The 144,179-nt window shown below is 41.2% G+C and overlaps 2 protein-coding genes across 4 annotated transcripts; both read right to left on the reverse strand.

The window, feature by feature from the left end:
• Positions 1 to 5,182: 5,182 nt before the first annotated feature.
• Positions 5,183 to 64,351, reverse strand: KIDINS220 (kinase D interacting substrate 220). Of its 3 annotated transcripts, XM_035109885.2 has the most exons (31): positions 64,166 to 64,351; positions 53,173 to 53,309; positions 51,634 to 51,732; positions 51,111 to 51,209; positions 50,383 to 50,481; positions 48,273 to 48,374; positions 47,233 to 47,331; positions 46,314 to 46,511; positions 46,090 to 46,188; positions 44,841 to 44,939; positions 43,496 to 43,594; positions 42,961 to 43,138; positions 41,443 to 41,607; positions 40,910 to 41,089; positions 40,048 to 40,213; positions 38,968 to 39,119; positions 37,873 to 38,162; positions 37,387 to 37,527; positions 36,228 to 36,471; positions 35,979 to 36,067; positions 35,110 to 35,254; positions 33,755 to 33,917; positions 27,152 to 27,330; positions 23,310 to 23,536; positions 21,167 to 21,277; positions 19,567 to 19,623; positions 15,988 to 16,020; positions 13,101 to 13,229; positions 10,742 to 10,840; positions 8,578 to 8,823; positions 5,183 to 7,638 (listed from the first exon to the last, which is right to left on the reverse strand). In XM_035109885.2, the coding sequence occupies exons 2-31, from the start codon at positions 53,278 to 53,280 to the stop codon at positions 6,364 to 6,366; spliced, it is 5,370 nt and encodes a 1,789-aa protein (XP_034965776.2). In that variant the 5' UTR covers positions 53,281 to 53,309; positions 64,166 to 64,351; the 3' UTR covers positions 5,183 to 6,363. The 3 variants fall into 3 exon arrangements, with proteins under 3 accessions (XP_034965776.2, XP_034965777.2, XP_034965778.2); XM_035109886.2 differs by lacking the exon at positions 15,988 to 16,020; XM_035109887.2 differs by lacking the exons at positions 15,988 to 16,020; positions 19,567 to 19,623 and having other exon boundaries at positions 64,166 to 64,350.
• A 17,266-nt stretch (positions 64,352 to 81,617) lies between these two features.
• Positions 81,618 to 142,487, reverse strand: MBOAT2 (membrane bound O-acyltransferase domain containing 2). Its single transcript, XM_035109881.2, has 13 exons — positions 142,354 to 142,487; positions 123,349 to 123,494; positions 122,641 to 122,718; positions 103,765 to 103,860; positions 101,741 to 101,796; positions 99,947 to 100,001; positions 98,027 to 98,210; positions 89,209 to 89,401; positions 87,955 to 88,058; positions 86,328 to 86,392; positions 85,843 to 85,975; positions 83,577 to 83,728; positions 81,618 to 82,610 (listed from the first exon to the last, which is right to left on the reverse strand). Exons 1-13 carry the CDS (start codon positions 142,423 to 142,425, stop codon positions 82,355 to 82,357), a joined length of 1,590 nt encoding a protein of 529 aa, XP_034965772.2. The 5' UTR covers positions 142,426 to 142,487; the 3' UTR covers positions 81,618 to 82,354.
• Positions 142,488 to 144,179: the final 1,692 nt, after the last annotated feature.

Genomic DNA, 144,179 nt, shown 5'->3' on the forward strand with positions numbered 1-144,179 from the left:
CATCACCAAGGCTTGTTCTTTTGCATGCAACTGGCCTAGGATTAATGCCTCCTCCCATATGTACTTACGAGTGTACTCGAGTTTCAGAAGCCACGCTCAGTTACTGAGGCCTGAAACTCTGTAGACAATAGGGATTCTTCAGTCACTGCACCTCAGCTCTGGAAAGCCCAGCTGCTGGCATATAACCCCAACCTAGCTATTTAGACAAGCCTTTGGGCAGGTTAGCATAGTTACTAGCTGTGGCATATATTTTACGAGATGGGTCTTTTTTCCTTAGCTCAGCTTTTTATTTTTAAATGCATCACTTTATGTTACATGGCAGCTACAAGCAAAACAAAGGCAAGACAAAGATTATGAGATCTAAAATTCTCTAGATCCATGTTTTCAGATGGGTGCTCATCATAAATGAGGCGTACATTTACTAAATCACTTTGGGAATAATGGAAGACTGATCAGAGGTTTAGTTTGGTGTGTAATATATGTGAAAGTGCAGGCCCACATATATAATAGCATAGCCCTAGTACATTGATTTTTGTTTTTCAATATTTTCTCCCACAATGATTCTATTCAGAGGCTTCTAATTTACTGCGTTCGAGAACCTCTGACATATAAAGCACAAACGCTGTTACAACAGACTCCGTCCCTGTGTAGATTCTATATCCGGGGCATTATTAAATTATAGTAATTCCAAGATATCACAACATATGCCCCTTCAACGGCACAGAAAATCTTCTAGATACTCACTAAAAAGATCGGAGTCATAACCAAATGTTTGTGATGAGACATTTGCCACACTTAAGTGAAACCAGATGGGATTCATCTTGTATGGGAGACTTGTACAGGTGCAACATCAGGAGCCTTGTGTTTAACTTGACTAAGGTTTTGACTAATTTAGAGTCAGAGTATTCTATGATTTTAAGGCTGCCCCTAAGGAAACACCATCTTTCTTATTAAAGGACACCATGGGTGAGATGCAAAGTGGCACCAGTGGGCACCTGCTCATGCAACAGGACTTTCCCCTCCTCTCTTCCCTCCGCAGACCCCCAAAAATCTGTTTTAGAGGGTTGGGGCCCTTTGGGGCATATTTTGGGGGCACCCAGGAAACAGGAACTGAGAAACCAAATTTTCATTGTGCAGGCAGGCAGGACGTCCTTGGACGTTGCCCCAAGAGAAGGTAGAGCTGCCCTCTTCCCTCATCTCTAACCTCCAGCTAAATGCCAAGGAACTCTGAACCGGACAGATTCATAAAAGGGGGTGGGGGATGTGACCATCTCTTTTTGACAGTGAAGAGGCACCCAAACTTGTACTTCAGCAGATTTCCAAGACAAATTAATAGAGAAGCAGCCTCTACTAACACTTCCTATATATGTGCTTGCAGCCCCATCTTGAGGTATACTAGAAAATTTAAGAGACCACTGTCCAAACATTCTCAGAGATTGCACACAGTGTAGTGAAGGAATAGGAAATGTTTCTTTGTTGTGCAGGGGCCAGGCTATCTGGAGCACCAGAGGTTCTAAGCAGAACTTGGAATTGATCCTGTACAATGTTGGGAAGTCAACATAGGCTCTGAAACGCTGTTATGTACTCCTGCTCTCTCTGCACAAGGGCAGCTGTATGACGAGCACAGTATATGCTTGAAATGTGGATCGCACTGTAATTTGTGCCAGCATAATTCTCTCGTGTGTTCTAGTATATTTCAGTTGCCTGTAATTGGAATGCCCTGTAAGCTATATTGAGGGAAAGACTGCATTTTCTCAATGACAAAATATGGCAGTCAGGATGCCAGCGAAATGCAATACCCCAGAAACAAAAGCTCTTCCTTGGGCAAAGATATCTGGATCCTCCAGAACTGCACGTGGAAAATAGGGTCAATCTGACCATGGAAGATGGTCTGAGCTGTTTCAGGCAGCAAAGTGAGCATGCTTTCTCCTAAGACACCCTGCCCCATAGAAATCACTGTCCTACAAACTAAGATAATGATGAATGAAGGCAATAAAGCCAGTTTTAAAATGTCTAGCCCTAGCATTGGCTGAGGCAGGGGGTGTACCGAGGGGAGAAGAGATGCAATGCAGTGCTCTGATTCAGGCAACATTCCAGACTAGCAGTGTAGAAAAATTGCCTGACCTCACCAGTTATTTATCAGGGCAAAAATCCCAATGTAATTTTGGAAAGCTGAGAACCTGGAGTCACGACAATTCTCTGGATCAGCTATAACCCCAACCGTATGAGTGTATGCATATAGAATAGGACATCTTGCTTTAATGACGCTCCCAACCTAAAAAAGGCATGGAACAGGGTTTTTAGGATGTGACATTATCTTGAAAAATGTATTGGGGACTCTGGTTTACAAAACTTTCTTGAAGTTAGGCTGATGTCGATCTTCACGTCTTTGACCAGTGACCAGTACTGCACACAGAGGATCATATCTTGTGTCCGTTCTACCACTCCACTCCCAGAATGTGACAGAAAACAGATCCTTTTCTTGTTGAAGAAGTTTGAAAGACATAAGCCACAAGAGGCTCTTACACCATCATCAGCAAGATGACTTCCTATGTCCATAGATTTGGCCTCTCTCTCTCTCTCTCCCCCTGGAGATAGCAGGTGCCCATGAATAAGATGGAAAAGAAAGACAGGATAATTTGACCTGAATCCCCCCCCCCCCAATTGCTTGGGAGATTAGTCACAGCTGCTATGTACAGGAAAGCCAATCTCTATCATTCTGTGCTCAACTCAGGCAGATGGGTACCTTCAGAACCGGGAAAGGAAAATCTATTGCCTGGGTTTTTATGCTTCTGAGGAGTCCCACTGAACATGAATAAATATTATGCGCGCACATAATACTGAAAGAACAGTGGGTCAGAACAATAATTGGGATTCCTTTTCACAACTAGTTAAGAGAAGCAGCTGCAGGAAAATCCTGAGACTCCATCTTTCCTAACTGAGGTATACAGCAAAGGAACAGATAGACGTCAACCTGGAAATATTTCATACCAGACTGAATTGTCAGACCAGGAACCTCTGGGAAGGGTGGAGCTTCCGCATGGCTAGCAGATATTGGGATTTGTTCCTTCCTACAATTCCAAGGACATATTGCCCAGGATTAATACACAAGCTGTGCTCATATTAGTCCTTAAAGTCTTAAATATTTGCAAATTCTAAGCAATTCTCCTCCTCTAAATTATAAACCTCTAAGATAAATGTTTTCATTCTCACTTGCTTTTTCCTTTCTCTTTTTTGTCACTCTTTTTATAAATGGAATTCTTCGAAAGAAATATTAATAAATTAAATCTTTCAGTTTAACCTACCTCACAGGACTGTTGGAAAGATAACTCTGGGGGAAAGGCTACGAAAGATATGTGTTCCTTGTATGCAGGAAGGGCAAAATAAAACGGAATCCATCTAGGAGAGTAAAAAAACCAACTACTGTCTATACACCAATTACAGTGTACATCCAATGTCAGCAACTAGTTTTTAGGAAGGCCAGTTTGAAGAAGGAATTCAGGACAGCTGATGCCAGCAAGTTGCAACAGCCACACTCCTCCACAACCTTCAACTGCATCAGACCTGTTAATTTGGAGGGTGGAGTGGGGAAGCAGCTGGTACTTCTCAGGAGACCCAAGTTTGGGCAGCCAGTTTATGATCCCTAGTAACATTACTTAAAGTTCTCACATTGTAAAAATGTTAGTTCCTTTCTGAATTTAATCAATATCTGTCAATGATACTGGAGGGAACATAATTTGGGGAGGCAAGTATGCTAATCTGACCATATAGCCATCTTTAACGTTATGAACTTTTCTTAAAGGAAGAAATAAAGGTTGGCGTAGGGCTAAAATCTTTCGTAAGAGGTATTTGTTCTGTGAACTGAAAATCTGAGTGATATAACATGGCTAGTGGTGATTGAAAGCAACAATATTCCAGGAATAGGAAATGTAATGTTTTAGTATTTTACAAAATACTGTACGTATTATATTAATCATTTAGCATACATTGGCAAAACAGCAATGTTAAATATCAATTGTGTGCTAACTCAGACCTGGCTTCCTTTCTCCTGTGTTTTTAGAATCTCTCCCTCTTCAGTCATTATCTTCCTCAGTTTTCCCCTTCCTCATTATGGGGATATCGATCCCTCTCTATTTTTGTAAATGTTCACCCTGTAAATACCAATAAAGATGTACTCAACTCAAAGTTCAGTCATTCTGAAAACACAGCAGCAGCTTTTATATATCTTAATTACAAATCAGTGTATATCCAAGTGAATCCAACTATTTAAACCTAACTCATGCCCAATTATTTCTTGGATTATGCCTTTTATGTACAAGTTCCACTAAAATCATTGAATTTTCCATCCATGTGTGTTCTCTAATCCACATCACAGAAAGGCTCTGACATGCATAGAGCTCCAAAGTAGCCGCTGTCCCATTAAGAAAGGAAAAGCTCTTTCCTTTCTCCTTCCTTTGGCTACATTTGGATGTCACAACAATCAATTGCTTATGATGACAGGAACAAGTCTAATATTCTGCTGGGCTCTTTCTTCAGCACAGAAGCAACGAGTTCCAAAGCTTTTGCTTCTGTATTTCATCAAGCACAGTTCGATAGGCTGTTTTAGCTCAATAATATGTGGCTGACTATTGTTGGTTTGAAACAAGCCGACTTCAAACTATCGGTATGGAACTGGCTTGCTTAAATAAACCAAAGTTAAGATGAACCAGTGTTTAGGATTCAGACATTAACAATCAACTGCGATTAATTTAAATTTGAAGTAAAAGCTTCTTATCAATGCGCTGTGGCCGTGCTGCAGGAGGGTGCAAGTTGGGCTAGTTTCCATCATAATAAACCAGGGTTTATTGTGACCTCTGAACACTGTCATTGCATGTACAGATCTTTCATCGTTCAAGCAAACGGCATTCCTCATTGAACAAATCACCTGCATCTTACTATGCAGAAAGGAGCCAAGCAATTTTCGATCAGGCTGTTGGGTCAAACCAATGGTGGAGAATTGGGAGCTCTTCACAGAGCACCCAACAGTTAACATTTATCCAACTCTGGATAAATGGAGAATAACCTTCCTTTTTCTTCATTAATTCTCTCGTTATCCAGATAATTTTTTTTTTAGAACCAGTTGCCTTAATGCTTCTAATCACCTGAAGACACAAATAAAAAAAAATGTCTGACACAAAGAGCATCATGCTTATTATTTTATTGTCTTCTCGATGCTAGTGGAATACACATGGTTCACCGATCGTATTCAAATTCCTGCAGAACAAATTACTGACATTACAGGCACAATACCAGAAACAGAAGGGAAAAAATTATGTACCGTTTTGTTGCACAATGCCAAATGTTAGGATTATTATTTTTTTTACTTACTCTTGAGGTAATGACAATTTCTCATTCCTCAGACTTTCTACAATCCGATCAAACCTATTAATCAAAGGCCATGATTTCTGAAAACTGTAAATATTCATAATAGCTCCAAAGACTACACCCAAACTGGCTTCACCTAACACCATGACCACGACTACTTTGTTCAATTAATTTAATACTACTGTGGGCACCATCTACAACAAACAGAGAATTCAGCCTGAAATCCTTTACAAAATTGCCTGGAAGTAAGTTCCATTGAAATCAATGTGGCCTACTTCTGAGTAGACATGTGCAGGATTGTGCTGTTCATCAATTACGTCCAAATCTCAGCCACAGCTAACATGTCCAACATGCAGTAATCCATTAAAACTACAGTCACACACATGACACATTCCCAAAGACTGCACTGCGTAGAAGGAACAAACAACAGTTGTACTTTGACCACTCTATATCAATACTTAAACCATCAATACTTTTAAAGGTGTCACACACAGAATTGGAAAATGCAAATTAACAGTTGTTTCCGTAGTTTCAGGTTCGTAACAGTCTGACCCTTCCGCTTCATTTGATGTGAGACATTCCTTCCTCTTATTTCTAAACAAATAAGTAGCACTGAACCTTATGATATACAGATAAACTATTCGTTTTTGCCTTTGTGAGATCATCCAAATGTTTGAGGCATTTCCTTTTTCAACATGTGGACTAAGGAATTTGTTCTCGCACTGGAAAAGTTAAGCTTTTATTTAAGAAGGAAACACTGGTTTTATTTTGCCTAATTTTAAGCAAGTGGTTGAATCTCTCCCGTTGAAATCTGTGGGACTCAAACATGCTGAACTTCAGCTGGATTCTGTTCTTCACTTTCTATGGAAATTCACAGGTGAAAAAAGGACAGGGAACCAAGCCTTGGTAAGAGAAGATTTATAGGCCTGCTCGAGAGCCAGCAAGAGGCAGCGTGTTTAAAAAGTGTTTAAGCAGTGTATGTTTTAGCTTCGATCTCTCTTAAAGAATACTTTCCCTCTCTTCTCCAAAGCCTGCAGCATCAGAGCCGGTAACAGTAAGGAGCTCAGAAGAATCTTTCGAAAGCCTGGCATAAGTCGAGCGCTGGCTACGCTTATGGGCCACGCCTTTGATGTTATCATTTTGAACCGGAACAGAATTAGAACTCGGTCCGGGGCACAAAATGATCTGAGAATGCTCTCTCATGCTCTCAATCTCCTCAAAATTCTGATTAGCTCGGTTGGTTGGCTGGTTGGCACTGTTGTTATTCAGCGTGACTGTGCTGGGTGTTCGGTTTAAGTTGTAGGCTTTCTGGCATGCTGGCCAGTTCTCTTCAGGGCTGCTCGCTATTAAGCTGCTGTCCGAAGGGCTTTTCTTGTCTTCCGAGCAGATTGACATACGTGCCATGGTTGCGTCTTGAAGGCCACTCAAGCTGAGGGGAATTCCCCGTTTCCCATTGCGGCCATCATCTTCAAGCTCAATGAGATTTGCTTTTTCAAGCTGGGAGTCATCTGCATCGTTGTGGAGAGAGTGGTTTGGAGAACTTTCACTGGATCTTACCCCAGAGTCAGAGGAATCCTTTTTGTCGAGAAGAGCATCCGTCAAGTACTCCTTTGCTTTAATCAGGGTTCTAATGGGCTCAGATCCATGTTCTGGAGATTTGGGCTGCTTCTCTGTTTTCCCTTCGACTTTTCTGTCTTTACCTTCCTTGAGGAGGGGAGTGTTATCAGATTCTTCTGTTCCAGACTCATCTTCATCACTTGGAAGTTTCTGATAGCGCAGAGCCACACCCTTCAGCTTCAGGTCTGCAGCTTGGAAAATGCTGGTTCTGTCAGAAGATTTCTTCCCTGGGAGAAGTTTAGAGCCAGACTGATCTGATTTTTCATCTTCTTCCGTGATGGGATCCAAGGGAGACGCATCGCTAGTAGACACACCTGATGTACTATAATCTACAACATCATTCCGTTTAATCAAGAAGGACTTCCTTCCATCATCTTGCTTTTGCTCAGCATCCTTTCCCTTATCTTGTTCCACACTGGAATGAAGGGAGCCTGTTGATGGGCTCTGGCCCATATAGAAGGCTGCTGAACTGTGAGGGGAAGATCTACCACTCACCGTGCTAGAACTGGCACCCCCTTCCAATTGTGACATTTGAGCAATATATTCTCTATATGCATCTCTATATTCTGCCTGTACCTTATCGGTAAGCTTTGAAATTTCAATACTAGAATCTTGAGAATTCAGGCTTGAAAGACTTGGCGTCCGACGGGCCTGTGACTGTACAAATAGAAAGAAAACTCATTAATACAAAGTCAGCAGAGTTGACACCAGTCCTTCAAAACAGAAAAGATAGCTACAGACCTTGTATGCAGATTAAAGCTTTGTTCACACAGTGTCTTTAGGTCTCAAGGAGTTAGCAGTAATCCTTTCACCCCAAGAACACAGTTGCGAACAGAGCAGCGTAACACCTGGCTCCTTCATAACCACAGAGGACCAACAGCTCAGTGGCATAGCATATGCCTTGCATATTGTGGGAATACTCAGTGTTGTGGGCACACCAACATTGAGCACTATGTTCACTTACTATATAAATATTTTTACAGACAACTTGAGATGCATAAATTTCTGCATCGCTTATTTCAAGCATCTTATTTACCTGATGCTTAGAATAAAAGGGTGAGAGAATGTATGATTCCTGCCAGGTATACAGGAACACAGAGACATCTACAATGCAACATATTTTTGCCCCATTCTACAGTGCTGCATGAAAAAGTTCGCTTCAATGGAGGAGGCAACCATAAAAATCTTGTATATACACACACACCTGCATTTATGCAAGTACACACATGCAAGGTGTCTGTTGCAGACACAAACATACCTATTTATGCATTCAGAGGTTGCCTCTTCATTGAAGTGAAAGGGGAAAACAGTGCCAAATAGAAGATTTCTATGTCTCCATCTGGTGTTTTGTAAGTCACTTTGCATATCAAGCAACTAAACTACAACAACAACAACAACAACAACAACAGGAGCTGAAATGGGGTCTTTATTTGCAACTCCAGAAAATACATTTAGTGAACATAAAATATGGCATTTCCTCTTCATGCCACCATTGCTTGCTGATTTGGGTGAGGGAGGAAGCTATTTGCTCTGTAAAACTGCTAATGTTAAGAGAGAGAGAATGGGCTGAGATTAAGTCTATGTCAAAGAGAGTACCTGCCAACTTAGGTTACTATGACGTGGAGGGGCTTCTTCTAAACCGATGGTGTTCAACTCTTCAAAACTGAAGTTGAGAGCGTAGGGGGCTTGACCCGGAAGACCAGTCAGTTCAGTATGAGGCAATTCAGTGTTCAGTGCAGGACGATGAGCAAGATCATTATGAGGTATGGTACTGGTGTGTTCATTCGCTGCCCGGGAATCTTCATGAGCAGCCTGACTCTCAACATTTCTCAAGTCAAGCACCTAACACAGAAAATGCAGCAATTAGGATCCAGCATGAAAAGCCTGAAAAGATAATCTGGCTGAGGTGATTAAACACTGGATAAACAAGTCGAAGAGTATAAAGCTGTGAAGCACACTTCTGTGAGAAAACCAGGATTTGTGAAAACCCTTGAAAAAGTTCTTTGAAATCACTGAAAAGCTACTCTGGAGCAGGTCCTACTGTAACATAATGAGAAGGGGAAACGTGAAAACTCTCACCGTGTGTATATGAAGACATGTGCGCAAAGGACTCTTTGAAACCTGTACTGTTAGTGAACACTTTTCACAAACAGGCTAAGACATACACATTTATGCAAGTACATGGTATCTAGATGTTTGCTATAAAACACCAATCTTATATAATTGTGTGTCAAAACAATGGGCCGTTTCTAGTAAGTGGGATAAGAGCATCTCTTTAGTATAGGGTTGGGCAACCTGTGGAACTCTACTTAATTCCAAAAGTTCTCTGCAAGTGATCAGTTCAATCCTACGGCAAGACTGGTCCATCCCTTTCCTGGCAGCCTGCGGGGTGGGAAGGCAAAAGAGAGAAAGTAACGGGCTTCGGCCCATCAGCTCGGCATGCAGCTCTGACAGATCACCCCCAAAGGAATGCAGCCCTCAACAGAAAAAGGGCTGGCCAACCCTGCTTTAATAAATAACTCCTTTCTTTCCCCAAGGCCTCCTATAAATACTCACCCAGGCTTTCTATGAGTGCACTGACAGGGCTGAAACAGACAACTGTTCAAGGCCGCAAAGCCTTGTAAAAAGCAAACATTCCTGGCACAGTGCTGCCACTTTATATAAAAACACTATGCCACATACGATGTCAGACATTATTTTGCAGAAGCAAGGGCCTTAGAGTTAGGCAAACCAAAGCATGCAAAGGCTGCATTTCCATGTATTACCTGGTGCTAAACGAAGAATGAGGAACCTCTTTCTTTGGTTAAGATCTACAAAGTTTCACGGCAAACCCTATGGGGAACATGGATGGGCGATATGTTGTGCAAAACCTGTTTGAAGTTGGTATCGTGATATTGGTTTCATAATTTTTGACCTGACCATGTTTCACGAATCATGGTGTGTGTGTGTGTGTGTGTGTGTGCGCGCGCGCATGTGTGTGTGCACGCTATGCAAAAATCACAATGTGCAAAAACCATGAAGCCAGTCAACGCTTCTCTCAAATCCTGCAGTCCCTGCTAACTCTGCCAGCTCAGCTCTCCCCTGCCACCTGGAGAGGGCAGCAAATCACAAGAGCAGGAGCCAGCAAAAATCACGATGCAGGAAAAAATGTGAAGCCAGCCAATGCCTCTACATAGCTCCATCCTTACTTCAGACATCGTGATATACAGGTATATCACAATGTTGAAAACCACATATCACCCAGCCCGACTGGGGATCACAAGCCCAAAATGAATGTGGTCAAAGGAAGAACATCTCCCCCATGCAACTTGCTCACACATGCAACATGCCCATTCACTCTCTCACATGCAGTCTCTCTCAAAGTAACCTTCTCAGTCTCAGTATTTAGGCTCCTCCAAAAAGCATCTTCCTGGACAAGAGGAAGGATTTTAAAGCAGAGGGTGGGGTTGCAGCCGGAGAGGAAAGGCTAGCTTTTCCCTGCCCCACTGTGCCACATTTAGCTTCAATAACCCACCAATGGGATCAGTAAGAAGGTTTTATGAAGCCTAAATATGGTACTGATAGGTGAAGGGGGTTGGGAGGTGAGGATGCAGGCCACGTGTGGGGAGCATCCAGACTGTGAGCCAGCAATTCTCAGCCCCTGTGCTAACTCCTTCTAAAGACAGTGGGAGTTACTTCCAAGCTAACATAACTAGGATCCAGCCATACAAGCACCGTCAACAAGGCATTTGTATTTACATGAGACTTAAAATTCTCTTACTGCACTTCTGAAGAGATGCCAGTCGCCAAAATTCATGTTCATCTCTCTCTTCAGTTCATCAATGTTGCACTGTGCTAAAACGCGACCATTTATATTGGCCTGAACAAATTTTAAAAACACAAAACAGATAAATACACCCTTGCCATCTGTAAATATTTCGTAAGCTAAAAAAAACCTGAAACTGAGTTTCACATGAAATACCGTATATGGTTAATACAAGTGGGATAGAATAACTGTACCTTTTGCAAGAAGAAATTTAAACAATTTGATAAAATATGCAAACTTATAATTTCCACTATGGCATAAAACAAATTGCAAATTTGTAATGTCAGAAAACAAATCAGATGCATCATATTCCTTAATTACGTATAGGGAATTTGCATTTTCTGGATTTAAATCTGGCCTTTTAGAAAGTCTTCTCACAAGGCAGTTTATAAAAATATATTCAAACAAGAACAACAAAAATTACGGTAAATAAACATAACAAAAACAGCCCATCTGAAAATATTTCAAAAAGCAAGTCAGCAAATGCAGATTTAGAAACTTATAATAAAATGCCTTTCGATAGTTATTTTTGAGGGCTTAAAAGTGTAAGGGGGCTTGCCAAATTTCCCCAGGGACTGAATTCCACAAGCGAGGTGCTGCTGCAGAAAAGGCCCCATCCCTGGTTCACATAAAACAAGCATGAGATGACTATCTTAAATGTCTGATAGGTTCGCACTCGCAAAAGCAGTCCTGAGAGGCACTGAGGGCTTTAAAAGTCAAAACCAGCACCTTAAATTGAGCCTGTGTGTGTGTGTGTAAACCAGTGTAACTAGTGTAGGATAGGTGTCGCCTGATCCAACCAGCATGCTAATATCAGTATTTTGGAGGCTACATTTTGAACCAATTAAGTTTCCAAGCTGTCTTTTATGGCAGCCTCATGTAGAAAGCATTGCAAAAATCTGGATGTACCAGCACATGAATAATTTAAATCAGGTCTGTTTTCCTCAAACAGGGACACAGTTGGCAAAATCAGCCAAAATAGAAAAAAGATAATCTGAAACTCTGATGCCATCTGAGCCTCTAAGGTTAGTGCTAGGTCCAGGAAAATTCACCCAGCTGCAAATTTGATCCTTCAGAGGAAGTGAGACATGAGTATGTAGGTATTATGGAGGAAGATGGCTACATTTCTTTGTCCGTATCAGCAGAATTTCCCTACAGCCCTTCAATCTTTTCTAGATTAAGTGTCAACCTGTTTGCCCTCTTCCATCCCAGTTTTCAGACACCAGTTCAGAATATCCATGGTACAACAGAGCTTTAGAGGCTTCTTGTCCAGCTTTCTGCCAGCAGTTTCCTGTTGAGATGCCAGCTAAATTCTCTCAAGCAAAGCTCAGAGGTACATAAATTCCCTCTTCAAAAGCAGAAGTGAGCCTTAAAAGCCTTAGAGATTTCCATCAGGCTGAACTAACCCTGTGCCAACCAGGGAATTATTGCAAACAATGATCCAGCATGCTAACAGAACATTCAGTGCACTGATTCTTTAGCAGCCAAAAAAACTTTATAAACCTCTTAATTTCAGCTCTATGCAATGTAGTGGATCAGTGTTGCTGTATCACACTGAATAGGACTGGGATTAAAAGATGTAGGGTGGAAAAGGGAAAATAACCCCACAACCAGGTATTCTCGGGGTAGCACCCTTGATGGATGATATCAATCATCATCATCATCATCATCATGACTACATTCTGCCTTTCTACAAATAACACCCAAGGTGCCTAACAGTGATAATACCACTTAAAATATACAGCAGCACAATAAAAAATGTTACTAACAAGATTAACTTCATAGTGATGGTTTGTCATGAATGTGCCTATCTAGGCTGCTTTGTTCTTTCATGCGAATACACAAAAAACCAAACCATAGTCCTCATCTTACATATGAACCTGGGACTGTGGCTTCTCTCTCTCTCAAACCAACCATATTCAGCAAGCCAAGAACACAACTTGTCCTATCACAGTTTCTTTAGAGCAGGCAACCCCAAACTGCAGCCCTCCAGATGTTTTGGCCTACAACTCCCATGATCCCAACTAAGGGGACCAGTGGTCAGGGATGATGGGAATTGTAGTCCAAAACATCTTAAGGGCCGAAGTTTGTGGATGCCTGCTTTAGAGCAACACAAACTATGTTCTCTTCTTTCACCATCTTTCTTCTAGTTTGTTGTGCTTTCTGCATCACATGTTGGTATTCAACTGACAATGAGTTTTGCAGGAAAAGGAAGGGACGCTCAATATATGATTGCTGGAGAATGTAGAGCCCAAATGAAGGTGACATTTTTAAATGGAAAAATGATGCACCATTTTAAAATGAAGGGACTCACCTTCTTGATAGTTGCAGAGTACTGAGCCAGCATATTCTGGTCGAGTCCTTCGATCTGTTTCAGCTTCTCGCACACAGCATCAACCGTCATTGAGCTCAAAGGCACTTGGGGTGCTCCTGAGCCTGTTCCCTGCGCAAAAGAAAAGTACATACATGCAATATGTTGAGACGCTCATTATGCCTACTGCACATTGCTTTTCTTTGCAGAAGCAAAGCGTAACACACATCTGAGTCACAATGGAAAGGCAACGCCGCCGCCCCCGGCACAACTGGGAATATACTGTTTGGTGCCCCCGCCCCACCCCAGTTGAGGCACTGCTCTTTCCAGATTAATAGTCCATTTTTAAAAAAGTGTTTTAAAAATTAATAACAATTGCATTGTGTTGTTATAAACAAGGAGACCCATTAGAAATTTGCTCAATATGTTCATGGATTCAAAAGTTAAATAACTTCTGCCATAAAGACCAAGGAAACTTGATGACCTCTAGAGTATACTTATTCTTCACAAATACTTTCAGTGTTTGGTTCTTATGAGAGCAAGGTCTAAGAACCAAGGAAGATGCTCAAAATATCACTCATTATATAAATCTGTCCCAAGGATTCCTCGCACAATAGCATAGTGTCTTTGAACCAGATCTTAGCTAATGCTAGTTCTAATCAGAGCAGACCCAATGAAATTAATAAACCTGACTAGTTTAGGTCAATTTATTTCAATGGGTCTACTCTGAGTAGGACTAACACTGGCTGCAACCCGATGCTTTTTGAACTGCCTGAGCCAATAAAGAGGGGGACATAAAGGTATGTCCCCAATTTTAGACATTTCATTTCAGGGAGAAATCCAAGAGGCAGTTGTGCCACATGAGAGCCCTCTATGTGTCTGTGTCTGTGTGTGTTATGTGCAAGTGAAATAAATGCACATTTTGAAAAATTGGTACTTTAAAACCACTAAGGTTCCCTGCTAATGGAAGCGTGTCTTTAAAAAAATAATAATCATGTCTGTCTCCCAAAAATGAAGGCTTCTTTAAAGAACTGTAGCATCCTCATTCAACTTGTTTAATAAGGAGCTACCTCATCAACAGAGAAACATTCCACTGCTCTGAGAAACTCATAAATTCTCTTTTTTCACATTCACTGTCTAAAGGCCCATAATCAAGGACCAGGACATATAATTGGGGGCCACTGGATTAGGAAACCCTGGTGCTAAATAAACATATTTGCAAGAAAGGATGCAATTGAGTAACGCAACTTCTCCAAAGTATTTTTGGCACTGAAAGCCCCAGAACAACAAGCTGCTTTAGGTTATCATTACACATGAGCGTGGCCACTAAGAGATGGATGTAATTTGGGAAAAAATTATAATCCCCTGTACCAAGTTTTTTGTAATATGCCTTCACAAGACTGGCTTCACAGCTTAACACATACTACTAATCAATATAACATTGACAAAGTAGTAATTATTTTTCTTTAAGTGATCCCAAAATGGTCAATGAGACCATACATTTCTCAGGATCTATTCTATTGTGATCAGATGCAGGGGGAAGAGTGTGTGCCTACTATTATTGGTGGGGGGGGGGGGGGTGTCCCAGTTTTCAGTGTGCACGCAACACAAAAAAGTCTGCTTGAACAGGAAAATTCCTCCCTCCCCACCCATCCACCCCAGCATTGCATGGGACAGGCGTGTGTGTGTGTGTGTGTGTGTGTGTGTGTGTGTGTGTGTGTGTACATATACATACATACACATACACACAGACTATGGCTGCATGGAGATGGATAACTAGGGATTTCCATCTTCCTTGGTCAATATGTAGCAGTGGTAGTCTTAAGTCTCATTGTGTAGCCCGTTTTCACATTCGACAAGTGGCTCTGATAACATTTTCTTAACAGAAGACACAATTTTCATAAGGCATAAAGATAATGAATAAAATATTCCATAAAAACTGAACCAGAATGTTATAGATAACTTCCTACTCAACTTAGTAATTCAAACCATATTAAAAATAATGCCTAAATGCATTAGTTTTATCTATATTATATAAATTCTATATACAGTGGTCCCTCAACTTATGAATTACTCGACATCCGTAGTTTCCGACTTATGAACGGGACAAATGGCTGCATGCTTACGAATTTTTCTACATCCGAACGGAAACCGTTGGCGGTTTTAAATGCGGTTTCCTCGACTTACGAATTTTTCCAAATATTTTTTTTCCTATGGGAAACCGCTTTTCAACTTACGAACTTTTCAACCTACAAATGTGCATTAGGAACAGATTAAGTTCGTAAGTCGAGGGACCACTGTACAGTTTTAGTGGGCTTTCCTAACATGTTTAGAATTCAGTTACAATTCCAACTATCCAGTTACCAAACTCAGTATCTGAACCATGTATGAAGCAGGAAGGAAAGCAGAAAATTGCTAAAATACAGCACCAGTAATTACTACATTTTGTATTTCAGTGGCAAATAGTCATTTCAGCATGCATTGTAAGCTATTTTAGGAAAGATTTTTCTTACAAAAATACATAGATTACTGATGTCAATGCATGAATCATATGACAGAGATTCAGTTTAATCTGAAATGCTTCCTATAAAAAAGCAGTATTTAAATAATAAGCAGTGCAGGTGCTTTTAGTGATATTTGTCATAAGTGAATTGGAACTGTACTTAAAACTGACCCCCCCCCAGTGGTAGTCTCTTTCATTATAAATGTGGAAAGAACATTAATTCTACTAAATATCTGCCATGCAAAATCCAAAAAGCAGGATGTCAAAGCAATCCTCAAGACTTGAAAAGTGCATTAGTGCATAAGACAGCCAGCATGAAGTGCTAGTATGGACATTCTACAATGAGAATATAAAAATAAGTGAACAGTTTGCAGAAAGTTGCTGTACCTGTCTCTGTCTGTTTAACCCAGTTTTACACTGCTTTAAGAAAAAGGACAGAAAAAAGTGACACAGCTTAACATGAAACATGAAAAAAAATCCCATTAAAGAATAAGCTAGTATGGTTATTAAGATTTCTTCGTCAAAGTTATGGAGGATAAACAGCTGGGATTTCTTTTAAAAGTGGAATACCTGCTGATTAACACATGCTAGACCGGATCCAAAGAACTGTTCTACACACCCAAGGGGATTCTGTGCCTGTGTTTCTCCAATAATTCCATGTTGCATTACAAACTGATGTTGGGCTTTCAAAAACAGTTTCTGATATGGCATCACTGATCAAAACCCCACAGTGCAGTCGCAGGCCCCCAGAGACACTTAGAGCAACTGTTTGACAACACGGTATGCAAAGGACAACTTTTTACGCACCTCTGCAGCTCGTTACACTTTTGATCTGCAGTGAAATTCCTGCAAAGCAAGGACAGCCAAACTTTGGCTCTCCCACTGCTGTTGGACTCCAACTCCCATCATTCCTTGCTGGCTGGGGCTGACAGGAGCTGGGAGACCAACGACACCTGCAGGTTCACAGCTTTCCCACCCCTGCTACGGAGGGCTATTAAGGCACAGAAGACTGTGTAAAAAATATCATGAAAACTCAGGACTTTCAGGTTCAAAATGGTATTCAGTACTGCCTGCCTGCGCAGACTTCCATTCACACAACAGGAGTCGCCTTCCCCATCTCCCCTCTACAGCCTTCACGTGCCTGAAAAATCTGCTCTGGAAGGTACCCCAACTCTCTGGAACAGATTTTGAGGGCATTCAGAGGTTTGGAGAGGAGGAGAGTAAGTTGAAGAAGACCTACAGTGGTACCTCTACTTACGAATTTAATGCGTTCCGAACGCACATTAGTAAGTTGAAAATTTTTGCAAGTCGAATCCCATAGGAATGCATTGAGAGAAAAAAATCGTAAGTCGAAGCAACCCTATCTAAAAATTCGTAAGTAGAAAAAATCCTATCTAAACTGCATCCAAGATGGCGGACGGAGCTCCATTCGTAAGTAGAGTTATTCATAAGTAGAGGTACCACTGTATTGTGCACAGTGAGTACTGTCCTTGTTCAACTATGTTTTACTCAGATTAACAAACACAATGAAGTTAAGGCGATTATTTTCAACAGGTCTATTCTGAGCAAAATGTGAGTTCAATTCCACCCTGCATATTTATACAAATAAAATACCTGATTTATTGCAAACAGGGATTGTAATCCAGCAAATGTCTCCTCCAAGTATAGCTAGGTTTTTACTCTTATTGAAATGGCCAGTGCTGGAGGTTCCCTGCTTTTACTGCTGATAACAAGACCTAGTTGTATACTCAATTCAGGGCCATGTGTATAGTACCACTCTCTTTCACTGAGAAGACTCCAGCAAGAGTCTCATTGAAAGCAGTTACTTCAATGTGACTTAGCCCATTATGATAAACAGTTCTGCAGAACCCATAGCAGGATTTAGTATTATTACATGCATAGTGCCATTGGGGTGAAATACTAGAATCATGCCTGTACCATGCTTCAACATGAATGACGCTCAATTTTAATGCAAACTAAATCCCTCATTTTCACATCATTTATTAATGCTAGCTTATTTTCGTAATGCTTTCCTTGTTTTGGTCTGTTCTAAATAGCAAAATGCAAAGGTATTATGTTTAATAAAACCAATTTTGTCCATTCTTCTGGTACAATCACCTTGTAACCTTGTAACCTATCATGTTTTTATAAAACTTATTGCAGAGACTGCCTGGGAGAATTAAAAAAAAACCCAACAACTTAGAATTTTGATGAGACAAACATTTTAAAACATTTGAGCAAAACTGACTCCTCCTTCAAACTTCAGAAAACTGTGAGGTTGAGGTCACTCATACTTTCTCAAATAATCACTAGGAAATAATTAAAATCTTACTAAACAATCAGGTAAGCACCTTTTAATTAATTCAAATGCACTTGTGAATAAAATTAAAGATAGCAAGGGAAGAAAGTGTGTTTTATCGGTTTCATAAAGCTGTTATAAAAGGGAACCTACTATTTATGGGGGGAACCATCTTACATCAGATTTAACAGGAGAGAAACAGGCTCTGTGCAACTACTCAAAAGTTATAGATAGATATATACACCTATCTGTTTATATGAATGCTTCTATATGTACCCTTCCCTGTGCATGATTATCATTGTACTCATATGTTAGGCTGGATTCCCAAATCCGTAACATAACATAATCATTCCAACTTTTATCTTTGTTATTACAGTGGTACCTCAGTTTATGAACACAATTGGTTCCGGAAGTCTGTTCATAAACTGAAGTGTTCATAAACTGAAGCAAACTTTCCCATTGAAAGTAATGGAAAGTGGATTAATCTGTTCCAGACGGTCCGTGGAGTACTTAAACTGAAGCGTTCATAAACTGAAGCGAACTTTCCCATTGAAAGTAATGGAAAGTGAATTAATCCGTTCCAGATGGGTCCGTGGCGTTCGTAAACTGAAAATTCGTAAACCAAGGTGTTCATAAACCGAGGTTCCACTGTAAATTATCCATGGACTTGTCGCACTCAAGACTTGCACCAGTAATGGCCAATGTGGTAGCAACTAGGCAAGGAAGGAATCTGCTGTCACTGAACAACAGGTGTGAAGGGAGAAGGTCATTTTGCTGGACCATACCCATTATGCAGGTGATTCGACTCTGCACTACCACGGGCTATTAACAAGGTGGAAGTGATGCAGGGTGAGGGCTGAATTTTGATGGAATCCTCATCTTTTTCTCTAAAGTATTTGGAAGAAGGTGGGAGAGACTGAGTTTATCCTTCATGAGTATTTAGACTATGATCAGAAAACCAAAATCATACAACCGAAAGCTGTTGCAGAAAAACAGGATAAAGCTATTGAGAGAAGGGTTACCATCCAAGTTCAAATCAACAATTTTAAAATAGAGTTAAGAGTTAGAGGTTTTGGAAATAAGATCCGAGATTAATGTGAATCTATGGAGATATTTGTATGGCAGAAACAACTATGACAGAATGTAAAATGCAAAGCCTGCCTATTCCTAAGGCTCAAGACAGGCACCTTCCATTCTCATGACAATTGTCTTATGACCAGCTTTATGTCTTGTCGACTGCAGCAGCTTTATGCCCTGACATAACCAAGAAACGACAGGTATGATTTATTCTGCTAAAACACTTAGAGAAGGCATCAACCAGTCACTTTTACGTAAGTGAATAGCCAATAGCCTAATTCCCTTCTACTAGCCAGGGCAATACTGCTAATGAAGACAGAACACACTGTACTCTACTGAAAACACTGTACTCCACAGACGACAAAAGGCTAGCAATGGGAAAGACAAATACAGTATGCATTATAAGTAGAATATTAGCTCGTATTCTTGTACTCATTCACAAACTATGTTCATTAGTCTTCATCTATTCTATTTGCTCATCAAGCCACCAATGCAGTGTTAGTGAACTGCCATGGTCATTCAAGCAGACTCATTACTGTTGAAGACGCAATGAGATGCTAAGGATCCACACCACATGACTACTCATTTACCATTGAGGGGCCTGTGGGTGAAGGAAGCCACTCAGCATCCTCCTCCTTGATAACATCCTAACAACAACAACAAATTATTATGATTTGGACAAAACGGTTAAACATGCAACGAAAGTATGGAGGAACAATGGATGAAAAGAATATATCATTCTGCAACAGAACTGTTTTTTTTTTTTTTGGTTTTTAAGGGGTGAGGAACGTTAAGACTTGCAAGAACATTTTGTGGCTCAACAAGGCTTTTTTTCTAGACCTTTGAAAAAGAACCGTGTGTGGCCACTGTGAGTTGGTTCCCAGCACTCAATCAGGAACAGTTTGCACCCCTCTTCTCTTCCCTTTGCGTGCTTCATTTCCCTATATTACTTCCGGGTTTGCAGGAAGCCATTGTTTGCCATTACATCACTGCTAGGCAAACTATGACTTGTGTGGAGCATAGTTTGTCCACAAATCAGAACTTGAAATGAAGCAAAATAGGAAGAGGCATATGAACGCAAGGCTCATTCATGTTATGGCCAAGCATTATATCCAAACTGAGCGCCTGTGATGACTCAGCAGTAGATCAGTCATTCCCGGGAACTGGTAAAAAATGCTCTTTCAGATTAGAAGTCTTTGCAGATCAATAGTGGTCCACAGGCTATAACTGCCTACTACTAGGTTTCGAAGATGTTTACAATAACATTTTAATAAACTCCGCACAGCATTGCCCGAAAGGCACCCATATTCCACAGCTGAAGTAGCCTAATAATTTTCTTAATACTTCCTATTTGAAGAACATAGTACAATGTGATTTCCTCTTAAGAAATTTTTAATTTATGGAATTATGGCACCATTTCATAAATGCGGTTAAAAGTTCAATTTATATGCGTAAGGAAAATTCAAATTCTAGAACTTGCCCAAACTAAAAACAAAACATATTTTGTTTTATATCTGAATGTTGACATACACATTTTTAATCCACAGCTTCCCCTTTGTCATTATGGTTTCCTATTTTCTTAAATGTAAACAAAAAATAAGCTTTAGGTTGTATCCAACACTGTACAAAAGGAGGCCTGCTCGCACATCATGACTTCCCCTTCCTCTCCTCCCCAAAATCTGCTCGGGGGGGGGGGGGTCTCCCAACCCTCTGGAGCAGATTTTGAGATTGTGATAGGCAGCTGCAGAGGGCAGGGGGAGGGGAAAGAAAATTCTGTTGTGCAAGCAGAACAGCACAGTTGGGTACAACCATTATCTTTCTGTAGTCTATAAGTGGCTTAACATTAATCATTTTATTCTAGCAAACAACACCTAAATTCACAATATGTTAACTACACTTATTACATACTGCAAACAGGACCTCCATATTTTCACTCTACAAAAATATTCTGTAAGACTCTTACATATTACTCTTAATACTAGAGTTCAAAATTTCTATGTATATAAACTTGTTAAAAAGGCGGGGAAAAACACATTTTACAATCTTAGTTAACCTTAGCTTTAGTTTTTTATAAAAGATTTTTTTAAATTTCTTGTGCATTTATGTGCTCACATCAAACATCTATTGCTGAATTACTGACTAATCTTATTTTATAAGTTAGCATGTTCACATACTGTTTGAGATACTTACTAGACCACTGCTCTGTTCCCTGGACATACCCGTTTTTAGTGATGGACGTGAGATGAGATGAGAACTGCCAGGATAATACCTTGGCATGTAAACATATGGGGCAAAGAATGGCTATGGAAAAAAACATGCAACAAAAAGGGACCATTACAAAAATCAAAAGAAAACTTAATTCAACAAATACAACTTATTTAAGAATGTAAAACATAAAAGTAAACACACACACACAAATACAAAATTTACTTTTTGAGGTAATTTTAACAATCCTATTTTGAATATTATCAAAGGTGAAATAATTAGATAGTTACATACCCAACTTGAAGCCAATGAGAGATTTCCAATTTAGTTCAACGAGACACAAACAGTAGGACAATGGAACATTTTTATAATGAATTATGAAAACATCTATACACCTTCCAAAAGCAATTAAATGAGACAGTTTAGAGCAAATGCTAAAATCACCCGGTTTAATTCCATTCTAATACTACAATAATCTCACGGGAATAAATGTGACTTGAGGACTATGGCTTAAGTATCTAAGGAAGTGTTCCACGGGTGAATTCAAGAGACAATTTGTGTTATTCAATTTTCATCAATTTTAGAATTCAGACTGCTTCTCAAACCTTGTCAGGTGTAACTTGAAAAATACCGGTACCTTGTGAGGGAGACCTCTAATATTAAAAAAAAACTTAGTCACTGGCCCATTCATGACTATGCATGTATCTGGGTTTACATCTGAAGGGTCCAAGCCCAATATTTACAGAACAATCCTATACATGTCTACTCATATGTGAGTCCCAATGAGTTCAATGAGACTTACTTGCAGAGATAACTGGCTATAGGGTTACAGTCTTAATCCAGTTTGTGTGATGAAGTCAACACACAGATGTTTTTGCAGGGTTTGCACACAATCACCATGTTTGAACGATCACATATTAGCTTAATAAGCAGAGATAAGAACAAATATTTTGCTTGCACATACAAACCTTTCACTCTTTAAAAAAAGAGCCCTCTAGTTAGCCAAAGTTCCCAGACTATTCACCAATGTTTGGGGCTAGTTTACCTTACAGTGGTACCTCGGGTTAAGAACTTAATTTGTTCCAGAGGTCCGTTCTTAACCTGAGACGTGCTTTCAGTAATGGGGCCTCCTGCTGCCGCTGGCATGCGATTTCTGTTCTTATCCTGGGGCAAAGTTCTTAACCACTTCCTGGTTAGGGGAATTTGTAACCTGAAGTGTCTGTAACCTGAGGTACCACTGTAATGGCTTTTTCCAAAGCTAAGCTAGCAAGCACAGCTTGTTACATGATTCATGGTCCGATTGCTCACGCTGCAAAGAGAAGAACAAAAAGGTTGTGTGTGCAGGCAAAAGGCTCATTTGCATCTCATTTCAAGCCAAAATATGGTCACCCATACTAGGTTGATGAACTATTCTGCATGCATCCAGATTGCAAAACAGCACCCTGGTTGAACACACTTTTCAGAGATTGGTTTGTGTAGTACTTGGCAACCTGGTAAACCATTGAGAAGACTAGTTCAATACGTGCCATAACTCCATACTTGTAAGTGGGCTTTACACATTCTAAGCAGCCAACATTATGCCCTTTATATGCTGTTGGAATCAAATTCCGATCAAAACCAGCTAGCATGGCCCATGGTCAGGAATGATGGGAGTTGCAAGTCCAACAACATCTGGAGGGCACCAGGTTGGGGAAGCCGCTTTAACCTATGAGCGACCCTATAAACAACCTTCCTTCTATGCAGTTACCAAAACCATGGAGACAAATCTTTCTTCCATTTGTCTTCTTCCTGCAATTACGTAAAGATTTATAGCTACTGATAGTCTTGTTCAAACGTGCATGTTCAAAACCAGCACACTAAAAAAGACAAAATCTTTTTTTAAAAAAAATCTGAACATATTCCAAAATATTTCACCACTGTTGCATCATTTGAACCAAAAGTGCATTTCTTCACAAATTTAGCCCCGTGGTTGAGATTTGCTGTGTACTTAAGAATAAAAAATGCTATGATTTTCATCAGTTTTCTGCTGAAGAAGTGTGGAATTTTAAACAAAGCATTTATTACACCAGGAAAATATCATCATCATCATCATCATGTGTCAATTTTCAAAAGCAGCTTTCTTTCTTACTCTATTATAGAATGGATGCTGAGGTCCAGTCATGCCGCTGTAGTAGCTACTGTGAGGCTGTGGAGATACGACTCCCGCATTAAAAGGCCCATTAAAGGAGTGTGTTGAAGAGCAGACTGAGGAAGGCTGGCTAAACACCGACGATGCTCTAGGAGCTGCCTCTTGCAAAGGTAACGTGGGATATGGGATCGCTCCAATGTTAATTTGGTCTCTTGCAGCACGGACATCTGAAATATTTAATTTGCAAAAGTAATCAGCAAGCATTGCCAATAACGTATAATCTAAAAATCAAAACAAGGACACAATTAGAGCTTCCTGGCAAATTGTTGCGTGTTCTGTTCTCTCTCTGGAGACAGAAGTGGATTCAGCATTAAGATCAGCCTCTCTCTCTCCCAGAACCAGAGGCAGAAACAAAAACTTGAAGGTCTTGATAGAACAAGGGGTTTCCTTTCTTTCTCCAGACCTCTTAGTTCAACACCGAGAATGCAGAATCTCAACAACAACAAAATGTAAAAAAATTAAGAGCTGACCCCCGCTTCCTCGAACCCCTGTTATATATGAGTACTGCTGCCATTATGGAGAGCAATGAAAACAGCAAGGATCAGTGGCAGCTGGTCCTTACTGGTCCTGGTAGAAGACAGGGCAGCAAATGGTAGACACGCCCCCACCCCGCATTCTACTGGTTCTGCTCCTTTTAAATTACCTTAGAAGAACTATGAATGAAGGGCCTTCAAGAAAGTAGTGCATCTCCACACTACTTCTATAAGGAGGGGGGGCAACCAAACCTCAAAAAAGATTAAGAAAAGTAGTGAGGTGGATGAGACATTTGTCTAATCTCCCCCCGCCCCAGGTGCCATAGGAAGCAGACTAAAGGGGCAGTTTCAGATTATCTCTTGCTCTCTTTTTTGCTGCTGCAGCTAACAAACGTATGGGAGGGAGGGGAAATGCTATGGGGAGATGCTGGTGATGCTAAGCACCCTCTCCCCTCAGCTCCCTTCACCCACTGCCTTGTCCTCTATTGTAAATAATAATAATAAATAGACTCACTCACTGAGATGTTTTTTTCCTGATGCTTGGCTTCATTCCACTCCAAGTTCCCTCTCTCTCTGTCTTTCTGTCTGTTACTGTCTGTTACTGTCTCTTACACACTTACACACACACACGCACACGCACACACGCACACACACAGCTCTAAAATAATATTATAAATATAAAGGCAAGTGACAGCCTTCCAGCCTTTTCCTCTTTTTTCTCATGTTCTGAAGGGACAGAAGACAAAAACTGGAAAATGCAGCAACTGAATTGGTTGGAGATATTGATTAAGACCACCATACCGCGGTGCCAACTGCCGTGTTCTGAAAAACTCCTGAATGTTAACAACAATGGGAGGGGAGGATGTCCACAAAGCCTGCTGCCCGTAACACCAGATGGGTCTAATTTCTTCTGGGGCACAGACTCATGAAAAAGAAAAGATTGCTGGAAAGGAAACGACCATTGCAACAAACGCTTCCCACCCCATGATGGACTGCTTTGCATGATGGACAGTCATACCTTGGTTCTCGAATTTAATCTGTTCTGGGAGTCCATTTGACTCCCAAAATGGTTCGAGAACCAAGTTGGGGCTTCCTATTGGCTGCAGGACCTTCCTGCAGCCAATCGGAAACCACGACAGACATTCGGCTTCCAAAAAACATACCAATCACTTCCGGTTTGGGAGTCAAAACGTTCGAGTTAAAAGGCATTCAGCTTCCAAGGTACGACTGTATTCTGCCCTCTTCTTTAGGGTCCTACACGTATCTAAGGGTTGCCACTCTGTCTACTTAGAGCATGTAAGTTGAAGGCATAAAGGGAAGAATGAATTCTTGAGACTTGTGAAAGGCGGAATTCATCCTGGGAACATTGGAAAAGCTTCAGTGCAAAGAATGCCTCTGAAAGAATTGGGCCTTCAGTGGAGCAGAGAGGGAGGAAAACTGACCTCACCACATTTGTAATGGGTGTGCCACAGTACTTCCTTGAAAAGAAGAGTGATTGGTTCGTCTTCAAGCTACAAGAAAGAAGATTCCACCTAAACATTAGGAAGAACTTCCTGACAGTAAGAGCTGTTCGACAGTGGAACATGCTGCCAAGGAGTGTGGTGGAGTCTCCTTCTTTGGAGGTCTTTAAGCGGAGGCTTGACAGCCATCTGTCAGGAATGCTTTGATGGTGTTTCCTGCTTGGCAGGGGATTGGACTGGATGGCCCTTGTGGTCTCTTCCAACTCTATGATTCTCTATGATTCTGTCTCGTCACAAAGAAAACAAACTCATTCTTGAAGAACCCTTCCAACCAAATAGAAAAGGGCACAACACCATTCATGCTGGGCTGCTAAGTACACAGTTGCTTTCATGCTTCCTGCACTGGCTCTCAGGAGATACTAGTCATTCTCAAAGAGCAATTCTCATTAGAATGGCTCTGCAAGGCCCTGGGTTAGCAAGCCAGAGTCAGAGCAGGCCTTTTCAGGAATCACCTATATGGTAGTCCTGTCCCCAAATCCAATAGGATATAAGGGTACCCAATGTCCTCCTGACTTTCACTGGAAAAAAATAAAATCTTCCAAACACCCTGGAGGGGGCAAAAAGTGAGTGTGGCTTTGGAAGGAGAGGCACAAAAGACCTTCGTCAAAAGAAACTGGGAACCAGCCTCCTCTCTCCAGACTTCCATGTTTATTCTTGCCTATCTGGGTCAAGAGGAAAGGCTTATATTGATGCAGAATACACTGCCTCCAAAGGGAGAGCTGCCTTTCAAGAAGTTATACATTATGTACATATACGTATGCAGTGCTTTTTTTCTTAAAAAATGTTTAGGGGTTATCTCATTTTGACTCAAGAAAACCACCATTTTATAGTTCAAATCGGGGGAAATAAATACAGTAAATGGACAAAAGTACAAAGGTTCACAAAATGTTTAGGGGTATGTATACCCCTGCGTACCCCCAGAAAAAGTACTGCACACTGTGCATGTGCTATATGCTAACATACAAAAATTATAGTTACAGGTAGTAGCCATGTTGGTCTGCCGTAGTCGGAATTTTAAAAAATTCCTTCCAGTAGCGCCTTAGAGACCAACTAAGTTTGTTATTGGTATGAGCTTTCGTGTGCATGAAAAAGTGTGCATGCACACGCAAGCTCATACCAATAACAAACTTAGTTGGTCTCTAAGGTGCTACTGGAAGGAATTTTTTTAATTTTGTTTTTAATACAAAAATTATGTTATACTTGAAGGGGGAAACCCAACCATTTCCATTTCTCTAGCTGCCTAAAAGGACAACAAACGAGAGCTTGTAAAGCAGCCCTTACAGAAACAATATTCAGCACTACAGAATACATATGTGTATTCTGGTTTTCTCAACATGAAATACCTACATAAATATCTCTTAATTCCTCTGTGACAGTGTATCTCCTGCATTATGAGCACTGCTAGGATTTTATATGCTAAATTCTAGAGACTAGTAGTTTGAACACTAACAATGGGAGATTTAACGACAATAATATGCAGTTCTTGCCAAACTGACATATTACATATGGACCAAAGAAGGTGGGCAATGCTTTTTATAAAGAATTGCCAGTCCTTTATTCATTACTAGAAGGGTAAAACATACCTAATTCTGAATAGTAATAATGTACTTGGATTTGTGCTACTGTGTTTCTGTCACTGTCCTTGTGCAAGTTATTCTTTCTGATAACACAAATATCTCTTTCTTAGAAAAGTCATTTATTTTATTTATTTATTTATTTATTTATTCATTTCATTACACTGATGTTGGTATTAAAAGCTTTCCTGTTGGATAGTCAAATGGCAGTTTACCTGCAATAATTTCTCGGAGTTTTGGATCAAGGTTCACTGTACATGGAAGAAAGATTTTTACATCACGTGCTATGAGGACTGGAGTTCGTGAAGACAAAAATACTTCAAAGTTGCGAATATCCCCATCAATTTCAAGCAGAGGTTCGACGTCTTTAGTTGTTGGAATATTCTTTGAAATTCTACAGAAAGCAAAGTAACTCCGCATTATAAAGTCCTGAGTTAATTCAGGCAGAAGGTTTATCAGGCATTTCTGTCTAGCTGAGGATCACAAACCTAGTAACAGATCGTTACTAACTTAAACATGTTCCTGTCCAAATCTTTCCTCAAATAATTCACATACAACTTGTAAACCAATGCAGCTTTTCACATGTTCAATCTATGCAATGCATGACTGGGACTGCCGCAAAACAAAGTTAAGAATGAGAACAAAGAGTTAAAGTTTTTTGGTTTTTGGGGTTTTTTTCAAAACAAGATTCCAAAAGAAAAGGAGCTGAAGACTTAGATGAAAAACCACAGCTGAGAAGTCACATGAAGCAAATTAGCTGAATTTTAATGCCAGCTCTGCTTAAGTCTGAATGTGAACAGTGTTCTGCATATGATGAACAATACTCCTGTTCAGAGGCTAATAGCCTACTGCTGTTTTATAGATTGAAATCTCTATTCTAACCTTCTGAGCTCAATACATTAAACTATTATGTTGAAAGAGATATTTATGTAAATGATAATCTTTTGGTGAAGGCCCACAAATCTATGTGTCTGTGTTACTCAACTTAAAAAAAGGAAAACGCTCACACACAAATTTTTGCTAACTTACATGCCCTTAAAACCCAAGTTAGTTCAAAGACTACACATTCTGCAATGGAGGCAGCAGTATTCTTGTTTTGGAACATCTGCTGCTAATAAACCTTAGTTTCTCTTAATGCAGTAGTAGAAAGGACCATGGAGGAACAAAGTGACCATGATTTGCTCTCCTGAAACACATGTTCACACTAAGCCAAACTTTAGTGACCCAACCAGGTCAATATGTGCACATTATTTTGTGCCAAAACTGAGAAAAGGAAGATGGGAAGTTGCCACAAAGTTAATGGTGGTTTGTTGGTGCTCTTTTATGTTTCGTTGACCGCTCAAACTCTCATACACTATGAATAATGTTTTGGTTAGTGATCAACACTGTGAGGCAAGGCACTCACATGCACGCTACAGAATTTGGAAGCCTGAATTGCTTCTTGCTAAACTCCTTTTTATTTGTCTTCTGTTTATCAACGGTAGCAATTCTATCAACAGTAAGCCTCACTGAACACAATGGAACTTGTTTCCAATGCATACACAAATTTGGGTTGTACATTTCCATTTTTTCCAACTCACTTTTTCCTGGAGATTGTTGCCTTTTGAACTTCTGCTCTTCTTATCTCCAAATTTTACAATTCACCCTACCTTTGCTCCTTCAACGCAAGATTAGGATGAAGCCAGGCAGAGCAAACTACGCTTATCAGTTATACAAGGTAATTAACAGAATGTTTTGTTCTTTCTTTCTTTTTTTCTTTGCATCAATAAACTTTGCCTTGTATTAAGTAGATGGGTTACTCAGGGAGTTGAATTTTAAGGCTACAAGGAAGTTAGCAAGAGTAAACACCAGGAATTTCTGAATGTTTCAGAATCGGAAAATCATGTATCTTTTTAGAAGGGCGGATAAATACAGATAGTGTCAAATGGTGGGTGTAAGTTCCCCTATTACAAGGCTTCAGTGATGGTTTGAAGGACCTTCCATAAATATGAACCTTTTGTCTACTACACAGACAGTGGAGGTGGTCAAAATAGAAAGATCAATCAGATGGTGGGAATAATGGGAATATAATAGAAAGGGATTAAATGTATGGTTGGATTGAGAATGCTAGTTAAGAGATGGTCAGTAAGAGAGGCTGGGTGTAGAGGGAAAGGGGAAAAGGTAAAGAGTCTGAGAGAATGGGTATTCTCCAATAAAGAGGACTGATGTGTGTGGGTATGTTTATGTGTGTTCATGCTATGGGTTGTTTGGAAGTGTAGGCTGCTCATCTTGAAACAAAATTTGCAAATCCAACTATTACAGCTTGTTAAACAAGAAACGAGGCAAATTAGCAATCAAGTAAAAAATCAGAAATAGACCGTTGATATCAGGCCTGTCGTACCACTGAGATATGTATAAGAACACTAAGAATGTAAAATAAGGACAAAGTAAAATTGTGTACTAAACATATGCATATCATTTCTGGCAGCCAAACTAAGTAATTAGTGGAAATTAGATAATTGGGTATATTTTAAGGCAAGCTGAAGGGGAGAATGCAATGAACACAAGGAGGAATTTGCTAACAAAAACAAGGCACAGCCAAATAACAATATCTGGGTTGTGCCAGAATACAGACATGGCATATAATCTTGCGGAGAAGATGGCACATCACGTGTGTTGCTGGTTTATTTCCTTCTTAACGGTAACAGGCCATGGGATGGGGTGGGAAGTACAGCTGGCTAGGCAACTAGTTAAAAAAGGAGCAATAGGCTGTCCTCCCTTCAAAAGCTTTGACCACTGTTTCTGTCCATGTGGACCACTGGAGGCAGACTCCTTTTCAGCAGATGGGTGCAATCAATAGCAGAAAGTGTCTATCCCACCAACTGTTATGTTTATCTGTATAGCGAAACTCTGAAATCCGCTCCCACACGAGCCAGCGATGGCCACCAACTCAGATGGCTTTAAAAGAAGAATAGACAAATTAATACTGTGACCTCTATGATCTCTAATGAAGGGTGAGGCTATAAGTGGCCACTAGCCATGATGGTTATGATCTACTTTACAGGCAGTATGCCTGTGAATGCCAGCTGCTTGGAATCACAAGTGAGGAGAGTGCTGTTACTCTCAGGTCCTTCCCACAGCCATCCCACTTTGAGAAAAGGATGCTGGACTAGATGAGCCACTGGGAGGTGGGGCAAGAAAATGTCAGGATAAGCTATGGGAGGGGAAAATGTTACATATTACAAAAGTAATTGTAAGCACACGCTGACACGTGGGTTGATCTAATGCAGTGCCCTTGCAAGAAGACCCAAATTTCCCATTGAAATAAAAGTACTTAACCCTTGTCTGGACTGAACCATAGTGGCTGCTTTTGGATGCAATATATATTTTAACAAGAAATCAATAGAACCTCATATATTTCTCCCTCTCTCCCTTTAACAAAACTGGTTAAAACTATCCTAAAATAGAAACCCGCTACCACCTACTGGAGAGCAAACCTTTTTTTAAAAAAAATACCTTGTACAAATGTTCTCATTTTTAAAAAGCACCCTACAAATCTCAAATACAGTTTATAGAATGAGTAATTATCATTTGTCTAAATGTGGTATTGGAAAAGTAGACAGAAAATGCTCGAGTTTTCATTTCTCTTTTCTCAGTTATGTATATGTTAACAAAAAAATCTCAAATGATTTAGACAAAGGCTTTTAGCTCAACACATAATTGCAACAAAATTACAATAATTGTCCCAATTAAAATAATCCTGAATGAACAGTTTGTCATCTTAATGTTCTGATGGTTTATAGAAGGATCTACTTAATTAGCTGAAATTGCTTTCCAGTGTTAGTATCAAATGTCATTTGTTAAAAGTTGAACGATTTGGAAAATAATTTAACAAAAGCAACTTTACCAAACATCAAGAACCAACATTTTCCCCCCAGCTGAATAAAGCAAGCAGATGTGTCATCAAATTGCTATAAAAATAAATGAGCCTTTTTATGGGAGGGGGGATTTAAACTTTACTACTGGTACTAAAGATTTCTTATTCTGATTTTTTATCAGCTCAGATTTTTTAATAAAACATGTATCATTTATGTCTTTTCCTATTAACACACTGTAAATACTTTTTCAAACCCTACTAACAACCCAGAGAGAGAGAAATATATTCCATTTGGTAAAGCAAAGTTATAATGCAGAAGTTATATTATTTATCCCAGGAAAATGCTGTTTAAAAGAACACACCAATATATACCCCAGGGGCACTTAGGGCTATATCACATGAGAACATTTTCACTGTAAGAATATAGCTTCCAGGGAGCACAAACCCACCTGAGCCCCCCCCCCCCAAAGCTTTTTCAGACATATTTTACAGTGCTCCTGCTGATCAGATTTCAGTGAGGTAGCTATTGGGAAGCAACTAAAAACCTCTCTCACATTCTTGCTGTCTGGAGAGTATGCACGCCATAGTTTGCAAACAAGGGCTTAAAACCAGGAGTGGAACTGGTTAGTTTCAAGAATGATTTGCATCACTGCATGTGTAATTATATGTAAAAACAAACAAACAGGAAGTGGAGTGAAATTTGGAAAGCAGAAGAAGAGCTCACATTCAAGAATTTGGCTTCATGGTTTGCTGAGTACCAAGCAATATACCTGCACTGGGCCTTGGAATTGTAAGAACAGTCTCTCAATTATAGGTATGAATTAGTGTTTGTAGCTATGCATAACCTGCAAGCCACAAAGAGTACCCCTCACCTATTTCAGTGTTTAAAAGTTACAGAGAAGCTACTGAAATGAACAGGAAACAAGCAGGAAGACAAATACGAATTCTAAATTTAATGTTAAAATGCTGAATGACAGACCTCTTCACCAATATCATTGGTATGTTAGTGCCATCTGCTGGAAGATTAAAGGCTGTTACTAATGAAAAATCCTGAGAAATCTCTATGTGGGACAAGAAGTTACAGTTAGAACTGGATATGGAACAACTGACTGGTTCAAAATTGGGAAAGGAGTACGACAAGGTTGTATATTGTCTCCCTGCTGATTTAACTTATATGCAGAATTCATCATGCGAAAGGCTGGACTAGATGAATCCCAAACCGGAATTAAGATTGCCGGAAGAAATATCAACAACCTCAGATATGCAGATGACACAACCTTGATGGCAGAAAGTGAGGAGGAATTAAAGAACCTTTTAATGAGGGTGAAAGAGGAGAGCGCAAAATATGGTCTGAAGCTCAACATCAAAAAAACCAAGTTCATGGCCACTGGTCCCATCACCTCCTGGCAAATAGAAGGGGAAGAAATGGAGGCAGTGAGAGATTTTACTTTCCTGGGCTCCTTGATCACTGCAGATGGTGACAGCAGTCACGAAATTAAAAGACACCTGCTTCTTGGGAGAAAAGCAATGACAAACCTAAACAGCATATTAAAAAGCAGAGACATCACCTTGTCAACAAAGGTCCGTATAGTTAAAGCTATGGTTTTCCCAGTAGTGATGTATGGAAGTGAGAGCTGGACCATAAAGAAGGCTGATCGCCGAAGAATTGATGCTTTTGAATTATGGTGCTGGAGGAGACTCTTGAGAGTCCCATGGACTGCAAGAAGATCAAACATCCATTCTGAAGGAAATCAGCCCTGAGTGCTCACTGGAAGGACAGATCCTGAAGCTGAGGCTCCAATACTTTGGCCACCTCATGAGAAGAAAAGACTCCCTGGAAAAGACCCTGATGAGGTTTTCTAATTCCTTGATACCATCTTTGCTTGTATGTCCTGGAATATCTGCAGGCCTTTTCCCACCTGGCCTGGGAACACAGCTGCAGAAGCTGAGGCTGCTGAACAGACTCTTGCACTGGGGTGCTGTTTCGGGTTCTTTGGGGGGGCAGGGGGGCTGCTGTTATGGATATTATTTTTTTGCATTATATTATGATTTATGTTGGAATTCTTTGGTTTGGCTGCACATCTGTTGATGTGTTTTATTTATTATTTGTGACTAATTTTCTTATGCATGTAATTATGTAAATTTCATGTCAAAACCATGCTCAAGGTGGATTACAACTATGGAAAGGTGGCACACAAATAAAATGATTAATGAATGTATGAAAGGAGTATCCCAAAAGGGAACAAGGACACACAGAAGGCAGTAAATGTGTTTAATCCTGTACTTAATATCTGTGCGATGTGTAACATGTAACAAGTTTTTGAAGACCTTCACATGCAATATCTAGTCATAATCCTTATATCATTATCCCACACCCCATGGCAGAGGTGGATGACTGCCCAAAGCCTATTCAGTTCATGGCAGAGTAGAAAATAAAACTAGTTATTATACAACTATATAGCAACTAGTTACTATACTACAGCTATTCCTTACATTTATGTTCCCAAGAAGATTTGGATGAATAGAGGGGATAATATCATTAGATTATGTTATACTGTATCCCTGCTACTTTTCCAATGACGGACAAAAGAAAAAACTAAAAGACAGCAAAAGCCATTAATGCCTTACTCTCTTCATTTAACAGATATAATTATACCCCATTCTGTTAATGAGTCATAGCACCTAATCTTTTGGCATTGTAATTAAGAACCACAAGAGTTCTAGTAATCAAAAATAGTAATAGCATATCACAAATGCTCACACCTTTTTTTGTGAGTTTGAAGCATTTGCCCCAACAAACAAAATATTCAGACATATGCTAATTTGTAAGTACCTGAACCCCAAAATAATTTACTCCCATCTACTGTAGACATTTACTTTCTCTCACCCAGGGGAAAAAAGATAGTTAAATGCTGACTTTTGAACACCCACCAACAAATGGAAATTTCAAAATCACGCCTACCTCTCATAGATAGTTTTTAACGTTAGCTGATCTGGAACACCTTCTGTTTCTTCCAAATACAATATGAGCCAAGAGGTCCTGTATGGCCACTGTTCTGTCAAGTTGATCCAGCTAGCCAGTCTATCCCAGTTGAAAGTGATCTGATTAGCTCTCAGTAAACGACCTTTAAAAGATGAAAGGCTGTGTAGGTAAATTTCAAAATCCACAGCTGAGCCATACCTTTATTTGGACCAACCAAAATGTCACCAACAACTGAGCAAGTTCTGAGTTCACAGGAAGGAACTTAATGGCCACATATGGACGTGACGGGAAGTCACAAGTTGGTTTAGCCGTACTGTGCATAAATCCTTCAAGTGGGGCAACAAAGCATACAGCAACTGACTCAGCATTGTATCTAGGCCAGCGCCTAGGAAATCAGGAATAAACCTTGCCTTCATAATTTGAAACCACATTTCATTTCTCTTCCGCAACAGGTTTCCCCTTTCTTTCTCCTCCCACCAGCCTCCCAACATCTGATTCTGGGGGTGCATGGAAGGCTATAGGAGGGAGGGGAAGAAGCGGAAGCCCCACTGCATGAGCAGAAGCTCGTTCTGTTCATGCACAGATAAATGTCACTTCATGTACTTTATACTATCTATGCTTTGCTTTTCTCAAGTTAGCTTCTCTGGTAATACCAGAGGCAATTTGTTGAAAAACCTGATCATTCTGTAATTTTTCAGCCAACTTCACAATTGAAGATAAAAAGCTCTTGATTGAACCCAAAAGCCATGATGCCACAACAGCCTTGTCCCCGCGACTTAGGGGGCCTGGGGCTGCGTGACATCCATGCGGCATGCGCACATGACATCAGCATGCCCTGCATCATGCTGACATCACTTTTGCACATTGCAGGGTGCACGGCCATCACAGGACTTTGTGTGGGCCCGGGCCCTTCAATGAAAATTTGAGGCCTTAGCCCCCACAGCCACAAATAGATGGCAACCCTGCACCACATGTTGATTACTAACCGTAAATAGAAAATCATGCAACTACAGCAGTTTGGCTCATCTGACACTGCCCAAATTTTCTCTGGATAATTTGACTTTTATGCAGTTTTCATGTTTATCGTGAAAACAGTGTGTAATGAATATGGTGTAAATCATTTGATTTCTCATCACCCAAAGTCTCATTTCCATGGTTCACTCTAGAAGACTAGGGAGGAACTGTGGACTTGATCTCCATGAACAGGTAAACTGTTTTTCTTTCCTAGGGCACCTAATGGACTATGGTACATGGCTGACATGCTACACATACCATGGAAACTGTAGGTTTTTAATGCCTCACTTTGATATGTGAAGTATAATAAGGAAACACACCTGTCACAGAAACAATATTTAGCAATCGCCTCATAGTCTGCGGGCTAATATCACTGAACCAGTCTTCTGTAACCAAAAGCTTAGTCAGATCAAAAGACATCTGACGTGTAATGGTACGCTGAATTTGTCTTCTTCTGTAAGTGTCCTAATTTGGGGGTGGGGGTGGGGAGAGAACACAGGTATTATTTGTATGAACTGTTATCATGTTTTACAGTCTACCCAAAAGGCAAGATGTTATATTAGTGCATTCAGAGGTGAACAGAGTTGGACAAACACCAGGAGTCACTAACATACTTTGAAATGTCTCACCAAGAAAAAATATGCAATAATTTTCATTTCAGTGACACTTTTAAACAAAGATAGTGATGTTGCTGTCCACAATATACTATTTCTATATCATAGATTCAAATGCTTATGAGACGTGTAGCTTTCAAAAGTGTGCACCTATGGAGCTTAAAGATCTCAATGTAAGAAACAAATCAGAAATGTACCCGTATGTTTCTTTTCAACATACTAAGGCAACTTGTTAGCAAAAGCTGTATCAAAAAAACTTCCCAAACATAATATTGAATTAATATGTCCTATTTTAAGGTTTCTATGCAGATATTTTTATTATTAGATTTGTTCCACTCTTACTATGTTTGCTTTTGACATATATATTTTTGTAAGATGCCTTATGAGGGTTTACCCTAAAAACCCAGTCCAGGGTCCACAAAGCCACTAAGCTTAAAGGATTCTACCACATCTGAAAGCCAGTCTATGAATATGAACCCAGAATCCATTACCTAAACAGCTGTTTGCTAAAATGGATAACAATAATTTACATGTGTAAATTATGTGTAAAAGATTTCCAACTGGCCATTTCTCACCCGCCTGTTGAGAGCTGTTTTGCTTCCAAGCTTGGTCACATCTCCCAGGCTATTCTGTGAAACCCTTCGATCAACTTCTTCATGGAATCCTAGGAAATGTCTCTCATTAAAACACATTTTCATTTTACCATACTACAGATGCTTACTGCTAAGTGGTAATATAAGCAATCGTTCAAACATTTATGCTATCTTTAAAAAAACAAAACCACTATTGGCATTTGATGCCCGATTATTTATAAAATACTATACCTGCACTATCTGAGTATGGGACATCTCCATTTGTGGTTGCAGCTACCATCATCTTTTTAGCACTACTGAGTCCTCGGCTGTTAAGAAAGACAGGCAAGTGTACGATATTTCTCATGTAATCATGCCCATTTATATTTGAGTCACGGAGCACACTGTTCAGGTTCTGATTAATTGCCTTTATGATGATGTGTGGGTCACTAGCAAAAATTGCAATAAATGGGCCTTTTGAAAACAGGACTCTGACCTGTGAAAAGAAAAAAGAAAAATGAATGAAATCAATGAATTCAAGGAAATCATTGAAATCAATGAATGAAAATTTGTATCCCATGGGTGGTCTAGTCACAGTAAAGATGGCACAAGTGGCTCAGGTAGCAAGACTTTCATGACACTCCTAGACAGAAATTGGAAGACCACTAAGGCTCAACACCCCGCTGCCACCGCCCATCTCTTATTTGTTGGGTTGCTACGCACCCACAGTTCAGCAGGAGGTAAAATGTGGAAAGGGGCTGCAAATATGTACTGTGGTGTGCACTGCGAACAGCACACTCATATATTGCAAAAGATTCTGCTAAGACACAAAGTTCAACAGGCTATGTTTATGGAACACAGATTGGGTTGGATCCAGAGAAGTACTTGCACAACAGGGCTCTCCCACTTTCATCTTGTCACTTCAGCCCTTCACGCTCTACAAGAAGTTGCCTTCCGGGATATTTTGGGATGTGACTAATGGAACTGCTGAAGCGAGTAGAAATGGCAGAAATCAGGAGGAGGGACTGTTGAAACAGTGCCTTCCACTCATGCAAGGGATTCTCTGGATCTTGTTGCTGTTGTTTCTTCAGGTTAGCTCACAATGTTATAGTATAGTTCCAAAACAATTCATGCAATCTTTTCAAGCAAAGATCTTAACTTAGGAGCAAGCCCCCGATATTGGTGGAACATAGGCTCGGGTTTTGAGTTCCAATGAAAGCAAGTCAACTCAAAATAGCTAAATTGTTCTACCTGTATTGGTTTTGGTAAGATTTAGTCACAACTACTTGGTCTGGATTGAAACCAAATATAAAGGAAATATTATTCTCATATACTTGACTGATTTCAGAACACTCAAATGGTTTGATTGCCCAAGAGCACTCAAAGGTAAAATAGTAAAGTAGTTACTTACTGTGTCAAGCATCTGTAAAACTTTGTCCTGCTCACATGCATCCAATCCATCAATAATTACCGCAAGCCTGGTTTGATTCTGAGTAAAGCTATCAATGGTTTTTGCCATCTTTGCCATCAGTTCCACTTCGCATTTAAGAACCTATCAAAATAAAAGTAGTGTTAAAACAGTAGTGTTACCATCCTCCAACACGAATCTCATTGAAATGACACTTTTTGCTTTAATTGTTTAAAACAGTGAACCCTTTTGCACAAATGTATTCCTTAGGTTCACTGGGAATTAAATATAAATCAAGACTGCTTAGAGGTTTTATTTACAATTAAGTAGTGTACAAATTCTATTAAATAAAAGACAGAAATGTTCAATTATATAACTGATGAAGTGCTTTATTCTCATGACTCATGACTCCTTTTAAATTTCAAGTAAAACAAGCACCATCCAATTCAAAGCAACTGCCATAGTTTTTTATGACAATATAATACTTACTTTCATAAACCCCTCACTTTTCAGCTTGTGTAGCTTTGAAGCAGCACTATGAAGCCGTTTTCTCTGTGAGTTTAAGACTGAGTCCAGCACTCGCCACCACGTGCGACAGTTCAAGATGAAGCCCAAACCCACAACACATAGAAATGCTATCAGAATAGCATTCACTGTCATGTTTTCAGGATTCACTTTAAAATAAGCTATAAGAGTGATCCCAGCAACAATGCAGCTCAGAATGAAAAGGAAAATGACGAAGGATGGGAGGCAACAAGTTTTCTTCCATTTCTTTTTACCTATGAAACAAACCAACAACTGCTAAGCACTTTTCTAAGTTCAGCAGGAAACTCAATTACCACCACCAAATTTAACAGTCTGATATTTTAAAACTGAGATGAAATTAGAAGAACAGCAGAGGTGAAGGCAAGCAAAAAGCAGATATAGGAGGTTTTTAAGCAGAAGTTGGATGGTTCTCTGTCATCGAGGCTTTAGTTGAGATTCCTGCATTGCAGGGCGAGGATCCCAACTCTATGATTCCATGATATTCTTGAAAAATATTAACATGAGGTCCCTTTACTTTCCCCCATGGCTTCAAAATGAGTTAGCTGCACAATTTCAGAAATCCTTGTTCACGGGTGAAGAACTTGTGGCCCTCCAGATGTTTTTGGCCAACCCATCGTCCCTATCTTCTGGCCATGCTAACCAGGGCTGGTGGGAGCTAGCTAGCATCCAACAACACTTCTATCTTAGCTGTTATATAAACTACATACAGAGGATTGTTATGAGGCCAGACTAAAAGAGCAAAAGTAATGCCTCTCTCCCGAGAAAAACTACAGATGCAAAGAAGATCCTGAGGATTTTACAGATCTCTGGAGAGCTTCACATTATGTGTTATTCTTTCCACAACTCCTAAGTTTCAAACATTTTTATACCATGGGGATAGCTGCAGACCTTCTAGCTTCTTCCATTTATTATACACTTTCTAAATGTTTCAGGGGAAATGTATTTGCAAAGCAGATGCATTTTTCCTTTGTTACAACAGAAATGGGGGGAAACAGTGATTTGGTAAAATAATAATAATAATAATAATAATAATAATACCTTGAGTATCTTCAGTCTTGAATACTCGGAAAAGACGTGTTGCTAAGAAACCAAATTCCCTCTCGCAGGCATCTGAGAGTGTGGCAATCATTTCAGCCATTGAAGTTTCTCCGCCAACACTGGATAGCCTATTGTAATCTGTAAATAAAAATCTGAAGACAAACACATGAAACAGCTTGATTGCTATTGGCTGATAGAATAAGCTTTTTTTCTGTCATTAAGATACACATCTTTAAACTGCTGGGCTGCTTTTAATACAGTAAACTTCTGCATTTTTATTTGCCGCTCCTCCCCTGCTTTTAAAAAACATGCAATGATACTTCTTAACTTCTACACACTTCTAACAATGTAATGCAGGAATTATTTCAACCAAGTGCTTAATCAGGACTCCAGGGTTCAGAGTAGACTCACTGAAATTAATGGGCCTAGATTAGTCATGTTCATTAAATTTAATTGGTTTACAATGAGTAGGACTACTGCTGGCCGCAACCCCATGTCACTCCATGCAGAATTGCAGCCTTAGAGAAAATCCAACAAAGCTGGCCACATGACCTGGAAGCTGTACGCCGGCTCCCTCAGCCAATAACACGAGATGAGAGCCGCAACCCCAGAGTCAGTCATGACTGGACCTAATGGTCAGGGGTCCCTTTACTTTTACCTTTACCTTTACTTTACTGGGGAGTTTGCCAGTGGTCCCAACAATATTTCTCTCTGCTGCTGCAGGACAAGATCTCAAGGAATCAACCCAGTTAGACATTTAAAAATCCAAATACAGGCAGACACAGGATGACAACATTTACATAGCGTTGCCACCTGAGGAATTTCAAAATTCAGTTCCAAGAGATTGTAGCACAATAGAATGTTGAAAAGAGAGTGTTTCTTATTTCTATGCTGTGTGGACAGTCCTACACACTTAAGTGGCTGCATAGTCAATCTAATTAGAGTATTGGCTAGCTCAGTTGATCTCCATGAAACTTGGTCTCAGATGAGAATTCGACTATCAGACTTTTTTCTTTTTTAAAGCAGATACTCTCTGATGTGATTCACAACTAGAAGAACAAGATGTGAGATTATACTAACCTTACAGGTAAGGCTTTAGTTGTTTGCTCTGGCAGCTCAGGTGGGTTCACAAACATAAGTTTAAGAAGCAACTCCATGTAGCCAATATGTCTTGCCAACCTTGTACTTAACACCCACGCCCAATTCCAGTTCTCTCCTTCTCTTCGGCTACCAAAGTATATCACAGCTAGAAGAAGACGTTTTGCAAATACCCTCAATGTTAATAGCAGTTATGGGTTTTAAACAGGAAACCAAATCACAAACCCTTTTGACACCAATCACATTTTAACTTTTGTCATTGCTATATATTTTATTTATATGATAGCTATCAACTATTTTCATTTAGTTCCACAGCGTATTTCTGGATAAAGCATGACCAAAGCAGTTAGCTCATGCTTAACAATCCTAATTCTTAAGTTATGTACACACCCAATTTTATTTCGGAGCTTCTTCTGCAGAATATGATGCTGCAGACCCCAATGTTACTTCCCATTTAAAAGCTAGAAGCAATAACACCCAACTTTTCACAGGCGGGGTGAAAATTTGGGACATGCAAATGTTGGTGCATGCATATTTCTTTATATCACTGTCATTGATAACATTGTGGAACAGTAATTAGTAATCTTCAAAATTAATGGAACACTGTATTTCTGGAGCCAAAAGACAGGTACTGGTCTCCTTCTCAGTTTAACAAATATTTGAAACCTGAGTGTTGTAAATATTTACCGTAGCTATCCTTATTTGTGTGATAGTGTACTTGAATACATCATATATTGAACATCCATTTTTCATAATTTAGTTCAACAGTTTCATTTCATAGACTAAATTTCAGCTTAACTCTGGGCACATAATAGGTTTTTAATAAATCCGATTTAAGACTTACTAAAAAATACATATAGCAGTGCCAGTAAGCTCAGTGCCACTGCTATTCCAAGTTTTGCATCCAAAGTGAATGAAAGCAGTAAACCAACGCCACCACACGACAAAAGCGTAAGGACCACAATCAGCCAGGAAAATTGGAACAAAGGTTCAATCTGCTGCCCAGCAAAAGTTTTCATTTCATCTAAAGAAAAACACACCAAAAAACCAAATTAATCAAAAGATTATTCCAGAGGCGGTTCTCTGTAGGGCTACAATTGCTCCCTTGCAGAACAATCTACCATTTTTAAATAAATGAATTACTCTTCCATAGTATCTTTCATTAGAAAGCATGATAAGGATGGAGTGACTAAGAAGAAGGGATGGGGGGGGGGGGGATTAGATTCCACTTGTACTTTAAGGCAAGCCTACCCAGTACACATCCTGCAACAATACAATAACTGAAACACAATACAATAACCTTAACAATTCTAACTTCTCCAAATTTCGCAGTGCAGATCTTTCGTATGAAAAAGCATAAACTGGAGTAATTTTTACCTTCAAGTTTCTTGAGCAGAAAAGATTTCCCACTCCCCCATTGGGCATACAGCCCAACACAGATGGGTGGCTGCATAGTTGGCTCACTAAGAATGTCGGCTAGTGCACTGCTATAAAGATCATAACCCAGCATATCTCCATCAGATTCTGTCGGAGATAAGTGTCCTGCAAAACCAAACAGGCTTCATGGAGTAAATTAGTTATGCACGCAAGTATTTAGCTTTTCATACATTGGCAAATCATGACCAGCATGCTTAAAGCAATTTAAAATAAACCACTCACTCTTGAAAAGAAACCCTAGTTTCTTTTCATAAACCCATATAAAATTAACACATTTATTTTCTTTTTCCATGCTGTTACCTGAAAGGTGGTTTTGATGCAGTGAGAGCAGCACTGCAGGAATGTAAACACACACACAAGTTGGGGAGCGGTCAAACAAGAGTATATTGTCACAGAAAAAGGCACACACGACACACACAAAGCAAAAGAGGGATAAAGGAACTGCAGAAAATGCACATGCACACAGAAGACAGGAGCAGTGCGATAAGAATAGATTGCCACAGTAAGCCACACACACATTAAGAAGCAGTGGTCCTGGAAGACACACTACTGGCATACAGATTGTTCCAGGAAAAGAAAACACAGAGAGAGAACAGGGGAGCACCCGCTGCAAGGTACCACTGATAAGAGGAAGGTGCTGGCCTTTAAAACCCTAAACGGCCACGGTCCAATATACCTGAAGGAGCATCTCCACCCTGATTGTTCTGCCCGGACACTGAGGTCCAGCACCGAGGGTCTTCTGGCAGTTCCCTCGCTGCAAAAGCCAAGTTACAGGGACCAGGCAGAGGGCCTTCTCAGTAGTGGCACCCGCCCTGTGGAACGCCCTCCCACCAAATGTCAAAGACAGAAACAATTACCAGACTTTTAGAAGACATCTGAAGGCAGCCCTGTTTAGGGAGCTTTTAATGTTTGACGGACTATTGTATTTTAATACTTTGTTGGAAGCCACGCAGAATGGCTGGGAAACCCAGCCAGATGGGTAGGGTATAAATTTATTATTATTATTATTATTATTATTATTATTATTATTAGGGACCCCCCCAAAAAAATGAGCAAGCAGGCTGCTAGAACAGTAAAAACAAGCCGCTCTTAGACAAAGGTGAAAATAACTTCAGTATCTTTCCAGTGTGGCATGTCTTAATGTAACTTCTAATTTCTCTCCTGTGTGTTGGCTGAATTAAGTTGCTTGTTTGGGAAAGGTGACCAGAGAGCGGAGGGCGGAGGGGGGGAAGGTTTCTAATTTGCTCCAGGAGCAGCTGTCTTGTCTTCATAGGCTTGTGGAGGTAAAGGGGAGGCTGTGCTGAGGAGGGGTAAGTGAATGGGAGGAAAAGGCTAGCTATGTTAGGGGTAGAGTCAGAGACCCCCTCTGCTTGCGAGCAACGGTCCTCACTCGATGCCTTGGTCACCTCCTTGCAGCTTGGAAGCTGGCAGATTAAGAAGAAAATGCACAATACTTACGAGCTCCAAATATCTGAGTTAAAATGCTTTTCTGGTGGCTACAGTCAATGTTGTAAGGTGTCTCTCCAGCTTTATTGGGCCTGTAAAGCAGTCTACCATCTTTAGGATTTCTTAAAAGCATTTCTGCAAGCTTACGGCTTCTCCCACGAATAGCAATATGAAGTGGGGTGTCTCCTTTCTGTAACAATAGCAAAAGAGGATGGGTGAGGGTGTAGCTATTGTGGAGTAGATCACTTACTTACTCAAAAGCTGCCCTGACAAGTTCCCTTCACTGTCATCCCTTATCCCCCTAGAATAGGAACTACCCTTAGTTTTCTCTCTCTCTAAATAACCCATCTCCATGTTTAGGGTTAATTTTACTGAATCATTCTGAGTGGTCCTTCTTCTTTACAAGCATGTGTAAAATCAGGTATCTACCTCAATATCATTTTCAACTGTCTTCATTTAATAGAGGACAAGGTGCCCTAAACAGTTTAGTGAAAGCATTAAGGACAATAAATTAAAACAAATACAGTGGTTATCAACTAGAGTTTACCTTGTCTACAGCAGAAACTTTAGCTCCTTTGTCAAGTAGAAGCTCAACTATTTCAATATTTCTCATCTTGGTGGCCTTTATAAGAGGTGTTTCTCCATCCTAAAAGCAAAGTAAAAAGGTATTTTGTGAATGCCTTCAAAATAGACAAGCATAGGCCTTCTGGCAGCATTGAATTTTGAATTCTGGAACACCTGCATATTTTATGGCAAAAAAAATGTAAGTATCCACCCCCAGCCTGTAGGTTTGAGGCAATTTTAATCATAACATAAATTTTTGTTTGTCCTTGGGGTCAAATCTGGTAGCCCAGGTTGTTGTTTTTCAAAGGCAGATACTCGGTATCACACAATGAAGTTCAGTTATTCCTCAATACATTTACAGAGCAATCTTAACTAGAGGAAACTGGTGTAACTTGGGCTGACATAACTTACACCAGCATATACATTACTACTATTCTAAATGCTGTTTGGAAGCCTCTGCGAGGCATCCCCAAACTGCGGCCCTCCAGATGTTTCAGCCTACAACTCCCATGATCCCTAGCTAACAGTTTGGGGATGCCTGGTTTAGGCCCCGGATCGTGAGGACTGGGCCCTAGGTTGCATGACCAAGCTGAACAGGGCTTGGAATAGGTCTATGTCTCTCCTTGCTGGGTTCAGTCCCACACCTTTTGGGGGAGATTATGCTGATGTAAGTAACACAGGCTTAAATTCTGCTGGCTGAACCCTGGCCAAGCTGGGGTGAGGGATTTATTCCAGCATAGTTCTGGCTGAGCCTCTGGTGATCCAAGAAAACCAAAGATCCTCTAAATCCAAGTTATCCTATCCCTGCAGATATTGGGTTTGGATTGTGCTGCTAAGCATTCCCTTGAACACAAATTTGGTGTGGTATTTTCCCCATGCTATGAATTATTTCCTTTGCTGACGTTCTAATTTGCAATGGTAGTTATTGCTAATTAATACAAAGTAAAGCATTTCACATTAAACTTATTTATGGGAAAGCATCTCAGAAGGAAAATTAGCTTAAGTATGTGCATATAGCCTCTGCTCAAAATGCATTTCAGATAAGATATTGATTTTTCTATTCTTTTAAAGGTGATGGGAAATGCTGGTGATATATATTTTTAATGTGCTCCATAAGCTTTCTGAATATAGTTTTAAAAGGAAATTTCAAGCACAGAAAAGCAAATATGAACAAACTAGAATTGTACTCAAGTATTCTCTCCTCACATTTAGTAAAGACAACATTTTAAACTAAAATGCCATATTCAGCAACACAGGGAAGAGCGAAAAAGCACTACTGCAAAATAAACCATATCTCGAAGATCAAAGCCATTACATGATATATTTACCTTTGTACATATTTCAGTGTCTGGATTGCACTGCAAGATATCTCTAACCATGGTAGCATTTCCTTTCTCAACAGCCCAGTATAAAGCAGTTTTATTATCCTACAAATAAACAACATATTTGATAAGCACTTTAAATGCAGTCAAACTAACTTCACATACCACGTATTATGCAGGTTATATTCAACACTATATAGCAAAGTGGTAAAATTCAGAATGGAAAAAGGAAACTGCTTTAAGTCAGATGTAGCATCCATTGGATTGTTTTTTTTTTATGTAATGTAAGTTACATATCAGTGTTTGGCTAAAATTAGGACTATAGTATTTCAAAAAAATTCTTCAGCACATGGCATTCAGAAACCACTTCACAAAAAGCTGGCATACACTATATATTTAATTGAAAGGGATGGTGAATATTCTCTAAACACTATATTACAACCAAAACTAGAAATCTAGGATGTGCCTTGGGAAAAATAAGACTCTTCTGCTGGTATTTGTTTTTAAGAACTGTACTGAATGTATAATGAATTGCATAAGATTTCCGTATTTATTTATTTATTAAAGGTAGCTCAGTGTCATCATATCAAGAAATCAACTACAATGCGTCCTGGATCACCTCTGAACTGTAGCTTCTGGAAACTCCTTGCAACAGATGTACTTAAGATATATTTTTACTGTAGTGAAAAGCTGAAATATTCTGATTTCACAGTCCAGTCTGACAGTTGATTATGTACTCAGCATCAGCTGCTGTTCTGATCCACTGACAAATAGCAGGTACTGTCAGAAGCTGTATTGAGCACATACCATTTAGCAGGCTTCTGAGCTCTCAATTCGATTCCCCTTCCATGACTAAAAGCAACAGCAGATTTTTGGTTAACCAGTTTATATAAAGACAGTAGGCAAGTGCTTCATGACTCACTGAATTAGACTCACTAGCAAGTGCCTCAAACTAAGCTGGATACAATGCTCCCAAACAGCAGAATAGGGCATGGATGTTCTTTATGATCGAAACAAAGAGACCTACTTTACACCTAACTTAAGAGACAGTAAGTACAGAATGCCAAGGAACAAAATGTGTGTCTTTATGTGTCGTGTTAAAGTGCAGTTCTTTCCAGTTGCAAATACAGTAGGAAATCAAGTGTTTTTCAAGATGCCATCTAGAAATGTGCTTCCCATCTCTGAGGGATGCTTTTGGAAATGATACATTACAAGAGCATTTTTCAAAATCCTGAACTCATGCAGAATTACTTACCTGCCCTCTAATGTCTATATCTGCATACTTATGAAGCAAGGCTCTCACAATTTCAACATGACCACCTCGGACAGCCCCAATCAGCACAGTATCTCCACTCTGCAATGAGGACAGAACACAGTCAGATGTCTTAAAGCACTCCCAAAATAGCTTTTTATACTTTGTTATAAGTATTTTAAAAAATAATGAATGTATATATACACATTATCGAAACCCTTACTTACCCTGTCAGGAATATTCACGTAGGTTCCTGCATCTAAGAGGTCCTGCACAATTTCAGTATGTCCCTCCTTTGCGGCAATCATCAAAGCTGTGTTTCCATCTTTATCTGTTAAGTTGACATTTGGATTCCTTTTCAGGATTTCTTTTACTGAATCTGTGAAACCACCTTTTACTGCTACTATAAGTGCAGTCATTGAATTCTGGAGAGGGGAAGAGATAGAAAAGACACAATATATTAGTGGCGGTATGAGACTAACCGGTCAATACAGGAGGAGATTTTTCCTCCGCTTCTGAAGTTCATCTTATTTCAGTAGCATTAACTTCAAACACACCATTACATTCCACTATTACTTTTACACCAAAAGCAATTCTACATTTTCAGGTAACAGCAAGAAGGAAAAATCCCACATAGTCAGGAAAATCTGCACCCCAGATTTTATATCCACAGACCTCAGAATCCAATCCAACAGGTTTCTTTCAAGCCCAATAGCAGCACAGCAAATGAGTTTCTGGCATCGGCAACACAGCTCAGGAGATAAGGGTTAATTATTTTCTCCTCAACTATGACTCCCCCCTGAAATTGCAAAATAATAGCTAATACTGTAAAAGACTTTTAAAAATCCTAACTGTATGAGTTTGAGAATTTGCTGTGATTGTCAGAGCTGCAGAGGAAAATGTCTCCACATCACAATTAAGCCTGAAGAAAGCCTTCAATTGGGGAGGAGAAGGATAGGATGGTATGGTCATCAGGGTAGTCCTCAGTGGGCACATGTGTACCTTTGGATGCCAGGCTGGCAACCCCAGGACTAAACCATCTGGACTAACAGACACCATGATCCCATCTTCTTTAAACACTATCTACTGCTTTATTATTAGAATAATATTTAGACTAATCAGATCACTTTTTATTAAAGTACTCACAGCTCCTTCTTGATCAACATCCGCTCCCATATGCAGCAAATACTTCACACATTCCAGATGACCTTTTCTTGCAGCCCAGATCAGCGGAGTAGTACCATACTGTAGAATATATTTTGAACATATGAGACACATTCTAGCTTTGTTTTGAAAGCAGAACAACTCCCTCAGTTTGTGAGTGGGGAGGAGAAGAAAGGCGTCAAGTAAGTGGGTAGAATTTCAAGCGGAAGACATGAAAGTAACATCTTAGGATAATGCTAGAACATAACAGAAGACCTCGCTAATACAGAAATGTGAAAAGGAAGTTAAAGGAGTTACTAAGTTGGCAACATTCCCAAAGCGGTGTAGGGAGACAGATCAATGGCAAGGGGGGGAAAGGCAAAGTATAGGTATGGTAGAGCTGAGATGTGTTATTGGCATATATTGTGGATTCAGAGTGAGGTAACATCACAGCTAATTCAATAATCATACATGGTTAAAGAGGGGGAATGGGAATATCATGAAAGATTATATAGTACACATAGAGCTCAGCATCTGCGAGTCCTTAGCCAACAGTCTCACTCTAATAACAGTTTATTTACTATCATTGGGCAGAGTTTGGACAGTATACAGCCTGTGAGCTCTTGTAAGGAGTCTTAAAAATTATTTCATTTGATATTTTAAATGTTTTAGCGACTAGAACAGTATTCCCCAACCTGGTGCCTTCAAGTTCTGACTGGATTCCAACTCTCTTCAGTCCCAGACACCATGACCAATGGTCAGGGACAAGAAAAGTTATAGCCTAAAACCTATGGAGGGCACCAGACTGGAGAAGCCTGCACTAGAGCTGGAATACTGTTGAATGATTGCTCAGAGCACCCCAATGGAAATGTGCATAGGATTTCTGGCAAAGTGGGTTTTAAAAACTTCTAACTAAAAACATAAATTCCTCTCAAATCCAATGTAGTGAAACAGAGCTTAGGATACTGTCTTAACATTCTTAACAATTTTAACTTATTATGGTAACGAGGTAAGCTTGTACCGGAAAGAAAGAAAACTCCTACCTTGTCAGAGCAGTTGACCTTAGCTCCATGATGCAGTAAAAGTTGTACTATACGAGAGTGGCCTCGTCCTGCTGCCCAAATTATTGGATAGACGTTGTATTGCTTTGATGAGAAAAGGTTTGAAAGTTGTAAGAATCCCAAGATTTAAAGGGCAATATCAAGCAGTGCCCAATGTGACTTCTCCTTCCTCTTCTCCTCCCCACACCCAACGCAGCTCTCTGCAATGGAGAGGTGAAGGACCTCTCAGAACAGATTGGGAGGGTGAAGAGAGAGGTAGGGGAAGTCCCAGTGTATGAATGGAAGTTCAAGCAAAGCTGGATTTCACCCAAGATACCTGATTCCTATATAGTGGTACCTCTAGTCACAAACTTAATTCGTTCTGGAGGTCCATTATTGAACTGAAACTGTTCTTAACTTGAAGCGTGCCTTCGCTAATGGGGCCTCTTGCTGCCGCTGCGCCGCCAGCACACGATTTCTGTTCTCATCCTTGAAGTAACTCTTCCAAGGTTAGCAGAGTTTGTAACGTGAAGTGTTCGCAACCTGAGGTGTTTGTAACTCGAGGTACCACTGTACAAAGTTCTGACAATAATAAGAATTACAAAAATTCTACACTGCAATACTATCTAAATGTTAATAGTGAAAGCTTAAGAAAGCATATAGCATTATAACTCGATGGCTAAAGCAACTGAAAAAATAAAGTTATTCTTCTTTTGGAAGGACAAACAGTAAGACCAATTTCAAGCATGACTGTGATATATACCCAAGAGCTTTGATTGAACCAGGAGACTGATGCATGGAAGCAGGCTGTGGAGAGGTAGCTGGAAACAGCTCCAATTCCCACACTCCACTAGCTCTGACACAGCTGTGTTTACACCCAGCTATGCCAGAGAGGATGAGGCTTGGCTTGAAGGTGCCGACTCCCCTTCCTACTGCATCCAACAGCTGGGAAAGGGGAGGAAACATCAGCAGAGAAAGCAGGACAGGCAGCAGCAGGAACAAAAGGGGCTTTGAGTACTAACACCACCAACCTCAGAGGCAGCAGAGAAAGCTTAGACAAGGTAGATTTGATATAAAGGTAAAGGTACCCCTGACCGTTAGGTCCAGTCACAGACAACTCTGGGGTTGTGGCGCTCATCTCGCTCTATAGGCTGAGGGAGGTGGCGTTTGTCTGCAGACAGCTTCCAGGTGATGTGGCCAGCATGACTAAGGCACTTCTGATGAACCAGAGCAGTGCACAGAAACGCCGTTTACCTTCCCGCCAGAGCGGTACCTATTTATCTACTTGCACTTTGACATGCTTTCAAACTGCTAGGTGGGCAGGAGCTGGGACCGAACAATGGGAGCTCACCCCGTCGCAGGGATTCGAACTGCCGACCTTCTGATCGGCAAGCCCTAGGCTCAGTAGTTTTAGACCACAGTGCCACCCGCGTCCTTAGACTTGATATAGGAACTGGTAAAAAGGAGGAATAGATGTAAAGTAGCAGCACAGCCCTGGACACTTGTGTGTCTCTGAGTGGAGAGAAATGTGTATGTAAAACACAGTATAATAATTAAAACTATAATACTGAGCCTCAAAGGAGCCTGTATGATGAGAAGAGACTCAGAATGCATCTACCAAAGGATTCAGAATCTCAGCAAATCTCCTCCAAAAAATCTGAATAGACTTGGGACTCTGAAAAGATCCTTACACACTACTGCATCCTACAGGGGCTTTAAAATAAGACACAGGATTTTGCTTGTGCACTCAGTACTTAATCTGTATTAGGATAAAAATCAAGGCACCACAGAACTAAGTGAATACATATTTTGGTACAGTTATGTACATCCCATGCCATTTGTTGCATACAGCTAGTTGTGCATCAGGGTCAATGTTTTAAGATTGCATATACTTTCAACCACACCCCCACAACCAGTATTTTTATGTTTTTCAAAGTATTTCAGGTGGTTTAAAGGTGTTCCACGCAAAATGTTAAGTTTATACAAATTGTCAGTGAGCAGTCCTAGGCCAAAAAACTAAATATGCATCCAAACCACAAGCTAATAATGACAAATTACTGCATAATTCTTCCCCTACTATACAAATAGAAACAAAGATGGAAAAAAAACTTACCAGGCCAGTGATGTTGGGATTTGCTCCCCTTTCAAGAAGCAGTTCAGCTACTTCAGTACAGCCTTTGTAGCATGCCCACATAAGGGCGTTCCATCCACCCTAACACAGGAAATCAATACATGGATCATTTTAAAATCTATTTTCAGCATTTGCATAAAAGATTATGTTTCACAGTTGTTAGCCCAGTTCTCTGGTGCAAACAACTTTCTACTAAGCAATGAAATCAAGGAATATTAATCCATCTAAACTACTTTTAGCTGAAAATTCCTATTACTTGCTCTAGTTCAGGGGTGTGGAAACGGTGGCCCTCCAGATGTAGATAGACTCTCAGCAGCACTCCAAACACTGTTGGATTACAGCTCCCATCATCCATAAGAATTTCAAAGGCTACCAGAATTTTGATAAATTTTCAAAAGAACAAACTCTGAAGCACATGGTAGGATGGAGCTATGCTGCCCACCTGACCTCTCTCAGGCTGAGTTGCTTCTGCTGGCAGCAAGGTCGGCACAGTGCAAATGCCATTCTGCTGTACTTGCTGGCGTGTTTACACCACACCAGCCAGAGGGAGGTCTGGTGAGTGGCACAACCCCAGCATGCTGTTGGCTACTAGAAGTACAGGTCTATCTGTGCTGCAGCTTAATAAAAAAAAAAAGGTCTACACCTACTGAAGGACTAAAATGTTATTTGTTTATTTCATGCCCTTCACCCTAAGGTCCCATATGTCATACCATGTCTCGATGTTCCATGTTCACATTGCAATTAAGTAGCTCTGACACAATGGCAGCATGCCCCTCTTTAGCAGCTGAGATAAGAGCTGTCCAGTTATCCTAAAGTGAGAAAAATGAAAAATTAACAGTCCAATAGCTAACTAAAACCAGAGATTATGCCAGTTGAGGTGAAGTGACTGTACTTTGAGACTTCTTATCCCAGGACAGGGAAGGACAATGTGGTACCCTTGATATGTTGTAATATAGACTATAACTCCCATCATCTCTGAACATGGCCATGCTGGCTGAGATTGATGGGAACTATAGTCCAGGAACATCTGGAGTGTACCATTTGGGTACCCGATTCATATGGGGTGGGGCAAGTGATAACATACACACTCTTGTCTGGACCTTTCGTGCTTACAAGACTCCCAAGCCTAGCACATGGGAGGGATTAACAAAAGAATTGCGTGGTCAAAATAGGACATGCAGCAGGAGGAGAGAATAATACAGCAAGGAATTAGATCACCCATTCAATACTTACTGCATCTTCCAAGTTGCAGTTGGCACCTTTCTTTATCAATTCTTGGACAATTTCTAAGTTGCCTTGCTCAGCAGCTAGCATTAACGGAGTCTGACCATTCTGAAATTATGTGAAACATGCAGTTATATTGTCAGAAACTAATGAATTGTACAGATGGTCTTACAGGTAGATTCTTATACAAGAATGCTGCTAATGTTTTACGTGTTGCTTCACAATGGCACACAAAGTGTAATTTTTAAATAAACAAACAGAAATTGTAGTACAACTCCTGAAAACATTATTAGAAAGATGGGTCCATTGTTACAAGTTTTAGCAAACTGAAGGGGCACTGTTTACTGCTCCTTAATAAGCATCCTGTCGTCGTCCCCCCATATTATACTGTAAATGTCTGTTTTATCCAAAAAGAATTTCTGATCAAACATTCATTTTCATAAAGGATTTTGTTCTTGTTGTTGTTGTTGCTATACTCCAATAGAACATCATCCCACCTTGAAATTATGGTGTTCTGATAGGTTTTTAAATCTATTTTTCCATGTGGGCACCTGATGGATTATTGGCAAATTCATATCCATCACTTGGTATCTTTCCACCCATTGACAATCAGCTGAACACTATGAAGTACCTCTACTCTACTTAAAAGTAGCATTTATGAGATGAACTGTGGGGCTCAATCTGTGATGTTTGTTTCACATATCCAAGTCACCACAGTTGATGATTACAGAGTATGGACTATTGAGCAGCATGACTACTTTAAATAAATAAAACCATTCTACATGGATTTTGAATTTCCTACAGGAAATAAATTGTAGCACAAAAGTGTACTTTCTGAAAACAAATGGAATGGGAAATAAAATGGAAGAGTGTTTAGCCCTAATTATGCTGTTAAAGTGAACAGCAATGAAGAGAGGAAAATGGCTAAGACTGAAACCCATCAACAGCAGGAAACTTTTTTTTTCCTGCCAAGGGCTACAAGGATAATCTGCCAGGGGCTGCATGGTGGTAGTTATGTGAAACCAGAGCCAATTATGGGGGAATCCAGAAACAAAAAGGTGTCCTTAATTAATTAATCCAGAATAACGAAAGCCCTGCTTCAATTTCACCATGGAGATCTCGTATTAAAATATCCAATCCTCTGCAAGTCTACTCAGAAGTTAAGTCCACTGGGCTTGAAGAGGTGTCTCTCAAATAAGATGACAGAGAGGTGTTTTTTTTTAATTATTTCTTTATGCAACAGATCTCTACAGTTACTATGCTAGAAAACAAGTGAAAACAGTTCCTTTCTGACTTAGCAGGCAGCTATACACATGCATCACAGAAACTCTATCAGAGAGTGGGGGGAAAGATGTCTTTTTCTCCAAGTTATACAACTAGGAAAAAAGTAAAGAAACGTCAATTTATTTTTATCAAATAAAATTCTTTCTCCTCCCCCCCCCCCCAAATTCATACCTCCACATTGTGGCACGACAAAGCAGCATATGTTTATCGATTCTAAAAATGTATGTCTACAATATTAAAACATATATTACAAATTTATCTTACCTCATTCCTCTCATCCACATCTTTGACCTTCTCAAGAAGTGCCTTCAAAGCAGGAACATTTTCTTCTTCTACATATGTCACCAAACTCTGAGACACGAGACTCGCCATCTTTAGCCAAACTCCACAATGCTAGTTATCTATGTTAACAAGACAAACAATTTTAATGTATCACATGATGTTTTTGCACTGAGTGGAACAATACAATGACTGAAAACCTGCTGCAAGAAATAACTTCTATTGTGCCAAAATTGTTCAAGGTGCTCCAAACAGAAGCAATACAGTCCCCATCCAGAAGATTTTAAGTCTGTGTATACATATGAGGTGGTAAGGAGTAGCCATGTCATGCTGAAGAGATGGAGAAACATGGGCATGAACTAATAGAGCAGAAGGGTGGCATAGGAGATTGTCCATGAAAAAGCAGAAGTTTGGTTTGTGAAAAGCTATGTTAAATTTTTATTTAAAAAAAAAAAGATGTCAACCCCGAAACTTAAATATTAGCCCACCATTGTAGAGTTAGCTTCTGAGTGTTCTGTCTGGCGCTTATTCAGCTTGAAATAAAACATTTAAAATGCATTTTTAATGCAGAAAGATTTCAACAGAAAATAGATTGGTATCTGTTGTTTAACTGAATTACTAAATGTTTAGTCATCTATTTGGTACAAGCTTTACAGCTAGGAGTCAAAAAAACATCTGATGCGAGATCAGCTGACATCAGGGCAGTTGAGCTGGGCTGCTTAAGAAGAAGAGGAGAAGCATTTGGACTTGATATCCCACCTTTCACTCCTCTTAAGGAGTCTCAAAGCGGCTAACAATCTCCTTTCCCTTCCTCCCTTACAACACTCTGTGAGGTGAGTAAGGCTGAGAGACTTCAGAGAAGTGTGACTACCCCAAGGTCACCCAGCAACTGCATGTGGAGGAGCGGGGATGCGAACCCGGTTCACCAGATTACAAATCCACCATTCTTAACCACTACACCATGCTGGCTCTCCTTAAACCTTAACCAGAGCAGTACTGATTTAGATTGGGCAATCACCTTAAAATGGAACTTAATCAATGGGACCTACCATAAAATGTTGCAGTGCAGAACATTCCTATTCAGGTTTCCCTGGACTCTACTATACACTTAAACATCCTCTCTCTGCCACCTCCCCACCCCGTTTTCCTTTCCCCTCCTCTCCTCCTCCTCAGTCTGGATTATGTACCCACTGAGTCCTCAATGGTTCCCCACCTCACACTTCCCCCCCATATCTTTTATATTCCTGTAAATAATCCTGTTGTTCTCCCAAGCCTCCCAATACCTCCCTCTTTTGCATGTTTAGGCTACACCAGGATCAGTACTCAGAATGAGTTCCAAGCAAGGACCTGCAAAATAATAATGCAGCCTTATCCATGGTGTGCATCAGTAACCTGCCATTGTAGCTCAGGAAGCTGAAAAAACAAAAGCTAGCATCAAATGCAGGAATCTCTGCTTTAACTTGGGTCCTACTTCATATATACTTCCCGTTCCCATGTTTTGAACATTTTAAAGTGAAACCGGTCTGCATGCAAGTTAAAGGAATAGAAGTTTTCTGCATGCAACTGAGTTCCTTGATTTAGCCTGGAAGGAGGTCACAGGGGGCAATTTACTGCAACCTGAGAAGTGTGTGTGTGTTCACGCATGGCATGTGTATATGAACAGGAATCTAAACCAGTCTCAGCCCCACTTCATCTGCAATATTAACTATGGATTACACTGCAGAGTTTCTGTAAACTACTAACTGTCAACAAGGCTGCAATAAGGGTATAATAATGAACTGCACTGCAACATTATACTACTCTCTTAGCTACTCTGGGATATTGAAAATAAACTATTCTAGAAGACAAGCTTAAGTGAGCTACCTGAAATCAGCTAAAATAAGCTTTGCTTCCTCTTAGAAAGTCTCCAACTGTACCATCATTAGCAAGAGGGAAAAAATGCCTGGACTGCAATTCTGCTAACATTCTACAACTACAGAAGGAAAAGCACAGGTGATCAAATTTGGGGAGAAACTGATTTTTATAACAAACTGAAATAACCAGTTTTCAGGACAATGTTGAACTATGCATATGTTGTAAAATTTAAGCTGGTTCCTATGAAACCAGAGAAATGGATCTTGACCCAGGGAGAGCTCAAGGATCCAGGCAAGCAGACGAATTTAAGCGTCTCCTGCCCACCAAATGACAGAGACCAAACCAGGACGTACGAAGCAAGGCACTTTTATTTTTGCTGTTGCAACAGGGTCCTTCCTCTCACACAGGAGAACAAGGAAGGAACCCCAAACAAAGATGTCTTGCCCTTAAAAAGAGATTTGAAATTGGTTTCAGCCCACCCCCCAGAAGCATCATCCATATGTCACAGAAGGGGTGTAGCCCAAGACCCCTCTCCCTAGATTCATCATAGGTACATCATGAAAGGGGAGGTCTGGTGGCAGTAATCTGAGCAGTCTGGACCCTGCCCCCTGCCCCCAAAACCTAATCAACAAAAGAGAGAGATATTTACATTTCCCTGTTTCCCAGCCAAGTTAATCACAACCTTTTGTCTGGCACTCAGGTATCAGGATGCCAGGGATTATCACTTTAATTCCTGAGACAATGAGAAGGTTCCCCCCACCCCACTTCTTCCTTGCAGAAGAACACCTGGTCAGAGAGAGTCAAAATGGTGTCAGTCAGGCCTGTTTTCCTGTGCTGCTTCAGACATGTTTCTGTACATTCATGTACATGTTTTATGAACAATTATTATATATATATAGATATGACCTCAAAATTCTTATAACACATATTACACCATACAGATCCAGAAGTATGTTACTTTTTTAGTTTAATTTAAAAGCAGCATCAAAACCACTGATGGCTGGTTAATATAAACCCAGGATCTCTGCCCTGCCATCTTACCTGTTTAAGATTACTAATTGCTGTGAACTTATATGGCCTGTTCTGTATTTTTTCATGGTTGCAAGCCTCACATTTGCAAGCAAAGCAGAAAACTCTGAGAGAATGGCCGTTTGGAGCTATGGAGGTAATTTGTCTAGTAAAATTGGCAGTGCATTAGAGACATAATCATAAAGATAGAAAATTTGCTGAAAAGAACTATAATTTATATTACAAATTATTTTGGGGTAAATGTTTGATTAGTAACTGGGTTTGTAAAAACAAAATTAAAAAATCCTTCCAGTAGCACCTTAGAGACCAACTAAGTTTGTCATAGGTATGAGCTTTCATGTGCATGCACACTTTTATTCCGTCTGCAATTTCTGTCATGCACGTAACTTGCAACAACTACCCGGTATAAAAAAAATTAACACACCTTCCCCAGAATACTATGGATCTTCCTACATGACATCTATTGGGTCATATATTCTCAGTTATCCAGTATGCACGTAACTGTTGAGATGAGCAGCAATAACTAACTTCTCTAACTAGGTCAGGTCCCTCTATTCTGTGTCCTACCACACCCAAGCATAACCAGGTACCATACAAACTTTTACACAACAATTTGAGAGATAAAACATGTATTTCATCTGAAATTGTCAGTAAAAACTGGATTCACAGCCCTTGAAAGGCACTGGCTCCTTCTTACAAAGCTACTACCTACTGCTTTGAAAACATTTCTAGCTATCCTAAACAGAGAAGAAAACATCACATAATTTCACCATTTTTGCACTCCTGTTCAGATTGGATACCTGGGTCAACTTTCCCCTAATTAGACTACCAAGCCTTGATTTGAAAGTGGTTTCTGGAAGCATGCTACCTACGCTTCCAGCATCTACACTGTTTAAAAGTGAGGCGCAATTGCTGCTTTGCTATAAATTCATTTTGCACATTTCAAAGTCCTGTGATAACTTAGTTGCTGAGTCGGTAAAGAACTCTCTTTAATGTCACTTGCTTTACTCTGCAACTTCAATATAAACCGCAAGCGACTGATGCTACAGTAATGTGGAAATAATGTTTCCTTCAACAGTCTGTTAGGATAGATAGTCCCCCCTGCAAAAAGAGAGAGAGAGAGAGAGAGAGAGAGAGAGAGAGAGAGAGAGAGAGAGAGAGAGAGAGACCGATGTGTGCACACTGTGGGGTTTTATCAGCCATACATGTTACCATCTGTGGAGAAACAAGGAGCTAAGGTTGACAACAACATCTGTAGAGAAACAAGGAGCTAAGGTTGACAAAAGATTTCATAGATGTGAGTAAAAGCATTTGGATATGCATTATAGGTGACGCAATCTTTAGATTGCTGACCCTAAGGCAATATGGTACAGATGAATGAAAACAGAAGCCTGAAGGGCAGAAAGTCCAGCTGCTGAGGCAGCATTTGAGGTAAGCTGGTGTTTGTAACTTTGCACTTCCTGTCTAAGAGAAGTCTTACTGTTTTGTGGGATAATCTTAGAGATGGCCTTAACAGATTATTCAGTCATAAAAGCTTTGAGCCTTTGTGTGCTCTTAACACACCCCATAGGTCTCCAACTTCATATGGAGTAAAAAAACAACAACCCACCTCTATTGCATGTTAGCATGTTCTGGTAGTCATATTTGGTCTCTAGTCTACTCTCAGTGAATTAGCCATGCTTAGGTGAAATATTATTTTTGACCTGTTAAACTTACTAGTTTTGGTTAAATGGACAACTGAATTTAACCAGTGGAGCACATAATATCTTTATCAGCTATGGTATGCAGTTTGCTGCTCACCTGGTCGACCAAGGCAAGCAGTAACACACCTCGAGCAGTAACTCAAAGTGGAAAATAAACTCTCATCTCTTTCCTCATGCCATCTATCTTTCTGCTCCCCACCATCACTGTGAGGCTATCCCAGATGTTCTCCAAAACATCATCATCATCATCATTATTTTCACAATACAAGAAATAGTATTAGATCAAAATTCACCCTCCAACCCTTTCCGACTTTTAAGGATAAGCAAAGCCACCTGAATAGGCTCAATTACCAGAGATTTGTAACAAACCCTTATATGCCATTACCATACCTTCTGTGTTTATCTCTATCAGACTATAACACAATGATTCTGCAAACAGGATCAGGGAGATATCCAAAATGGTTCTAATGACTAGAGCCAGTAAAGCAGCAGAATGACAAACGGAAGAGGTGAACAAGAAAGAAACAGGTGAGTAAACATGCAGTAAATTAATGACTTTCAAGGATGCCTTCTTTCTCAACTTCCATACCATGTAATTTATTCCTGGCAACTACTCTCAGCACCTTTCTCCTCTTCAGCTTCAGACACTGAGGCATGTGGCCCAGTCACTATTATACACAAAAAAAATATTGTACAATGGTAGTGGGGGCTTGCTAGAATAGACAAAATGTAACAAGGCAATGGTGATGAAGATGATATTCTAAGCAACTGGAAGCAAACAATCACCATTAAAACACAAACACATCAGTGAAGTCAAAAACAAATTCCTGAAAGAATCACACGTATGTGATATCGCACAGCATGTGTTTTGAAATGGCAACATTCACAACTGCCTGAGATTCAATATAAATTGCAAGACAGGCTGAACCTATGTAATATCAAGAGCACTGTACCAATTCCATTTAAATAAAAAGGGAGAAGTAAAATGCTTTTGAAAAACATGCTGTAAACATTTACAGCGTGTTTATGTTGCCTTAAAAAGGTAAAGGTAAAGGATCCCTGACAGTTAAGTCCAGTTAGATGACTGAGGTTGCGGTGCTCATATCGCTTTACAGGCCGAAGGAGCCGGCGTTTGTCCACAGACAGTTCCACATAAAAGCAACCTGCACAAAAGTCCAGGAAGTGTCATCAACGTATGTTGCCCTCAGCCACATATATGCAATGATGAAGTACCGTAAGTTAATTTTAGACTCTTACTTTTATGGATTTGTTGCAAGGGGGGGGGTGTATTTTTGACAAATCTTCACATAAAAAGATTGCATACATGGATACAGATTTGACCATACTGCACTTTATAATGTTTTTTGTACTACTGTAGATATTTCCAAACTTATCAGCCAACTTAAATACCAGGATTTTCCCACCTCCAATAGCTCAGATGGAGGAGGCTTTTGACATAGTTTCACACTGCAGTCCCATACCCATTTACCTGGCTGGAAGCAAGTCCCACTGAAATGAATGGGGCTGACTTCCAAGTAGGAAGGATTGCACTTTCAGTTATTCTAGATTTCCTTTGAAATTTACAATGAGTCTTAGTATTAACTGTTTGTGAAATATTAATACTGCTTGTTATAAGCTTGGAATAATAGAATATAGAACAGATTTTAGCATGGTTACACGTTGGACTCCTTTTACAGGAGAAGAATTTCACAGCAGTCTAACTTGCCGTTAAGACAGATGGAAAAGGTTGAAAGATAATAACTCTCGACAACAACACTTACTTCTTAACCATGCTATTCCAAGTAATTGCCATATTCTGCTTGCCTTATTCATAATTAACAGTTTCTAAAAATTGCCATGTAAACAGTCCACTATGCAACTTCCTAGAAAACTCTTAAAATAGTTACATACTGCTGCACATCAAAGGAAGCTTCTGCACTATGGTCTGTTGTGTTTCCATCTGTCAATTACTGCAAGTCATATGCTACACCTGAAAGTCCACCATGGCCACACAAACTCATTTCTAACCATTTTGAGATGGGTAGCCATGTTAATTAATCTATTGCAGCAAAAACAAAAATCAGTATTGTTGCACCTTAAAGACTAAGAGAAACTTTTTGAAAGAGCAACTGAAACTTCCAAGTACAAAGATATTAGAAATCAGTAACTATATTTCGACTGAAAACAGGGATAAGTGTTATACCAACAACTACAGACACAACTACAACTCTGTCCTAGGTCTAGGACAGAGGCAGACAATACCAGTTAGGCCTGGGTGATACCTGCTGTTCAGATCCATTTACAACCTATCAGATCCAACTGCAGATTCTGCAGTCATCTCTCTGCAATATGCAGAATGGATACTTATCTCCAATTTTAAAACCATTAGTGCCATCACACCACCCCAGAGGCTTCAGGAATGCTAAGGAAGTTTTAGCAGGGTTCACAAAGGGGCGTTGTACATGCTCTTCATTAAGATTTGCCGGATGATGGGTCAGTGTGTGTGTGTGTGTGTGTGTGTGTGTGTGTGTGTGTGTTGTGTGTAATAGTTCAAAAGGAAGTGCTATTGTTAGGATTTCTGCTTCTGACTAGGAGAAAGCTCATAATTTTCCTATCATTGCTTGATGACAAAGTCTTACCATAAGTCAAAGCATCATCTGATTTTGTCCTATCTAGGATGGTTTTCAGCAGCATCAAATACAGTTTTCACACCCAAAGCTTAAATCAGCGCCTTCCTCAACAGAAATCCCAAACCTGCAATGGCTGGAACACTCATTTGTCGTTGCCCCCCCCCCAATTTCAATTCTTCTCCTGCGTTAGCAACACTTATACATAGCTCAAAATGGGAAAATGCACTCTAGCAAACACATTCCTAAGGTGTTAATTTCTTTATTCATTAGGATATATAGTACAGTACTAGGCTTGGGTGATGTATCAATATCAAGACCACAATGGCGGCTTCACCCAGCAGTAGTATATTCAGACTACCCAATACAAACATATAAAACTGCCTTAGATGTCCTGGGCAGTTAGTCAAGCACTGTAGAAAACACAAGAGGGGCCACACACTTACCATAACTTGAGTATTTCCACATTTAGGCCCTATATGCATGAGTGGAGAGAGAGGTAAAGCCTTTTCTCTCCATGTTCAAACTGATTTACACAAGGAGATGGGATGGGCCAGCATGTGCCATGCCCATTTCCATCTTCCATGAAATTCATTTCTACACTACTTGACTGTCTACTAAGTAACACCCCTGCCCAGAGAAACTGTTATTGGGTGTTTTAGAAATATTTAAAATAAATAGTTATGTAGGGTCTCTCCCAATCCTACTATCCAAGATCCTTTAACCGCAAACACAATCCAAGGCCTTCTCTATTATTCAGTCATGGGTGCTTCCTAATAATAAAAAAGCTCAGAGAATGTACACAATCACTCACTGATCTGCAAGGCTACAAATAGACCTAGCACACACACAAGTGCCATTAGTAAGAACACTATACAGGTACAACACAATCATTTATAATGCATTCAGTTATATTCCTCCCTCCATGATTTGTTACCTGGCAAAAGTTATTTCATCGGACTATAGGAGAGGGAGTGAAAGCAGGGCCACTATTAGCCCAACTCAGAGCGCAGAGACCTTTGGCTCATCATCTCTCTAAAATAGTTCCAATTTGAGCTGTTCGTTCTATGAGTTTGTAACTAATACTTAGGGCCTGGGTTGACTTTTTCCTCCTCCCCGCCAGCCCTCCCCTTGTATTATGTTTTGGACTGTAAGTCTGAGCTGTCTCCCTATTGATCTCTAATTATTTATTATTTATACTATTTCATAGCCACCTGATACCAAAAAAACCAATATACAAGAATTAAAAACAGAGGCGGCAACAACCAACCACTTTAAAGCCCTATGCGACTTGGGACCCTCGTACCTACGGGACCGCCTCTCCTGGTATGCCCCGCGGAGGACCTTAAGGTCCACAAATAATAATATTCTGGAGATCCCGAGTCATAAGATGGCTAGATTGGCCTCTACTAGAGCCAGGGCCTTTTCAGTACTGGCCCCAACCTGGTGGAACGCTCTTTCCCAGGAGACCAGGGCCCTGCGGGATTTGTCATCTTTCCGCAGGGCCTGCAAGACAGAGCTGTTCCGCCTGGCCTTTGGGTTAGACTCAGCCTGACCCCTGTGTTTTTCTCCCTCATGGCTTGGATTTATGGCCTACTTGAAATGAGGCTGCACTTTAAATTTTAATACTGTATTTTAATCTGTATTTTAATTAATTGTTTTTATGTTTTATTGTGGTTCTGTTGGTGTCAGCCACTTATGGCCTACTTGAAATGAGGCTGCACTTTAAATTTTAATACTGTATTTTAATCTGTATTTTAATTAATTGTTTTTATGTTTTATTGTGGTTCTGTTGGTGTCAGCCGCCCTGAGCCCGGTTTTTGACTGGGGAGGGCGGGGTATAAATAAAAATTTATTATTATTATTATTATTATTATTTGTCAACACAATTCTAAAAGCAACATCTCATAACCAGCAGAAGACAGACCAATTTAAACGCCCAGCAGATTAAGTGTCAAATGCCTAAGAGGAGAGAAAAGTCTTTGCCTGAAGCCAAAAAAATATTAATTTTAGCACCAGGCACATCTCACTAGGGAAGAACTACTCTGGGGATCTTTTTTGGTCAGAGAAGGATAAAAATTCTACAAATATGTATAAATAAGTGAATATGAAGAGGCCAACACCAGACTGTTAAAAACACTGCATAATTATTAACAACCTCAGGAACATTTAAATTTTAAACACTGGATGTATTCATCTCAGAAAACCCTATACTGTACAATGATTCCCCAGTGAAATATAGAAGTAATAACCAGGTTCACCGCTTTCAAAATAATTCATGCTACTCTTTTCATTCTTAATCGTTCATTTTCACAAATTCTTATAGAACACTGTTGCTTCCCTTTTCTTGAATTCCCCACCCCTCAACACTTTAATTCCCTCTACAACTGTAATTCAGTCAATATTCTCCAGTTATTATCCAGCTACAAGAAAATGAAATAGATAGCTAATTGCATGAAAATAAAAATTAAAAATAAAGGAATTACTGTAATCACAATCAGTGATATTTTTTATCACAATATATCATTCTACCCACCCATACGAATAATGGAATACCATTCAAACACCACATACTTAACTGGAGCTGGCAAGCATTATTGTTCATACTTACCATGTACCGTTTTTGAAATTCCACTTTTTCATCTTCTAAAAAAAAGCCCAGGGCACATATAAAACTCAGGGCACATATAAAACCTGGGAAGCTTCCAGCCATTTCTCTATTCACTTTCATTCTTGCATTTCTTAAACTACAAATCAACTACTAGACACTGTGTCTGCACAGCATCTAGCACACTGCCAATAGTATGAATTCTATTCTCTGAATTTTAAAAAAATCTTAAGATAACAATGCTAAAAAAATTCAGCCATCAACCTTCGTTAGACAGCATCTCCTTTGAGAATAAGCTTCAATATGTCCTTCAGTATTGTACCAAAATCCGGTAAGGCTGATACGGCTACAATAAAGCAGCAATGAAATAAACTTACCTGGAAGTAAGGCTGATTTAACTCATTAGGTGTTGCTTATGAGTAGGCATGCAAGGACACACACACAGTTAAATCTGAGACTGTTGCTTTTAAACAGGTTTACAATGATATCCCATAGTAGATGGGATTACTTGTCTGTTTTGTTTCCTTAGGGAAAACCAATTACTCTTTCCCACTAGGAAAAAACAAAAAAACAGTGGCTCCTTAAAGGCTGAACGGGGAGATTTATACCCCAAAATACACTGGTTAGACTTGTGTTTTCTGTGACACAGCACAACCCACCACACGCACATCTACTAAGAAATAAAAGGGAGGAAAGGTAAAGAAATAAACCCCACTGAGTACAGGTAAACAAGTGCATGATTTCAGCCTAATACAGCGACCCCATTTTCCTACAATTTCTCACCCCCCAAGACAACGGCAACTCGCCGGGTTTTTGACTGACACCGCAAACAAGCAGGGACTGAAGAAGCCACCCTGAGTCGCGCGTCCAAAACATTCACACATTCGGGGACGTCATCGAGGAGGAGGGGGGCGGAAGAAATACACACTGAAGAGGTAAAAGCAGCAAACTGTCCTCCTCCAAAAGTAACTGGGCAGCGACAACCAGCCTCACCACCACCACCGCTATTCTGACAGCGAGGTGGTGGGGTTTGGGGAAGGGATGGGAAGCAGGAAGATGATGCTGGGCGGTGCCGGCTCCACTTCCCTTTGTTTTGACAGGTTCACACGACCACCCACCCTCCCCTGGAGACCCCTCGCCCATCCAACTCCCTTTACCAGCAAGAACGGGAGACCCTAGAGATGGAGGAAGAGGGCGAAGGTGGTCGTAGTGGCAGCGTCAGGGCCGCCTCAGAGCCCGGCGAGGGTCTGGAGCTTCTCCTCCACCTTCACCACACCCCGAGAGTAGCGGCGGCAGCCATCTTGCTTTCTCCGCCCCTCTCTCCGTTCTCGGCGCGGTCACGTGGGCGCGGCTGGCCTCCTCCTCCTCCTCCGGCTGAGGCGGGCGAGGCTGAGAGCGGAGAGATTGAACGCCCGGGGGGGGGGGCAGGAGGCGCGCTCTGCTGGGCTGGGTCTGCCCCGTGTCCGGGGTCATGGGGGTGACCAAGGCCCCCCCCCACTCTAAATCAATACAAATTTGAGGTCCTGTCGCCGCCGCAGAACAAAAATCCAGGCTACGCCCATGTCAGCTCCACAGAGGGGGACCCGACCTCTCCGTTTACTGTACAGTACATACAACAAAGACATAGCTGCCAAGTTATCCCTTTTTTACAGGGATTTTCCCTTATGCTGAATAGGCTTCCTCGCGAGAAAAGTGAAAACTTGGCAGCTATGCAAAGAGCCCTGTGGCACCTTCCTTATTTTATTTCATCACATTGATATGATACAGCTCTTGGTCAGAGGGGATTAAAAACCCTCAGAAAAGTTAAAAAGGAAACGATCTATAACACGTTTATTTTTTATACAGGTGAAACTCGGAAAAATTAGAATATCGTCGAAAAGTGCATTTATTTCAGTAATGCAACTTAAAAGGTGAAACCAGTACAGTATATGAGATAGATGCATGACATGCAAAGCAAGATATGTCAAGCCTTTATTTGTTGTAATTGTAATTATTTGTCGTTAGGCGTGTCAGTTATAAATGGAATGTAATTAATGAGATGTAATAGCGATTTTTGTTTTTGTTTATTTTTGTATTATTGTAACTACAGTATTTGTTTTATTACTGTGGAATTTCCAAAAGAGAGCATTTGTAAAAAGTAAAAGAAAAATAAATAATAATAGGTTGCATTACTGAAATAAATGCACCTTTCGACGATATTATAATTTTCTGAGTTTCACCTGTATATATATTTTCTGGGAAGTTCTTTCCACCCTTTTATTATTTTACTAATCATAAAATATTATATTATTATAGTAATAATATTAATAATAAACATAGTAATAATCATAAATAAATAAAAATAAAAATGTGCACCCCAGTGCCGGATTTACATATAAGCTAAACAAGCTATAGCTTAAGGCCCCGCTCTCTTTGGGGCCGCCAAAAAATTTAAGGGGGGAAAAAACTGGAAAGAAACTGGATGTACATTTCCAAAATATACCGTAAGATAAGGTAAACAATTACTTTGGTAAAATACATATTTTGTTACATGCAAATGGCTTTAGATACCTAAATTACCATATAGTCAACACAAAAAAACAGTGACAATTTGTTGACAAAGGACAGCTGGACATATAAAGGGCCCCGTTACCTTTAGTAGCTTAGGGCCTCATCAAACCTAAATCTGGCCCTGACTGAGACCATTCCATTATAACTATACAACCTCCCAAAATTTCAGCACCTCCTGCGATGGTTTCACCCCTTTCCTGTTATAACAGCACAGATTCTGCAAACACCTTCCATATCTCCTCAAAACCATTTCTCCTGCATATTCCCCATCTTACTTTAACGGCACATTTTAATTTATCATTAAGAGCTATATCCCATATAACACGTTTATGCCATATGACTGTATGAAGTCAGCGCTCTGACTGCCCTACCACTGCCAAGTGAGGCCGAGGCAGCTTCGGCGGCACCAGCTTACAGACCTTTTCGAGGTCCCGCAACAACGCATCAAAATAATACTGATTTGGTCTTGAAAGAAAATTGCAATCAAGTATTAGGAGATAATTTGCAAAGAGCGGGTGGGGGGACTCCCAATATTTCAAATGCCTAGGGACCTCCACAGGGTTTAATCTGGCACTGGGTGGAGGCTCTCCGGCACACAGAGAAGCTCAGCGGCGATGCCTTGAGGTGCCACCCTGGCTGCCGCTAATTTTGGCGAGAGCCAGGGCACTCCGACGGTGGAAGTAGTTGGTGCAGGAGACACCAATTCCCATTTCGCTTCATGGAATAATAATAATAATTTATTATTTGTACCACACCCATCTGACTGGGTTACCCCAGCCCGCTCGGGGTGGCATCCAGCACATATAAAAACATAATAAAACATTAAACCTAAAAAGCTTCCCTATACAAGGCTGCCTTCAGATGTCTTCTAAAGGTTATAGTTACACATCTCCTTGACATCCACAACGTGGGTGCCACTACCGAGAAGGCCTCTGGAAGGTCGGCCCTTCCTGTAGGCACACTTAACAAGGGGTTAGCAGTGCAATCATGTTCACCGGGTTTATTCTGAAATCCCATTAAGTTTGATGGGGGGATTTGCTCTCGAGTAAATGTGATTAAACCTGGAGTCTATGCGTACAGAATTTAGCAAGGAGAGGCACAGATCTTTGGATTCCTAAGCCTTTGAAATCAAACCACCCTATGCTCTGCCACTGGGGCACTCGTTTGCCAGTAAATGTGGTTAGGGTTAGCCTATTTTTAAAAATATGCCCTGTGGAACTAGTAATCTAGCCCATAAACATTATGAAACAGTTACAGAAGGGAGTGTCCTCTGTTTATGAACAAGTTAAGAGAAGAGTAAAGTTAATTGCTGCCATCAGAAGTTGTAGGAAGAGACTGACTGCAGGGTATATACAACTCTAATAATAGTTCCTGTGAGTAATTTGAAATTGTAACTGCATTCCCCATGTATAATGCCCTTTCCAGCATAGTAGCAAGCATTTTCAGATGTTCTCTCTACCTGGAGAGAATGCCTTTAAGGGTGGGCTAAAGGGAGGAAAAGAATACATGGGCATCATTTAAGGAAGCGGCTCCCCCTCCCAAAAAAGGTGGGGAAGCACTGGGATAATTTTACACACATCTGCATAGATGCCCAGTTTGGCCAAGAAGGTTTTTGTTGCTGTTTTACTAAGCATGTAATTCTGGAAATGTCATGAAATAGAAGACTTCCAACCTGGCGAACAGCCAAATATAAAAGAGGAGGGTGTTGATTAAGGTCATGTGACTTTCCTAGCACTCATTTCAAGATGAGCCTGAATCTAAGCCATTGCTACATTGTCATAGAAACCTAGCAACTATTTTGTCGGCTCTTTTCCAGGAATAGACTGAAAATGCTTCAAGACTAATTGGCTAGCTTGGCTTATCATGTATTTGGATAAACACAAACAGCAGGAAACTTAGAAAGCTGACATTCTCTAAAGCCTGCCATTCAGATTTCACAATCGGAGATGCACTTCTTACTTGCAGTGGACTGGTCACAGCTCAGTCCAGTGTCACAGCTCAATTCCTAAGTATTGGCCTGCATTTTGGTCCTACAGTTGCAGGAAGTCTAGACCAGGCATCCCCAAATTTCGGCCCTCCTGATGTTTTGGACTACAATTCCCATCTTCCCCGACCACTGGTCCTGTTAGCTAGGGATCATGGGAGTTGTAGGCCAAAACATCTGGAGGGCCGCAGTTTGGGGATGCCTGGTCTAGACTGAGGTGGATTACAGTATTCTTACAGCCAATTAACAACCCACTCCTATAGACATCTACTGAGAAGGAAATCCTACTGAATCCAGGAAAATACTGTAGGTGTGGGATTTGCACCGTGATCCTTCTTTGACAGGAACATAGAGTTACCAGAGGGGTGAGGTGGGGTAAGGACAGATTAAACTGTCTATCAGGTCAGGATAGCAGACAAGGCCTTATAATAGGCATATTTAAATGCTAATAATAATAATAATAATAATAATAATAATATATTATTATTATTATTATTATTATTATTATTATTATTTATACCCCACCCATCTGGCTGGGTTTCCCCAGCCACTCTGGGCAGCTTCCAACAGAATATTAAAATACAATAAGCTATTAAACATTAAAAGCTTCCCTAAACAGGGCTGCCTTAAGATGCTGAAATCTGTAAATCTGTGCATCTGTATCGTGATTCCCATAAACCGTTGTGACAATGACATACAGATACCTCATGAGGGCATCTAAAGAGGTCCTCGTGCCTCATTACGTTTCTCACCTCAGGTTTGACTGGTGGGGATACAGGAAGAGGTATTTTTTTGGTTGTGGCACCAACAGAGGCTGGCACCAGTAGGGTAAATGGGGCACTATCCCACCAACTTCATTCTGCCCTCAGCCATCCCCGACTTGACTGCCTTCTTACTCATATCCAGCTCAGGGAGTATCACTGACTGTCAATTTCCTCTTTCTTATTCTCCATGTTGCTTGTTGACAAACTCAGCAGAGAGAAGCTAGGAGGCAAAACAAGGTTTAGTTGGCTCTGCCTCTACCTACTGTGGGCTTTCTGTCTTCCGCTCTACCAGTCCCAATGGGCTGTGTGGAATATATGGTACGGAAATCCCTGCCCCTAGCGATTCATTTGTCCCCCAATTTACCACTGCTGCTCCATCACCATAACACACACACACACCCAAAAACATTTCTGATAGCATTTTATTTCTGCTGTAGTGTTGGCTCTTCCTAGTTTATCCCTTTCTTTTGTGTTACTTTTCTGTGTCTTATGGGTTTTTTTAATGTTTTGTGCTATTTGTAAACAGTCTAGAGAGCACTTGTTGCTTTGTTGGCGGTAGAAATGGGGGGGGGGGGAATAAGTACAACTTCCTTCATTAAGCCCTTCTGTGCCTAGTTTCTCTCAGCATTGCTTACGCAGATTTTTTCCCTCCTTTTGGTCCACAACAAAAGACAAAGGACAAGTAAAGATCGCTAATGTGTTGCTCCAAGAAGTATGGGAACCTGTGGCCCTCCAGATATTGTTGGACTACAACTCCAATCAGCCCCAGTTGGCCACGCTGTCAGTGGTCAAGCATGATGAGTGTAGTAGTGTTTACCCAAGGGCCACAGGATCCTCATCCTTCGTTTAAGCTAAGCAAAGTAAACTGAAAACAGAGTCTGACACAGCTCTGCTGGAACCACACAGAATTAGCATCTGGTTCATTTTCCACTGAAAATCCAGGCGCTCCTCATACTGTATTCCTTGGCCCAATGAACTCCCTCCAGATATCATGCTGCTTCTGTGTGCATAATTTGTGAAGGCAAAAGCACTGGCTTCACAGAATAATCACCCCAGCTATTAAAACTTTCTGCCGCTTGCTCTAATTCGAATACGAAAAAGCCAAGTAGGCCAATTGTTACTCTCCAAGCATTTTCAGTCCCAAATTACTGGGAGAACTGCTAGGTTTCTATGACAACTGAGAAGCAAGCACTACAGTCTCATTTTGTAACGTGTGACCTTGTTTTTAGTTTCTTGTTTTGTAGTTCTATTTGACAAACCTCAAGGAAGATGTGTTGGGACTTAGGGGGAAGACTGTAGCTCCGTAGTGCGTAACCTGCTTTGCAGGCACAAAGCTCCAGGTTCAATCCCTGGCTGCTGCCAGTCGGTGTCAACAATAATCAGTTAGATGGGCCAGTGGTGTGACTTAATATAATTTCACTTTGCAGTGAAATTTCTGGAGTGCCATGTTTTGTGAAAACGCTGCATTGTTTCAAATTTTCCTTTCCCACCTTTCCTTAGAGGTTCAGGTTAGCTTCTTGCTTGTGTTATAAGGGGCAGGGTAAGAGGAATTTGCCCCCATGCATTACGAGACTACCAATGTACAGAGAGGGGACAGTTTAGCCAGAGAGAAGCCATTTTCTTGACTTCATGGTTCAAAAGTCAAGAGAAGCCTATTCTGCCGTATCAAGGTAAATTAATCCCCTGCTGACCCAGACAGTTCCTCCAGACCTCTTGGAAAACACACGCACCCTTTTACATAACCCATTGCTAAATCCTGTCTCACACCCACATGGAAACTTGCATAATCGCACCTCCAGCCAGATAACCAAAAACGATAACGATCACCCATTCTCGGAACTTCCACCCTCCCAAATCCCCGCCTGAGGTGCCCTCCCTTGTACTTTTCATGACCCAGATTCAGCTGAACCATGGACCTTTTTAAGATATATATATTTATCCCTAATAAACTATTCCGTTGTTCCTTTAGTAATGTTATGGTGTCCTCTATCATGTTACCCGATGCATCTCCCTATTCTCTACTCTGTATGAAACTGTATCTATTTACGAAACCGCAATAATATAACCTTGCACTGATACCTTGAACCTTTCTATCAAATTGTACCTGTTTAAAAAATCCTGCCATCCTGAAGAATTAATTGTTTGACTCTACTATTTGCAAAGGTTTCCACTTATGCACCCTTCTAAGCTTTTAGTTCGTTGTCCTTGATAAAATGTTATAAGCTGTCAAACATCGCTCTGAACTGTGAACGTTTTACCGCTGTTAGAATTGTATCCTCTCTGTGTATTATTAGTTACTGTATAATATCTTCTTCTTCTTTAACTTTAAGTGTAGTCTTTTCTCTCTATTGCAAACGTTGAATATTTGTATAAACTTTGTTGCAAGTTAATAGGCACCTCTGTGGCACAACATATTTTACGGACTGTTTCCACTTCTTCTTGATACCACACTGCCACCTAGCCAGTCTAAAAGAGCACGACTCAAATACACACTTTCAGTGAGAACAACAATTTTATTTGATAAACAGGTGTTATCAACAATCTTCCCACATCCGCAGAGTCTTCCTGTCAAACAATAAGGAGACATGCATAATCATTACCTGGACTATCACCATGATATCTTACATCAAGAATTCCATCAACCCCTTTGTCCTCTCGCGATTACCCCCTCCCAGAACCCATTTCCCCACCTTTTATGCAATTCTGTACTATTGGAAATGAAACCTATAAATTTGTGAAGCTTCCTTTGTTCGGGGTCCCTTCACTTCAACTTGCTTGTGTGGACGGATCGCTATTGCAATAGCTTTATTATTTAATTAATAAAGTACCTTGCTTCGTACGTCCTGGTTTGGCCTCTGTTATTTGGTAGGCAGGAGACGCTCAAACTTCGTCTGCCTGCCAGGATACCTGGACTCTTCCTGGGTCAAGGATCCACTTAATTCTAGGACCGTGTAGCTCTGCAAATTTTTACAACACTTGTTTAACAAAGACAGACTGGATTTTATCAGTGCTTTAAAATACTAACTTGGTTTTTCAGAACAAGTGTTTTTACAGACTGCAGTCTTACTTTGTCAAGAATGGAACTAGAGCGCAGGAAACAGATGAAGGTTCCAGTTTGAATGTTAAAATAAATCGCTCATATATCTAAAAGGCATACACTTTTTCTTTCTTTTATCAGGTTTAGTGGTGAGAGGGGAATATATATATATATATATATATATATATATATATATATATATATATATATATATAGTCCATGTTTGTGTGTGATGACATTTCTCCGAAACCGCTTGACCGATTGCATTCAAATTTTGACACAACGTTCCAATATGCGAGTGTTTGCATTACCTTAGATCAGGCATCCCCAAACTTCGGCCCTCCAGATGTTTTGGACTACAATTCCCATCTTCCCTGACCATTGGTCCTGTTAGCTAGGGATCATGGGAGTTGTAGGCCAAAACATCTGGAGGGCCGCAGTTTGGGGATGCCTGCCTTAGATTATACAGATGTCACATCTGTCACAGGTAAAAACTTGGTTTTGTCTAGAAATACATAGTGCCCTCCAGTGGTTGTCAAAGGAACAGACACCATATCCTTTTGTGTAGCAATAGCACCATCTGTTGGACTTCAAAGGAACAGATCCTATGGAACATTCTTCCCCTCCACATTCTTTCCTCCAACAACCCCGCTGGGAACCTGGGCGGGGAGGGAATCGGGATATAAAACTTGCACCCTTGCGTTACCATAACCATCCACAACCACATCCCCCCACACTAACCTACAGACACACAATACGTACCTCCCAGACCCCTGACCATCTCCATGTTTGAGTGAGTCTCCAACAGCAACGACACCCCCCACCCCCTCCTCCTCCACCACCACCTCCTATCTCCCCGTCGAGGCCTCCTGCCCCAGCCACAATGACGGAGGCTCCATCACAGAGCCGCTCTGGCCGCCACACCCTCGGTCCCTCACCCACTTGGTCACTCGGAGGGGACTTCGGGTGCTCCTGCGCAGGCACACCCTCCGAGGTTCCTGGACACTGCACCTACACAGGAGAACCCGAAGCCGCCTTCGACCGACCGACCGGTCCATGTGGAATGCTTACTCTCCAAAGACGCACACTTGCCACAGGACGCGGGGGACAACCTACAGGAGGCTGGGTGGGAACGGCGCAGGGGGGAGGACGGGACAGGAGGCCTCAAGTTGAGGTAGGAGGAGGAAGGGGGGACGGGGGGTAGCGGTCCTGCTGGAGACTCCAGGGAAACATGGAGGTGGCCAGGGGAACTTCCACTTTCTCTTTCAATTTTTCTCAATTTCACAGACTTAGCCACAGCAACGCATGGCCGGGTACAGCTAGTCCATAATAAAAATCCCAGGGTGATGGTTCCCAACACTTTCATATACTTTAAGTAGCTTGGGAAAGAGAATAGCACTTAAAACAGTACCCCTCCCAATATCAACCACATTGGGCCACTATTGGGTGCAGGAGCGGAGGAAGGGGGGCAGGTGGGGGCGGCCCACCCTGGATGTCAATACGGAGGGGGGTGACACTTAGCGCGCTGCCTGCCTGTGACTCCCAAGCCTACCCCGAGCCATGGCAAGTTCTTAAAGAAATGGGAGTGCTTGATCACCTCATCTGTCTCCTGATAAATCTCTATGTGGGACAAGAAGCTACAGTAAGAACTGGATATGGAATAACTGATTGGTTCAAAATTGGGAAAGGTGTATGACAAGGCCTGAGCCTGGGGGGGGGGGAACGGGCGGAGCTGCGCCACCTTGCTGGCGGCCTTCCCCCCTTCCCCCTTCATTTTGACAACTTGAGGGAGGCTTGGGAGTTGCGGGCGGGTGGCACGCCATTGCCCCCCGGTCCTGGGCTGCTTCCTGGGGGGGGGGAGCCTCCCCCGAGCTGTCAAAAGGAAGAGGGAAGGCTGCTGGCAAAGCAGCACGGTTCCCTCCCCACACCAGCCCAGGAAGCAGCCAATGGGCGGCTCGCTCCACCCCCTTGGGTGCTTGCCCCACCCCCTGGGACGCGCGCCCCGCCACATGGCCCCATCCCCGGGTGCACAGCATGTGTACCACTCCGGGTGCCGGAGCAGCTAGCTCCACCTCTGATTGGGTGCTGTCTGGTTTCCACTGACCCATGAAAGGGAGTTGGATTCAAGTTAAGTAGTTGTACTAGGAAGTGGCACGTTTTTCTCCTTGGGATGGGGAGGGGTCTGGAGAATCCCCAGAAAACCACATGGCAGGTAGAGGGGAATCATTCCTCCAGGCAAACAGAAATGCTTGTATGAATGGAAAAATTGGAAGTGTGTGATGCTGAATTCCTCCCAATGTACTTACATGGTGGGTTTTTTTTGTTTTTGTTTTAATTTTTGCTGGATTTGGAGAGAGTGTTTCCTCAAAACGTATTGGGAACCAAATCTACTGTGCCTCTGTATACATGCTACAGAAAGCAATGCATGGAAAGAGAGAACCACTAAAAAAAAGGATAATCTGAAAGAGCTGCCAAACTCCTATGCTACCAATGTTTTTATAACATCGTTTTCCCTATTTGCAGATAAGGGAGTAACATAACTTCACTTGCATTTATAAAAAGTAATGTCTGAACAGGCTCCAGATAGACCAGATCATTTATAAAGTCACATGATTGCTCATGTATATTTCGAAACACACTGCACACTGTTCAATAAGTGAATTGTAGGCCTGCTGTGGAAGTCGGGGTTGTTTGTGTCTTTTTGCAGTGACTCCTCTCATCAAGTGAAGGGCTAAAACAGCTACGGTAGTTGTTTTTTAAATGCATCGCATTGTGGAAGTTAAACAGCACCAAACAGATGGAGAAAAACAATTCCAGGCCTCTCTTTTTTTTAAACTACTGTTTAATCAGATTTGAAAGACACAAATTAGAAAAACATTTATAGGCAAGTTAAAAACACCTTTTAAAACATAGCAGTCTGCTACTTGTACGTAGCATCTCTTGAGACAAAACTAGAAATAAGTAATTATTAAAATATCACATCACAGTGTAAACTAACACAGTGGTATTTTAAATTACCATACACCAAGACCTAATTTTATGGATCTGTTGAAAAATAACAATTTTTAAAAAATATATTTATATATATATATTGGAATAATAAAAATGAAACTCATGGGCAATGTCTTTATATTTTGAATCAGGGAAGGCAAATCGAGGAAATACTGCAACTATCCACTTTTGAAGCATATTCTCATCTCAAAAAGCAGATTATCTGAGGAGGGAGGGAGCATAACTATCTCTGCATTGAGCTAAAAATAGACCCCTTCAATATGTGGCCAGATAGGAAACAACTAGATTTCATATTTATATTCCTATATTGAATAATTTTATATTATTTTAATTATCATGAATTGGGGTACTAGTTTCCTTTCAATACACATATAGAAATTTATCTCTGAGCTAGCATTTGCTTGAGGTCTGTTTCAAGAATAACTCTACATACTACTGTATTTTTATGAGATTTTTGCCACTGTAAGACACATCCAAAGACTTCAAAGAGAGTCAAAATCAATGAACATTGAAAACAAAGGTATGAAATGAGAGCATCATTAACGTTAAGAACCTGACAAAATACATTCAAGGCAACGACAACAACAAAAAGTTTAGGCAAATGCTCCTTTTAGAAAACCTTTTTCTGGTCTAAGTGCTGATATCACAGCTAAACGATGTTCTGAGTCATCTACCAGTGGAGGCAGCACACCTTGCATGTTAAGTGGGAATACAAGAGCCAAAATGAGCCCGACGTGTCTTGTAGCAACAGCGAACCAGACGATGAAGCCAGAGAGGCTCACCTGAGTAAATGCCAAAAGTAACAGCAGCCCCCCCCCCCCGATGGACAGGACAGTGGGGCTGAAAAAAAGGTTAAAAGAGAGCTTCCAATATTTTCAAGTGGGTCCAGGATCACATACTAGGGTTAAAGTATCAGCGAGTGGTACAGAAAGTTGCAAAAAGTGGGAATGTGCTTGCGCAACGGTACTTTCCCGTCCCTTCCGTTCCACCGCAGCCCCCTCTAAAAAGCCTCTTCTGTGGAGAGGGGCCCTCAGACAAGGCCTGAGATCTTGCAAGAGGAGAGGGATTGCCTAAAATTGGGAGGCAGCTTGCACAAAATTCACCATCCCACTGCAACTTCACATCCCATCCATCTCAGGCCTTTCCAGAGGGTCCCCTGGTCCCCCAGAGAGGATTCTCAGGTGCGCAGGGGGCTTCTGTAGGAAGATGGGAGCAAGAAAGTCCCACTACACCATGAGACACCTGCTCAGGCAAGATTGGATGCAGCCCACTGTTTCAGGGTTTTAAAAACAGCCACTCGTCTGAAAGCAACCAACTTCTTATTTTGCTAAAGGATTCCAATACTGTATTGCTGGCCACACTGCAGGTTGCCCAGATATAGTAGACATCAGTGGCTGAACGAATATTTGTAGTGAATGTCATCCAAAATAAAAACAACAGAGCAAGAAACTGCAAATATTAAATCTGAAGTGCATGTGTTTGCTTAATGCCAAGCTTCGAAGTGTGAGCCTTGAGACCACACATAGTTTTCTATAACCTTAGCAGGCACGAGAGCGAAAACCTACCAGAACCAATTACGGTAATAGCATGGGAAATGGCTTTCATGCAACTTTTAAGACAACGGCTTAGAAACCTTTGAGGCCAGTCATCTAACTAAGGATGGTACTATGTAGCTTGCCAAGGTTGGGCAACAGCCTATCACCATCCCAATATTGTTAGCTCCAGCTCACAAAAGCCAAAGTCTACTTCAATGGCACACAGCCTGACGACATCCAAGAGATGAGAGCTTCAGCCATACAGCATAGGTGGTCCTGGCACCTGCTATGCATGGGTAGTCCTACGGACTTCAATGGCACTTATGCATGAGTAACTAGGACAGGACTCCAGTAAAGTAGCCATGTTAGTCTACATTAGCAAAAACAAAGCATTTGGTGGCACCTTAAAAGATGAGGCCAGGTCCAGGCACCCCATGCAGAAAAGCACTGATTGTGTCCTGGAGGGGGTGTTCTTCAGATTTCCCCCATGGCACTACGGCTCTTTGTGCCAAACTGAATGAGGAACCATACCTCACTGATTTGCATTTGGAAAACTCCAGGGTTAATCCCATTAAAAGGATCTTGCAAAGGACATGTGGAGGATCTCTACCCAACCCCCTTGCTAGTTGCTACTAGTTACAGTAGAAGACACTAAGATTGATGGTCAAATAGTATTGATACAAGGCAGCCTACTAGGTTCCTATGCTTTTTTAGGTGTCCTCAACTTTAAGATTGTGTTTTTGGGGAGGGGTACATGGCCCTGGTTCGCCAGAAGCAGCTTTGTCATGCTGGCCACATGACCTGGAAGCTGTACGCCGGCTCCCTTGACCAATAACGCGAGATGAGCGCCGCAACCCCAGAGTCAGTCACGACTGGACCTAATGGTCAGGGGTCCCTTTAGCTTTACCTGGCCCAACAGTAGGAAGAGAGAGCATGTGGCTCTTTGGAACCTAGCCTAACAATTTTATTATTAAAAGAACTGATTGGGTGATTGGATTCTGGTCTTTTGACAAATCATTTCTTTAAAGAGCAACGTTCAAATGCTACGTTTCTCAAAACAATGTACTACGAAATGCATCATCAAAAGCAAAATATCCTTTGCAAAAGTGACAGTTTTTGTTTTGTTTACCCCTTAAACAACTTACAAGTGTCAAATTTCAATTGGATGCCAAGGCTTTTTACTTTTAAAGCTAAAACTCTGCTGAATATGGAGCTGTTGTGTCAGTGTATTCCTTTAAGAATATATGGAAATGTTTAAGAGCCACGGGTAGCTGTTAGGCCAAGACAGGTTCATGTTAAATTGCAAGCACTCAGAATTGACTTCAGAATGCAAATTTTTAAATGCACTTTATATAAAAAGAAGGCAGGCAATAATAGTACATTATGTTTAGCCAATGGAGACATGTATAAATTAGGTTCAGATAAATCCTAACTTAATTTATGGAGTGGCAATTAGAAGTTAAAGGCTGATTTGGAATACTAAGATTTTGCAGTGATTTCCTCTGGCTGAAATCAACTCACTTAGAATTAGACAAATGGTGTTTTTTTTCTCTTTCTAATTCCTGGTTCCAATCCAGTGGGAGTAAAGAGTGTTTCTCACTGAAATGAATGCAACAAAGTAAGTCACAATCCTGATTAACTTTAAACTCGTTACTTTGATTGAGAATAAGGCTAAAATCCTTTACTGCCTACGTGGGAATAATCCATTAAACTCAACGGACTTACTTTTGAGTAGATATATATCGGTTAGTTTGCACTGTTAGTTTGAACCAACTGCGACTATAATGAAATCTAATTCATGTGCATCTAAGGATGTATTTTGTTTACAGTTGGAAGAACTAGAGAGTCATACAATTAATTGCTTATCTTGAGCTGAATTTTTAATCTAGTATAGGACTAGATATAAAGAAGCAGAGAATCAATTGTGGATTCACTGTGCAACTCAATGCATGTTGGAGTTCCACTACATTCAATAAGATTACTTCCAGGTATGTGTGCATATGAGCAGTCTTAAGCACTAAACCTTTTTCTTTTTGCATCACAGTACAGAACTTTATATTCATGTTTGCAAATGTATGATCTTTAGGTGGATGTGAAAAATATATTATTTGCAAGTGTCTATCAATGTAGATACTGTATTATGCAACTATAATATTCATGCAATAATCCAAATAGCATCACAGTATTATGTTAATAGGCAGTAGAGAAGACAACTAGATTTTAAGGAATTTATCCTTTCCGCTTCCGTCTATCCTCAGTGCAACTTTTGGCTTGGTGTGGGTGGAATACATTCCACACTTCCTTCTCAGGTCATTGGAGTCAGAGGTGGTTTGGAAAAGCAGGCATTGCCTTGCTTTGTTTCAGTGATGGACAGAGGAGTAAGATATGAATAGAAGAACCTTTGATCCTGCGTCCATTCACTATTCTAGTTCCAACTGAGGCCACTGCTATTGCTATGGGTTGGGTCAGGCCACCTACTTTATTTATGCATGCTGCTTTTTTAAAAAACCCACCTTTCCTCCAAGGAGCTCAAAGTGGCATACATGGCTCTCCCCCTCTCCATATTATCATCATCACAACAACCCTGTGAGGTAGGTTAGTCTAAGAGAGGGTGACTGGCCCAAGATCACTGAATGAACTTCATGGCTAAGTGGGAATTCGAACCCTTTTCTCCCAGGTCCTAGTCAAACACCCTAACCACTACACCACACTGGCTTCTCAAGGTATATGTTTGTGGGAAAGTTAGGTTAACCCCCAACCTTTAAACTAGACTCACCTTTAGCTTAATGTATACAAACAGGAGACAGAATGGACTAAGCAAGATGGACTAAGCAGGTTCCCACTGAATACTGGGAGGGAAAAATCGGCTGCCATTTTGGACACAGCTGGTGAATACACTTGCCCCAAACTGAAACTCTGAGGTTAGCCAGAGTGAGGTGGGGGTCAACTCCTACTGCTGTTAAGAATACATCCCTTTATTTTCCCCATTTAAGTAAACAGCAACCATTTGTTGGAAAAAAATAAAGCATTCCACTTGAGTCAACAGTGTGGTGCAGCAGCAAAAAAAAAGACGAATGCTATTCTAGGCGGTACCAACAGAAATATAGCGTCCAAATCAAGGGAAGTAATAGTACCACTCTATTCTGCCTTGGTCAGACCACACCTGTGTCCAGTTCTGGGTGCCACAATTTAATGACAAACGAATTTGTGCATAGGAGGGTAACCAAGATGATCAAGGGTCTGGAAACCAAGTCTTATGAAGAACGGCTGAGAGAGTTGGGCATATGTTGAGCCTGGATAAGAGGAGATTGAGAAGAGGAGCGAAAGGCTGGACTGGATGAATCCCAAGCCGGAATTAAGATTGCCGGAAGAAATATCAACAACCTCAGATATGCTGATGACACAACCTTGATGGCAGAAAGTGAGGAGCCTTTTAATGAGGGTGAAAGAGGAGAGCACAAAATATGGTCTGAAGCTCAACATCAAAAAAACTAAGATCATGACCACTGGTCCCATCACCTCCTGGCAAATAGAAGGGGAAGAAATGGAGGCAGTGAGAGATTTTACTTTCTTGGGTTCCATGATCACTGCAGATGGTGACAGCAGTCACGAAATTAAGAGACGCCTGCTTCTTGGGAGAAAAGCAATGACAAACCTAAACAGCATCTTAAAAAGCAGAGACATTACCTTGCCAACAAAGGTTGTATAGTTAAAGCTATGGTCTTCCCAGTAGTGATGTATGGAAGTGAGAGCTGGACCATAAAGAAGGCTGATCGCCGAAGAATTGATGCTTTTGAATTATGGTGCTGGAGGAGACTCTTGAGAGTCCCATGGACTGCAGGAAGATCAAACCTATCCATTCTGAAGGAAATCAGCCCTGAGTGCTCACTGGAAGGACAGATCCTGAAGCTGAGGCTCCAATACTTTGGCCACCTCATGAGAAGAGAAGACTCCCTGGAAAAGACCCTGATGTTGGGAAAGATGGAGGGCACAAGGAGAAGGGGACGACAGAGGACGAGATGGTTGGACAGTGTTCTCGAAGCTACCAACATGAGTTTGACCAAACTGCGGGAGGCAGTGCAAGACAGGAGTGCCTGGCGTGCTATGGTCCATGGGGTCACGAAGAGTCGGGCACGACTAAACGACTAAACAACAACAACAACAACAACAACAAATGGAATAATGCTGTGTGTTAGCACAATTTCCAAAGTTATTACAAGTAGTTTATTTATTCTAACGCTAATATTCGTTTCCATGACACAAGTCAGTGTGAAAGCCCTTTTCAATGTGTAGTTACCTGATCTTCAAATACATATTCCATTCTGCGTTTCCATTCTAACAGTTGGATCAACAACATGCGTTAGTTTGCAGTTTCCTTAGACACAATGCAACTGTCTCTAACTATCCAGGGATATCAAGGAGGCAGACCATGAAAAGAAGTGGAAAACTCTAAACAAGAAATATATCCTATTTCTTACTCTTGAGTCTAACACGAATCTGTGTGGATTAAAATGCTTTGAGATTTCTACATGTGGAAAATGCATTTGTTTTCTACATCCCTAAAAGCAAAGAGCTAATTTTACTTTTCTCGGCTCACTTAAAATATTCAAGTCAGCCGCTATATACTGTATTAGGGGAGGGATGAGGAACTTGGGAGTCCAACAACATCTAGAGGACCACATATATCATCTGTCCCAGCCAGCATAGCAAATGGCTGATGGGAGTTGTAGTCCGACAATATCTGAAGGACCACAGGTTCCTACTATTGAGATACAATATTATTGGAAATAAAATTCAGCTTGTTTTAGAAACAATTCATTCCTGATTTTCATTACTTTTACTGTGGCACTTCCTTTACATTTTAAATGTTAAAATGCTTCCCGTTTACTAAAGACGAAGCAAATGGTATGCAAAGAAGAAAAATAAAAATTATAGCCCTTTAGTACTTCAATTCTTTAGCAGTTGTTAATGTTCACCAGAAAGTGATTAATATTTATCAACTCCTTTGATATAGTTTCAAAATAAAATTGTTAGAGAACAGAACAGTTGGGAATATTTTATCAAAAAGTACAGTATGACCCTCCATGAATGAAATCCTGGTTTAGGGATTTCCTAAATCACAGGTTCTCCAGTGTTACAGGATATATAATGTCAAAGATAAGCTAGACAATACCTATTTAACAATTTCACTCTTTGTTTAATATAAACTGAATTATAACCATAATATAATCTGGCTATACTTATATCATAAGCACTTCCTCACACTATTTTTTAAATTATTTTTTTTACATCTCTGACAAAAATTTCCAAGTGACTGTATCTTAAGGTCACTCTTATTTTTACATAATAAAAAGGACGAGATTTACTCATCCGGAAAGTTGTGGCTTCAACAGAAACTCTGTGAGTGTCTTATTATGGCTGCCATTTTGTATCTAGTTGCAAAACTCATATACTGTATACTGATAGAGAGAAAAAAAGAAAAGAACCCATAAAACTAGAGCATTTCACCCTGAAAAGGGTGAATTTTGATTTTAAAAAAGAAATGTGCCAAGAGGTCTTATAATGAGTGTTGATCAAATGAACCACTTCTGCATTGGCAATGTTTGCAGTCCTGAACTGCATGAATTTGATATACTAAGAAAACCCTCCAAATACTGAGATGTTTATTGCAATTCCTTCTTATCAGACACTATAATTGACTTTCTACTTCCATTTCTCTGTCCCCCCCCCAAAAAAACCCCCTATATTTGAACTATGCTTCCCACATATTATGAAAATACCACTTAGAAACATTGTTTCAGTAGATAGAGGGTTTAAGGCAGGGGTCCCCAAACTAAGGCCCGGGGGCCGGATGCGGCCCAATCGCCTTCTAAATCCGGCCCGCGGATGGTCCAGGAATCAGCATGTTTTTACATGAGTAGAATGTGTTCTTTTATTTAAAATGCATCTCTGGGTTATTTGTGGGGCATAGGAATTCATTCATTTTTTTTTTCCAATATATAGTCCGGCCCCCCACAAGGTCTGAGGGACAGTGGACCGGCCCCCTGCTGAAAAAGTTTGCTGACCCCTGGTTTAAGGCAAGGCATTTGCTTGTTAAAGATATTTTCCTTCTGTTACTCTGAATTGACACAATGACCCACCATCCCCGTTATGTGCCTTGAGATGTGCAACATACATTCATCAAAGGGGCACACCTATGACCCAATGGACATATGCTGCAAGTCCTGAGTGCCCATTGAAATAATGGTAATATTTTCACATAAGGCGTGATCCACAGGAACATGGCATGGGAGAGGTTAATTTGCTTTGTTTCCATTCTTACTAGTGTATTCAATATTCCCTAGGGATATATAGCATTCTTTCCTTACTAACCCATCTTTTCCAGACAAATACAACAACCCCTTTTAAAAGGTGCTATAAACGGGTTTCGAAATATAAAATATATCCATCATAGCATCTCCTAATCATTGCTTCAGTGTTGTATTTCTGCAGGTGATTTCTCTTTTCTGATTGAAACTATTTGCCGTAGAGTAACTGTTATGTCCCGTGTCGCCTTTTCCTTCTTCATCTTCTCTTCCTCCTCCTCCTCCTTGTTGACCCTGCTTTTTGGACCAAGAGGGCTGGATGCTTTCTTGATCTTTATTTCCTTTTTGAGTTCTTTTCAACGGAGATATCCACAGTACTAAAATGCAGGCTATGTGGAGGCAGAAGTAACAGGAACTAAGCAAATAAAAAAAGGGGGGGAACCATATTAAGTCAAATTGAACTCGGGAGTGTTTTGAGACAAAGCTATAAGCACTGACCTACTTGTCAGAAGGTCTGCTATACAAAGCACCAAGACCTCAAGCGACATAGACGGATCAAGGATTATTCTAAGCTAAGCATCTGTTCCTTCCAGGGGAATGCAACCCCATCCAGAACTGGCAGCCCCCCCCCCCAACTTCCTGGACTTGAGAACCTCCCACATTCAGAACCTCCATCTTCTCTGGATTCGTTACACTTCCCCAATGTCCTGTCCTTTATAGTTGTCAAAAAGCTTGGGGAATAAGACGGACCCTTGGGAAACCCTGCAAGTTAGCTCCTAAGGTGCCAGGCAATAGCCCTCCATTGCTACTCTATGAAATGAGCCTCTGAGGCAGCAGCGAAATCACTGTGGACACAGTGTCCCCCATCTCCCACCCACCCCAGAGTCACTGCAGGAGGGTAACATGGTCAACAGTATCGAAAGCTTCTGAGAGATGGAGGGCAACAAACTAAGACTGCAGTTTCCTTGTCCCTCTTCCAACAAAGCTCATCGGTACAGGGTGACCAAGGCAGTTTGAGTGCCATACCCAGGCCTGAAGTCCAACTGAAATGGGTCCAGATAATAGGCTTCCTCCAAGCATGTGATGGTAACTAGATGACCATCACCCTCTTAAGAAACTTGTCGAAAAAAGTGAATGATGGCCACTGGGTGATTCTTGTTCAACACACCTGGGGGTTCAGATTTTCTACTTGAACTCCATAACCTTCCCTCGCCCATCTGCCCAATCCTTCCACCAAGCATCAAATATCACATGAAATTCTCTGCAAATGGAATTGAAGACTAGATTACTAGCTTTCAGTGGCGGCGGTGGAGGGGGAGAGCCCTTGAATAATTCCACTTGCCATTTAGATCTTTTTTTAAAATGCAAAGTGTCAACTCACCTGTAAAACAGGTATGATGGTTTTACGGAGAGAAGTACAAATGGGACCACCGTGTAACTTATTGCTACTTGAGTCATCATCCATGTCATGATATCATAACATAATTTAATGGCTGGGGAGTCAATAAAGTAGTGCCTAATGTTCTTTCTAATCTAAACCAAAAAAGAGGGGAAATAATTAGTAGGAGAACCAGGATTGTCATCACAGAATAGGTAGTCATCAGAAGTTACAAGAAACTACATCTAGATGCAGCCAAAATACAGAAAGCCTACAGTGTTGATCTTGATTACCTATTGATTCAATAAGTGTTTTCATAACATTGAGAGTTGTAGTGTGGCCCCTGCTAGGTGAATTTTAAATATATAAATATATATATACATACACACACAGTGGTACCTTGGTTTACAACCATAATCCGTTCCGGAGGTCCGGTTGTAAACCAAAACAGGTTGTAACCCAAGGCACACTTTTGCAATGGGGCCTCCAAAAAAATGGGTTGTGATCCAAAAAATGGGTTGTAAATCCAAAAAAAGGAGCACGTACTTCTGGGTTTGACGTAGTTGTAATCCAAAACGGTTGTAATCCAAAACAGTTGCAAACCAAGGTACCACTGTGTCTGTATTAAAATGACACTACATTGACTTTGTCGCCTTCCCGTTTTCTAATATTATTGTTTGCGTTCTAGTAAAATCCTTCGATTTTTATTAGGATTGAATCATATAGGATGTGATGAATGGCCGTGAAGTGACCCTCAAATCGAGAATCTTCTAGGTTTTCTGCTCTAGCCGCCAATAGCAGGGTGGGACGGTGGTGCTCGCTTGACCTCAAGTCACCAGCATCACTGCCGCGTGCCAGGATGGAGAGGGTGAAAGCAGAGGGCGTGGCCATGCAAAATGCACCAGTGGAACCAATCCAGCACTGCTGCAGACATGTTCCACAGCACTGACCTCATCCCTCCTCCCCTCTATCCCAGTATGCAGTAAGTGACATGGGTGACCAGATGTCAGGTGAGTGCCACCGCCCCACCCCTAGCTCAGATCAGTTCTTGGCCTCTATCTGGAATAGGTAAAAACAGTGCATTTGTCTGCTTATTACTCTCTCTTGCTGGGCACTGACATTCAAATTTCTTCACCTACCACCTCCTCAGTTTCCCATCTTCCTGAACTATGCTCCCAGCTTCACACAGGGCATCTCTGGCTTTGACTCTGGGTGTTTTTAATTTATGGAAGAGCTGTTCTTATTATGTGACCCACTGTGATTGCTTATGACTTGGCAACCCTCTGGTACTTTTATTGCCAGTTTCCCAAAGCTCCTATTCCTAGTCCTTTCAGGACTAATTATATTCCCAAAACCAAGCCTGACAAGACTGCCCACTTAAAGTTACACTGGGTGTTATTTCAAATGTGTTCCCTTCAAATGTGTTATTTCAAATGTGATCACAGTTTGTGGGGAGAAAGCGTTAAATGTCCCTTTCCTGTCTGCCAGGGTTCCAATCCTGATTACCACCATCTCCCAGCAGAGGGGTTGACAAGATGTTGAATGCATTAAATGCATCAATGTCATGTGCAGTTGCTGATAAAGACATACAGTGGTACCTCTACTTACAAATAACTCTACTTACGAATTTTTCTACTTACAAATGGAGCTCCGTCCGCCATCTTGGATGCGGTTTAGATAGGATTTTTTCTACTTATGAATTTTTAGATAGGGTTGCTTCGACTTATGAATTTTTTCTCCCAATGCATTCCTATGGGATTCGACTTACAATTTTTTTCGACTTACAAATGTGTGTTCGGAACGCATTAAATTCGTAAGTAGAGGTACCACTGTACATTCTAGCTGATCTTTGTCAAATAAATTGTTCCAAACATTACTCCTGGTGACTGTTCTATCATTAAACAAGGTGAGGCAACTATTTGGATCTTCAACCTTTGACGCCAAAGAGGCTCAAGGTCATCCTGAATTAGTCATTCATTGATGCTTTTCCTCTACAACGATGGAAACAAGAGTAATAATTTCCATGTTCTGCCACTTCAAGTTTGAAGAAGGACCACACAATTATTCGCTTATATTACTCAGACACTGGTGCTTTGGTTGGTTAATTCAGTCAAAAATATGCAAGTGGACTACAAAACGCCTTTTTTTTAAAAAAAAAAGCAGATATTTTCCTCCCTCCTACAAATTTAAGGTGTTTAATGTAAAGGTTAAAGAGCCGCATTGAATTCGCACAATTCTTTGGCAAGAGCAGAGAGGCAGCGGTACTTACAGTTCGTGCTGCCATTGTCATTAGTACTCCTGTTAAGAATGTTAAATAATATCCTGGATATACCCCATGCCAAATGGCTGACAAGATAAAGGTTTGTATTGTTGGACTGAAGGAGGCCCGTTCATAACATACTCTAAAAATCCAAGGAAAAATACAACATTTATTAAGAACAGGAGGAAGTGAAGCTCAGCCCCCCCAAAAGCCTAGCAGAAATAACTTAATGTATTTATCATTGGCAGTTTTGAACTTAGAAGGGGCTCTGTTCACTGAGTCCCAGCCCCCAATGAACACACAAATCATCTGATAAAATGATTGCTTATCTTAGGAGACAAGGTTTTACTCAAAGGCCACCCATTTTCTCCTGCATTCGCCAAGGCCAGCAAACAATGTGTCCTGGTGCTCTTGGCATCTTAGGAATGTCATAACATGACTCTTTTTCCGACAGTTTTGTAAGAATTTTTTAAAAAAAAGATAACAGATAGTACCTTTTCAGCCAAAGACCTGTCTGGATATTCCAGTTATCAAGAAACATCTTGAAACTTGTTGAGAACTGTAAAATTAACACACCGTTATTGTATTTCTGTAAAGCACAGGTAATCATTATGTCATTACTTAGGGTTTAAAAGAGATCATATTATTATGAAATAAGATAAGGTAAAAAGGTAAAGGACCCCGGGACTGTTAAATCCAGTCAAAGGCGATTATGGGGTTGCGGTGCTCATCTCTCTTTCAGGCCGAGTGAGTCAGTGTTGGTCCACATACAGCTTTCTGGGTCATGTGGCCACCATGTCTAAACCACCTCTGGTGCAACTGGACACCATGACAGAAACCAGAGCGCACGGAAACACTGTTCACCTTCCTGCCGCAGCGGTACCTATTTATCTACTTGCACTGGCATGCTTTCGAACTGCTAGGTGGGCAGGAGCTGGGACAGAGCAACGGGAGCTCATCCCGTCGCGGGGATTCGAACTGCTAACCTTTTGATTGGCAAGCCCTAGGCTCCGTGGTTTAGACCACAGCACCACCCGCTTCCCTTATGCAGTATGTATTGATATGTATTATCAATTGCCGCAGGATGTGGAAGGGTTTGTCTCAAGGTTTGTCTAGGCCAGGCATAGGCAACCTTGGCTCTCCAGATGTTTTGGAACTACAACTCCCATGATCCCTGACCTTGTTAGCTAGGGATAATGGGAGTTGTAGTTCCAAAACATCTGGAGAGCCAAGGTTGCCTATGCCTGGTCTAGGCACATTTAGGCTATGCCTCTCTTATAATGCCACTGGGCAAACAATTTAAAAGAGTTTTGCAAGTGCTGCCCGTCACACACTCACACACACAATTTAGGCATGATCAGCAGTGGATATTCCTTGTGTCACTCTTGCCTGAGGTTAGAAACTGCTGAATATTGCAGCAACTGTTACCCTCCAAGAGCTTAACTCAAGAAAGTGGCTTGGGGTCCTGCCATTTGAGAAGGAGCCAAACATGTACAGCTGGCCCCTCAAAATTAAAACATTCTCTTCTTTCAGCCCTGACCCTCTACAACAAAATTCTGTTCAAGAAACAGAATTCTGAAAGTCCAGTAATGAGGATTCTAAATTGAAAACCTGGAAATGTTGGCCGGGGCTGAACTTTTCACTATATATATAGGCACCTAAAAAGTGGCAGAAGTTCCATCACTTGTTTCCTTCTCTTTGGTGTGCTCCATTCAAAGCAATGGACTGGCACCATCTATTACGTAGAATAGGAAGACTTCCTCTACATCAGCAATGTGCCTTTTCTTCACATGGGAAGAAAGGAGGCGATTCAGCTTCTTCTCTTTTCATAAAGGGAGAATGCAAGTCCTCATTTCTAGTAGAGGAAATGGAACATAAGGAGACAGCGGGAGCAAGATGGCTAGTAACCCAACAGGAGGAATGTGACAAAGCTGTTCATTTTAGCAACCTGAATGCTAGTCTCCATAATTGATTTTAATGCACCAGTGGCAACTGGAATTCTTCCATTCCCGTCTCATGCTATATTTATCTCATCACTAAAGCTATACCAGAAAAGGCCCGATACAAATCCAACTTTCAACATTTTCCATTAACATTTTCAGAACTATTCCATATACCAACCTCTATATGAAGAATTCTTAGATTTGAAATTGAATCCCAGTGCGAGAGTCCACTTTTATCATATCCTCTAAATCCAAACCCAGCTGCATTATTAATTGCATCTGCTGCAAAGAAAGAAGGGAATAATTTGCAAGAAGCTTAAAAATCATATAAAATGAGATTTACATTTCGGCTTCTTTCACATTTTAAGTTTTAAATGTCTACTTAGAAGCTTTTGTAACACCGGTCACAACTTTCAATGAAAAGCCAAGTCCCCGACAAGGCTGGTTTGACCAGATGGATGACGCAAGACATCCAAAACACTTTTCAAAGTTGCAATAAAAGAAGTGTCAGTCAAATGAGAAGGGAAAAGGTAATAAAGAATTTTCTCTGCCAGTCTGAAGCCTGAGAAGACTGCATTACTGCTCTCATTTCATGCACACGCCTAACTAATAAAGTATGGACTTCTTGGTATAATGTGGGCTTTGGTGATAATTTAATGTTACAAGTGTATTGTACTTTTGTAGTCACACTAAAATGTTAATCATATGCTTCAGATGCAACGGAAATGAGAGAAAACCTTACTTATTTCTTTTTGCTTAATAGCCAAACATAAATGAACTATTCCTCAATACAAACACCTAAAGGAAAGAAAAATGTGTCACTTTACATCTTCTGCCACCACAAATGTGGTATACTTTCTACAACTGTAGTGACAACAGCTCCCATAACCATCAACCATAACCATTATTAGCCATCAATCACAGCTATCAAACTTTGTTATGCTTCTCACCCCTACTGGCTCTCTTGTCATAATATACAGCACTATCAAAAGCAAATAAGTCTCTCTTTTCCTCCCTCATTAGCATAAATAAAACTTTTCCTTCAGAATTATAATCTATTGCTATATTCTAAATGACTAAATGCAAAGTTAACATAAACCCTCCCAACTTTATAGCTGACATGCAACATTTTAAAGCTGCAATCCAGTTGAAGTAAATTGCTAACGGCTAGCAAATCATTTCATTTGTTTCTTATGAAAGCCCAGTTTTATATATGAATGGCTTTTTTATTACTTTTCTAAACCTCTTTCAGATTTATTTCAATCTAAGCACTACAGAAATATTGTTAAATAAGGTCCTCCTACTTCCTTGCAAACGAATCCATAGTTCTTTCACCACCCACAGGAGGGCAGTGTCTCAAATATATTCTGCAAACTATACAACATGACACAGCTTGGCGGGAGAACATTCTTTTTTAAAAAAGTCTACTTACCCAACGTCCACGCAAAGTAGTATTTAGGTCTGGCAGCCATAAGAGACAGGTACAAGTAGATAACCCTTGTAGGTATTGAAGCTGTTGCTTGGAAATGTTCATCGATGTTGTACTCTACAGGCAAAGTTTTGCTAACAGTCATATGAAACAACAAGGATAGTCCACACACTATGAGTTTCTGCGCCACAGCTGTCTGAAACATGCAAGATGTAAGACTTTGTGAGCATCTTTCAAAAACGAAACTTGCAAGCAATGCATCTTACAGTATAGAAGGTGCCTTATCTTTTTGGTGGGGGGAAGGGGGCAGGGTCGACAAAACTCTTACAGTATTGTCCTTGCTTGCCCGAAAGAATAAAAACAAACATTAGAGCCTAAACATGGCCTGACTTACTTTCCTCGTAGAAACTGGGATCCCTTTAAACTATGAAGTGGGGTTTAAACAAAGGGGTTCTCACACCCATTGGGAGAACACTTCCAACAGGTAGCGAGCACTTCCTCATTAGAGATGCTATCAACCAGCCGTGGACTGAACCATGTACACAGTAAGGTTGCTTTTCGTCTAAATGCTCCAGACTATAGGAGCCAACTCCTGGGAGCCGAGGTCCCTTTGCCTCCCCCAACAGAATATTTGAGGGGGATACCACCCCAGTTGCCATTCAAATGGTGTGTGTGTGCCACGCCATGTGATTGATCATGCAGGGTGGGGCTTACCTGCCCCCCCCCCCGGTATTTTATTCAAGTTGGCACCCCTGCTTGAGGCTTACTGGAGTGCACCGTCTCTTCATTCATAGGCACTAGCCTCTTCAGAATTTCTGGAAGCAACAAATTTCCTTGCAGGGAAGCGCAAATCCGCAACTGAGATTGGATGGTCTGTGTACTGGGATGCTTTCCCTATGTGCCCAGTTTTAACTTAGTGATGTTATGAGTATGGAATGTGACGCTTCTTTGGCCCTTTTAAAAGTCGTGTTTTTAAAAGTGCTATTGCATAGCTCTCAAAAGGAGCCGCGTTACACCCAGTCAAACCATTGCTCCATCTAGCACAGTATCACCTACCCGGGATTTCAAGCAGAGGGCATTCCCATCCCTTCCTGAGAGATGCAAAGGGCCAGAGCTGGGATCTCTTGCTCATAAAAGCCCCCCACTTGCACTGAGCTACATCCCTTTCCCATATTTCTGATATTTTACTCTGGGTTGCACGTGTTGTTGTTGTTTGTTGTTTCCATTTTGCAAGCTGCTCTAGTTACCTTCTGCACAGAAGAAGAGCAGGATATAAATATCCAGAAACAAGCAAATCAGAACAGTTGCAGCGCTACAACTAAAGAAGCAGGTTTTCTTTATTTGTTCCTGTTCTTTCATCATGGTAGGACAGAATTGGCAGAGGGAGCATTCATGTGTTAGGCAGATGCTGGCTTGTCCAAGCAGGATGATGCCTCAGGGCACAAACTGGACAAAATTGGACTAGACTGACCACATGTACATTCCATCCCCATGAAACAGATTCAGTTCTTCCTTGCAAGCTGGTTTTCAAGTGTCAGGGTCTCTTAAAATATAGTGCCAATATTTTTTGAAAAGTTCTCTCCCTACCAGGACATATCCAAATGTATCTGGGGGTTTTTTTGTTTTGTTAATACATGGTAAATAGGCAAATAAATATCTGAAGGGGATCCAAGTGTATGAGACTAATCTTCTCACACAATCAAGCCAAAAAAGGGGGGGCATTAAGAGGAAAATTTAGCATGCAATAACAATTGTATACTAAACAGTTGAGTTGCATGTAATCTAAGAAGATTAATATATTAGGAATCAAGTAAAAAGAGAGAAAGGGGTAACCAAAACTTGCTACTCAATGCCATCTAATCTGATCTTGTACCAAGACTTGAAAAGTAAAAATTAATTTTTTTAAACACCCAACCCCATACTACTTCTGACACTGGATTTCGTTCCATTCCGTTCCCATTTTCTCTTATATAGTGCTTGCACCTGGGAGAGAATTGCCGTAAGTGTATTTTTAAATTGCTTTCTTTATATCAGTTTGCAATCAGAACTTCTCAAAAAGGGTGCAGAACAGGTTTGAGTGGGGGAGAGGAGGGAAGTCCTACTGCCTGAGTGGACCTCATTCCCATTGTGCATAACTCACTTAGCGCTACATTGAATTCTGTCTATAAAATTCTTAAGTGGAACAGCTTTTTCCAGACAGAGAGATCAACAGTCTATTTTGTTGGATTGCTACATTCACTTTTTAATAACGAGGGTAACTTCTGGAGTTAACTTAGAGTTAACTTCTGCAAACAAGGCATGAAGAGTGCAATCATGTATATTCTTTGGTTTACACCAAAGTAGTTCCCATAGTTGTTTCTTATCAAATTCCTGTTCAATCTTTCATAATGTATTATCATCCAGAATCTATCACAGTTCTGAAGCTTGATTGTATCTTACGGTATTATATTGGGTACTCCCAGTCTTCCACTGTTTATCCTGTGATATAGATTTTCATTAGCTGCTCTACTAGGTTTATTTGGAGCTTATGAATTTTATGATCCTTTTCTGTATTTCAATGAGTTTAGAGCTTTCTATTTTCAAGGATAGTGTTATGAATAAGAACAGTATTTTAGGGATGAAGACAATGGATACAGAGGCTGTTTTCCCCAGTCATGATAGAAGTTTTTCCAAATTGTTTTCAATCTGTGTTATCATGATCCCAAAACCATTATGCACGTTATGAGCTTACCTTCCAAGTCCCGGACTGCAGAATCCGGGACCGGCAGCCATGTGACACCGGAAGTTGCGTTGACGTAACTTCCGGTGTCGCTTTGCCCTTCTATGGGCACCAAAAATGGCCACCGCCGGCTTCAAAAGTCGCTTGTACGCATGTCAGGAAGTGCGCCGACGCAACTTCCGGTGTCGCTCCGCCCATCTATGGGCACAAAAAATGGCCGACGACGACACCGGAAGTTGTGTCTATGCACTTCCGGACATGCGTAGATGCGACTTTTGAAGCCGGTGGCGGCCATTTTTGGTGTCCATAGAAGGGCAAATCGGGGGGAAAAATGGCCGCCGGCAGGAGAAAATAATGGAGAAAAACGGGAGACGAAGTGATACAGGGGACCACCGGGAAAAGGTAAATTGGTACGTACAGAAATCCTTAATACTGTTTTCTCAGAATAGCCAGTCCTAACTAATCGTAACAATCTGAGCTATTACTATTTATCAAAACTAGAAAATAACTGCCAAATCAACAGATTTTTAAACTACATATAGAAAAATTCCTAGAACTGGAATCAATACACTTACTGATGAAAGTAAACTTAGGTACAATGCCTCAGAGAGCTAAATTATTACGGTACTTAGATTTGTCCTCGTTTCTTTAACAGCACTTGTTCCTTAATTCATGTGTTATACAATTTTGAGCTCACATGAAAGCATCTGAAAATTGGAGTAGGTTTTTATTCAATACGGCTTTTTGTTCATTTAACCCATTTTAGAGTGGGGGCCAACTCACTGACATATTTCTCATTTTTCACACACACACACACACACACACACACACACACACATTATCTTAAAGTCAAGCCTTAAAATGAGAAAGGTTTTTTTGTACATTTTAAAATTTGCATTAGTGATATTCAAAAGTGCTTTTAAGAGATGTTTTTAACTCATCAGTTTGTTTGAGTTTTCTATAGGCAATTAAAAATGTTCTAAAAGAGATTTCATTGGGTGAGCAAAGTGACACTCCTTTGCAAACGAAATATGAATTATCAACGTTTTCAAAATACATGGGTGGTTAATTCAGTACCTTTTAGAGCAGAAACTTTCTAAAATAGTTTAGAAACTAGTTGCACTGACATTAATACACGTAAACATCCATAACTAAATACACAATAAAGCAATCCCATTAAAATTACGATATCCTAGAAACGTTTATCAGATTGTTCATTGTTGTTTTAGATTTAATTGTTGCATGTCATATGCCCTAACGTAAACAAAGATCTCAACGCAACCATGTTCAACAGTTTAAAGATGAAATGGAAGAAAAACTATGTTACAGGTAGGGGAGGCACTATATACTCAGTATCAGGACCAGCCCAAGACATTTTAGCACCTGAGGCAGACCCCAAAATAGGGTGCCCCTCCCCCCCCCCCACAAGAAGGGGCGAGTGAAGATCTACATCAGGAACAAGGGGGAAATAAAGATCAACATCGGGATCTGCAGCCCCTGTGGATCCTGCCGCCTGAGACACTCGCCACACCTTGCCTCATGAGTGGGCTGGCCCTGCTCACTTTCAACAATTAATCAAAACAGCTTTTTAGTGGCTATCCATCAATTATATTCATTACAAGAATGTCTGGTGATTCTGCAATGTCCTGCAAATGGGTCAATATTGCATATGTATAGACTATTTGTTTTCTGTCTTATTGTATCTTACATGAGTTTGCACTGGGCCATTTTGTGTGTGCTGTTAAGTTTTGTGATTGTCAAAGATCCATTCCAGTTACATATTTATCACTTTTGAACATGAGCAACTGACCTTCCTTCACTTACTGTTTTTATCTATAAGATGCTAGTCTCTCTTTTCATTAAGTCAAAATACAGTGGTGCCTCGCTTAACGGAATTTCCGCTTAACGAAAGGATTTTTCGAGCGGAGGTTGCCTCGCTAGACGAATTCGCTTTACGAAAAATTTGTCTAGAGAATCACGGTTTCCCATAGGAATGCATTGAAATTCAATTAATGCGTTCCTATGGGCAAAAAAAATAATCCAAAAAACCCCCAATGCATTCCTATGGGATTCGCTAGACGAATTTTTCGTTATAAGAAAAGACCCGTGGAATGAATTAAATTTGTCTAGCGAGGCACCACTGTACTTAATTGTGTCGGTGTGGTGAAGAAGCATAGAGTGCTGGGATTGGATATTCATTTCGTTTTGGCTACTTGCTCGGCTTACAAGGGCCCGTTGGGCAAGTCACCATTTCAGCCTCCGTTACAAAGCTGATGATGATGATGATGATGATGATGATCAAGTTTGTCATACAATGTCACTTCAGTAAGACAACCCTGTATAATGACCCTGAAACCAATACTTGCTTTATTGCTTATATTTTCCATTGTGTTACTGTTTCACTGAATGTTTAATTTGTTTAAACTTTGCTGTAAGCCACCCTAAAACTTGTTATAGGGTGTCCTATAAATGCTCAAAAGAAAGATATGATAGCAATCATCTCAGGGCCGATGATGGGCAGTTAGCAATGATTCATGACAGGGCCTTCTCACTGGCAAGTCCCCTGCTTGTGGAATGTCTTCCTTGGTAAGGCGCCATCTTTCTCTCTCATTAATGCCCAGGAGAAATTTTTTTAAACCCTCCTATTTACCTAGTCATATGACGACCAAAAAATACTGTTCCTGGGAACCTTGAAAATATTAGTTGTGAGGGTATGTGGCTACTTTAAAATGCTTTTAGCATTTTAATTTTCTAAATAGATATAGATATGTATAGAGATACAGGTTCGTCCAGCCTCTTCCCATGAGGCTGGGTGGAGTTCAGAAGCTTTGGCTACCATTTTGGTTTAGCCACAGATTGCTGCAGAACTGCTCTTAAAATTGGATAGCTTAAACACACCTGTTTCAGAAAATAGGGTCTAAAGTTGGCTTGTTTGAAACTTGCATGATTAACTAGCGTTTGTCAAGTTTGGGTGGCATAACTAAATTGTGATTAACTAAAAGCAGAAGCACACAAAACTATGAGGGGCTAGACATGCTAACATCTAGCTAAACCACAGCTTAGTGTGATGTCAAAATGCAGCCAATGGCTTGCCAAAGGGCATTCCATTAATTCATGACTGAGATTTAAAGCTGTGGTTTCCTTACTCATAACTCACAACCACGGCCTGAAGGGACAGGATACAACAACGCTGCCAAAGTTAATCAGGTTTGGATCTGGCTGGTTTCTAGATGGAAAACATGTATACTGCCTTCCGCAGAATATGTATTCATGAAATATATCCATGGGCTGTACATGAAATAAAAATTTGAAAATCCAATTATATTATACCATACCACTCTCTACTTTGCTACACTCACTCCACATAAATGGGCACTCACAAAATTATGAAACGTTCTGAGCGCTGGAAAGCATTGTAGAAATTATTGCTTTATGTGTTAACTCTGTATCTGATGCCTAAGATTCAATGTCCCATTGGGAAAGATAGCAACTAATCTCAGTGGATGTTAAAGCGGGTCCTAGGTGGTTAAAACTTTATTTTAAGACACCTGTTTGCAGTGGAGCTCATTTTGATGCTTGCTTGGCAGCTTCACAAAATATAATTAGTTCAGCAAAGCTTGTGGTATTTGGGACTGCTGCACAAGGAGTTACGCACACACTGAGGCAATTAACAAGGGGTTAAATAGCTAAAAATATTACTAAGAAGCCATAAGCAAAGGGGATGTGTTCCACAAGAACATGGGAGTTTAAGGGTAGCTAATAGCTATAAGAAAAAGAAACTTACGAAGATAGACATTAATTTCAGACAGTTGACACCAGTTTGAGCACCAACAAATGATAGCTTGTAAAAAGGCACAATAGGAGGGAGATATGAGGTAAATCACTTGAGAATGTTGACTATATTCAGTTAACATGCAATTAGCACAGTAGAAAGTTACATTAAGCTCATATCATGCGCCTGACAAAGTTAGCAGAAGGAGAAGGGACTGTCGTTAATTTGATGCTACAGAAATAAAACTCAAACGAGAAAGGAAGCTTATTAGATTAGGGGAAATAGAGTTCTTTCATCTAGAGCTTCCCATTTGCTGATCCTCATTACGCAAGAAAGCTAAACTTAATCTAATGATGCATTCTTATTCTTAAAAATAAAATAAAATATCAGTACGAAAACTCAGCCAAAATCCCCTACTTAGATAAGCATTTCAGCAAGATGGCAAACTGAAGGGCAACTCTTTTATTAAGTAAGCAAGTTGAGCTAGCAACCTGATACAGCAAACGCAGCAGGGGGCAAAGAGTTGTACGATCCACGTTATTTCCCAAGAAGCACACAATACTCACTGGTGTTACAAAATGCAGCCAAATTTCTCTTTTAACGCCAGTTGGGAAGTATAAAATATCAAGAGCAAACATAAGATTCCCTTAAAAGTAATGTCAGAAAGCTAGTGCAGCGTAAGTAACTAAAAATGTCAAGCATGTGAGCAATACAGCTAAAGATAACTTACCTGTACTGTGAGATTGGCTGAGATTTTGAAGGTAGAGTTCTTTATAAAGCCTCAATTATAGACCCTGCGCTTGACCAACACTTGGGAGTTTTCTAGCAAGTTTATACAGTAAAAAGGCAAAGGGCCATCTCTTTGTCAACCACATGGTTCTATGTTAGGAACAGAGAAGATTTTCTCATTTCTAGGTCAGGGTGGTGGAGGAGGTTGGCAATGAACTCCTGAAGTTCAGCAGTCCCTTAGCTACTATGAGTTGAGCCACCCAAACTCACATTTAACCCTGGTTCACAATGCTTGGCATCAGTCATTTCCTCTGCAATTTCTCCCATCACCAATATTTACACCAGCTTTGGGTATGGTAGTACAGACAGCAGCAGATGATAAAGCCAAAGACTGCATCTAAGTAGATATGGGGCCCAATTCAGCTAAACAGTTTTTGCTGGCAGGAGCCAGCATGACAAATTCTGCTAGTGCAACAAACGAAACAAACCTGTTAGGCCTTAGAATCCAAAATAATACAGGGTGCTAATTCAGCCAAGTTTTTCTCAGAGTAGATTCATCCATTTCAATGGAGCCTAACTTACTTAGATTCATAAATTTCAAAGGCTGTCCCCTGGGAAAAATCTAGTTGGAATACCACCCTGTATTACTTCAGATTATAGGTAAAGGTAAAGGGACCCCTGACCATTAGGTCCAGTCGTGACCGACTCTGGGGTTGTGCGCTCATCTCACATTATTGGCCGAGGGAGCCGGCGTATAGCTTCCAGGTCATGTGGCCAGCACGACAAACCCGCTTCTGGCAAACCAGAGTAGCACATGGAAACGCCGTTTACCTTCCCGGTGTAGCGGTTCCTATTTATCTACTTGCATTTTGACGTGCTTTCGAACTGCTAGGTTGGCAGGAGCTGGGACCAAGCAATGGGAGCTCACCCCGTATCAGGGATTCGAACCGCTGACCTTCTGATCAGCAAGCCCTAGGCTCAGTGGTTTAACCACAGCGCCACCTGGGTCCCTTACTTCAGATTATAAGATCTAACAAAAAGTACAGTGGTACCTTGGTTTCGGAACATAATCCATTCCAGAAGACCAATAGAGTTCTCAAAATCGAAGCCTCAAAACAGAAAACTCAATACAGAAGCTGCATTTATTTCATGTTCGACTTCCAAAGCGCATTCAAAAACCGAAGCATTTACTTCCAGCTCTACGGCGTTCGAAAACCGAAACATTCTTCAGCGGAGATGTTTGAAAACCGAGGTACCGCTGTACATAGTTTATTCATTCATTCTTGTTGTCCCCAGCCTGCTGCTGCAAAATAACTCATTAATAATAGAAGCAGCAGGGAAATTACATTAAAAGTACATATTGAAATATGTAACTGCTTCCGAGGCTACTATACATTGGCCCACAAGGTCCGTTAATGAGTATCTATGGAGAATATCTACCTTTAGACAGAACTGTGTGCCATTCATGATCTATCACCACTCATGTTCAAGAAACAGCTTGAGAGAGTTATGCCTGCAAAGAACATGTAATGCAAACAAAGCTTCTCATGCACTAGAAGAACAGCAGCACAGCAAAAGAAAAAAAAAGTCGTAGATCTTACATTTGGAGAGGGATCTGTTTGTTCATATTTTATCTCTTCTTTCCCATTTGCCTCAGACTGTGTCAGTTGGTATGATCTGCCTTCAATGAAAGTAATATAGTCTTTATAAGAGCATAATGGGCCTGCCAGGATACCCATGAAATTACAGTTGTAACTTAAATACTCCAGTAGACTTGGCATGCGCCTGTAATTCAAAGACAAGCATCTCGTGAGGTTTTACTGACATTTTCTAAGAGAACAACACTAAAACCACACACTGATTGTATTCTAGTTGCAATTACTTCCATTTCTACTTGATGTCACACACCTCCACTTTAAGCTATATAGACAGAAAGTTAATAGGCATAGGGTTCCCCCCCCCAAAAAATCCAATGGCTCTCCAGCTGTTTCTAAGAATTCTGTACAGCATTGGTTCCCAAGCTGGTTAACACTTGTCCACAAGTCAATGTGAGTTGAAAAGATGTCGGGCACAATATAGTACAAGGGGGTGTTGGAGAAATCAAACCACAGGACAATTTTTTGTTTCACATGCCTGATGCTCCTTTGCATCTGGCAGCATGTTAGTGCCGGGGAGTCCTCTGAACATGGTGCAAAGCGCATAATATTTCTACAGTAAATGCCACGCAGAGAACAGAGATTAAACCTACTCAAATATAGTGGGATGTTACAAAAAGTCGAAAGCAATCTTTCAACGTGCTAAGGAAATTAGTTGTTTATCCTAAGATTCAGCTTGCAAAGCGGTTATTTTGCTTTACTGACAGTCTGCAGTTGCATGTGCTAGAACGCTTTGTGGCTAGAGCAGTACATGAACCAGCAAATGTTACCCTTACCCCATATCACCCATATTAATGAACCAAGCAAGGTTCATCAATCATCATCATCATATTTGTACCCTGCCCTCCCCAGCTGAAACCAGGCTCAGAGCAGCTAACATCATACAAATAACACAGTATACATAAAAACAGGCAGGCATCGATTGATTAAAATACATCTTAAAATTAATTCAGACAAATTAAAATCTGGACAAATGGCAGTTATCGGTTAAGACTGAGAGCAGTTAATACTTCCCAGGACCAACTGTTTTCACTATCATATAAGGACCTGTGAACAGGCTGGGAGGCCTCCTTCATGCTTGTTCTTATACAAAGGAAAATAGGTCAGACTGCACCCTGGCCAAAGGTCTGATGGAACAGCTCCATCTTGCAGGCCCTGCGGAAAGATATCAAATCCCGCAGGGCCCTAGACTCTTGTGGGAGAGGGTTCCACCAGGCCGGGGCCACGGCTGAAAAGGCCCTGGCTCTGATCAAGGCCAGTCTAATTTCCCTGTGGCCCGGGATCTTCAGAGTGTTGTTGTTTGCAGACTGTAAGGTCCTCCTTGGGGCATACCAGAGGAGGTGGTCCTGTAGGTACGAGGGTCCTAGGCCGTATAGGGCTTTGAAGGTTAAAACCAGCACCTTAAACCTGATCCTGTACTCCACTGGGAGCCAGTGCATCCTTAATCCTTAATCCCCTTAATCTTGAAGCCAAACTTTATTGATTTCTCTTAACAGGCATTATTTAACGGGGTTTGATTTCTGGAATGAAGGGAAAATCCAATGGGTGAATCAACACTCTATTAGAAACTTGTCTATATAAATAAAGGGTCTGGGCGGAATTGACTCATATCAAATGCAAAGTGAGTTGCATCAGACTCAACAGCATATGATATCCAAAGTTATTAATTCAAAGCATATTATTCTATCCTACTTTTGGGGGGGTGTAAAGCTCAAAATGGCTTCATTTGTACTTTACACAAATGAGCAGAATGCAACCCAGAGTTTTAAGGAGTCTCCTTAGCTTCCTGTTTTCTGCAGAATGGCCGATTGCAGGTGGAGTCTGAGGGGCCAGGTGGCAGCTTACACAGAAGCAGAGAAAACTTACCTCACAGCTAAGCATCGCTGTGATTGTGTCAGTTCTTCCTCCTTTCGAAACATCCCTGTGGGTTGAGGAAAGAAATGGAGTGTAACGTATTGGGCTGGGTCGAACAGTGATGCCAAACTGTAACTTGGAATCACAATAATGGATTGCGGTAAACCTTAGGCCATCGGATTCCCCAACGTAGCCATAAAGAAGGAGCTCAGTAGCTTACATTTCCCTTGTAGATAAACTGCAGCTTGGTGTGTTGTTCAAATCTGGGCAAGCTACAGTGAATGTTAACTATGGTCAGTGGAAACCAACCAACTGCAAACCATGGTTTAAAAAGCAGGCTTGCTTCAAGTAACCTTTGTTAAGAAAGATTAATGTAGGGTTTGGGTGGCATGATAAAAATGCAGCTTATCCACCATGGAAGGTTGTGTTCTCCTCATTGAGGAGGGGAACATAAAAGCCCAAGGATTTTCGAGATTTTTCTAACACTAAACCTTGATTTAGCATTATGTCCCTATTTTCCCCCCCAAATGAACTGGGTAACTTACTTAGTCCCAAAACATCCTCCTCCTTATAAGAATGGGTATCTTTTCCTTTTTCTATTTTTCTTGCCAGTTCTATTATTTCATGTGATGATGTTATGTTTGGATTATACAAATGCATTGTTTGTTATTTGTTATTGTTTTTAACTGTGTAAATCAATAAAGGACTTTAGTTCAATATATATATATAAGAATGGGTATCTAAACTGATCAGTAACGACAGCTATAGTTTAGTATAAAGGTAAAGGGGCCCCTGACCATCAGGTCCAGTCGTGTCCGACTCTGGGGTTGCGGCGCTCATCTCGCTCTATAGGCCGAGGGAGCCGGCGTTTGTCCGCAGACAGCTTCCGGGTCATGTGGCCAGCATGACAAAGCTGCTTCTGGCGAACCAGAGCAGCACACGGAAACGCCGTTTACCTTCCCGCCGGAGCGGTCCCTATTTATCTACTTGCACTTTGATGTGCTTTCGAACTGCTAGGTGGGCAGGAGCTAGGACCAAGCAATGGGAGCTCACCCCGTTGCAGGGATTCGAACCCCCGACCTTCTGATCAGCAAGCCCTAGACTCTGTGATTTAACTCACAGCGCCACCTGGGTCATAGTTTAGTATATCTGAACTCTTTTATTACCGTATCTATCTTCATAACTTTAGATACCACAATATTGCCAGATACATATTGCATACAAAAACCAAGGACAGTTGAACAAGGCACAGAACAGCTAAGTAGTAGTATAGCATTCCGCCTTTGTAAATCACCAGTTATCTGTTTTGTTAATTTAACAATAAGCACAACTCCTTCACCTATTGTAAAGGACTGCCGGAATAGAGAATAAAGGATATCCTTGCATGACCTGCTACATCAGGCATAGGCAAACTCCAGCCCTCCAGATGTTTGGGACTACAATTCCCATCATGCCTAGCTAACAGGACCAGTGGTCAGGGATGATGGAAATTGTAATCCCAAACATCTGGAGGGCCAGAGTTTGCCTATGCCTGTGCTACATGTTCAGCATGAGCAAAGAAGCTTCCTTGAGAGTTTTTACATAGTTCTGGCTGTCGTATTTTTGTTGTTGTTGTTTACTGTCACATAGCATTCCCCTCATTAACAGATAAACATATTGGTACAATTATGCATCTCCAGTTCCTGTTAAAAGACATGCAAAAATAAATATGGCCACACGGCTTATGTTCCACACCGCAAGAGAATGCATTGCATTAACATGAGATGATTTAGCTCACTGTCTTTCCCCAGCCCCCCAAAGTCTTACCATCATGAATTTCATACGCCAAACTTGTGATTTTCTGTGTAATTATCATCATTGGGCTGTGACAAAGTGAGAGGGAAATGAAAAAATAAAAGACTTCAGAAACAGAAGATGCAGATCTCACCCATAAAAGTATTGCTTTCCAACAGAAAGATAGAACTGAACGTGCCATTAATTTGTTTTTAAAACATGCCACTAGAAGTCTTTTTATGGGTAGGTCTTAGGTAAGCCTGTATGGAAGAGAAACCAGCGGCATTAGCATTAATACTAAACCAAACAACTATATTGTTTGATGCCCAGGAATTCAGATCATTGTCAAGAGGCTTTGGTTTTGAAGCTATTCTGGGATATTCAGCAACTAAGCATGACCTTTCCATGGTGGTTATGCAACTGCGGAATGCCTTCCCAAAGGAAACCCATCGGGTTTCCTCTTTTTGCCAGATATATACAATTTTAATTCAACTCTATTCATCACGGTGCAATGCCATAGGTTAAAAGAAGGGAGACCTTGGAGGAAGGGTGGGATAACAAATGACCATTTCATTTGAGCTAGCATAACAAGATAACAGTTTGATCAGGGTTACCATTTATTTCCAACCTTGATTTGTGGGCAAGCTTTGTGATTGAGCAAAACAACAACATGGTTTCCCACAAACCAGTGGCAGAATTCCTTCGTCTCACAAACAGAAGAGGATGGAGCAGTCAAACCTGATGCTCTTGTGTGAGCCATCCCATGGCATTCATGTTTATGCATTTATTTACGCACATATGCGCCAGAGACAGAATGCATGATTTCCCACCATGAAGGCCATTCTCATATACACAGGTGTTCTTGAAAGCCAATGGAAGAGACTAAAACCTGACAAATGACAAGTTTAGGTTATTTTTTAAAGAGACACTCCCAAATCTGGGGCATTATTCACCAGGTAGAGGTACCAGGAAAAAATGGCTGTCCCTAGTAACTATAGTAGTGTTGTTTGAGCCTGTCAGGCACATGCAGTCAGCCATATACTTGCTCCATAAATATTAGAATACAGCTGACTTTGAAAAATTGAACTTATTTTAAAAGCAATGAAAAGTAATTAGTGTCTTTGTACAGCCAGCCTGTAGGGAGCATATTGGTTTTCCTGCATGTCGCGGAAGACATTGTTTGCTGCCTTATAGTCACTTGGGTAATGGTAATTATAATAACAGAGAAAGCAATATAGCAAAGATCCATCAGTACTCAGGAGAAACACCATTCCCTGATTACACAATTCAGAGTAGAAAAATCAAAACACATTTTCACAGTGTAAATAAATGGTAATCTGGAGGTCCCACGCCAAGCACAGATAAAGGAGCGATTTTGACTCCCTCAACAGCTCTATAAAACCCTCTTGTACCAAGGAGAGGAGAAAGATGACAAAAGCATGTTGGCAGATAAATTGGTTGAAGAGAACAGCATGAAGAGAGCAAATTTTAATACTTATGTTTTTATTGCACATCACCATAGGCACATGTTAAATGGAGAAGCAGTATTAAATGCTTTGCCCCAAATAGCAAACAACAGCTTGGGAGGGGTTTTTTTCACAGGAAAGTGGCACAAGGGATTTCCTATATTTCATCTATCTGCACTCCAAAAGGAGCTGTGATGAATCTAGGTAGAAATTTGTGTGGTGGCAGTCCTTCCCAGACACATATCCCAGTATAAAGCTACATGCATGGAGAGGATTGTACAGAGTTCCTCCCCTCTTATAGATACATAGGCAAATAGCTCAAAAGAAACCCATAGAAACCAATTAAAGAACTTTTAATTGTGCACACATGTATACAGTTCCAGGAAAACATGTTTAACTCATTTAACTCATCTGTCTATCTATCTATCTATCTATCTATCTATCCTCAATGGGTTGTATCCAACTAATACATAACTACTGTAATATCAATTGATTTTAATGGGTCTTCTCTGAATCTGTCTTAATTGGATACAATCCACTATTTTTAGCTAGAGAAACAACTGGGATATAGAAAGTATTATTTATTCTTACCCAGAAAAATCAGCAGAATATTGTCCGTAATCAAAGATATAGACTCTAGAAATTTGGCACACAGTGAGGTATCCCAAAGCAAAAACAAAACAATATCTGAAAGAGAGAAGGTAAAGTAGTTATTAAATTATCTATCATGTAAGTGCATTGGAGAGTAATATAAGCTTTTAAAAAAAATATTTAAAGCTATGGATGATCAGGCACACACGCACACACATATGTTAAGAACATTCTTTCCCCACAACAAGCCCAGTTTAGGGCACCCAGAGAATATTCTGCAAAATAACCAACTGAAATAGCCCCTTTCTCAATGCCACAGAAGAGGGATTCACCCATCTATATTTTAGGAGTCTGCTACTATTTGCAAACAGTTTCAAGTACACTTATCTTTCTACTCTGACTTCTTAATAATGTTTTTTTCTTTCTGATCTACATATTCAACTTTCCTGCTAAGAATTTGAAATCTTTATGGCTTGAAATTATAATTAGGTTGCTACATCTTTCTTTCATGAAACTCTGCAATTACCTTGGCAAGAAAGTAGCAGTGCATGATATGAGAGAGGCAATAGTCACAATGTTCATTCATAGCAAATTACCATATTTTTCCATGTATTGGATGAGGTTTTTTGACTCAAAAATCATGTCAAAAAACTGGGGCCGTCCAATACACGGATAGTTGCATGGGGGGGGGGAGTGGCATGTCACCAGCCAGCTGGTTGGTGGGAGCACGGCTTCCCCCGATGCCGCAGCGAGCAGCGAGCGATCTGTGGGGGGGGGTGTTTCCTGCCTGCAGCTGCGTGGGGGGGGGGGAGAAGCTGCGCGTCGCCAGCCAGCTCACTGACGGGAGCGCAACGTCCCCCGATGCCACTGTGCGCAGGGGCGCTCCCTGGGTCATTTCTTGCACCCGAAGGCATCGGGGGAGGTTGTGCTCCTGCCAACTGGATGGCTGGCTGGAGTGCAGCTTCCCCCAATGCTGCTGCGCGCAGGAAACGATCTAGGGAGTGTTTCCTGCCCGCAGCTGCGTGGGGGGGAGAGGCTTGACAACTTTGGGCGATCTCCCCTCATTTTCTCAAAATTGAGTCCCCCAAAATTCGGGCAGGGGGTCCTTATACATGGGGGCATCTTATAGATGGAAAAATGTGGTAATGCTATCTGAGATTATCACAGTACAAAGGTGGTAATAGTCCCATATCCACTATGGGATTGATTTGTTACAAAAGGGCCTAGACCAGCGTTTCTCAACCACTGTTCCGTGGCACACTAGTGTGCCGCGAGATGCTGGCTGGTGTGCTGCGACGTGCCTGGCGGCCGCCAATAACCAACGCTCACCCACCGGAAAGCAATATTTCTCCTCCTCTTTCCCAAAGCTCAGTGCAAACGAGCCTAGCGGCCGCCAATACACTACACTGACCCGCCGGAAAGCAATATTTGGCAAGTGTTTCTTACAGTCATAATTATAATATAGGGCGGCACAGAGTTAAATTTTTTAACCTTTTTAATGGTGGTGTGCCTCGTGATTTTTTTCACGGAACAAGTGTGCCGTGGCCCAAAAAAAGGTTGAGAAACACTGCCTTAGACCATCTTGTAACCTTATTAAAGCAGATACTTTCATATTGTTGCGTGTAAGTATCTTCGTACAACCAGCCTGTGAGCGTATTATAATGGCAGAAGCTTGAGATTCTGTAGGACAGGACAGGCTCAGGAGAGAAAGGAAGAGCATCTACAAGCTCCCTGGTAAAACTGCACCATGGTTCTACAGCCATCTTCAACAACAATACTTCCTTCACAAGGACTGACAATGACAGTCTTTTCCTTGCTCACATAAATCTCTCTCCTTTCTACATTCTAAGTAATAACACAGCAGCATCAAAGGACCACATACCAAAAAAGTATAAACCCTGGAACTATGCCTTCGCCCTGAAAGATTCCAACACTGTCCCGGTATCTACTCGGGCAACACTATCACTGCATTTAATAACATTTGTCCCTGTTGAAATGCATTTTGTTAGTTTTGGCGCAGTTCTCCAATCTGTTAATGTCATTTTGAATCCCAATTCTATCTTCAGTGGCATTAGCTACCCCACCCAGTTTGGTGTCATCTGTAAATCTGATGAGCATCCCATCAACACCTTCAGGCCCAGGGCAGAGCCACGGGGCGGGTCCCACTTGTCACTTTTTTTCCAAGATGACAAAGAACCATTAGTGAGCACTCTTTGGGTTTGGTCAGTCAACCAACTACAAATCCACCTCACCCAGCCCACTTTTTACCAGCTTCTCTGTAAGAATATCATGGGAGATTTTGTCAAAAAGCATGCTCTGATCCACTAAACTTGTAACTCCACCAAGAGAGACAGACAGACAAAGAGAGAGAGATTGAGATCTGTCTCTCAAAAACCTATCCCTACGGTCTTATTTTTAGTCTGTGGTGTGGGAAGGGAATGGGGAGCGGTTCTGATAGGTCACTTCCTTGTGCTCGGAGCGTTCTCTTCCTTCAACACGAGGGCAGGAGCACTCGAGAGATGGTGCAGCCTGTCCAGAACCTCTAGAAGCAGGACATCCATTTTGGGGATGATATTTTACCTCAGCATTTACTTCACCCGCTCCTCTAATGATGCCTGCCAGAACCACCAGTGGAAGTCAGTAGTGAACACCTCACCCCCATAATTTTGTTGGGCCGTTGTGTGGTTTACTTGAAAGGCCTTAGCGACCCCAGCTTTGCATCCAGCGGATTCGCTTTGCCTGGGAGTTGTGTGCCACAGCCAACTGAGGTGGCTTGGTCAAACAGGACTGTTTCCCCACTATTTTCGCTGAATCCGCAGGGTACGGATTGCATGTGCCTTTATGGTTTCTTCTCCACTCGGAGACTTCTCACTATGATGGTTGCCCGGCAGGGGACCTGTCTGGCTCCAGTGTGTCACTGGCTGACAGCTTCTAGTTTTCTACTGCGGAAAATTATGTCCATCGAAGCGTGGTGCAAGTTTTATTCAACACCGTGCGACTCGCAACTACCTCTAAATGTCTGCTACCCTAGTCTCTCATTGTTCCACAGGTTTGTTCCATGGAACACCTGGGTTGTATTTTACTACATAAACTTGAAATTGCAACTTGGTGTAGCTGCATTTCAGGGCAGAAAAGATAGCAAATCGACTGCTATGAGAACTGGAAAGGTCTAGAGTAGGAAACTGAGGACCAGCCCTGTAACCCGCCAAGTTACAGGGAACCAGGCAGAGGGCCTTCTCGGTAGTGGCACCCACCCTGTGGAATGCCCTCCCACTAGAGGTCAAAGAGAACAATTACCAGACCTTTAGAAGGCATCTCAAGGCAGCCCTGTTTAGGGAAGCTTTTAATGTTTGATGGATTTCTGTATTTTAGAATTTCTGTTTTTTTGGAAGCCGCCCAGAGTGGCTGGGGGAACCCGGCCAGATGGGCGGGGTATAAATAATAAATTATTATTATTATTATTATTATTATTATTATTATTATTATTATTATTATTATTATTACTATGGCTGAGTAAACTAATGGAAATGCTAATCATTCTGACCAAAGACATGACCATTTTCAACCAGAAAATTTAAGCATTCAAAACAGCCATTAGCCATTAAAGTTATTACTTATTTCATATTTTAAAAGTAGCTTCGGTTTTGAGTGCAGGAACTCGTTTCCTAACTTATCTGATAAAAAACAAAAACTAATATTCACAGTTGTAGATGAAATTTCGCAGGGGGCGGTGGAGGTGATTGATAGCTGGAAAATCTGTAACTAAATTCCTATTACACAGTGCCTACTCCACCACACCAGATTACTTCATTAAGTATTACAGAAAGAGGCATTCTGATAAATGCCATTTACAGTAAGACAGATGACATTTCAAATAATGAGCACTACAGAAAATGAATTTGAACACAATAGTACACACAATAATTTGACACACAAACTTTACAGTCATTAATATTCCCTTACCATGGTGGAATCTGTAGCAATGAATATGGAAGTGCACATTTTATGTAAAAAGCCAATGATAGCAGCACAGAGCATCTGCTTGCTTATAACAGTTATTAATAAGCTGCATTAATTAAAATTCCTGTTTATACTAAATGATTTCAGCCATAAAACAAACGTGCATAGCTGTTCTTGAGCAGCCACAAATTCTAGGTACTCCCATGAGGCTCAGAATCATATTTGGGAGTTAAACAGAAGCAACAAGAAGAAAATAAAACAATGTTTATTTGTTGCCAGAGTTGTGCCTTTATAAATATTCTTATACAGCATGCACAGGAGCCCTTACCACCTGTTCCTCTAAGCAAGTCCTGGATTCCATCCTATATGCATGCCTACTCAAAGATTCCAATGATTTCAATTAGACTTGCTCACAGGTTAAGTGGGTACAGGATTTCAGCCTTAATGTCCTAAGCGCTAATTGCTCACACACACTGATGTACCAGATTCCTCCCTTCCCTCACCACCCCCAGCAACACAACCAGCAATTAACTTCCAACATTAGAATTTGTCACAAGCCATTGGAAGTTGTGCAATCTAAACTTCTTGGACAGTTCTGCTCCTTACCAGGCAGGATATGGTTCAATTACTGTTTTCTAGTGTGCAAATTAGGTAGGTTTGTCTTTAACTGCACAATGGAGCTAAATCTAAAGTTTTTTTAACTAAAACTAAAGTTATACAACAGGTGTTAACAGCTTTTAAGAAATTCAAAGAGTAGTTTCTCCCATCAATAACCCTCATGAGTGTTTTCAAACTAACAGGTGGGGAATTCGGGGGGTGATTCAGATACTAAAACATTTTCCATACTACAGAACAGTCATCAGAGGTATTACTTCTGCAAAACTGAAAGTGGCTATTCAAGTATTTAGCAGCAGCATTCATGATGTTTGGACTTATTGGCTTTCTTTCTATAGATGAGTACATAGCTGCCAAGTTATCCCTTTTTTTAAGGGAAATTCCCTCATGCTGAATAGGCTTCCTCGTGAGAAAAGGGAAAACTTGGCAGCTATGGATGAGTATGAAAAAAATACTATTCAAAAGCAAGACTCAGAGAAATGCCACTGTAAAGCCAAAATTATGCACCTCATCTTTGAAAGATTAGATCAGCACACTCAACCAACCACAGAGACCTTTCTGGCCTTCAATTACTTTCACATTAATCCTTTCATCAGAAGAAAAGCCTGGAACAAGAAGGCATCTTTATGAAAGTCGCAGGTTTGTTATCCTTCCTGTAATCATCCTCATCCAACGGATAAGCATGAAACAGCATTTCAGTACATCAGCGGGGGACAAATGCTTTAGGCAGCCAGTCCCTTTCAAAATTATTTTCCTGGTGTCCATGTTAACAGGCATGTCCACTATCATTCTGCCACCCATTTTATGCGGCATGCTTGAAAAATCTGTGAAAAGGTGTTACAGCAACAAAAAATGTCTGTGCACATGCCGGGGTGCACCAAAACTCTTCCGAGGATCACCAACAATGCAGTCCTATGAATGTCTACTCGTAAGCTGTTCATACAGAATTGTAGCCTCAAATGGCTGGCTTCAACTGGATTTGCAGGTTGCTCACCATTACAAAAGACTAGTTTGCTATTTTCTATAAAACAGCTTTGATTTTCCACTGTACCTTTCATTATTTATTCCTTTTATTGCTGAGTCTTTAGCCATCTTCTTGTTCAAAATGTGTTTTGTGGGACAAACGGAATATTTTTTTTAATATGACAGCTGCTTAGAACTGCCATAAATAAAGACATAATAAAAAGATACAGACATTGTAAAGCAAAGCTCTTAGTGGCTTAACTTTAACAGAGGACTGTTCTACCAGTTTCCTGACCTCAGTGGCCAGCATAATAGCCCTACAACTATTTTAAAAAAGCTACACAATTAACATTATCTTTAAAAATTACATTTGAGCAGCTTCTAAAGTTTACTTTTCCTTGTTTGGATATGCAAAGTTTGAAGTGGTAACACATTAAATGTACTATGAACACAAAGAGGCACATCACTGGCGATCAGAAAAGGCTTTCGAATGGCAAAGTTGCTGGCTGCCAGTTTTCTTCTAGGCAGAGACTGCATCAATTGATTAAATGCTAAGTATTGTTGCTACTTGTTATTTATAAAGGGCCGGCAATTGCATAGTGCTTTACAAGCTTTATTGTGCTCTCACAACAGCTTTGTGATGACTATTATCCCCATTTTAAGAAAGGGAACCAAGGGTGACAGACCATGACCTGCCAAAAACAAGTCCATGACAAATGAAATTTTCTCCCCATCTCTACAGTTACTGAACCACATCAGATCAGGGATCTAGGAGACAGTCACATTGTTATTACTGCTACGCACCAAGGAAAAACAAGGGTCTTTACTATTTGTGCCTGTCAACATTTTGTGAAAAGACAAGCTGAAAATATGGCACACATTTTCTCCCTGGTTCTCAATAATAAAAACTGTAAGGAAATCAGAATCAGCCCTCAGATCATCCTTTCAACCACTCAGGTTTGGATTTTTATTTTATTTTTTATTTTTTACATCCCCTTGTCTCTTTCATATGTCTCCGAGACAGAAACAAAAGTGATTTATGCATAATTATCTTGCCATCCTCCTCCTCCTCCTCCTCCTCCTCTCAATTTGTCTTTATTCTGCAACATAGACAGTACACCACAAATCTATTTATGGTGAGGGTTCAATTGTCATTTCTATGCATTCACTGAAGAATTCATCAATGTAACAGCCTGTATTTTTGTTTTCTCATTAAAATCTTGCTTCAACTTCTCTTGTCTGTTTGCTCTAGAAACTGATGACACTATATTTTTGGAAGCAGCTGATATTCTCTGCTTTCATACTAGGGTTTTTCGGGCAAAAGCATCGTGATCTATGTAGCTTCTGTTGACTTAGCTCTTCTAATGTCACAATTAAAGTTGAACCAAAGAGGGAGAGGAAAGCTGTGGACATTCACGTTCTTGAAAACAACCTTTACTTTTTCAGTGATTTTACAGGGAGGGTGGACAGGAAGCTGTTTGGAGAGAGGAAGAAGGGAATGCACAAGCATGCGCCAGAACAACTAAGCTAACACTTCCCCATCTTGTTGCAGTGGCAGAAAATCAAATATAGCATGGCCCAGATGAGACAGACGACCTGATCCAATTACAGAGTGAAGTGTGCAGAACCAGGCTTGTGTGTGCCTTCCATTTACTGGATCGAAGTTGCTGCTTACAGATAAAAACGTACAGAAATCCTCGTCTCATTATAGATACTAGATGCTGCACTACATTGTTTTCAATGGGATGTGCATAAGTATACTCATATTGTGTCTGGATTCACAGAAGGCAAAGCAGTATGGAGACATTTGCATTCAAAAATGCATCCTGTTTAAGATGCAGTTCTTCATGGAGTGACAGTTGCACGGAAGCCTCCTCTGCATGCCAAACTCCCCAGAGAGATTCATCGCCTGCCAGCACTGTGTAGTGGAACAGGGAGCAACAGCATGGTTGCCTTTGCAACAGGCCAACACTTTCACTTACCCCATCCCCTCCATTCAAAGTGAAACAATTCGAAGGCCTCATTTGCCCTTGATGAGATCATTGTGCTGGCTATGTGCTCCTTGATTGGCTGAGAGCACATCGACAGCAAGAAGGGGGGGGAGACACTTTGTTTAGGAAATGGCACCAAAGCAGCTCCTGATAGACAGGTAACACAACAGGTGCAAGGAGGGGAGAAAGTGCATGTAAGCTTGTGTGCCCTCTAAATGTCCCTTTTCATGCCAAAAATCCTCCCCCAGATAACTTGGTTCAATCCTAGTGAGAAAGCAGCCAAGGTAGTATAGACCCAAATAGAGTTTTAGCTCTCTTCATCTCAAAGTTATTTTAGCACACATAGCATTTCTATTACACACATCTCACTCTAAGCAACATACTGTCTGTCTCTGCACGTCAAACAAAACCATGGTTTGGCACTACATGCATGAGAAGGAAGGAACCGCCATGAACCTTGGTTCTATGCTTATGTCTACAACAGAATACTTCACTTCATCCCAATCTGCTTCCAACTTTCCATATCCTTTTGCTTCAAATGTCCCCAGTTTTGACAGCCACCAAAAACAGCTGGGTCATATTTTTCAAGCTTCCATATCATTCAAGAAAGCAGCTGATTGGATCACCAGCTCTGCAGCAGAAAAGGAAATGCCCAGCTGCTCAAAATATCATCTCCAAATACAGCTGTTGCTAATATAATAAATTGAAACCATTTCCTGTAACTCTGTAAATACCTGGGTATTTCCAGCAAGCTTATACTTCGCAACATTAGCAAAATACTTTGCATTACACTTACAGCAGGGAGTGGAAACATGCATATACAGTATGAGGTATACAGACTGTTTCTTTGATTGAGTTAACATTTCTGTAAGAAAAGTGAAATGTGAAGTAGCCTGGAGGCACTGATACTTAAGTGGCTGTTGCTCCTAATCTCAAAGGAGGAAGCAAAAACTAAGTATAGGCTCTTGACACTATGCCAGGGGTAGGCAACCTAAGGCTCATGGGCCACAAGCAGCCCACAGGGGTCATTTAATTGGCCCATGAGCCGCCCCCAAACCAAGCCACCTGCTCAACGAATCCCCGCACGCTGCGCTAAACTGGCACAGTGCAGCACGGGAACTCGCTTCCGCGGTGCTGGTAATCGTGCCTGCGCAGACGCCAGAAATTGCGGCCATGCACACGATCCAGCCCACGGAGAGATCTCCGCTGGAGTAACTGGCCCAGGCGACGTAAACCTTACCGACCCCTGCACTGTGCTTTATCCTCATTGACCTCATATGCTAGTTGTGCTTTTCTTTTTCAAGCAAGGCATGGCTTTGAAAGACCACTTCAAAATTATCTGTACACCTATTGTTAAAACTGGGTACTTTTATGTGAGTAGAATACTGATTCTACACTACAATATTCTTACATCATATGGCTTCCCCTGCCCCCCCCCCATGCAGTAAAAGACTGTTTTTGACCTTTACAGCTTTTTCTCAACAGGCATTTTCTTTTCTGCAAAGTATGCAGATTCTTGTTTTTCCAGAGACACAGAAACCTAACAGCAAAAGACACTTGGGTGGAGGAAAGCAAACAAGCAAGTATTCTTTCTGTGGAAAAGCTGCAAATGTTGGAAAATGTAACTTTGAATAGCTGAAAAACTCAACGCTCATTGGGTCATTTCTAGGAATAAAACCAATCTGGTACAGACCTTTGTTAATTTCATTTTTGCTTTCATCACACATGGGTGCAACTCTGTGAGATACTACCAGTTTTGAAGCCAACAATGGAACTATAAGATGAAGTCTGAAAAGCTCCTCCAAAACACCAGCCACACTTTTGCACATGTGTTGGGGCATTTCTTAAAATGTGCAGCCTATGAAATATCACCATATACTAAAACAGATCTGAAACATACCTTCGACATGTTGTGCTCATGTGGCATCACCCACTCTGCATTCCACTTGTTCAATGCAGTCATGAAAAGGAGAGATGCTTCCAAACAAGAGATCTTTGTCACTTCTGAACTCAGAGAACTGTGGTTAGTCTTGTTAAAAATCCAGATTCAATCTGTAATTTGTGAGCCTGCCTTGTTTCCACAAGCTCAAACACCACGAGAAACATTACTTAGCTTAAAAATGGAAAGTGAAAACTTCTAAATCACAAAACTGTGGTCATGTCAGAGAAGGATAGGGGATGGAAATGCACAGGCCTGAGGGTCACTGCTAAACCTTAGATTAAATACTGTATCAGATAAGGGTCTCGATGAGCAATTTGGTTTCTGCTTACAGAGCAGGCTTTCTTAATATTTGAGGTATTACACTAATATACAGCAATTACTGCTGACACTTGTTTCAGGCAAAAGAGAGCTGTCAAAGTCATTAACTGAGTTGCCCCCCAGCCACATAGTCACTTGTAGTAAAGCCAAATATTGGAGCTCAAGTTTACGGCAGCTTTCAAAGAATTCCTATGTGCAGGCAAAAGTCACCTAGAATGCCTTTCCAAAGTTCTATTCTTGCCTTTCCAGAAACACAAGCTTTTAGAAAAGCAGCCAACTGGAAACATGACAGAATGAGGTCTTAATTAGGGGCATGAACAAACTATCATACCTTGCATTCACCGGTCACAGACAGTGAACTAGAAGCCACACAGAGGGAAATAAACTAACCTAAAAGACTACCCTAAAAAAAAACACTACAGTAACCTAACCTGAAAGAACGTCTCTGTTAAAATAAATAAAAAGAGGAGGAAAGTAAAACAAAGTTCCTACATACAAAGTCAAAATGGGCATGCTACTACTTGCCTCTCGATGATCTTAACAGTGTGGATTAAAGAAATACCTTTGTAAAGAGCAGCTCAAAACACCCAAATCCCTACTAAAACAAGAACTGTAGGGAACTGTCAAGGAGCAATTAGTTTTTGTTTTGATTCAGACCATTTGATCACATCTAAAAGTATGCCATGCCTACCTATCAAAATGGGCTGCAAGGTTAAACCAACCCTTTTAAGATAAAAAGGGCTTTGATATAGACAGCAATTAGACATGAAAAACCAACATCAAGTAAGGTAAGACAACGCTGCTGAGCACATACTTTTACATCTATGCATTTCCTGGTGTTTTATTGGCTACTGACACAATGCATACAGACAAAAGCATAGACACCATGATGCAGTAGGGCCTTATGGATGCAGCAACCAGTGTTAGAAACTGAGATATAAAAGCTATTCACTGTATGGCCCGTTAAACCTGGGTTACAGGTGCACTAAAGGAATGTTTGGGAACCCTTTTTGCGCAAGATTACAAAGCTGAAAATGAATTGTGCATATTGTCAGTGCCAGCTAAAATCTTACTTGCACAATAGCATGGTTGGGGGGGGGGGAGCTGCTATGCACCAGCCAGCCAGATGGTGGAGATGTCAGGCAATACGCAGGTGCAAAATGCACCCCAAAAAATCAAGTAATAATCAAGTGGGGAAACAAAAAACCCCACCTCTTCCAGTCCCCCTTTGCAAGTGTTAAAAAAGATAAGCAATAAATTAAACACGTATAGCCCTTCATAACTGACATGATATTCATATATATTGTAAATCAAAGTACAAGTCATAGTTTATCAGAAGTCATGAAGAACCTGTGTATCGACTCAATATATTTGTATCTGACATTGGAAACAGCATTCAAATATATCATAAAAAGCAATGCACACTTACTAATACATTATTATTGTTGTTGTTGTTATCATTATTATTATTATAATCATTTCAACTAGAAAACAAAACTAATGTAGAAAGTGACGTTGTCTAAACTGGTTCACCTGAAATAGTAAGTTAAACTATATCTTAGCAAGATCACACAAACAGTGCATATTCTTGCTATGCCATACTTTGGCTTACAGTGTTGTTGAAAAGAGGTCTATTTTTAAAACGTTGCTAAGAATCATCTGCATAGTTTAGCACAAAAAATGTGGCTAAACTATGTCGCAAGAGGGGGGGGGCAGCACAAACACCGATACAGTACATCAATTGTAACAAGCAGCTCTGACTCTTGCTATTTTGAAGCTCCCCCAGCCTAATCCAAAAATAACAGCTCATCTCAGCACTCTGTAGTGATAAAGCAGTCTCAGGCTGCCAGATTATTAAATGGCAAGTCAATTAACAATTTTGCACGTAACCAATTAATAGTGTAAGATGTTTGCTTCAAAGCATAAACCAACCCTAATAACATGACTCACATTGAAGAGTGCAGTATTCTTTTCGGCCCAAACCTTTTTAGAAAGAGAAGTTTATTGAATGTAATGTTATTTTCTATTACGTATTATTATACCAGTTCTTTTGTCCCTTTCTTCTCTGGTGTACAATCCCTGGAAATTCACAGCGTAGACACTGAACTCCACCGACACACTTGCAGTAAACACACAAAGTCAAGTCTTGTCATTGAAAGATTTTTCCAAGCTAACACACCAACATGCCAAAGAACAACCTCATTCGTTCCTTCAATGCATGCCTTCCCGCCAATGACTTCTAATCTCATTTTACAAGCAGCCTTGTATGCTGTGAAGATGGTGAAAAGGAACATACGTTTCACTGACTTCCCCCCCCCTCCCTAAATGCATCTGATTTTGTAGCGGAGTCCGATTTATTTGACAGGAATAGTTTGTTGCTGTAATAAAAGCATGCAAGCAGTACGAGGATGACTCAGAGCTCATTTGCTCCCAGTCAAATCACTTGGTGGCCTGACAGGTGGAGTAACCAGCCTTACAGAAGCATCAGTAAAGGGATAGAGTTGCTGCTTTCAATGAAAACTGAATAGACAGTGAGAAAGAAATGCCTTCACCCTTTGAAGTTCTCATTTGACTGTTTGAAAACAAAGGCCTGTATGACAGGATTGCAATACACACAAAAAATAATAATCTGTGGTGCTTTTTTTGGAATAGCCAGTTTAACCTGTCCACGTTCATAAGCAGATATCTTCTGTGTTTAGAAGATAAAACTTATAAAAAACCTGACTGGGTGGTAATTCGATCCTCATCAAGCTTTCTTTTCTTTTTGAAAGAGCAATGGAACCCCATAAGGGCTCTAAACTTTCTTTCCTCAGGAAAAAACCCAACCCCTAATGTGTCTCCTCAAACTGTTCATGAAACAGGGAGGGGGGGGGGGACATTTCAAAAGCAGTTAGCCATATGGCACAGATGCCATGAAATGCAGTATTCAATGGTGTGCACCTAAGCAGCAATCCAAATTAAAATCTTTGCTAGGAAGTGCAGTTCATCCTTAGCATACTGGACTGTATCATCATTATTTCTGCCCTTTCACAACTACAAAACCTGGAGGTTTTACTGTGATGCTTTATACAGAGCTACATGTTTTTAAGGGAATGCGGCTCCCCTCTTCAAATATGCAATAGCATCACATGGTTCCACATTACATGGCAGGAACTGTTAACAAGAACACACCTAAACTAAGCAGGTTTCAGAGTTAAAGCCCAGGTGTGTTTGTCTGGTTGGCAGTTCCTTGCACAAAGCAGGAGCTCAGATGTGCACACAAAGCTCCCACATGAGAAAGGGGTTCCCCACACAAAACCATCCATGAGCTGCCCCCCATTTAAGGTGTGATCAAGACTAATCTTCATTCTGAGATCTCCTCTGCGTACCACAGCGCTCTCTCTCTCTCTCTCTCTCTCTCTCTCTCTCTCTCTCTCTCTCTCTCTACTGTGTTGCATGTAATTATGCATTTGTATCATAAATTTTGCTATTCCATATATGGATTAGTTTCACCGCAGTGCATGGAGACAGGCAATCAAGTCATGCATCCATAGCAGTGGCCAGAGGAAGAAAGGACAGAGAGAAGAAGAAAAGCCATGCTGCATCTGCAGCAGCACAACCAGATGGACGCCTTCATCTGCCCCAGTTGTAACAAACCTTAGTCTCTCCCGCATCAGTCTCCACTGCCACAGCAGGTGCTGCAACCTTCCAACAGCTTGACCTTACCCCCAAAGGCACACTCCTCCATTGTCTCCCGAAACAGATGGATGCCAACTCTGGAACTCTATTGTTTATGTCATCAGCTGAAGTGCCACCATTATTGCTCCCAACTTCACAAACAACTCACCCATAGTTCCCTTTGGTCTATCTAGATCAGGCATCCCCAAACTGCGGCCCTCCAGATGCTTTGGCCTACAACTCCCATGATCCCTAGCTAACAGGACCAGTGGTCAGGGAAGATGGGAATTGTAGCCCAAAACATCTGGAGGGCTGAAGTTTGGGGATGCCTGATCTAGATGCTCTCAGCAAACCCCTAGGACTAGCCTACCTTTCCAGAGGTAACAGAGAGTGCAGGGACCAATACTGGGGAGGACTGGTGCATAAATGGCTTTGTGTTTTTTTTTTAAGCTGCAGCCAGTCCTTAAAAGGCAACCCACACTCTCACGGAGCATCACCTAGTTCCAGAATCTAATTTTGTCTAATTTAGTAACAATATAGGATATTTGCAGGAATAATAATAATAAGTGGGCTGGGAAAGATTACACACTTCGGTCCATTCGATTTCTTCCCTGTGTATTACCCTTCAGCCTCCAAATTAATGTTGAGAGAAATCCAGGTTTGGACACTCCTAGGATTCCCTCTTACCATTCATTTGTATTCCCTCATTAGCTGTATTTCTGGTTCTGACTCCACCTGACTCTCCCTGCCCATACAGCATTTTCACATTCATTTATTGCCAACAGAAACTCTATTTGCCGTCTAAGGACCGTTGTGTCACTCAAAAGGTAACAGCTCTTTTTTAAAAGAAAGAAAAAGACAGAAAAAACACACGCACAGAAACTGTCATGTCATTCTTGCAAATGTCATTACAGTATTACTTTTAAAAAGAAGAAGAAGTAACTTCTATATTAGATTGATGTTTATCCTTAAATTAGACTGCTGCTAAGTGAAGGTCAGCAAGAACAATAGTTTAATATAGAGATTGAGAACCTGCTCAGCCTCGTCAAATATTTTTTTTAATCTGCAGCCAGAGTGACAAGACAGCTGAAGAGAAGGCAACTACTGTACAGGAAAAGAATGTGAGAGGGTAAATTATAAATTACCAAGTCAGGGATGCTTAACAAAGGAATAGAAACAAAAATCTTGCCAACCAGACATTTCAAACAGTCTGCTCTAGCAAATTGTGTATGTTATAAATATGAATTTTGTATTTCTAGGTTCAGCGTCACATTTTCCACATAGTTCATATCTTCTGCATAACAAACAAGCATTAAAAAATAGAAAAGTGACACACAAAAGATATTAACGGATAAAGCAGCAACGTATATTTATAATTAGTTCTTAAACAGATCACCTATGTTTTTAAGACAAGTCTTTAGCAAACTCTGTACAATATAGAACCTGTCTTGGTCTCATGTAATAGAAGGCATTCCTCCTCAATGCTCTTTTGAGAAAACCACAGTAATTACCCATTAGTTCAAGCCTTCCCTCTCAGAAACAACTCCTTGTTATTGTTTATTTGTCTTCCCAGGAGGAAATAAGATCCGTCACAGTTGAATCTGTTCATTTTCCCCAACTGAGCTCTTGCTGAGCCAGGTAATACTTGTTAATTAACTGAATGTAAATAAAAGCCATTACACATGTTTATGGCACAATACGCAATTCTCACTCATTTATTACTGGGAATTCAATCATTTTACCATCAAAACATTGCTTTTGTTGCATAGAATTATGTCCTGTAATCATTTCTCACCTAATCCAGTGCAATCAATTGTGATACAAGTGTTACGTAAAACATGGCTGCAGAAATGTGTCCTGTGCATTTATTAGATATTGCCTGCGAGATTATTAGCAATACAACACAAACTTCCAGATGCTATTTTACAAACTTTCAGAATGATAAATTAGGTGAGAATGCATGCATGTCCTTACTAATTGTTTATATAAAATTAAGCTCCTGTATATTAAGGTTTTTTTATTATTACCAAATGCACTTATTCTAAGAAATATTTGTGAACTACATGTAGAAATGTCTGTAACTTAAATTATGATTCTTGGAAGTGGACACAAGCAACATGCTTCCATCCTTTTGTCTGATTTTCTTGCTTTCAAAATTCTTCAAAGATATGCACTTCTCCTTTCCAGTGCTGAAACATAAATCTCCCATTCCAAAAGAACCCCACTGGCAACCACAAGCATCAATGAACCCCCTTCACTGACATTGTCTCTTCATGGATAGGTGTGGGCATTGTTGCACTTCTGGTGCTAGCTGTGGAAAGTATAAGGAAATCCAACCACCTTATTTTTTTAGTTTATTTGGTTATTACTGGTTCTGGGTTTTTTGTTTTCTAAACATATTGCAGGGAGAGGGCCCCAAAGTACTGTCAGCTTCACTTGGAGGCACAGAAAATTCACATCCTGCTTTGAGCTTTTTGGCACAATACAATAATGAGCTTTTTAAGGGCTGTTACTTCGAGGTCATCTCTTGGCATATGTGCTACAGAAGACTTTGCCATGCCTAATCCAACCACAACATATTTACTTTTGCAACCAAATGCTATTTTTCCCTCTTGAGTACTTAAAATATGTAAAATTGTCAGAAAACGAAGGCAAGTATCTTTACAAAAGAAGAAGAATACACTGTTCTAAGTGTCAAATCTGGGGCTTGCAAGTCAGCTTCCAAGTACTGGTAATCATTCTCAAATCTAAAATACTGTTGTCTGCAGAATGGAAGACTTCCACCTAAGAAAAAACCATTTTGCATTCAGTAGCCGATCTACCATAACAACGAAAACTATTCTCCATTCATGCAATCCCAGACATGCCTATTCAGAAGAAAACCCTGTTAATATCAATGGGGCTTACACTTACACAAGTTCCATAACTTGTGTAAGGCAAGTTTCTGTTGAAAAAGGAATATGCTGTTTGTCTATCTTAGCAGTTCTAGAAAGACTACCCGTATCCTAAACCATCTGGCAGGTCCAAGTTGGAAAGTGCAAGTATCCTGCTCAGCATGAAACACACATTTCATATATCATCGCTTCTGAAATGAAATGCAATTTTCTTTCTGGAAGTAAACCAGCAACAACCATGCAAATGGTTGAATGCAAATGAAGAAGCTATTTCTGGCGCTGCGGACATTTTGGAAATGGGGAGCACGGCGCCAGAAATCACTTCTGCACATGTCCGGAAGCAAAAAATTGCGTCTGGACATGCACAGAAGCGATTTCTGACGCCACGCTGCCCATTTCCAAAATGTCCGCAGCGCCAGAAATAGCTTCTTCAGCTGCGCAGACATGATTTCTGGCGCCACTCGGCAAGTCCCCACACCGGTTTAGCGGGTGTCCGGCCCACGGATGATTGGGGTAGTCCTAAACGGCGAGTATATCACAAATTCTATATTTTAACAGGAAAAGTTGGGGATCGTCTTATACGCCCAGTCGTCTAATACGCCGGAATATACAGTATCTATCGTAACTCTGCTTCCTGAAATGGATGAATAAGGCATTTATTTGTTCCGAATGTGGATTCCTGGCCATGATAATATACAACAACGACATTTAAGTATAGGCTATATATTTCAGTATATAACTCACTTTGGGAGCTCACAAAGTATACTTGGGCTCATTTTAACACAAGCTGTCAAGATTCACATTCAATGCCAAACCAGGTAGAAGCAAATCTGCACAGAAGGGAGGGTGCCCACAATTCCACAGCCCATTTCCAATATGAAAGCCACAGTTAAATCTGCCACAGTCTCACTTTACATTTTTAGGTATATACCTAAAAAAATGTAAAGTATGAAAAAAACCATACCAGATTCCTTGCCATAGCAGGAGTGAGGAGTGAGGCTTTGGATCAATGCTGCTACAGATAAGTAAGAGCATCCTCTTGCAGTGAGTAAACACAACCCTCCATATGAAACAGTTCTACCACATCAGGCCCGTAAGCCTGAATAAAATGAACCAAGCTCAATAAAAAAAAAACAACCAAGCTATGCTTATCCAAGGATAAAATTGTGCCATGTATTTTTTATTCCTCAGAAACAAGGCGGGGAAATTGAATGCTATTGAGGGTTTTTTGGGGGGGTTTTGTAACATGCTCACCTGGCAGGGGAGTTTGCGCTCAGATGTATTAAAGTGTGCAAGTCAGATAATTTATGAAGCAGCAATGGAAACGTGTTAACTGCTATGTACTTAAAATTACACCAACTCGCCCCCCTCCCCCCAGGGCTTGTTTCCGTAAACAGTAGGTATGACAAAGCTTTGGGCACTTTGAATAGCAAACAAGAAGAGCAACACATTGCTACACAAGGTCTCTTCAGGGAAATACACACTGGAAACAGTAGCGTTTCAGGGAAGGAGTGCTTGCACTGATATCACGGACAATTTGTTCCTTTAAAGCAGGAGTGGCTAACCTTTCTCGGCTGAAAGGCCACTCTTAACGTTCACTAACCCCTCCAAATGCTTCGTGCCAGCAGTGCTTGAGGCCACCCCACAATCTTGGCATGTATGTAAACACAAAAACAAAACTCCAGCTGAGCGGTTATCACAGAATTGTAGAGTTGGAAGGGACCACAACGGTCATCTTTTTGCTCAATGTGGCAGTGGCATAGCCGTACAGCATCAGTTGCCTCATGCGCAAAATAGTTAGGAGCGCAAAATTTCAACACCCATTGCTGCCTCGATACGGCTGTGTGCTTCCGTCGCCAGGCTCCATTGAAAAGGGCTTCTCCAGGCGAACCAGGAAGTGGCCTCTCCAGACAACTGAATGACTCTTCGTTTCTGATCTCTGTGGCTGTGATCTACTGGGTGACTTCCAAGCCTTAGGCCAATGGCGGCCAAACTTGGCCCTCCAGCTGTTTTGGGACTACAGTCTCCATCATCCCTGACAACTGGTCTTGTTAGCTAGGGATGATGGGAGTTGTAGTCCCAAAACAGCTGGAGGGCCAAGTTTGGCCACCACTGCCTTAGGCAGTTGAATGCACATGAGTACCGTACTATGTCCATTTCCCTCCCTCTAACCCACCCACTCTGCATAGCCCTGGGCGCTTGCAACCCATGCTATGAAAGGTGGGGGTCAGACATCCTCTCTGCTCATTAATTCATCAATCTGATTAGTGGAGAGGGAGTGATTAGCATTTTCCATCAACATGTTGGGCCAGGTCCCCCAGGTCTGTATCTTCTTTAAAAAAGGGGGGGAGAAGGCCTACACTTTGACAAGAAAATTCAGTGTAGTACTGAATGGAGCCCCAGGAAAATCAGCTTGGAGGGCTATATCAGAGCTCAGGGAGGGTGGGGTAGCCACCCCTGCTTTAAAGCTCCACCCACCTGCAAATTATGTTCTTTCTCTTTCACTTTGAAAACATAAAAGTGTGTCAATACTCACTTGTGCATATTTTCCACTCCTATAATGATCATGATATAGTAGGAAATTCCACTTTGTATAACAAAATGTAAGGCATACCTAAGAATGGGGAAATGGTTACAAAGCTTGGTTAGCCAAAATAGTTTGTGTATTTTGTCAATATTAATTTCAATTCACAGCAGCAGCAGAAAAGAAAATATGTTTTGCCCAGATTAACTCATCCAAAATGGTTATATTTACCCATTAATTTTGACAAAGGCTGTGTACAGGCAATAACTTTAAAAAGATGAGAACACCCTCCCATCAGATGTCAAGGAGATAGATATACAACTTTTTAGAAGACACCTGAAGGCAGCTCTGTATATTAATGTTTGATATTTATATTTGTTGGAAGCTGCCCAGAATGGCTGGGTCAACCCCGCCAGATGGGCAGGGTACAAATAATAAAATTATTATTGCTGTGAAACTATCACTGCCCATAGTAACTATGTTCACTGGGTGTCCCGACATGGTCCATGGTCATATTTGTTTTGTAAGGTTTGTAGAACTTCAAACAGAAAAGCAGACAAGCCTTGAAATCAAGCAGCATGATACAACAGCTAGCAGGACCAGTGGTCAGGGATGATAGGAACTGTAGCCCGAAAACAGCTGGAGAGCCAAATTTGGGAAACCCTGGACTAGAGAAACCAAAGCCTGGATACAGCAAAAGAGAAAAATCAAGTTACTTACCATCCAAAACAAAAAAGTGCAAGATAAAGGCCCAAAAGGGTGGCAACAACATGCCTTATAAATGGACTAGTTTTGCTTGAATGAAGATAAGTTCGAAACCAGATAGCAGCAAGCAAAGCAAAGAGCTGGCACACTACAAAGTTGACCTGCAGAGAAAAGAAAACTCTCATCATTTTTTTTGCGGTTAAGTGTTTATACTCACTGTTGCAAAGCAATAAGAAGACCAAGTCTTTCGCATTTTAAAAGCCAATCTTCTTGAGAATCATATGAATCATTTGTGAAGCTGGTACAAATCTCTAAACATCATGTCTATCATAAACCTTTTGATGCGTCCCACAGCTGTTACCAGATGTGGATCCAACACATAAAATTAAATCAGTTTCAAAGACATTAACAATTGGTCCAAATCCATAGCTGCCAAGTTTTCCCTTTTCTCGCGAGGAAGCCTATTCAGCATAATGGAAAATCCCTTAAAAAAAGGGATAACTTGGCAGCTATGTCCAAATCATGTGCCGGAAACACAGGAAGATTGTTTTAATGTAATTCATTCTAATAAGAAAGTTGCATTCCCCATACGTAGGATTAGTAAGTAAAAACACATATCTGTAGGAACAGAAACAGTTACTTCCCTAAAAAAAATGTTAAAAAGGCAACGCATGACAGGATATTAACCAAAGTTCTTACCATATGAAAGAATGAAAGATATTTATAAATTGAGATAAAAATTGATGACTGTAAGACATTGGATACCCTTAAAACTCAAAGTACATGTATTATTTTCATAACCAGATAATGCGTAAGATGCACTGTCTGCTCCAATAAACCCTTTTAAGTGTTGCCATTGAATATGCAATGCCAGTTTCTTCAAGCTTCAGTATTTCCGCCACATAAGTATGCATCTATATACATACAAAAATAGCTGCTTTATCAAATACAAAGCACATACAAATCAGACAAACGTACTCCCTGTTATTAGACCTCATGACAAAACTGAACAAAGACTTTCTGCAGGCCACTTCTGACAGGTGAACAGGGCCACCCACCTGTTATCACATGCCATCGGGTGATTCAACTGACAAATGCAGTTGGTCCCTGCAGGGCTTGTATTTCATGCCCAATTTAAAATGCACCAAGTAAACCCCTGCATGCATATAACTTAAAAAACGTGAGAGGCAGATACCGTAGTTTTTAGCAATGACCTTCATTATCCTGAGTTAGATATAAGCACTGTTCACTGGAAACTCTAAAACGGACAATTTAGAGCTCTGGAAATGTCCTTTTGCAGATTTGAGATACCTCACCATTCTGTAGAATGTTGTTTTGGAATTCAGAGGAGGCAGCCATATGCCACAAAATTAATTTAACACCATTTAATATTGTGGTTGTTTTTTTAAAAAAAATTGATTTGTGTCTGGATAGTGATTTGTCAAACCTCTTTGAGACCTATTTTTTATTCAAGGAAGGCTTTTTAAGCAAACTGCAAAGACAAGTGTTCATGTTTGACCTACAGCTTTCATGAGTCCCAATGGTTCACAGAAGAACTGAAGTATAAATGTTATCTGCAACTCAAAGGCAAATGACCAAGAGGGAATGAATAACCTGTTTTACTCTGATCTCCAGCCAGCAATGAAATTTGCTTCTGTATCTTGGTGCCTACATACCCCACCTCTCTCTGGGGCCAGATGCAACACTGCCTTCAGACAAATTCATCCATATCAGAATCGCAGGGAATGTAAAATACATTGAACTGCGTCCATTCAGAGACAGGTTCTCATTTCTGCAATAATATCCAATGGACTCTGGAGAAGACCTAATCAGTGTGCCTACCAAATGCATTTTCCATTCTAAGGCCTATATCAGCACCAAAGTAGACAGCAGGAGGCCCAGACACTGGATCAGCCAGAGAATGAGCTCAAATAGTAATTAGGTCGGGAGCCCTTGGAAACAAGTTGGTGACGAACTTATTTTATGCAATGTATTTGAGGAGATTAAACAAAGATCCTCAAAATTTGAAGTTGCTTTGCTTTTATGGTGTTTTTATTGTGAAATCGACCTGTAATCTGTTTTCTTGCACCTATCCGAAGATCATAAAGGAAGCAGATCATAAAGGAAGAAGATCATAAAGGAAGCAGAGATGGAAAAGCAGATACATTGAGATCTAGCATTGTATCTCTGTATTTTAATGTTTGATGGATTTCTGTATTTTAGAATTTCTGTTTTGTTGGAAGCCGCCCAGAGTGGCTGGGGGAACCCGGCCAGATGGGCGGGGTATAAATAATAAATTATTATTATTATTATTATTATTATTATTATTATTATTATTATTATCAAACATACAAATTGCGTTTGACAGCATGGAGATGCAGCAGGGATGTGCCGAGGCAGGCCACCACAGGTAGGAGACTGAGGAGCTCCATATTCATAATCCTGCGAACCGATGGCATTAAATTATGTTTCAGGGCAGAAACTATATGTTCCCAAATTTATCTTTGCCTCAGACTGCTAGGGCAGACATAGGGGAAGGGCATTCACTGGGCATGAAGGGAGTACAGTACGTAATCAGCTCCTTGTTCAACAATTTCCCCCACCAAGTTTCTCTCGAAAACTAGAAGTTTGGCCAAGAATAAAAGCAGCCCGAGGGAAAAGACAACCCAAGAAGAAATTGGCATGCAGGTGGGAGGGCTAACTTCTCTGCTACCAGCATCCTTACCGCACACATGAATTAACAGAGAATTTATACACTGTGCAAATTTATATGCATCCAACTTCAGTTCCAAATACTAGAGGAAAGGAAGAGGAGAAACCAATCCATCAGGAGTACAGAAAGAGGGAAGCAAGGAAGGAGCTAATACATGCTGAAGTGAAAGCATTCCACCATGGATGTCAAAGCATTTCAACAATTGCCATTAACACATATAATGGTCAAAGGGAGAGTAAGAGGAAAGAAGAACTCCCTAGTATGAATAGGCCAAGACTCAGTATCATTCAAGCCTACACAGGGTGGCATTATTAATGCCATGCTTTGATGAACGGGACAGTCAAAAGCTCATCCCTTAAGAGTGTGCGAAGTTAGCTGGAGTTTCCTCCTCCTTCTAGCTACTTGGTTAAAGTGTAAGTGGACCAATCCAGGCTAGAATTCTCAGGAGAGTCAAGGTTGAATGCAAGGTTCTACTCTGGCATAATGAAGTGGTAGCTGGATTTGCTAAGCCCTCTCCAGGTGCAATAGCTTACCAATCAAACAGTATTTCTGGATTCTGCTACTCCAAACTGCTTAAAAGCAGGAACAATTGTGCCTATTCTCCAGAGTTATCAGAGGCAGAGAGTCAAATTCCTGATTTTTCAAGCCCGGGAAGCCATATTAAAACCTTACTGGCAAAGGCTAAAAAGCTGTTTGGTGCTGGCACTGTTTCAGCCCAAGTAACCTCCTATTCAACAAGCCTAGCAAATCCTTAAAGTAAACACCATTATTAAAATTAACAATCCAAATTCCTATGTTGCGAAATTCATTAATCTTTGGGTGGTGTACTGGACTACACTGCAATTAGCAATACACACCCCACCTATCATTTCACTGAAAAAATTTCTAAAGGAATGTGAAGAACTACTATTCATAAAAACTATATTAAACTTGCATTCACAGTTTAAAATTTAAACAATTATTGCAGTGCCAAACAAAAGGAATTCTTCATTCTCAACACATTACTATAAAGAAAGGGACCAATTGTCCTCAGGCTCTGAAGTTCATTTGAAAGTGCCCTATAACTATTAATCTCTTTTACAACTATGGGTCTCCTCCTCCCACCCCTGAGATTCTATAGAGCCTAGACATTTACAGAAAACAGTGGGGTGGGAAAAGATTTTCTTAATTCATATCACCAATGAAGAATTAATATTAATCAGACAGAGGAAGAAGCAAAAAAGAAATCAGGAGAGCTGCAAAAATGCACAACTGCATTAGAAATGTGATATATTGCAGCTGGAAGCAACATGGTTTATATTTTTCCCATTTCTCTTACTCTCAATGCCTCTCTCTCACCAGCTCTGTAAGTTACACATGCTTCTAGTTAATCAAGCCCACTGTGACATACATTTCCCCATCAAAGAATATTTGGATCATGGATGGGTTAGTCATAACATGATGGTCCCACCTACACAGTGGGTGCATTCACACATCACAGTAAACCATGGATAATGACCAGGGCCAGCTCGCCCATTGGCTCTAGTGGTGCGGGGCACCAGGGCACCTGGGCACCTGGGCGCTCAGGGGTGCTGAGGAGCGCCCCAGCAAGTGGAGGAGCTGCGCTGCGGCCTCCCTTTTCCCTCCTCTGAGTCTTGCACGCCCGCCAGCCGTGCCGCTCAGGGGAGAGCAGGGAACAGGGGCACTAGGACCTTGTTCCGCTCTGCAGCACCAGGGTCATCCCTCACCCCGGCACTGTGTTTCATTGGTAGAGGCGACGCCACATGGCAGCAGCTCTACCAATGAAACGCAGCGCCCTGTTGGCGGGAAGAAACGCAGCACCCTGTTGGCGCGAGGAAACGGCCGGGAGGCCTCCTGGCACTGCCCGGACCCACCCGGGCCCTGCGGCCCACCCACAGAAGGGGGGGAGGCCACCTGGACCCAGCAAGCGCCAGAGTCGCGGGAGACAGCCGGGAAGGCCCTGGCATGGCACGGGCCCGCCCAGGCACCCCGGCCCGCTGGGAGAAGGGAGGAAGGTCGCACAGAGCAGCGCCGCCCCCTCCCCCACTCAATCCAGCATCTCCAGTCCCATGGGAGACAGACAGGGCCATGAGAAGCCGCCGGGCGGCCTCCGGCACAGCGCAGCCCTGCTGTGAGGTGCGGGGGCCGCCATGAGGCTCCCCCCATCGCCTGGCACGCCAGGCCCTATCGCTGTGCCAGGGAGGCTCTCCCCGCTGGCTCCATGGCACGCCCATCTGGCCTCCACTGTCAGCGGGAGGGCTCCGGGAAGCCCCGAGGCCTTCCGGCACAAGCGCATCCAGGGAAGGTAAGAGCTTTCCTTTTTCCTTTTTTTTTAAGAGGGGTGGGCTGGGGTGGGGGGACACCCGAGGGATCCCTGCACCAGGGCGCCCGATGAGCTTAAGACGGCCCTGATAATGACTCACTGTATACACAAAGGTCTCGATTCACTGCTAGCTAACAGGACAGCAAACCATGATTTGTAACTTAGCATTATATCCTCCCTAGGGGGTACTCAAGCGTATGCAGTACCAGCACATCTTTTTGTTGTTAAAAAGTGTGGCACTTACTGCAACAACTTCATTGTGAGTACTTGCACCTATTTTTCTCGGGGGGGGGGGGAGGAAGCACTGCTCCAGACTATGATCTGAAACCACGATTCATTATTGGCTTATCAATGATCATATACAGTATTTGAGTGAAAATATTCCCAGTTTGGATGTGATGCTAAGCCAAGGATCATGGTTTGTTGCTCTGACTCACTAGTACGGAGGAGCAAAGCGGGAACAATCTTAACATCCAAGCTAAGCCAGTAACCATGTGTGAATGTTGCTAGTCAGCTATTAATGATATGGTCCAGGTGAAAGACGCTCTTAGAGGATGCCATATTCTCAACAACTACACCACCTTAAAAAAGACAATCTGGTTATTACAAATCCAGTATCTCTGTTTCTTGTTACCACGTTATTCAGCCAAAAGACTCAGAGCATCTCAAAACAATGTGAAACCAGAGATAATACTAAAATCTAACAAAATTATAAAAGGCTGCATGCAACAAAATAATATCACAGTAAGAACTTGGTCTGGGCACCAAGCAAACTTCCCTGGGAAGAACATTCAATAACTGGGGCACCAGGCATGGAAAATACCCTAATCCCAGCCATCAGATGCCTCACCTTTTAGGGCAGGGAGGCCTGGAAAAGGGTGTCAGGGGGGACAGGTTCATCACGAGATGAGATGGCCATTCAGGTACCCAAGTCTCAAAACTGTTTACACTACACACCCAACAGATGCAATCCAGGCAAAAGGTAAGTACTGTTTCAGCAGGGCAAAGTTAACCGCATTCCTTCATTGAAATCAACAGGACATAAATATATTTGGACAGAGGTAACCGTTTGTAGCTGGATTTATTACTAGAGACTTTCAGTTTCTGTGGAGTTTCACTTCCCTTTAAAATGTATGGGTAACAAGATAGGACAGTAACTGGTTTGACAAGAAGGAGGGTTAGTCAGACCATAATTTCACAAACTTTGTCCTAGCAAAACTCTGGGTTAAGGTGGAGGGAGTTTAAAGAAAAAGCAGAGACCTGTCCATCTACGCATGGGCTGATGAAAGGTTTTCCAACTTTGTTTTAAAGCATAGGCATTAACTTGTGCTATATGGGCAAAACCTATTCTGCCTCTTGACTCACTGCTCACCAATATGCCCATGAAGGCTCAGTTTAAGGTTTCAGAAGAGAAACTGCCAGGGACACACAGGCTAGGCTGCCCCCCCCCCCCCCGTGCTTCCTGTAATTTTTGCAGCCCACCCAGGAAAGTCTACACATGAAAAAGGTAAACAACTTGGTTCCTTGCACCATATCTTTGCCCAGGGCCAGAAGCCCACCTAGCTGCTAACTGATGCTTTAAGGTTTTACTAACATTTTGCTTTATTTCATTATACTTTGCTTTATTTCATTTTCACAAGGACCTTGTGAAGCAGGTTAGATCGAGAGACAGCAGCTGACACAGTAACCCAGTAGGGCTTCATGGCTGAGTGGGGATTTGAACTTGGAACCACCTGATCCTGTTGAGACACTCATATAAACACTACACGATGACGCTGGCTCCCACTGACAAAATGCCAGTGAAAGAAGATGGGGAGGGTCATAGTGGCCTCAGTACCATCAACTACTATTACACAGTGGCGTAGGAATTCTCCACTTCCTAGACCTATCAGCACGAAAGAGCAGACTGGAAAAGCAGGCAAGGAATTACCCCTTCAACTTCAATGTGTACAAACTTGCTACACATGTACAAGTTGCATACAAATGTTGACATGCCATAGACCAATTCAACAATATTTGGAATTCATTTTTTATAAATACGGTACCATATTAGGTTGAGGTCTGGTTAACATTTGAAACCTTTTAAAATAACATTTTTTATATTTATTTTTGGTAATGTATACCTTTTCTTGCTGTTCTGTTTTGTTTTGTACATGAGCACCATTTCTTTTCTTCTCTTCTACTTTTTGTGTCTGGTCTTACTCTGTGCACTTGTATCTTCGTACTTTTTATCTTTCAATAAAGAATATAAAATTTAACCTTATTTATGTATGCCACTACTGTGGCCCACGTTTCGTTAGCCCAGAAATGGAAAACGGGTGAGGTCCCAACTAAAGAAGAATGGCAGCTTAAACTGATGGAATATGCGCAGCTTGCAGATCTAACTTATAGAATAAGAGAACAAACTGAACATCTGTTTAAAGAAGATTGGGAAATGTTTATTGAAAAATGGGGGGAAATTGTGTCACTTGAAAACACTGGCAGCATTAAGATAAATTCAACAGTGTAATTAAGTTTTGATGGAAGTAATCATGGAATACTGAATGATTTAGTTTATATGAAATATGCAGGGATTTATGTTATGCAAAATGAACCATGGAAAGAGAAGGGAAGTCACTGATATTTTAAGGTTGTTTAAATGAATATTCTAAATTGTAAAACAGAAAATTTTATTTAAAATTTATAGACACTTCACAAGTAAAGATGTAGCTCTACAGAGTTTTGCATATTACATACAAAAGAAATCCTGACCAAATAAAGGTGGGGAAGCTGTTTCAATGGAGAATGTTAATCCACTTGTATAAAAAAAGATTCCAAAGCCCGTTGTTTTTAAGGCTTTCATCTATACATGGTAGGGATACTATTTTGGCTTGCTTCTATGACTTCCTTAGAAGAAAAGCAAAAACACACTTCAGATCTCGTCCAATGCACACACCAAGTGCTTTCCCTACCATATGCCAAACTGCAGCAAAGGAGGACATATTAATTCAGAACTTGACCCAATTCTGTTACTGCCCTATCTAGGTGGATAAATGCTTTGTGCTGTACAAAGAGCACAAATTGAGCCAACACTTAGTGAGAAAGGATTTATTTCCTAGTATATCTAGCGCAGGAATGGACCACTGGTAATACCAGGTTCCATTATTGAACCTCCAGATTTTGATGTTGTATCTCTGTCCAGTTTAACTGTTTGTGGGGCAATGGGGTACATTTACCAGGGATTGGGAACTTTCCAGTCCACAAGCCAAATACAGTCCACCAGGTCTCTCAGTCTGGCCCCCATCATTTTCCAGACGCCCCCTCTGTCTAGATTATGCCGTTCCACCCCACCAAACCACTGCCCCCCTTTTCACTTCCTCTACAACCATCCTTGCAAAACATTAAAATGATGGGAGAAAACAGGGCTGTGGTGGAGACAGGCTCAATCTTTGGAATATGCTGGGTTCCAACCGCAACCCTGCAAACGCTAAGATCCTCAAACTGAAATGCAATTCTTGTGTAACGCAACTCTGGAGCTTTTACTACATGTCCAAGTGTAAGTCCCTTCTTGCAAAGTCAACAAGCAAATGAGATGGAGTGCGACAGCCATGTCTAGCAAAATTGCCCCAGTTTATGGGACGTGTAAAATTGCTCGGGAGATATTTGTTACAAGCCAGCAGAGCTTCACACAATCCTAGAGAGTGAACGTGCTTTATGCCCCTTTCTAGGTTAAATGTTCATTTCCTGAATGCCTAGTCAATGCCGGATTGAAAACCAACATATTCATCAACATAGGAAGCCGTTTTTGATATTCCATTCTCCAACATTTAAAAAAACACACACTCATGTTTTTCCCTATATTTCAAAATCTGTTGCAAGTTCAAAATTCATTATTTACTTTGTCACATACTACCGGTATGCACCAATACATTCCATTTTAAATAGGAATACACCTGCAGAGGTAAGCAGGAGGGGGAGGGAATCTTAATTCATAAACGGAAGGGTTTTTTTTAATCACCCCAATAACTAGGTTCATAGATTTTTTTTCCCAAGCCCAGAAACATGAGCAAAAAGCTGGCACGTGGGAGAACATCTCATTTCAGCACCCTAATAAAATGTGCCCACTTTAAGTATCCTGGGTAGCTCAATTGGTTATACCACAGTGGTGATAACACCAAGGTTGCAAGTTCAATGGTCCTCAGGGTTCCTTCCAACTCTACAACTCTATGAAATAAACGATGATGACCTCAGAGGGGCTATCCACATGTTTACATAACTGCATTTGTTAAAAAGTAATGTAGAGTATTAGGCAACAAATATATGGCCCTTTAAATTGATCATCACTTCTCAGATTTGTTAATAGACAGCATTTGTATCATTTGGCTCAGGCACTGCATTTAGAAACCAGATGCTGGAATTGCTTGTTAACAGACAACCAGTACATTAATCCACATTTTTTTCTGCCTTTCACAAGCGTAACACTGAAGTGTGGTTATTTGTCTCTGCATCCCTTGGTTTGATCTATTCTTCAACCTTTACAGAATTTCTTCTCATAATACATACCGTATTTCTTACTCAAAAACACAATGCTTTTTCTGTTGTCAAATCAGAGTATAGAGCACATACCGTATGTCAATTCTGAGTAGGTGCATGTTTGTAGATTATTTTTCTTCTGAAGAATTACAAGAGGAAACTAGTTAAGGATAAGGTTCCTGCTTCTTCATATTTTGAAGGGAAAATACGTGAATTATATACACATTGATTCTTCACACATACCACGCTGAAATAAATTAACAATTTGACCTCAAGCATCAGAACATGAGTAATCTCAAGAAGCATACCCTTTTTATATATAAAACCCTAGTGACAGCTCAGATTTAACAGTAAACCAAGATGTGGTATTACAAGCAAGAAAATACTGGAATTTTGATTTCCCATGCTCCCTGTTTCCCTTTCTAGGATGCCATTTCTGCAATCCAAAATTAGCCATTTTGCCCAAACTGCCCCAAACCTAGTTTGCCCACAAAGAAGAGAGTGTATCAAACTTGTGTCTTTGTGGGAGTGCTTTTAACCCTGTAGAAATGTCTGCTAATGGAAAGGAATGGTTCACGTTTGGCAATTTCCTACTCTCCCACTGCAGCCAAAAAAATTATACAGAACATGTTAACTGTATATGAAAGTGAAAAATGAGTCTGTAGGTTGACATTTTCATCAAATTACCCTAACTGTGCCAAGAATTGCCTATCCTGGCTAAGAGCCGTGCTGAATATCAATTTAAAGCCATAGCCATATGTGCGCATCCTGCTCCTTATACTGGTACACTAAATTTGCCTGATGGCAGATGAAAGCAAACACCTTTTTATGGGGCTATTTACTTTGGAATGCTTTATTGCACTTTACCTGCCACTGGCATTTGCAGTTTTTTTGAAATTTCTCATTTTCAGAAGTCCTAGTCTCCCATGCCTTCTTTATTTAGCAAGTCTATATCTTCTTGACTACACTACAACTCCCATCATCCATGACTACTTGTCATGTTGATGGAGGCTGATGGAAGTTGAGAGTCCAACAACATCTGAAGCACTGCAGATACTCAATTCCTGGTCTTATTATGTTCTACACTACACACAAGTAATACATGAATGAGGGGTTTTTTTATTAAAGGAAACAGAGTACACATCTCTAACATTTCGAATGCCTACTTTGACTCCAAAAGCAACAAAGTACACCTATATTATAAAAAAGCTGTACTGTAAGTGTCAAGTGAGAGACAAAAATGGCATACCTGGCCCAGGTAAGCCTCTTTTCAAACTCTGATTGTCCATCTCCAGCCAAAGCTCCCACACAAGGCAAATTTTCCACCCTGTTCCTTGCTTTCCCCACTACAAATTGCATTTCTTTGGCATGATATAAATTAAAGCATTAGTAGCATTTGAAGAAGAATTGCTGCCTTCCAAAGTAGTGAGAGGCACCAAAGTCTGGTCCTACAGTTAAGGCATATGGATCAGTAGTTATGTTGCTGCTATAGACCCCAACAAAGTGCCAATTTTAGAAGGGTAAGAAGGCTGGAATTTCTCAAATTTGTATCCTAACACTTTCTCTCACAAGAGTATAGTTGAAGATATCACTGCCAAGATTTAAATAAATCTTAAGATCACTGAAAACTAGAATATATCCCAAGAAAATTTCTGCAGAATAAGATATGCTGATTCAGTGAGCCTGGGACCCTGATATTAACCAGTGATTGTGCTGCTGGAGACACACACATGTAGTTCACACATGCTTTAACATGACATGCACTAGCAGGAACAAGCCATAGCGAGCCTTGGCCTTGAAGACTCCCCACCTCCACTTCTCAAGTGCCTGGTTAAGTGCAGCTTGCCATGTTGGCCACACCCAGAACCAGGGTTAACAATACTTAGCTTAAACAAGCCAGCTTCAGAAACCATGATTTGAAGCTAGCTTGTTTTAAACTAAGCATAGTTAACACTAACCAGAGTTTGTACTGCCAGGCAACATGACAAGCCATGAGTAATCAAACACACAAGTGAAATCTTCGGAACTTCTCCCAATGCACAAGAAGAGAAAGAGAGGTGGGGAGCATGCAAGCTTGTAGTTTTCTGTGGCTCATTTCCCCTTGGGCACGCTGCACTAAACCGTGGTTTGGCATGACATTGTCAGGGCAAATAACATGCACACAATTGAAATCACCAGAACGGAAACCACTTTCTTGAACTAAATTTTTCGACTCTTCTTCTGGTTTAGCAATCAAACTGTAACTATGCTGTATCACAAGTTGCCATTTGGGCATAGACAAAAAGTCATGGAATTTTCATGTGCACTTGTTCAGTAGACAGAATCTGTTTCAAGGCAAACTATAAAAATATCCAATTTGCAACCCAGAATTTGGCATCTACATTTATAAACTACTGTAGTTGCTGCTCTGCATCTAGCCATTTCATTACAACAGCCTTTGGCTATACAGAAAATTCATTCCATACAGAAAATATCCCACCAATAATCATGTTGCACTTGATTTCCCCCCATTCCCAGCTGCTGAAACTCCTGGCTTAGAACCTCTCTCTTGTCTCCACAATTCAGAGCAATTTGCTGGTGGGGAAGAAGATTTAGATCGTTCTCTACTTTGCTCTGGTCTCTTGAATCTACCATGGCAGCTTTCCCTTTCCAATAGCCAAGAGGCTGTACAGCACCTCTTTTCTATCACAGCTGCCCATTTCTATGGCAACAGAAAAGCAGCAGTGTTAAAACACATTCTTGTCTTCCACAGTCACCAGGGTCAGACTAAACAAGGGCAAAACAAGGGGCCCAAAGGCCCTAGGTGCAAGCAGAAAAGATCTAATAACAAGTCAAAATGAATAATGGTAGATAATGAATTCTGGCAGAGTTAACTCTGAAGACTAGATGGGAAGGATCTCAATTGTCAACTCACAAGATAAGCCATTCAACAATGATAAGGTAACAAAGAAATAATGCCTAGCTTTACTTTTTTTCCTCCTTCGTTCCCAATCCCTTTTCCTTTTGTGTCAGTTATTTCAGGCTGTAAATCTGCAATTCTTATGTCGTGCTAGCAGTTCTTTTCTTTTCTTTTTTTGCTGAAGAGCAAGGAACAAATTCACGTGCCACATGAGCTCTCGAACATGATCCCCTTTTTCACAATGTGCTATACAAATTAAAGAGAGAGGAATTCAGATAATCCAACTCCACATAAATTAAAAGAAAGAAGCTTTATGCCGGTTTCCCAACAATGCAACTAACCAGCAGCAAAGGTGTAGGAAGTTAAAAAATAATATATTTTAATAATTCCAAGTCTACAAAGTGATTTATCACTTATCTAGATGCAGAAGAGCACTATCTTTCCCACTGTCGTGAGGTAGAGATATTTCCCAAGTCCATGATTCCATAGGAATGTGAACATGGGACTCTGCCCAACACAGTGGATGATATGATATCAAACTTGTTATAAAGCACCAGAAATGTACCATCAAACAGACTCCTTCTCCCAATACCCTTCCTGATTCCTGCCCCTCATAGTATTCTAAACACTAAAGTCTATAGCAAAAAACATTGTTGGGGAATTACCAGCGGATGTTCTGCATTAAGAACCTACGGTAGATAAATACTTAAAATTTTAATTGATAATATTGAAAAAATAATATTGAAAAATAAGTGCCTTTTCCATGCTAAAAAGCAGAAGCAGGTTTACCTCTTCCTGAGAAATTGAACCTGCACTTTTTCTTCCTTATAGCTTCACAACCAAGAGGGTTCATGATTTACTTTTTAATGGAAAGTTAAAAATTCAAGGAAGGGAACAGGCCCCTACAATCTTGCCCACATCTACATCCCTAGTCATACTATACAACACACATGCATAGCTCCAAAATATGGTTCAAATAAGACATGAGTCACAACCTTGTGCCCTCTCACAATCTCAGAAGCCAGAAGAAAATAAATCCACTTCAAACCATGTTTTCCGAAACCATTTTGAAGTTGAAGCACTAAACGTGATTTGCCGATTTGTATGTCATAGCAAACTATGATTAGCACTAAATTGCAAACTACAATCTGCAAGTAGGAGAGAAGGAAAAAGGCGTTTCTCCTCTGAACTGAGCCAGATATTCTTTTTCAACACATGGAAAGGAAAAGTTATTTTACTTTTTGTCACAGACACCAAAGCTTCTCTTTTTGATTAGCACAAATAGCCATAACACAAAGAGTCAATTTCTCGTTGTTCTTTGCCACACCCAACCCTTGTTCATGATTACCTGACTACACTCTGTGCATTAGTGTGGTTCGTTCCATGTATACATACAAATACACACTCGATTTCCATACAGTTGCAGAAATATAACAAACAAAAAATACAAAATGTATCCTTCTTGCCTCTTTGAATACTGCAATTGTGCCTACACATAAATCAACCTGTAGAAAATCCTGTCTTACTTTGTAACTCACAACTGGCTTGAATACCAAAAAATTAGTAACACTTAGGAGAGGCCATTATCTTCTGTTGCAACAAAATAGTGTGCTCTTTCAATCCCTACTATGCTGGTGCACGTGCTGCTGTGGCCAAGGAACAAGAGGGATGACGGGAGGAAAACACGAGAAATCCAACCTATAAGTGAAGCAAGGGCTGTCATGAAAGGGACATAAGAGATGAACAAACTGAAATCATGACAACCTGGTGTCAGGAATGTGAAAGATGGGTTATGCTTGCTCATCGACCTACAGGGCAGAAAGGTTTCATGGCAAGGCTCGTCCTATAGGGGAACAAGAGATACTAGTAAAGAGCCCTAAACAAACCGAAACAACGAAGGGAAAAGAAATGGACCCAGGCGGAGCATGCAAACTTGAAGACATGAAGGATAGGGGAAGAGTGACTAGTCCCCAAAGCTTCAGGATACAATAATAATAATAATTTATTATTTGTACCCCGCCCATCTGGCTGGGTTTCCCCAGCCACTCTGGGTGGCTTCCAACAAAGATTAAAATACAGTGGTACCTCGACTTACAAAGGCAATCCGTTCCGCGGCGCTCTTTGAAAGCCGAAGTCTTTGGTTGTCGAAGCGCCCATTTTGCGCATGCGCGAAGCACGATTTTGCGCTTCTGCGCAGGCACTGACTGCGCGCCTTGCTTCTGCGCAGGCGCAGAACGCGCACGCGGCGAAAAGACTTCCAGGTTTGTCGAGTTCGGAAGTCGAGTCATTCAGATGTCGAGGTACCACTGTACTTTAAAATGTCACACATTAAAAACTTCCCTGAACAGGGCTGCCTTCAGATGTCTTCTAAATGTCAGGTAGTTATTTATCTCTTTGACATCTGATGGGAGGGCATTCTACAGGGTGGGTGCCACTACTGAGAAGGTCCACTGCCTGGTTCCCTGTAGCTTTGCTTCTCGCAGTGAGGGAACTGCCAGAAGGCCCTCGGCGCTGGACCTCAGTGTCCTGGCAGAACGATGCGGGTGGAGACGCTCCTTCAGGTATACTGGGCCGAGGCCGTTTAGGGCTTTAAAGGTCAACACCAACACTTTGAATTGTGCTCGGAGCTAATGTAAGTCTTTCAGGGCCGGCGTTATATGGTCTTGGTGGCCGCCCCCAGTCAGCAGTCTAGCTGCCGCATTCTGGATTAATTGCTGTTTCCAGGTCACCTTCAAAGGTAGCCCCACGTAGAGCTCATTGCAGTACAGTAGTCCAAGCGGGATATAACTAGAGAATGCATCACTCTGGCGAGACAGTTCTCGGGCAGGTAGGGTCATATTACTATTTCATACGAAACACCAAACTGTCCTAGTAAGCTGAAGAGACACAATACACTTTCCCTTACAGCCATGTCTGCTTTTATTCTTGCACTGACAAATTTTCAGTGCACAGTATTCAGCCCAAGATTTCTTAGGTTTTCTCTTCTGAAGATGTTCTTATAATAGTATCATGAAAAGTAAGCTTGTTTCCTATGAACAGTCTTCAGTCCAAACCTGTCTTCCCCAACCGGGTGACTCCAGATGTTTTTGGACATGTTCTGGTGGCCATCATGATTGTGCTAACTGGGGATGGTGGAAGTTGCACATATTAAGTTTTATTGCATTGATTGTGCTTACTGGGGATGGTGGAAGTTGCACATATTAATTTTTATTGCATTTGTATCCCACCTTTCCGCCAAGGCATTCAAAGTTGTATGTATGGCCATTTTTCTCTCCCAACATCTTACTCTAACAACAACCCTGTGAGGTAGGTTAGGCTGAGAGACTGTGTCTGGTCTAAAGTCACCCAGAAGGATTCGTGGCTGAGTGCTGAACCCAGTTTTCTAGGCCCTAGTGCCTAGTCCAACATCTTGAGGGCAAAGGCTGCTTTACGCTACACTTTGATCATCATCAGAAGAGCACAATTATGGTTCACCAGCCGTGAGGTAGGGGAATGACTTTTTTTACTTATAGGTACCCACATGTTGTCAACTGAACTAGGACTTGAGCAACTCCTTTATGAGGAAAGGTTACAACAAGAGTTTCTTAGTATAGAAAAAAGGAGAGTACGGGGATATGATAGAAATGTACAAAATTATGCACAGTGTGAAGAAAAAGGTTTCCCCCCCCCCTATAACCCAAGGCCAATTAGAAAAACCCAATACTATAATCCAAGGCCGTTCAATGAAGCTGAAAGTTATAAGATGAAGATGAATGCTCTAAGATTCATGACAGAGAAGTAACTCCTTCACATAATATACCAGGCTTCCTCAAACTCAGCCCTCCAGATGTTTTTGGCCTACAACTCCCATGATCCCTAGCTAGCAGGACCAGTGCTCAGAGATGATGGGAATTGTAGTCCCAAAACATCTGGAGGGCTGAGTTTGAGGAAGCCTGCAATATACTATGGAACTCACTCTTACAAGGTATAGCAATGTCCACCAATGGAGTGGCATTAAAAGAGGATTAGATAAATTCATAGAGCAGTGGTTCCCAACAGGTGGTCCGGGGACCCCCAGGGGTCCGCGAGCTATGCCAGAGGGGTCCTCAAGATGCTATTAGAATAAAAAATATATTAAATATATTTCGTATGATAACAGATTTTTTGTTTTAGCCACTTCCTGCATGAGCAGAGTCTAGCGCAAAACTAGAATTAGAGGCAGTAGTTCTGCTGTATGCCGTTAGGTGGCGCTTTACAAACACTACTGTTTTGCAAACAGGCAGCGCGCGCATTCTACTAACGCTCACCTCCCCAAGATGCTTTGCGCGCGTCGGTTTCATTTGTGCGCTACTGCGCAGGTACCCTGTCTTCTCCATTCCCCTCCCTCCTCCCTGGGGGTCCTTGTCACAATAATGGGGGTCCTTGTCACAATAGCGGCTCGATGAGGGGTCCTCGAGAAAATTTTGTTGGGAACCCCTGTCATAGAGAATAAGGCGATAGACGGCAACCAGCCATGATAACTATGTTCTGCCTCCACTGTCTGAGGCTGTATGCCTCTAAATACCAGTTGCTGGGAATCCCAAGTGAAAACTGTACTGTTGTGTTCACATCCTGCTTGCAGGTTGGCCACTGTGAGAACAGAATACAGTGGTACCTTGGTTTACGAACTTATTAATTAATTAATTCACTCCAGCCAATGTTAAGCACATTTTGGTGCCACTGATTTCAGTAGAAAGTTCTCCTCCAATGAAATCAATGGGTTTTAAAGGTCTTAACTTTGACCAGATTGTAGCTTTTGTAGCAAAACCTACATTCTTCCCTAAAACAGAATCATATTGCATCATATACCTGGGAGCACATACTCTCAAACTATCAGGATTCAAATGTTAAGGCATATGAAGTCTATGGTCCGTCCAACAACCTTCCATTAAAGTGGTAGCTATATATAACAGATTCAGCCCCTGATTCAGCTTTGACCATTTCTTTTAGTTTTGTTTATTGTCAGTTACCCTAAACACAGAAATTTTTAGCTCTGCTCAGAAGATATTACAAAAAGTTTTTGGATGTTTCCAAACTACTACTGCTCTTTTTCTACTTTTCAGAAAGTACTACCAATTATTCTGTAAATGTATCCTTTGTACGGGTAGAGCTTTCTTCACCACAGCATGAGAGTAATTTTCCATTTCTCTCTTACTAAAAACACATCTGTAAAGTCTGCCTCAAGTCATTTTTTTTAAACTGTGGGGTACATAAAGGGTTTTTTTTTAATGAGAAGATAAAATTTTCACACCCATCATTTACTCACTATACGATTAGAAGTACTGTATCAGTTTGACCAAATACAAGTAAAGGTATTCACTGGACCGCCCACAGATTGAACTTGAGAACTGTAGTTCCACATCTCTCCCCTCCCCCTCCCCAGATATACGTACAAGCCAAGTAAATTGATTTGTGTGCCTCAGTTACCCCAATGACATGCTCTCTTCTTTTGTACAGGTAACTTGCAACATTTACAAACTTTGCCATCACCTAGCATTTTCAGCTTTTCTGAAAGGGGAAATCAGTATACACATTGCAATGCATTGCATTTATGCAGACTCACGAAATAAATACTCCATTCAACTACAGCACAGGGCACCCATTAACTGCAAATCGTTAAAGCTTCCCAATGTCTGGAGCCCCACAACTCCCTCTCTCACCACAAGGAAAAGGAAGATTCCACTCTGCTGTTTTTCCCAGGGCCAAACTGAAACAGATGAAATTTTGCCCCCCCAAGGAGGTCAAATGGGAATTTTGCCACAGGTTTTAATAGAGCCAGGACTTCCCCCACAGCCAACAAAATAGCTCAAGGCTTCTGGTTCCAAGTTTCCAATTTTAAAGTCTCTGGGCTGTACACAAAGTGCGTTTCTAACAATGCTGCTTTTGGGAAAATAACCGTGATTTAAACGCTTATTGATCACGGTTTGGAAAGTAGCAGTTTATGCATATCAATAAGCTTATCACTCTTCCCTATAGCACCTGTAACCAAAACGTTGTGTGTGTGTCCCCCCCATGATTAAAAAAAAATACAATACGACCTTGAGATAGTTAAAACGGTCGCTTTATTATTATTATTATTATTATTATTATTATTATTATTATTCAGCAACAGAATTTTGCCAATGTAGAGGCTTAAAAGGGGCGGCTGTCTAAACGGTAGGCAAAAGCAACCACACATAACACACCCTAAGAACATGATGGCACATACAAAAGGGTGGATGTGCAGATGCATAATCACCCCAACACACACACACACCCTCTCCAGATTCCTCCTTTTTTGCGCACAATATACAGCACTGCACAGGGAGGGAAAAGAGATGCAAGATAAGCAGTAGATGCAGAAACGCATGTAAAAATCTAATGACTGGGGGCGGGAATCTGCTACTTTCGGGTGGGCAATGTGGGGTGGGGTTGCAAAGGGGGAGGGAATGCAAGCTCTGAAACACAGAAAAAGGGGGATGGGATAAGATGGGGGGTGGGGAGGGAGGAACTACATTCCCTCTGAAAGCAGGAGGGCGGCTGCTCTTTGCTGCTCCTGCAGCCGGGGATCCTCACCTGGTCTATGGGCAGCCGAACGGCGTTGCTGAGCGGCTGCAGCAGCATGGAGCCGGTGGTGCTGGTGGTCATGGCGAAGAAAGCTCGCTCTCCCCCCCGACCCCCGACCCACCCCCCGCCCCGCAACTCCGGGGCCGGCCCGGGAAGGATGGGGAAGCGGGGCGAGAGAGGAAAGCGGGAAGAAGAAGGACCAGCCGCTGCAGCCGCCGCCGCCGCCGCTTCTCCCCTCAGAACATCAGTCAACAGCGAAGGCAGCTAGGAGGCGAAGGGAAAAAAAAAAAAAGCCCCAGCCCTCAGCGGCGTCGTGACAACAAGGAAGGCGGGACGGGGCGGAGGAGAAAACCCCGAAGTGACACCGCCGCCGCCCAATCACGGGGCACCCAAGGACGTGGGCAGGACCCAGAAAGGAGGCGGGGCCAGGCTGGCCGGTAAGTGGCACCGGCGGCGCTCAATCCGGACGCGATCCTGCTCTTGAGTGACGGCGCCGCGGAGGGAAGGGCGCCAATTGCTGCCCAGCCGAGGCAGGGCAAAGGAGAAGGCTGCTTTTGGGGGGTGAGGGGAGAGAGGGAGGTCGAGGCTCGCTCGCTCGGCCGGGGAAGATGATGCTTTTGCATTAAGCGGCCGTTTCTGGGGAAGAGGGAAGGGAAGGGAAGGCAGGGGAAGGAGGTTGCGGGTCCGTGCACTTGTTTCAGTGCATGCAGGCAGTGGGGTATTGGGGCGCGGGGACAGCTGGAGCTGGAGGAGCGCGCGCGCGTCGGAGCACGGCGCCCCCTCTTATAATGGGGTGGGGGACACAATAGGAGCAGGTTGCTTTGGAGGGAAGTGGAGAGGCGCAGATAGGAAGGGGCGGAGTGCTGCTCAGGTAGGCGACCTGGCTTGGGTTTCGTCTACCTTTATGGGGGGGATGCATCCCAGTCAGGGAAGCCCGCGCGCGCGACTGGATCCTTACAAGCATTTTTCAGGGTCGTGTGTGTCCCAAAAGCCACCTGCAAAGATAAATACACCCTCTTAAAGAGGCCATGCACTTCGAAAATTAGCAGCAGCAGCAGCGCGGCACCTTCGTTGTTGGGACCGATGAAAAGGTCACAAAGCTTTTGTGAGGGAACTTGGCAAGTTTTGTGCAGGGTGGGGCGTTCAGCAAAACAAGGGGACAAACGGGAAGTGAGCCGATAGTGTGTTCCTAGACATGAGGGAAAGGAGAACCCCAGGTTGCAGTTAGTAACCATCCTGAGGGAAGGATAAGATAGTGCAAACTAGTTTGCCTGTGTGTGGGAGGAATACTTTCCTTACACCCAGGTCCTCAGGCATAGGAAAATACTACTGTTGGTTTATTTAGGTACAGTACTTGCATCCTCCTTTCCTTCTTTTTAGCCTACAGAGGCATTCAAAGCAGCTTGTAAAAGATTCTCCATATAATCAGGTGCGGGAGCAGAGCAATTGCATGGCATCCACAAGGAACCAGGAATATCTAGGCAGGATTTCTGACATTCATGCAACTCCCTTTGAGGTTTTCTGAGGCAAGGGATAAGTGGTGGGATCTCGCTCAGCCCAGATGGCAGAGGTTGGTTGGCAGTCGTCAGGCAACACCTAAGGCCCTCTGAAGTAAAGGAGTGAGCCTGGGCAACTGGATCCCTCTCACCCTGAACAGAGTCATAGAATTGTGGAGTTGGGAGAGACCCGAATGGGTCATCTAGTCCAACCCCCTGTCATAGCTGTCAAGTATTCCCTTATGCTGAATAGGCTTCCTCGCGAGAAAGGGGGGGGACTTGACAGCTATGCCCCCTGTAATGCAGAAATGTGTTGCCCAACACGGGACTTGAACCCAT

The sequence above is a fragment of the Zootoca vivipara genome, chromosome 3, assembly GCF_963506605.1.
Source record: "Zootoca vivipara chromosome 3, rZooViv1.1, whole genome shotgun sequence".
NCBI classification, from domain to species: domain Eukaryota; kingdom Metazoa; phylum Chordata; class Lepidosauria; order Squamata; family Lacertidae; genus Zootoca; species Zootoca vivipara.

Coding starts and splice junctions, on each gene's coding strand:
- KIDINS220 (XM_035109885.2), bottom strand. CDS start 53,280: ATGGCGAGTCTCGTGTCTCAGAGTTTGGTGACATATGTAGAAGAAGAA. Junction 35,255..35,978: donor AAACAGCTCTCAACAGGCGG/GTGAGAAATGGC, acceptor CCCCCAAATTAG/GACACTTACAGAAGAAGACA. Junction 33,918..35,109: donor AAATATTGTTTCTGTGACAG/GTGTGTTTCCTT, acceptor CATCTTTTAAAG/GTCGTTTACTGAGAGCTAAT.
- MBOAT2 (XM_035109881.2), bottom strand. CDS start 142,425: ATGACCACCAGCACCACCGGCTCCATGCTGCTGCAGCCGCTCAGCAAC. Junction 100,002..101,740: donor GGCGTATGAAATTCATGATG/GTAAGACTTTGG, acceptor CTCAACCCACAG/GGATGTTTCGAAAGGAGGAA. Junction 85,976..86,327: donor ACAGGTCTTTGGCTGAAAAG/GTACTATCTGTT, acceptor TTGGATTTTTAG/AGTATGTTATGAACGGGCCT.